Below are 120,972 nucleotides of genomic sequence, written 5' to 3'. Positions count from 1 at the left end.
TTGGACTTCTTGATGAGAAATCCCTAAATTGAGACTTAAACATTAATATAAAATTGAACAAACCCAAAAGCAAAAATATTGAAAACCTTAAGAATTAATAGAAAGAAAAACTTAAAAAGGATGAAACATTAGTGTCGATAGAAAAGCAATAGCCAAGGCAAAAGAAAAGTAGGTAGCCAACAAGGAAAAAAACCTAACAAGGGATTTTATTTTATTTTTTAAAGTTGAGGCAGCCTATTGTTATAATTGTACAAGTTATGACCTTTGTTTGGTTAAGTTTTTTTTTCAAGTTTGAAGGGAATTTTTTGAAATATTAAGATCTTTGTGAAAAAAACTTAGGGAGGTTAAGGATGTAAAGGAATAGAAAAGCAATAGGGGAAAAGCAACAGAAAAACAACTTTAAAAGAAAAAACTTACAAAGCTAAAAGTGTCTTATGGAGTAGCAAAGTAACAAGAAAAGAGAAGTAGACTCCAATTAAGAATATAGGTTGAAAATATAGGTTGAAAAGTTATTATTATGTAAACTGTCAAATAACCTCTAAGGCAATATTGTGTAGGTGAACACAACAATATTGGATGTCAAAGTTGTAAATTGGGCATAAGGTGAAGCTATACTTTCATTTAAAAGTATCTTTTGATTTGTATTGATACTTTCTTTGTCCATAATCTATACCCATCTTATAATGTAAGCCATTTTGGATAGAATTTTTCAAATCCTTACAACTCTTGATGTTAAAATGCTGAACAAGATATGCCAACAAAATTATGTCCACCAAAATCATTTGTAAATTGAAAAAACAATTGATATTATAATATTAGTGTTTAAGATTCAAAATACAAGAAGTAGTGCAATATGAAATTAAGTTAAAGAGACTTACAACTTCATGGTAACTATCAAGTGCACCATTTGACTAAATTTGCATATTTACATATCACAATCATAGTTGGAAATATTATAAAATGTATGAAATAAAAATGCAATGCCACAATCAATTTTCTTCAACAAGCCTCACAATCAAATAAATGATCATTTTAACAATTTTGAAATTCGAAATATATTATTTTTTTTGTTGTAGTGATGGTGTATAATTTTTATACACTGTCAAATCACAAAAAAGTGTTATGAGGTAAAATTAAAAGTATTATGAGATAAAAAATTTTAAAAAAACTTATTTTCTTCCCATGCTTTTCTCCCTAACTATCTTCATTTTCACATGCTTTTCATTGAAAGACAATGGAAGTGTGAAAAAAGGAAGTTTAGACAGTGAAAATATAATAAGCTTCTCAGTTATAAGTAAGGATCCATATAAGGAAATGGTAATAGGCTCAAGGGGGCTTAGAAAATTACCAAGTAGGTGGTTTTATTCAGATGGAAATGGTGCAAATTTGGGATAAAAAGAAGAAGATTAAAAAAAAACTATCTTAGAGTTGTATAGAGACGCTCAACAAAGCAATAATTTAAAAGGAAAAAGGTGGCTTAACTTGAGTTTGAAGGGTCCATATAGATATGGTAATGTGATGGGAAGATTAATAAAGAAGAGACAAAGACAAGGGCTTCAAGGTAAAAGAGAATGTAGTATGGGGGGTCTATCATCAAATAATGTGTGTATGGTAAATGGAAATGGTTTGGAGATCAAATCAAGTGTTACACAAAAAAGAAGGAATAGGATGAGACAAGGAATAAGGGAGTTTATTGAAGAAGGGAAGGAAATTCCTTTAGATTCCAAAGAGTCTTTGATGAGAGGCAATGACTCAAATCAAAAAATTGAGGGAGGGTCACAAGAAGCTGAGCTTGTTTGGGATTTAAGCAACCAATTACGAATGGAATTTCAGAAAAGTAAGGAGATAATGTTAGAGATATTCTCAGCATTTAAAGATAAGGAGATCAAGATAGCAAGGAATAAGGGTTAATGGATAATTGAAGTTAGGTAAGATGAGTTTTGTCTTTTTTCTTATGCTTATTATTTCATAGAATGTGAAGGAGTTAACAAGGTGCAAGAAAAAAAAGGCGATAAGGAGGATTGTTAATAAATAATGTCAAGATATGTTGTTCATTTAAAAAACAAAATTACAAAAGGAAAAAAAGGAATTGATGAGAGATTGTGGGAAAGAGAAAAAAAAGTGGAAAAATCAGTCAATGCAGAGGGGTGATTGGGTGGTTTGTCACCATCTGGAGGGAATATTTTTTTGAATTAACTAATTATAAGGAGAGTAGACACTAGACATTACTACATGTCAATTGGAAAATTTAAAAAAATTCAAAAGATGCGTGGTTTCATGAATGCGTAAGCCTCTAATGATAAGAGGGCCAAGAGGTCTTTATGGGAAAAATTGATTATGGCTACAAGGGAAAATGAGGTGTTATGGTGTGTTGGAGAAGATTTCATTACAGTTAAGAGGAAGCATGAAAAAACAAGGAGAGGTAATGTGGGTAGATCATCTGCTGCTGTAAGGGAATTTATTAAAGAAATGGCACATGTTGACTTTCCACTATTATGAGATAAATGCACATGGAGTTGTTATAAAGAAGGTTGGATTTTCAATAGGCTATACCACTTTTTCCTAGATATGGAATGGTTACAACTAAAGATAGGACTGATTCAATAATGCTTGCTGAGTTTTTTGTTTGATCACAACTTAGTGATATTGAACTCAAACAATAGGAATTGGGGCCTTAAGCTGTTTAAATTGTTCGACCACTGACTTGATGAGAAAAGCTTTCAAGTAATGGTTTATGATTATTGGGAAAACAATGAAAACTCAAATTCACATAAGGGAAATTTATGGAGGAAACTTAGGGGCATGAAAGTTGACATTAAAAATTGGAAGGATAGGCTTATGGGCTGTATGCAAAAAAAATACAGTGTTTGGAAGAGGAACTTAAGGATTGATGCACACTTTGTCAAGAAAATGAAACGGATGAAGAAAAAAAAGAGAGCTGATGTTAAAAAAGGCAGAATTGTGGGGCTTCTAGAAGAAAAAAGAAAGAGAATGGCTTAAAAGTTAAAGGAAAAAAGGGTAAATATGAAGAAAAAAAATAGTTGATGTTAAAAAAGGTAGAATTATGGGACTTCTATAAGAAAAAAGAAAGAGAATGGGCTCAAAAGTCAAAGGAAAAATGGGTGAACAATAGTTATAGAAACACAAAATATTTTCATGCTTTGGCTTCATTAAGGAGAAGAAAAAACTACATTAAATGCATTAAAGGAGTGAATAGGATCATTGAGGACATTAAGGAGATTAAAAAAGAGGTGGCATGTCACTTTGAGAACCTATATAGAGAAAAAAAGGTCCTTGAGTTAGTGAATTTTGGTGGGCATCTGACAAAACTCAAAGCTGAATTGGTCACCTTCCTAGGAAAACCTTTTAAGGAAGAAAAATATGGGGCACCATTCAAGGATGTGATAGGAACAAAGCCCCGAGACCGGATAAATACAAGTTTAATTTTTTAAGAATCAATGGTCGGTCATTAAAAAGGAAGTGATGAGGTTCATGGAGAATTTTCACAAGGAGGGATAGTTTGAGCATGGTGTCAACTCGTCTTTTATTACTTTAATTCCCAAAGTTTTGAATCTATCCAGTTTGAGTGAATTCGACTGATAAGTTTAATGGGAAGTCTTTACAAAATCGTCACTAAAACTTTGACGAATAGATTGAGAGTAATGATAAGTGCATTAATTGGGAGAAATTATCGCATTCATAAAAGAGAGACAACTTATGGATTGTGTACTTATAATGAATGATATTGCAAATTGGATGAAAAAAAAAAAACTTTAGGAAGAGTGTTTCTCAAAGGTTATTTCGAAAAGGCGTGCAACAATGGATGCTAGAATTTTCTATTTCTCATTATACATAAGATGGGTTTTGGAGAAAGATGGATAAGATGGGTAAATTAGTGCATTTTTACAGCTTCTATTTTAGCACTGGTTAATGGATCTTCTACAAGGCAGTTCATGATGGAAAAAGGGCTTCGCCAAAGGTGCTTGCTTTCCCCATTTTTGTTTAATATTGTGGCAGAGGCTTTGAGTTCTATGTTGTGTAAAGTGGAAGAGTTGAGAATCAATAAAGGTGTGAAAATTAGGCGTAATGGGTTGCCATTATCACACTTGTACTATGCTGATGACACAATCCTTTATTATGAACCAGAACTTGAAAAATTTTGGTGCTTAAAAGAATTTTGAGTTGTTTCCAAAGTATCTCGGACATTAAAATCAATTTTCATAAGAGTCATCTTTTTGGTGTTGGGGTTGATCAGATGGTTTTGGACTCATGGGCAAGGAAGATAAGATGTTAATTGGGATGTTGCATTCTATCTATCTTGGGCTCCATTGATAGTCAAATATAATTCAACCAATTTTTGAAAATCGGTATTAGAGCGAGTGAGATCAAAATTTGTAAAGCCCGACCTTATAAAATACTTGTCATGATATACATGTGATGGATAGCATGTTTGTATGCTAGAGGAGTCTCGAAAAATTTACAAAAGTCGGTATTGTACCTAGAGGTACAACAAAGTTGAATTAAGCCTCGAACTAGATCAAATAGAGATTTTAAGGTAAAATTGAAAATTTTACAGTCCATGAATGGTTTAAAATGGTGATTTGGGGTTTGAGGATCAATTTGAAGTCAAATTAGAATTTTCATAACCTAGGGGCAAAATGGTCATTTTGCCACCCGAGGTTAAAAATTGGAATGTTGGACGAAGTTTTTGATCAAGATTGACTATTTAGAGCATAATTTGAGTTTGAGAAGTGAAAAATTTTAATTTCGGTATTTTTTTGAGCATAGGGGTAAAATAGTCATTTTGCCTCCCAGGGGTAAAATTGTAATTTTACACCACCCAACATTTGTCTAGCACATGGATTTTGCCCAATAATATCATGGATAATTAAGGAAATTTAAGTGGCGGAGAGAGATTGCTTAATGGCTAAGTATGACACATGGACCAATAGAATGGTGACATGTGTCAAAATCTCATCCATTCATTATTTTGGCTTAAAAATCAGCATAAATCATCCCATTTCTCACTCATATGGCCGGCCAAAGAAGAACAAAGGAAGAAAAGAAAGAACAAGAACCCTAGGGTGAAAATTCAAGAGAAAAATTGGTAGATTTCAAGTAATCAAGCAATCAAAGGTAAAATTTCTTGATTTTGACTTGTGATCTACCTTTCTCATGCATTATTTTTCATTTTTCATGGTTGAATCACAAGATATCATGAAGGATTCATGGCTAGCTGAATGGGTATGGAGAGAGAATGATGTTGGATTGATTTGATTTCAAGTTATGTTAGTGTTTTTAGTTAATTTACCATGTCTAGAAGCAAAACAACAAGAAAAGAATTTATTTTCCCCATCACCCATCAATGGCCGAACCTACCTTGTATTGAGTGAGGATGAATTTGATTTTTATTTTAAGAGAATTGGTTAGAAAATGATGAATTATGATGTGAAAAAGTAGTAGGAAAAATCACGGTGTTAATGCACCATTATTGACCAAAAATTCTAAGAAGAAAAGTGAATATGGTTTTGCCAAATTTAGGTTATTTGACTTGTGTTTGGTGAATTAAGGTATTGGAAAAGAAATGGAACAATTTGGAGCTAAATTAGACGCGTTGGCCAATTAATCGGGTGATAAGACGAATTAGGTCAATACCGGGTTTAGATGGTTACCCGTGCATTTTGCATTCCATATCATGCATTAGTAGTCTAAATTAGTTTAATTTCGATTTAGTACCAATGTAGTAAGTTTCTAAATTTTGTACTATGTCAAGGTGGTGAGTCCTCCGATAAAGGCAAGAAAATTGCATTCGAGGACCAGTAGTCAGAGTACTTAGAGAATCCGCACTCTAGACATTGTGAGTAACCTTACTATCGTCTTAATTATCTAAAGTGGTTTTTATATGATTTTGTGAATTTTATGGAAATTGAGTTTAAATGGTAAATTTTTAGGTTTTATAAACAAAATATGTTTAAATGAAAAGATTTTATAAATTGTTTTAAAATCGAATGATGGTTTGAAAATAGAGTAATTGGAGATCGTTTTTGCATGTTGTAAATTCATGATTCTAATTGATTGGCTTATGACAATATTGGCATGAATGGCTGAATTGGTATTTGTGTTGAAATGTATAAACTGTTGTTTGCCTTGATAGGTTGGATAATGATAAAATTGCCATGTCATGCTGTTGCAAATTTTTATTGTATGGTGGGTTTAGCTTGCTGCAGTGGGCTGGTTCTGTGGACTAGCCTATTAGAGGGGCACGAAACCTGGTCATATTATTACATCGGTTGGAGAAGCGAGTAGGGTAACTCTCGAGGTATAACTTTAGAGTTCACTTCATGCCAAACCACATCGTGATGATGAACTCCGCTAACGCCATGGAACGGTTGTGTTTTTAAAATAAAAACATGATTTATGCGTACATAACCTTTTAACAGCCTTGGCGAACTCGGTTGGGATAGCCCTCGATCAAGGCATCCTTGATAACTGGGTATAAAAATGATTTTTGGCACGAGCCAAAGTTTTAAGAAATTCATAAGCCATGTTGATTACTCGATTTCTATGAATTGATTTTATTTGGTTGAAACAAGTTGAAAGGTAATGAATTTCAGTATGTTAAACTGTTTTATATGTCTCCATTTACTCGGCTTTAGATATTTTAGATGGTATTTGTTTACTCACTGGGATTATATAATCTCACCACCCTCATTTCCACCCATTTTAGGCTCAAGATAGTCTATAGATAGCTGATTTCATCAAGGACCACCATTGGATTTGCATCTTCCAAACTGTAGGTTCATAATTTTTCTTACTTATGGTTATTCAAGGGCCCACTTGTTACTATAAATTACATTAAATACTCTGGCTTTTTGTATTACAATATATATGAATTTATTTTGTTTTTACGCTGTAAAAAAATTATTTATGTAGTGTTCTAAAAATATTATTTTATGAGAAAATTGAATATTTTATTCAATATTTTTATTTTATTCTAATAGTCATAATTTCATTTTAAACAAATGTTTTAGACATCCAAATTTATTTTTGATTATGAAATATGTGTTTTGCACCAGCATACTACATTTTTAGCGGATTTCGAGATTTTTGAGGAAAAATGACCAAAATGCCCCTGTGAGAAAAAATTATTTTTCTATTGTTTTGATTTGGAAAATGTTTATAATCTCTCAAACATAATTTTAGTGACTAACACTCACAGGGGAAGTGAGAAAAACTAATGTTAAGCCTTGTGAGATTTCGATTGACATTCCGGGTAATGAATGTTTATCGAGATGTCGCGACGGTTGTCACGGGTTCAATGGGAGTTTTGGGTCGTGACAAAATTAGTTGGGTGGAAGACTAAAATGCTTTCTCAAGGGGTTGAGTTATTTTGATTAGGCCAGTGTTGGCGAGCTTGCCAATATTCTACATGTCGCTCTTCCTTTTACCACGTAACGTTAAAAATGAGTTGGAAAAAATTCAGAGGCGGTTCTTATGGGGGGTACGAGAATGAAAAAGAAGGTACACTATGTGAAACGGGATAATGTGTGTAATTTTAAAGATTGTGAAGGCATAGGTATCATTGACTTAGAGGTGCAAAATTGTGCCTTGCTCCATAAGTGGATTTGGCACTATGATAAGGAGAGTGATAGTTTGTGAAAAGAGGTGGTGGTGGAAAAAAAAAGGTTGTGATTCTACCTTGTTATTGCCAAACTTGAGTAAAAATAAGAAAGTGTTTACCTTGTGGAAAACAATTATCAGCCTTCTTTCCCCTACTAATATAATTTTCTTATAGGTGTCTTTTAACCTTGGTTTTGTAATAAGCAGTGGTAAAAACCTTCAATTTTGGATCGATAATTGGATTAATGGTGTTTCCTTAGCGCATGCCTTTCCTAGGATGTTCACTCTTGTTGCCAACAAAGTTGGCAGAGTTGTGGAGTAAGGATATTGGGAAGGAGAGAGTTGGAAATGGTAGATTAGGTTGAGAAGAAACATTTTTGACTAGGACAAAATTCAAATGGGACATCTAAACTTTATCTTGGAAAAATATCAATTGAGTAAAGAGCTTAAAGATGAAATGGTGTGGAAGGGGGAAACTGATAGTACATATACAACAAAATCATTTAGTAGACTAGTCCTTGCTCCTTGTGACACCCAGTACCCTCGTATTTTGAAACCTTGACCTCCATAAACTTGTAACTAGAAGTAGATGCGATAACACGGACTAGGGGTAATTTCATCATTTTCTTGGTGAGCTTTCAAAAGTAGATTTCCTAATATTATTAAGGCCTAATTAGGCCTAAGGAATAAATGAATGATGTATATCATGATAAATAAATGAAGAAAATAGAAATACTGATAATTTTCATAATAGGGGCAAAACGGTCATTTTGCATCTTGGGTAAAAAATTTTACGTTTTCGTGAACTTGATATTTCTAGACTATTATGGACTTTATCTTAATATCAAAGAAGTAAAAAGATTACACAAAGATAAGAGGAAGACAAAGTCACCTTGTTGAGGGTATTTTGGTAAATTATATGAAACTTGGAAAAACTTTAAGCATAAATATCTCATTCCTCCAGCAGCTTCTTCTTCTTCTTCCTCCTATCTCACGTTTCTTTCATCCTCCATGAAAGCTTCTCTCAAAGCTGCCATCACCCTCTCAAACTAACCTTAAATTTTATGCTTTTGCCCATTCTTTCATAGTGTTTTTCATGCTCTTCCACTTTTACACCTCAACAATCTTCAAAAGTCTTTCTTTAGTACATTCACTCACTAGCTAGATGTGTAGAGAGAGAGAGAGAGAGAGAGAGAGAGAGAGAGAGAGAGAGAGAGAGAGAGAGAGAGAGAGAGAGAGTGTGAGTGAGTGAGTGAGTGATTTCCCTTATTAGCTTGCAGAATTTTGAACGAGAATTCAACTACAAAAACATCAAGGTGAGTATGAGTTAGGGTTAATCTCTTTAGTTGTTGATAATGTCTAGTAATTTGATTTGTGAGTGTTTTATTGTGGAGGTTGTTTATTCATTTTTTTGGGTGATTAGAGTAATGAAATAAATAGTCACTTAATGGTGATTGAAAGCTAGTTAGGAATAACTAGCTAAACTTGAGTTAGGAAATAGCTTTTGGAATTATATTAATGCCAATTTGGGAGATTGAGATGCTATTGGGCGTGAAAGGTTCTAACAAGATCCCGTATCTCCATTTGGAGCATTGGTCGAAGTTAGAATTGATCAAAGCATTAACAAAGATCGGTGAATGAACTTGCATTAAAATGTTTTGGGGTAAATATGTAAATGATTGAGTGAATTACTTGAAAGGTTTTAATTGTCTTTTTCTTTAAAATGTATATGGGAACAAGCTTTTAATGAAAGGTTTTGCATTGTGAAATGTGACTGTGATGAGTGCACGTACTCCTTTATTTCGTCGGTATACATACATATGCGTTGTCCCTTGATAGATAATATCGTGTAATAAATATGACCATGCGTGTGTGGTGTGGGAGAGCACATGCCGGTAATGATGTAGGCCGGAGTGCATGTGATGATATTGAAATGTGCGAGTAGGGAGTGCACATGATGATGATGATATTGTTTTGTGCGTGTAGGGAGTGCACATGAGCTGAGTATGGTGGAATGGTATGCATGATGATGTATGTATATACAAATATATAAATATGTTATAGAAAGTTCATGAAAATAATTGTGATTGTGTTGTATGTTGGCATTGTTAATTGCTCCCAAATTGCTTTTCATTTCAACAAGAAAATGGCTTTTGATATAACAAGACCCCTTTTAACTAAATTGCTCTATTTCTCGCTGCAGCGAGATTCATTTTTGCTGTAACAAGAAACTCTCGGGTTGAAAGGGGATTACACTGGTCTGGTTCTCATTACAGCGAGAAAGTTTCTGGGCATTCTCGCTGCAGCGAGAAACTCTAGGGTGGTTCCAAGATTCTTGTGCGGTGCTCTCATTTCAATAATGATTTTGACCACCTTCTAATCAGAACTAGGCAAAGTGGTAAATAGAAAATAGTAGCCCAGTCTCTTATCTTTCTAATGACTAAAAAATCATGTCAATTGGACTTCTGTAGTGAGATTTATGCTTGAAAAACCAAAGCATATGCAAACCAAGACTACCTTTTCATTGCAGCGAGAAAGCCTTTTGTTTGCTTGTCTTGCTTGGTCATTGCTGAAATTTTCATTCTATTCAACTTCATGGTTTATCATGGATATTTTAACATTAAGGGATTAAACATTCAAAGTTTGGAATGAGGGGTTTTAACAAAAAATTTGACTAAATTGCATGGTTTTATCGTAAGTGCATCATGTTTTCTAAAACATTCCTTATCGTTGCTTGTTCCCTTCTTATGTTCACTCACTGAGTTTATACTCACTCTTTTAAATTGCATGTTTTCAGATCCGTAGATAGTTGGGACTGAGACTAAGACGTCCACTTGCATTCACTCTTGGTAGGTATCATGGCATTCGATAGCCGTACCCTCACCAAAGTCACTCCGCTGGTCGTCAAAAGTCTTTTATATGAGTACATGTACATTAAATGTAAATTGCTAGGAATCACTTTGCTAACGATGCATGTATAGTTTGGAATGATGATGCCATTATGAGATGGCTATGAATAACCTTATTTTGAGATCATACAAGTGTAAATTTTGTATCTATGTTGTATTATGGAAATACATCTAGTTGCAAATTACAAATGGTGGTCTAGTAATGGTGATGAAAAATTAATGGGATAGTGAACGAGATTGCGTAAAGAGGCTTGCTTGGGCTTAGTGGGCTACGTCCACTGGGCGCATGCGCCGGTCATGGCTCGAAATTTGGGTCGTGATACTCCCAAGGAAAAAATTGATAAAAATGTGGAAAGCAGTATGGGCTGGAATTGCTCCTTATGGGTTGAAACATTCGTATGGTAGCTTATGCATGAAAAACTTGTAATCAAAGATGAGCTTGCCAAAAAAGGTAAATTTCAAACTAATTCTTTCAATTGAGTGCTGTGTATGGGGAGAGAAACTGGTAGACATTTATTTGTGAAATGTGGTGAAACTTGGAAAATATGGGTTGGTGGTGCAAGACTTTTAGTTATGAATGGGTTCCCCCAAATAATATGAGGACTTTTTTTTAGGCTTAGAACGAATGCTACTTGGGGAAAGGGGATATTAGAATTTAGAAGATGGGTTTTTTTACTATAGTGTGGACCATTTGGAAAAGAAGAACGAAGTCTTTTTTAGAGGAAAAGAATGGGATGTGAAGTTGTGTTTAGAGTTGGCCAAAATTAGGGTTTTATCATGGGTGAAGATAAAGTGGCCAAGAGAGTACTTTTCATTTCTTGATACCTACAAAGAACCTTTAATCTGTATTCAAGGTAATAAAAAGGTAAAAGGTAGGCTCAGCATAACATGGGAGGCACCAAAATGGGTGGACTAAATTTTAATGTTAATGGGCTGGCACGGGGGTGCTTTGGGCTTGTTGGAACTGGAGTATTGCAAAACAGTAGAGGGAAGTGCTGATTACCTTCTCTGAGCCGTTAAGTACAACTGACTCAAACCTTGTTGAAGTTGTAGTAGTGCGAGAAGGTCTTGTTATTTTTGCTACATCTAGATGGAAAAGAGGATACAAACTTAGCATTGAAAGTGACTCGAGTAATACGATTAAATGGGTTACTATTCCAAATAAGGCGCCTTGAAGGATGAGGAAGTGGATACTATGAATTGAGAGGATTAAAGCGGAGCTGAGACATTGGGAGATCAGGCATACCAAGAGAGAAGAACACCAAAGAGTTGATAGCCTTGCAAAGGGTGGTATTTAGCTACAAAGTGTGGATATCAAGCTTTTCATAGTGATTCAAACAATTGATAGTTAAATTGAAGAGGGTAGGATTATGTTTTGCATTTGGGTGTTCTTTCTTTTTAAGGTTACTATTTCCACCTTCTGCTTTTTGTCGTTGCTTGATGAATTACTCTGTGTTTGAGTCAGGGATTTACAAAAACAGCTGTTATGGTATGATGTATAGTCTTTTTTGTTGGAAGATGTTGTTTTAGGTAAATAACTTAGAGCTCCAGCTTTTTGTGGCTATGTCATGGATAGTTTTTGTAAGTGGTAGCCTCAATTGTTTGTTGCAAGGTGTTATATTTGTGGATTTTTGTTTGGCATACGTATGGTTAAAAAAGGCAAATAGGGACATGGTGGAAAAATGGATTGATAGTTTAATTAAAATCTTTTTGTATTGTTATGCTTTTTTTTCTTTTTCTTATAGCTTTTTGGAGCTATGTAAAGGTGTGTAAATTTTGGTCTTGGGCTTTTGGTTGCTTTTGTTCATATTCATGGGAAGGGTTTTATGATGATAGAAAGATAAAGGAACACAAGAAGGATTTTTTGGTCCGTAATGTGAAAAAGTGTCGAACAACTGATCTAAAAATGGGGTCTTTTTTTGGTGTACTTCTTATGGTAGGAAATAATTACCTTTCCTATGCTTTTATGAATGCAAACTAATGACTCTAAAAAAAATGCTTCTCTCTCTAACCTTTCTACCAAAAGGATTATAATTCTTCTCTCATTGCCATTGGCTATCCTTCTCTCTTTCTTTCCTTCTTTTCTTCCCAAGAAAGTTCTCATCCCAAAGGGACCTAGTCAACAAACACAAAAGCCACCCAAAACTCTATGTCACATAAAATAGTAAAGAAAACAATCTGCAACTCTAGTTTTGAGAACTACGATAAACAAAATCATTATCGATTGCAAGGTAATAAACTAGTAAACAATTCCACTTCATTACAAGTTCAATATTCAAACTTGATGAAACCAGTGTGCGTTCATATAAAATAATCGATTGAGATAAAAAGAAAGGTAAAATTGAGCAAGTAATTTACAACTTATCAAGTCAATTAAATGGGAAAAACTAAAAAAATTTCATTGAATAAAAACCTTACCTTTGTTTAGGATTCTCCAATGTAAAAAGCTACCGTTGGTAAGAAATGTGGGAACAAAAGAGGGAAAGAGAGAGCCAATGGCAGTGTGGGAAGAAATATATACCTTTAATAGAAGGGTAAGAAAGAAAAGCATGGGAAGATGAAGAAGGGTTGCAAATTGTTTTCCTCCTTTAACTTCATGAACATGTACTTTCACCTTTTTAACAATTACCAAAAAATTAATCCATTCATCTATTAGAACCTATGTAACACCAAAATTGAAATCATTTAGCTCTTGCATGTTTTCTTCCATTGATATCAGCTCACCGAAACATTCAACAATGGCCAAAAGTGTGTTATAGGTCCATACATGCAATGGAACACCCACACATTTACTTTGGTATTTGGGATGCAAATAGTTTGTCCACCTTTCCACATGAATGAACCACTTATTTAACCAATCCCAATGTTTAATCTTCAGCGCTTCATATAGTTATTTGTCTTCAAATGATAATAAGAACTACTTGGATGACAAGCATCTCACTACCAAGCCTAATATCCCTTCCACTTTAAATAGCTTATTAATGCTTAAGGTGTCTGTTACATATTCAGTTGTTGCAAATACTGATATTTTCAACTAGTGGAAATATTCTAAGATAAACTTACTTTCTTTTTTTGAAAAGCATGAACTTTTATAGTCATTCTCAAAGCTAGTATGTCATTCCAAGTCTTGAACCGAATTAGTCAAAGACTTTTAGTTGCATAAGAAGTCTAGCTTGAAGCTTGAAGCCTTCTATAATTGCAACAATCACTAACTGCTTAAAAATCATTTAGCAGCACAAGTAAAAAAAAAGAATATACCCTAAATTTGTTAATAGCTTCACTACCTTGCCCATACAAAAGTCACTTGAATAGTGTTCTTAAATGTGTAACCTGATCAAGACAACAACAGCAAACCCATACAAACAATAAAGACGTTGTTGTGAAAACATAAATTGCCCCACACTACAAGAACCATCATACATGCACCCCCACCGAAAGAAAGACTTAATCTACATCCAAGCACTCAAAAAATCCCTCCACATAAAGCAAACACACAATGAGTGGTACCCTTGTTTGAACGCACTCTATGCTCTAACTTGTTGAAAAAGCTGTCTTTGAGAGATTGTCATCATAAGAAACATAAAGAGCATTGCCCAAAGAAATCCTCCACAAACCAAAATAATAGTCAAAACCATAAATAAAAATTTTACAGCTCTGTACCATCCTTGAAGTAACAACAACTACCATCTTATCCAATGATGTCTTGCACTGCTGCCATAAGTCACCAATAAAACCTAGGTTTTTCTCTAAATAATTTGGAGAGATAGAAACGAACAGGACAAGAAGAAAAGCCGCAAAAATTGTGGCCTTAAAATCAATTAGTAGCCACTCAGCATAGACCACAAGGAAACTAGCTTTCAAAGGGTAGCTGCATCACCATGACCCTATTTGACTACATAAAGTTCGTCCCTTTTGATCTACTCATGCTATTTCATTGACTTGTTCACAATTTTTAATAACAAATGTGTAGTATAAAAAAATTATATTAAAAGAATTTTGAAAAAATATATATTTAAGTTAGAAAAAACTAAAGTGGTAGAAAGCCACTTACTCTCAATAACTCAAACTATTAATTAATTTTTCAAAAATTTCAAATGTTTCCTTAAATAAATCAATTTAACCAAGTTTTATTTATATGTGGGTCAAAAAATGGTTAATTCAGATAAAAAGTTTGCAAAATACATTAGGGCAGTGGAAAGTAACTTAAAGTCTTACGAGAAGCAAATTTCAATGTTGACATGTGTTAGTATGAACACTACAAGTCAATCATTGGCTGTATGGCAACTACAATTCAAGATATTCATGTATGACATTACTATTTTTGCTTATGTAGAAAAAGTTTAAGGAATTACATATGCCTTGCAAAGGATTTGTATGAAGATACAATTATGAGATCTTTATAATTCAAAGCATTGTTCTTAAATAGTCCTAATCATTGTATTATTAAGACAGGGCATCGTTAATGCTCAAAGATCACCACGTGCTATGTTCCTTACTTATGAAGTCAGTAACCAATCTCATGAAGTATAGGGATCCTTGAAACTAACATGTGGGTGCTTGCCTTGTAGAGCAAGTTCACTGAACATGACTTGACAGGAGAAGTGCATTTGGTATCTTAACTCTAGTGTTTATAAAATACTTTTCCTGTGTTAATCGTATAAGTACTCCTTGGACTTAAGACACTAGGTTGTCTTATATGTGGTATGAAATCCTTCATTGGCTTGTTTTAATACAATTTCATGTCTTGTTGTCATTAATTCCATTTCTAATATGGATATGAAGTGTTCGGGTACAAGTAAAAATGTTTTAAATTTTTGAGTTCTATTTGGAATAATTTTTATATTTTGGACATATTTGATTTATGTCTTTTAATACTTGATTATACAAATATTAATCCAAATTTTAAGTGTCCAAATATGCAGGTCAAATGTGCATGATATGCACAAAATGGGTCGATAAGGTTAGATTTGCTTTTCATGATGAAATTAGGTGCCATTTTATGGATAGAATTGGATTTTGTTCAGGTGTGTTTTCAGCATTGAAAAAAGAGTTTTGAAGCCTCATAAAATGCAGAAAATGTAAGGAGGCAAGTCACCTTGGAAGTGTTCCAAGAAAATGTGCTAATCAACGGTAGAAGGTGGCCATAAGGCCATAGTGAGTGGCTGAAGGCATTGCTTCTAACAGCAACTCAATGCTAGTTTTGGCATTTAAAGTAGCTCAAAATGTAGCCTACAATTACGCTAATCAATGCACTAATTGGCTAACCAAGTGCTTATGGAAATAGTTTCATAAGTTGCTCAATTTGACACCAAAAATCAAGGGATTTGATCCCTAAAATTATGAATGTCAAAGACTATTAATTTGACACCAAAAGTTAGGGAATTTGATTCCTAAAAATATGGATGTCAAAGATTATGAATTGACACCAAAATTGAGGTACTTGATCCCTAATATCATGGATGTCAAACATTATAAATGACATAAAAAACTAAAGTATTTGATTCTTAAGATTATAGGTGTTAAAGATTATGAAATAATGGACAAATTTTCAATCATGAATAAATTTCCTCCATTTAAGCGAGAAAATCTGAATGTGACACAAATGCTAATTAAAGCTATTGTTGTCCAAAATTTAATTTAAATTACCTTAAATGATTAGGTAATGAATGACATGCAATCTTTAATTAAAGATGGATTAATAATAAGACTTCCTAAAATATTTAGGAGCACAAATTAAAATTGTTTTAATTTACAATAAAATTTTATTATGATCCTAGTATGGTTAGGAATTGATAAGTTGCTAATTTTGATTAGTAAAACTTTTCATATATGGAAAAATTTTCCATATATAGAATTAAATAACCACCCGAAAATTTGAAGTTAACAACTTCAAATATTGAAAATTACTAATATCAAATGCTTCATAGGGTTAACAATTTCAATGATACATGACTTTAAATTTTTCATATGTTCAAAGAGATGGATATATATGGATGATTATGGACTAAGACCGAATAAGATTGTGCTATGATTGAATGTAATTCCTTAGTATTTTTGAAATAGGGCCTGCACGCATTGCCTTAACTTTTTATCTCAGTTTCTAAAATACTTTTCTCATCTTACTCATGTTGAATGGAACTCGAGGTTTCTATATTCAAATGTAATTAGAATTAGGAAAATTAGAAATTGAAATTTTGTAAACTCAAAGATGAAGATTTAAGGTGCCAAGAAGTACAAGGAGATTATAAGCAAATTTTGGAAATGTTGTATGTAATCCCTTAAGTTTGACCAAACTAATTTCTTTCAATGGCTCAAAAGAAATTAGTATAGTAAAAAGTCCATAATCATCCAAAGTATGCATGTGATAGATTTATTTTATGTGATTTAATAAATACTATACATGCAAAGATGAGATTTTAATAAAATTTGAAAGATAAAATCCCTCACTAAATATTGAGCCACATGCCATGCATGATCAAGATGCCTTCCACCTTCATAGTAAAAACCAGAATTCTTCATATCGGAGGCTTGTTAAGCAAAGTCAAGGTCAAACTTTATTAAGAATATGTTTATACTATGAATGGTGGCTTTTACTAAACTAATTTCATAAAATCCATAAACTTAGAAACTTGATTATTATGAAACTAAAGACAATGGCTAGGCAAAACATATATGATATGTTTAGGTAAAGAGTTGCCACTTAACTGATCTAGGAATTGTATAGAGACACAATTGGTAAAACTAAGTTACCTACCTAACCCACCTATCATGACTTGTTGAGCAAACTCAAGGACATGACTAGAATGGATAAGATCTTAGCCCACTAAGAGAATCCTTGTAAAGATCCTTTGAGGTGATATAGAGGGTTATCATCTTGAAGAAAATAATGGGAGTAATCAAATTAAGATTTACTATCTCATCTAAAATTGATTGAAATATATGAATACTTACACATGTTCTTTAATGTCTAGGTTGTTATAATGTACTTATATCACTTTGCATGGCATACTTAATGCTATTTTGAATTGGGGTCAAAATGTTTAGAGTAGTTTATCAAATTGAGAAATGTTCTCAAACATTTATTGAGAATAGATGAGATAAAGGAAGATAACCTTGTAATCTTGATAATAACGAAAGGTGAGAAACTTGCAAAAGTTTCACCTTTGACCATGTATATGATTGAGGTCAAGCTATCTACTATTACTCCTTCATCATGGGTATTAGATACTGGATGTGGGCTAGACCTGTGTAATGACTTAAAGATGCTAGGGGTAAGTAAAAGATTGAAAAAGGGAAAGGTGCTTTTAAGAGTAAGTAATGGAGTAAAGGTTGTTGCATTGGTTGTAAGGACAGTGTTGTCAAATCGTGCTTTGTAAAATAATTATAATGTCATTCACATGCTCGATAGAATGTTCGTATATTTAGGAAGTTCGAGAAATCGTTAAAGGATGATATTGCCCCTAATGGTACCATTGAGTCGATTAAGCCTCGAACTAGTTTAAATAGGAATTTTAAGGTCAAATTAAGAGTTTCACAGTTCAGGGATGACTCAAAATAGTAATTCGGAGTTCGAGGATCAATTCGGAGTCAAACCGAAATTTTTACTATTTAGGAGTAAAATCGTAATTTTTCCACCCGCAGACAAAATTTGAGATTTTGAGAGAATTTAGATCAAATTTGACAAATTGGAGAATGGTATGAGTATAAGGGATGAAAAATATGTCTGGGCAATTTTTCAGTTTTTGGGGCAAAAATGTAATTTTTCACTTTACGGGGGGTAAAAGTGTAATTTTTAAAAATTTACTCCACCAAAACTTTGGAAAAATCTAGAAATTTCATGGAAGACATGGACAAGTGAAGAGGATTGAGTGGTAGAAAAAGAAAGTAAAAAAGATGGCTAGAAAAAAATAAAATAATAATATATTCAAAAGGTAAATAAAATAATAATATTTTATTAAGCCTATTAAAAGGCTTGAAAATTTCAGAATTCTTCATTGGGAGGGTCAGCCAAAACCATCAGGAGAGAGAGAGAGATAAGAACAAACCCTAGAGTGAGAAAATTCAAAGAAAAAGTGTGATTTTTCAAGGAATCAAGTGTTTAAAGGTATGATTTTTCAAGCTTAGCTTAAGATTTATCATTTCCATGCATTTCTCCTTATTTTCCATGGTTAAATTATGTGTTTTGATGATGGATTCAAATCTGATCATATGGGTTTAGAGAGAGAAAGTTGTTAGATTAATTTGATTTTGAACTATGTTAGTATTTAGTGTTAGTTTAGCATGTTTATGAGTAAAACAACAAGAAAAATATTCATTTTCTACATGAATTTCTCTAGGCCGAATCTAGCCAATGGTGTGTGAGGATGAGGTTGACTTTATTTTAAGAGAATTAGATGGAAAAATGATGAATTATGAGGTTGGAAATTAAATGGGAATTTTGGTGCAAAAAAATTAAAATTTTTACCCACTAAGGGTAAAAGCGTAATTTATGGTTCGAACTGATAAATTGGACCACATTCACAGTCATTGAGGTATTGTGGATATAATTGAATAATTGAAATTGAAATGGATGGAATTGGAGTTGAATTGGAGATGTTAGAAATTTACACCATGTATAGGCGAGTTAGGTCAGACACTGTGATTAAGCAATTGTCCAAACATTTCACACCCTATCTAGTGCATACGCATGGATAAGAGCCTGAAATAATATATATTGATTTGACATAAATTATTCAATTTTTTGTGTCATGCATTGTGGATAGGTGGTGAGCTATCTGATACAGGTAAAAGACTACACCCGAGGACCGAGAATAGGAGTATATCTACTCCTATTACAGTGAGTAAACTTACTATCGTCTTAATTATCTAGAGTAGATTTATTTAATTGTGTGATTTTATGAAAAAATGGTTTAATTGGAAAATTATTGTGTTTTATGGGAAAATGGGATTTTATAAAATAATTTTATAAAATTTTTAAAAATTTAATAATGATTTCAAAAATAGAATAATTGGAGACCTATACTATGATTGTGTTGTTTATCCATGATTTTACATTAAATGGCTTATGATAAATGTGGGTATGACTGGTTATTTTTATGATTTAAAGAATATGTGAACTGCTTTGATTTGCCTTGAATGTGTTAAGTGAGCCATGTCATACTATTGTGATTTTATTGGTTGGTGGATTATAAAGTGGGCACTGCAGTGATGGGAGTTCCGTGGGCCAGCCTAATTAGAGGGGCACGGTTCCCAATTATTGAGCTTACCTCGATTGGAGAGGCGCGTAGGATAACTCCCGAGGTAGGATTTGAGTACACTTCATGCTGGCCACCACGTGAAACTGGGACTCAGCCAACGTCGAGGAACGGCTGTGTTGTCAGAGGTGAAATGTGTTTGTGCATGTGACAATAAACAACCTTGGCGGTCTCGGTAAGATGCCTTTGCGGGGTATCCCCGAGAATGGATTTTTGGCAAGGGCCAAGTTTTGAAAAGTACATAAGCCATGTTGAGTAATTGGATGAAATCCAATTATTTATATGGGTTGGGATGAATTATTTTAATTGTCTCCTATTACTCGGCTTTAGATTATTTTGATGATGTCTGTCTACTCACTGGGATTTTATAATCTCATCCCTTCTTCCTATACATTTTTCAGGCTCAGAATAGGTAGTAGACTGTCAATTGCATCGAGAAGTAAATTTCGGAGTTGCATCCTAGAAAGCAAGGTTATAGACTTAAACCTTCTCAGTTATTATGGGGCCCACGTGTCATTGTAATTTAAATTGCATACTCCAGTTTTCTATATTACAGTATGTATAAATTTATTTTATTTTTATGTGCAGAAAATTAATTTTGGATGTTTCAAAAATATATATATATATTGTTTTACATTAAAATAGATTATTTTAATTAATAATTTTATTTTATTTTATTATTCAAAAAAAAAAAAAAGAAGAAAGAGAGAGGAATGGAAAAATTGGTACAAAAGCCTTACGAGGTCTCAAAAGGCATTCGGGGGAAGAATGTCTGTCGAGGCTTCGCGAAGGTTGTCACAGGCTCGATGGGAGTTTCGGATCTTGACAATTCGATTTAAGTTTACTCACTGTAATAGGAGTAGATATACTCCTATTCTCAGTCCTCGGGTGTACACTTTTACCCCCGTAAAGTGAAAAATTACATTTTTGCCCAAAAAACTGAAAAATTGCCCATAGACATATTTTTCATCCCTTATACTCATACCATTATCCAATTTGTCAAATGTGATCTAAATTCTCTCAAAATCTCAAATTTTGTCTGCGGGTGGAAAAATTACGATTTTACCCCTAAATAGTGAAAATTTTGGTTTGACTCCAAATTGATCCTCGAACTCCAAATTACTATTTTGAGTCATCCCTGAACTGTGAAACTCTTAATTTTACCTTAAAATTCCTATTTGAACTAGTTTGAGGCTTAATCGACTCAATGGTACCATTAGGGGCAATATCATCTTTTAATGATTTCTCGAACTTCCTAAATATACAAACATTCTATCGAGCATGTGAATGACATTATAATTATTTTACAAAGCAGGGTTTGACAGAGGGTTTTGTATCTTTCTTGTTGTTTGTTTTCTGCTTCTTTTCTCTTAGTTTCTCGGCTATTTCCTTCACTGAAACAGGCATGATTTTCTGTTTCTTCTTCTGACTTTCTATTCCAGTTTCTTCCTCCATTGGCCTTTTTCCTTTCTTCTTCTTTGATACTTCTTTACTTTGGGATGTTCTAGCCATTTTGGTTCTAGAAATTTCTAAAGGTCTGAGTTGGTTTTAGAGGCAACTAGGAAGATTTAGGTTTTTGTTTTTAGAGCAACGGGTTGCAGAGGAGAGGGAAGAAGAGGTTGGCAGTAGTTATTGCTCAGAAAACTTCTCATCTTCCTTTAAGAACTGCCCTATTTTATTTCTTCATATTTTCAAATCTCCTTCTAAAAATTTGATTATTTACCTTTGACAACTCTGCTCTATTTCTCTTTACACCCCGTAAATTAAATTTTTACCACAATTTACTCCTATTTCTTTAAACTCACTGAGTCTTATTATTTAAGGATGTCAGACCACTCTTATTTGACTAAGAATTCCTTAGTCGACTAAATGCATTTTGTTCTCACTGTGAAAGCCAAAGATTTTCTTATAATTCCTTCACATTAACCATCCCCAAATTTCTTCTAATCTCACAAAATCTATCTTCACTTAGTGGTTTGGTAAGAATGTCTGCTAATTGATGTAGAGTATTCACAAAATCTATTTTAATGTCATTTTTCACTACATGGTCTCTAATAAAATGGTGTCTAATTTCAATATGCTTTGTCCTAGAATGTTGCATAGGATTTTTTGATATATTGATTGCATTTGTGTTATCACAGTATATTGGTACATTATGCATAATTATTCCATAGCCTTTTAATTGTTGCTTGATCTAAAGGATTTGTGCAAAGCAACTACCTAATGACACATATTCAGCCTCTGTTGTAGATAGTGCTACTGAGTTTTGCTTCTTGTTGGACCAAGACACAAGCATCCTTCCTAAAAATTGGCATTTTCCACTAGTGCTTTTCCTATCAGTTCTGCTGCCAGCAAAGTCAACATTTGAATGTCCAACTAAGTTAAGAGTTGAGTTTCTAGAGTACCATATTCTTTGTTCTTGAGTGTCTATGAGGTATCTAAAAATTCTCTTAACAGCTATTAGGTGTGATTCTTTAGGTTATGACTGAAATCTAGCACACAAGCACACACAAAACTGAATATCTGGTTTACTTGCTGTTAAGTAAAGAAGAGAGCCGATCCTACCTTCATAGAGCTTTTAATCTACATCTTTACCTTTTTCATCTAAATTGATTTTGGTGGATGGACTCATTGGTGTGGAAATTGATTTCAGCTTTAGCATATCGAATTTCTTGAGCATATCATAAGTATATCTTTCTTGGTTGATGAAGATTCCTTCCTCACTTTGTTTGATTTGAAGACTAAGGAAGTACTTCAACTCTTCCATCATGCTCATCTCAAATTCATCTTGCATTTCCTTTGCAAAGTTCTTGCATAAAGCTTCATTAGTTTCACCAAATATAATATCATCCACATATATTTGCACAATAATTAAATCATTTAGATATCTCTTAATGAACAATGTAGTATCGATGTTGCCTCTATCATATCCTTTTTCAACTAGAAATTTTGAAAGCCTCTCATACCAAGCTCTAGGAGCTTGTTTCAATCCATACAATGCTTTGTGAAGCTTAAAAACATGATCAGATTTTTCAAAATCTTCAAAACCAGGTGGCTGTTCTACAAAAACTTCCTCTTGAATTAATCCATTTAAGAATGCATTTTTTGCATCCATTTGGTACAACTTAAAATTCATGAAGCATGCAAAAGCTAGCAACAACCTTATGGCTTCAATCCTAGCTACGGGAGCAAAGGTTTCATCATAATCTATTCCTTCTTCTTGGTTATATCCTTTTGCTACCAGCTAGCTTTGTTTCTAACTACATTTCCTTGCTCATTTACTTTATTTCTAAATACCCATTTACTACCAACAATAGGATGATTTGAAGGTCTAGGTACCAATGACCATACATGATTCCTAGTGAATTGATCAAGTTCTTCTTGCATGGTCATTATCCAACTTTCCTCCTTTTCAGCTTCTTCAAAGTTTTTAGGTTCAATTTGAGATATAAAAGTTGAAAACTCATAAGTTTCTCTAGTTGCTTTCCTAGTTCAACTCCTTGTGAAATGTCACCTATTATTTGGTCTTGTGGGTGATCTCTTACAAATCTTCAACTCCTTGGTAGATCATCATGCCGATTTTCTGCTTTTTGCAGATTTCCTAGAAATGAAGTTTCATTTTCTCTTCTAGATGAGCTTTCTTCATTATTTTTATTGTTCTCTAAGCTCATTTCCTCCATTTGTTTTTCTAGGATTTCTATATCATCATCATTATCATGAACTTCTTTTTATAACGCATTTGACTCATCAAAAACTACATGGACTGATTCTTCAACGGTTAGGCTCCTTTTGTTAAAAACTCTATAAGCCTTTGAGTTTAATGCATTTGCTAAAAATATTGCTTCATCACTCTTTGCATCAAACTTCCCTAGGGGCTGTTTTCCATTGTTCAATACAAAGCATTTATAGCCAAAACTCTTAAGGTGAGAAATATTTTGTTTCCTACCTTTGTAAAGTTCATATGGAGTCTTTGAAATCAAAGGTCTTATTGAGACTCTATTAAGAATATAAGCTACTGTCTTTACTGCCTTAGCCCACAGATATTTAGGTAGGTTGTTCTCACATAACATGGTCCTAGCCATTTCTTTTAATGTTATGTTTTTCCTATTTACAACTCCATTTTGCTAGGGTGTTCTAGGTGTAGAAAAATTGTGATCCAACCCTTTTTCATTGCAAAATTTTTTAAACTCATCATTCTCAAATTCTCCTCCGTGATCACTCCTTATGCTAACTATGGCTAGTCCTTTTTCATTTTCTACTTTCTTACAATAACTTAAGAATACTTGTAGAGCATCATTCTTATGAGCAAGGAAGTATACCCAGAATAGTCATCAACTATTACAAGGCCATAAGATTTACCTCCTAAGCTAGTTGTGCTTATTGGACCAAATACATCAATGTGCAGTAATTCAAGAGGTCTAGATGTTGACACTATTTTCTTAGTCTTAAACGATGTTCTAACTTATTTTCCTAATTGGCAAGCATCACATATCCTATCTTTTTCAAATTTCAATTCCGATAGTCCAACAACAAGATTTTTCTTTATTAATTTAGATATAGTATGCATGCTCACATGTCCTAATCTCTTATGCCATAACCAGCTATCATTCTCAGCATTTGCAACAAGACATACTTCACTTTTCACATCAAGATCTTCAAGAAAAATTACATACATGTTCTTCAACCTTTTTCCTATAAATGAGATTTTATTTGTACTTATATCAATCACTTAACATTTAGTTGAATCAAAAGATACTTTAAATCCTTCATCACATAATTGACTAATACTTAGTAGATTATGCTTTAAGCCTTTAACTAGCAACATATGACTAATTTAAGTTGGGGAACTCTTACCAACCATACCTATACCATGGATTCTGCCTTTTGAATCATCTCTAAAGGATACGGTTCCTCCCCTTCTCTTATCCAACTGAGCAAACAACATTTCATGTCATATCATATGTCGTGAACAGCCACTATCCAAGTACCAAGGCTGTTTCTTCTTGAGTTGAGCTCTTGAACATGTCTCTTTTAAGTATAGCTCAACCTACAAAATAGAATTTCAGTTTTTCTTTATAGGTACCCATACTTTGATGGGTCCTTGAGTGTTAGTTGCAGCAAAGGATCCCGTAAAAAACCAAATTTTCTTAACTTTTTGCACTTTTCTTTTCTTAAAATAGTCATATAACAAATGACCATGTTTACCACAATTATAACATCTAGGTAATGCTTTAGCTGAATATTTATTGTGGTGTGCATCTCTTTTTGAAGATTCATTTTTCAAACATTTAAGAGCTGTGTTTTCATCAAGAGTTATTTGCAAGGCTTCAGACTTGTTTTCCAACTCTTGTTTTAAAAACTCAAAGTCTGTTTTTGAGTGTTTTAACTCAACTTGCAAAATATTTCTTTACTTAAAAACAGAAGTGAACTCTTGTTTGATCTGTTCCAAATCATTTTCAAGTAATGCAGTCTTTTTCTTCAATGATTTGTATTTTGAAAAAGTTTTTCAAATCCATCGTAAAGGCATTCATATTCATCCTATAAATCATCATAAGAATTAATGCAGGGGGATGAAGGTACCTCTGTTTCATCCTCTTATGCCATTAAACAGATGTTTGCTCTTTCTTCAGATTTTTCATCATCAGTTTCAGAGCTTGATGTGTCATTGTCTGACCATGCAGCAGCCACCATTGCTTTCTTGGATCTCTTATTTTTCTTGAGGGTTTCATCTTTCAGCAATGGACACTAGGACTTGAAGTGACCAAGTTTTTTGTATTCGTAGCAGATCATCTCCTCCTTTTTGTTCCTTATTTTCCATGAAGCACATTCGTCTTTTCTAAAACCTTTTCTAATTAGCCTTCGATTTCTTCTACTCATTAGTTTTTTGAATTTTCTTGCAACTAGAGCCAAATCTTCATCATCATCACAAGAAAGCTCTTCCAGCTCTTCTTCAAGAATGCTGGCTTTAAGTGCAATGCTTTTTTCTTTTCCTTTGCTTCCCTTCGGTCTTCTTTTTCTTCTTCGTTAAGCTCCAGCTCATGAGTGAGAAGAGAACCACATATCTCATCGAGAGTGATGATGTTCAGATCTTTAGCCTCTCTAATGGTAGTCACTTTTGGTTTCCAAGATTTTGGTAAGCATCTAAGCAGTCTCTTAACTAATTCATGTTCAGGGATAGGCTTGCCTAGCTGACTTAATTTATTTGTAATGTTTGTAAACCTATCAAATATGCTGGTGATGTCTTCACCGGGTTCCATTTTGAACATTTCATAACTATGTGTTAAGAGAGCAATTTTGGACTCCTTTACTTGAGAAGTCCCTTTATGGATTATTCTAAGTTTTTCCCACACTTGTTTAGTTGTTGTACAGCTTGAGACTTTGTTAAATTCAACGGGGGTCAAGGCACAATGTAATGTGTTAATGGCCTTAAAGTTAATTTAAACTTTCTTAATTTCAGCCTCAGTCCATTCAGACCTTGGCTTGGGCATCAACTCATTTGTTACTACATTCACGGTTGAGGGCATAAAGGGTCTATCAGTTATGACGTCCCACATTTCATAATCTATAGCTCTAATATAGATTGACATTCTAGTGCTCCAATAAGGGTAATTAGAGCCATCAAACAGAGGTGGTCTGTTTGTTGATTGTCCCTCAGCAACTATGGTTTTTTGTTGAGCCATTTGGATTTTCCCAAAAGATATTAAGCCTTAAAAACTGGGAACTTGATCTGATACCAATTGTTGGTCCATTGATATGTGCTAGAGGGGGGGTGAATAGCATAATTTGGCTCTTGACAAGGTGTGAAACTAATTTCTAAAACAAAGAAAATAAAAACAGAGTAGACAATGGACAACAATTTATAGTGGTTCGGTACAAGACCTACATCCACTACCTTGATTATCCAACCAAGGATTTTCCAAAACAAATCACTAAAATAGTGGAATTCACAAGCTTCCACCAAGCTTTTACAATGGCTTTTCGCAGGCTTAGCCACAACCTTTACACTAGTTTTTCTCGAGCTAAACTAAAACCCAAATTGGTTTTCCAAAGCTTAACCACAACCTATAACATTCAAGTTTTCCCAAGCTTGAACAACCCCTTAGAGTGACTCCCTCACTCTAAGTATACAATAAGAAGTGGTAAAAGAAAGTACCTATGATCACTGGATGATCTAATTGGTACAGGATTGAGTGCTAATCACAGATGCAAATAGTAAGCGTTAAAGTGCAGTGAAGCTTTTCTGGTTTTTCAACTTTCTATAGCTCAAATCTCATTCAAGGCTTCAAAAAACTTGTTTCTCATTGTTGTAAGACCCTTTTATACTTAGAGATGCAACTCTAATGGTAGTTTGATAGTTTATATCCGTTGGAAACAGCTGAGGATGTGTTCTAGCCATTAATCTGTCTTGTAGTGCTCTGGTTCAAATTACAGACAAAGACCTCTTAGTCGACTAACTTGGTTGACTAAGTTGATTCTGTTTCTGGTTTATAGATTTTGGCAGAGGGCATTTAGTCGACTGACTTGGTTGACTTAGTTGGTTCTGTTTCTCAAACTCTTCAGCCCTCCATTTTTCCAATTTGAAATTTGGTCAACTAATGTTCTTCTTTGTTTCACCAACAAGCTTCCTCCTTGTTATTCAGTTACACCTTGTTGATTTTATCCCTCTTTTTATTTCAAAAGTACTCTTTGAAGATTTAAGAAATTAATTTCATATATTAATTTCCTGCACACTCAAATAAAGAAATTAAATAAAAATAAATGGAAATGTTTTATTATCATCAAAAACTAATGGAGCCAACAAGATTCTCAATATGATTTCAATTTGAATTGCGGAGAATAATAATCAAGTTGCTAAGATCTTTATAAAGAGTATAATCAAACTTTATAGCATGATTAGTACCACAATAATGATATTGGTTGCATACCCTTTAACCAGTTTCCTTTAATTTAATGTTCACTACTATGATCTCACAACTTATATGTGATTAGTACTGGTAGTTCAAAATCTGATTTCAAGTTTATTCTGTTGTTTTATTTCTTACTTTTTCGATGCCATATGTTTTTATTATTTTTTACAGTCATGGCTTATTTGTGTTTGAGAAGAGATGCTAAAAGGCGAAAAACAATAATAACTCTGTTTAAATTTTATATGAAGACATGTTGTCTTGTTAGTTCATTTTTTACTTTCTTACCAATGTCGACTTTATCCACTTATAGGCCAAGAGTTAGATTATGTAAAGCTTGACCTTATAAAATACTATTCATGACATACCTGTGATGATAGCATGATTGCATGCTAGGAGAGTCCCGAAAAATTTACAAAAGTCGGTATTGTACCTAGAGGTACAACAACGTTGATTTAATCCTCGAACTAGATCAAATAGGAATATTAAGGTGAAATTAAGAGTGTCACAGTCCAAGGATGACTCAAAATGGTAATTCGGAGTTTGAGGATCAATTTGGAGTCGAATCGAAATTTTCACTATTCAGGGGTAAAATGGTCATTTGCCACCTGGGGACAAAATGAGAATTTTAGAAAAGATTTTTTGACCCCATTTGACTTATTAGAGTATAATTTGACTTATTGGAGTATGATTTGAGGTTTAGAAGTGAAAAATTTTAATTTTGGTATAATTTGGAGTAAAAGGGTAAAATGGTAATTTTGCCACCCCAGGGGCAAAATTGTAATTTTCCACCATCAGGATATTTTTTTCCAGCACATGGTCTTCCTTCATCTTCATCTTTGACCCTTGACTAATCATGTGGTGGAGATAAAATGTTTAAATTTTTAAAATTTTAAAAATGGACCAATAAGAAAATGCCATGTGTCAAGCTTAGGATATTTTATTATTTAACTAAAAAAATAGCATAAATCAGCCCATTACTCTCCAAATATTCGGCCAAGCAAGGAAGAGAGAGAAAGAGAGGAAGAACAAACCCTAGGTGAGGAATTTCAAGAGAAAAAGTGTGAAAAATCAAGGAAAACAAGTGAAAAAGGTAGGATTTTTCAACTTAAGCTTGAAATCTATTTTCCTTAAGCATTTCTCCTTATTTTTCATGCTTAAATTACATGTTTTTATGATGAATTGTTGGCTGATCAAAATGGGTTAGGAGAGAGAAAGTTGTTAGATTAATTTGATTTTAAGTTATGTTAGTGTTTTTAGTTAGTTTAGCATATTTAGAGACAAAACAATAAGAAAAGAATTTATTTTCTCCCACAACCATTAATGGCCGAATTTACCATGTATGAGTGAGGATGAGTTTGATTTTTATTCTAGGAGAATTGGTTAAGAAATGATGAATTATGAGCCTAGAAAAATAATGGGAATTTTCAGAGCAAAAATACAAATTTTTACCCATTAGGGGTATTTTCGTAATTTACTATCGAGACAGATAATTTGCACCACACTGAGGGACATTAAGTCAATTTGGGTGCAATTGAGGTATAGAAACTGAAAAAAATTAATTTGAGATTAAATTGGACGCGTTAGTAATTTAATCGGGTGATAAGATGAATTAGGCCAATACTGAGTTTAGATAGTTACCAGTGCATTTTTGCATTCCATATTATGCATTAATAGTCTAAATTAGTTTAATTTCAATTTAGTACCAATGTAGTGAATTTCTCGATTTTGTACTGTGTCAAGGTGGTGAGTCCTCTAATAAAGACAAGGAAATTGCATCCGAGGACCAGTAGACAAAGTGCGTCGAAAGTCTACATTCTAGACATTGTGAGTAAACTTACTGTCATTTTAATTATCTAGGGTGGTTTTTAGATGATTTCATGAATTCTATGGAAAAAGGAATTTAAAAAGGTAAATTTTCATGTTTTATGAATAAATGTGTTTCAATGAAATTAAATTATAAATTGTTTTGAAATTAATAGTGATTTTGAAAAATAGAGTACACGGAGACTGTTAATTGTGGCAATTTGATTGGCTTATGATAAATCGGGCATGATTGGCTAGTTGACAATTTTATTGAAATGCAAATTGTTTGGTTGCCTTGAAAGACTGTGAATTACAAAATTGCCATATCATGTTATTGAGTTTTATTGTATGGTGGATTATATATATTAATTAATCATTGCAGTAGGGGGTTTTTGTGGACCAGCCTTTTAGAGGGGCACGGTAAACTCCATTATATTCTTACCTCGAACGGAGAGGCGCGTAGGGTATCTCCTAGGGTAAAGCTTAGGGTTCACTTCACGCCAAACCACCACGTGAGGGGGAACTCAGCCAACGCCAAGGAATGGCTATGTTTTCAAAACAAAAACATGATTTATGTAAAATGTGAATTTTAATAGCCTTGGCGGTCTCGGTAGGATGCCTAGGCCAAAGTGTCCCCGAGAATGGATTTATGGCACAAGCCTAGTTTTTATGAGATTCATAAGCCTCATTACATATTTTAAATGAAATGTATTCTTATGCTGTGACCTAGTTTACGATGATTTATTTTATTGTCTCCATGTACTCAACTCTAGATATTTATGATGATGTCTGTTTACTCATTGGGATTTTATAATCTCACCACCCTCCTTTCCACCAATTTCAGGTTCAGTATAGGCTATAGATAGCTGATCTCATCGAGGACTACTGTTGGATTTGCATTTTCCAAACCGTACGTTCACAGTCCTCTTTACTTTGTTTTATTCGGGGGCCCTCTTGTTATTGTAAATTAAATTAAATATTTTGGCTTACTGTATTTAAGTATGTATAAATTTATTTAGCTTTTACGCTATAAAAATTATTCACGTATAACTCTACAAATATTGTTTTATAAGAAAATAGAATATTTTACTTAATATTTCTTTTATTTTCTTATTATATTCAAATAATCATAATTTCGTTTTTAATGAACATTTTAGACTTTTAAACTCATTTTGAATATGAATTATGTGTTTTGTACTTGTACATTACGTTTTAGCCAGTTTCAAAATTTTTGAGAAAAATGACCAAAATACCCCTGTGAGACGAAAAATTAATATTTTATTTGTTTAAAGTTGGAAACAGCTTAAAATCTTTTAGAACACGATATTTGACAATGGTTGCCCACAAGGGAATAGAAAAACTGATAGTAAAGCCTTGCGGGGTTTCGGGCAATTAGTGTCTACCGGGACACCGTAGCAGTTGTCACGGGCTCGATAGGAGTACCGGGTCGTGACAGATTAGATCTTATGCACTAGATTTTGTTACAAATTGAGAATATATGACGCGAATTGTGTATGATAATGATATTTCATCTATTTCACAAATTAAGATGAATAGGCATGTCTTTTTTAAATTATGTGAAATGCTAGAAAGTATTGGAGGGTTAAAGTTAACAGAGAACATGCTTGTAGATGAACAAGTAGCAATATTCTTACATATTATTGCTAATCATATTAAGAATCAGGTAAGAAAATTAAATTTTAGAAGGTCAAGTGAGACAATTAGTTGGCACTTTGATAATGTTTTAAATGCAATAATGAAATTTCAAGTAGCTTTTTTTTATAAAACTTGAGCCCCATTTTAGCAAACTCTACAAACAATCGATGAAAGTGGTTTAAGGTATATTAATTATCCTATTCCTTTGTAACTATATATATAAGACATCAATAGGTTTATTTATAATAATTCATTACATTTGATTTGTAGAATTGTTTAGCTATTTTAGATAGGACATATATCAAGGTTAAGGTGCCGAGTGCAGATAAACCTAAAAATCGCATTTGCAAAAGGGATCTTACAACAATATGTTAAGTGTATATACATCTAACATGCAATTTGTCTTTGTTTTTGCTGGTTGGGAAGGGTCTATAACTGATAGCAGAGTTTTTTGATGCAATAAGCAGAAAAAATGAACTTAATGTGTCTCATGGTAAGCTTTCCTATTATAATAGAATGGTGTTTCAGATTTTTCACTATATGATTATGTTAAGTAAATAAATAACTTATTTAGTGTTTTTATCTAGGTTGCTATTACCTAGTTGAGGTAAATTATACAAATTGTGAAGGCTTTCTTGCACCGGGTCAGTGATATCATTGGAATGAATGGCATCAAGGTTATCAACCAAGCAATTTTGAAGAAATTTTTAATATGAAACATGCAGTTTCTCATAATGTTATAAAGAGGTGTTTTGGGTTGTTAAAAATGAAGTCAAGTATTCTTAGGAGTGCATCATTTTATCCGATTAGGATACATAAATTATAGCTTGTTGTTTGCTTCATAATTTTATTAGGAGAGAAATGGGTTTTGATCCTATTGAACTTGATCTAAGGGAATAAATTCAAACTAATACAGTGGTTGAACAGGATCTAATAAGTACTATAGATCCCACTAATGTTTTGAGCAATTGGATAATGGAATTGGAAAAACAAATGTTTATGAATGGCAAGCATCTAGGCAAAATGAGGATTGACATTTGTTAGGCATATTGTTATGTTAAAGATTGTTTCAGTATTTTTGCCTTTGTCATTACAAGTTGTTGTGCTTTTATCTCATTTGTTATTATCATTGTCTTACTATTTTCTCATTTAGTGTTGTTAGTTGTTTATGTTGTACTTTTTTTATCATTTGAATAAAGTATAACAAGTTTTAATATATTATTGGATTTTTTTTATCCTTTAGCACTATAATTATTTTTCTTGTAATCAAATATTTGGTGTATAGTAAAAAATAATGTCTGCAACTTCAGCCCTGGCTTCTCAAAGTTCAAAAGGAATCAAAAGAAAGTAGAATTATGAAGAAGATGTTGCACTAGTTTCATCTCTGACTGGTTGGTAAAATATAGGAAAATATAATGTTGACATTGATTTCAAATGAGGTTATTTACTAGAACTTGAAAAAAATACTTACAACAAAGTTACTAAATTCAAACTCGAAAGATATAACCCCATACAGAGTCTTGGATAGAGACTTTGAAAAAAGAATGGGCTATCATATATGATATGATGCAAGCGCCACATACTAGCAAATTTGGGTGGGATGATCAAAAGAGCATGGTTGTTACTGAAGATCTTGTATGAGAATCTTACATAGAAATAAGTATTTGGTTTAAACTTGTTTAAGCATTTTCTTTTTAGTTTCTTAATGGTATTTTTTTATTATTATTAGCCACAAAGAGGTTGCCTCTTTAGAGGAAAGAGTTTTCCCTTATTCAATGAGGTTAGTGATATATATGCAAGAGATCATGCAATAGGGAAAGATACATAAATTGTAGTATATATCTAAAAAATGCAAGGCTGTAATGGTGGGATAAATGAGGAAATTGAAGGTGGCAACCTAGCTGGATTTGGTTTAACTGCGAGGGATTTCTCTAATATTGAACCTCAAACATTAGCTTTTAAAATTGAAAATGCTTCAACAAGGAAGAGAAGATGGGCAAATAATATGGGTGATCCCATTACATCTAATTCAATTATTGTTGTTGTCATAATATTAGGAGAAAACATCAAAGAAGGTGGAAGGGAGTTCGACAAAAGTGTTGAGGCTAAGGTAAACATTCAATAAAAGGCTTAAGAGTTAGATGGGATTTTAAGTCAAGTAAAGGGATTGACAGATGGAAAGGGATTTTGCTTTAATCAAACTTCCTAATTTTCCAAATCATATGTTTGTGTTTTTGGGTCTTACACTTGATTGAAGACTTGGATGGTTGAGGAAGTCTCTTGTAGACCATTAAGCTTGGATAAGTTTGAAACTTTTTGTGAAGGTAAGTTAATGAAATTGTAACTTTTTGACACTTGTAGTTGTTGTTGATGCTACTTATGTTGTCATTGATAGGTTTGAAACTTTTTGAGAAGGTTTGTTAAATTTAATTATAACTTTTTTTCACCTTATAGTTAGGACATGCTGAGTTATGGGGTTGATTGACAAGTTTGAATCACAAGGTAAGTTAACTTTCGAATACCTTTTAGTTAAGATCATGTTGCTGGTGGGATTGGTCTTGTATGGTTGGCTCTTAAACCTTTTTTTATATGTAAATTTTATATGGTGTATGATGAATGATAATATGTATAATATTTAGACAATAGATGAATGATACGGAATTATGTAAACTTTATCTTAATCATAAATATTAGTTCTTCCTATTTTTGCAAGTCTAAAGCTTTTTTTCCTTCACATGTTTTCTCTTAGATATGGTTGAGTTTAAACTTGAGAGATTTCTAAAGTGGGGGACACCTTGGACTTATTCCACAAATTATTGAAATAACGTTAGTGGTGGTAGTTGCTACTTTGGTCCTAGTCTCAGATCCATGAACAACTATAGGATGGTCGGTTTATTCCTCTTCATTACTTAATTTCCATCATTTTTGCTCTCTTTTTCTAGTTTTGTTATTTGAAGTGTCATGGAAAGAGTTTTCATTTTCATTTAGAAAACCAGAGATTGAGCTAAGAGTTATAATGGGTGTGTCAACGCATATTCAAATTTTCATCTCAAAAGTAAACTATTATATGGAATAGAAATCCCCATATTGTATCTCATGCCTATTTTTATGCCATGTGTCATTTAATCTATTAAAGTTAAGTAATGGCAAGGTTCCACTCACGTTAAAAAAAAAGAAGAAAATAATGGAGTGTAGTTTCCTTTGAAGTTAAAGATAAAAAACAAGAAAGTTGTAAGTAGACTTTTATTCATTAGGTTTTATAAAACATAAAATGATATGTACTTTTTTATCATTCAATTACATATCTTTCTTTCTTTTTGTTCTATTTTCTCTTTTTTCCTTTTCAAATTTGTCCTTTTTAACTTTTTGTGCTTTTTTCTTGTCAATTTATTTTTGTGCTTCTTTCCACTGTCAAAGGCTAGTAAGTTCTGCTTTTTGGTTTTTGATTTAATTACTTAAGTCACAGCCCATATTTATTTGATTTTGTCTTTTTATATCTTTTTTTTTTTGTAATTTATTAAATTTTAATTCAAATTTGATGTACTTTTATCATTGATTGCATTTAATTAATTAAATTTTAAACATGTAGAATGAAATATTATTAAAGTAAGGTATAATCTTTCTATTAATTTAAAAGATAACTAAATTTGTTTATTTTTTATTTTTTAGGTTATGGATAAAGAAATTATAAATACAATAAATAAATATAAATTATGTCGAAGATTGGAATTTATTAAAGATAAGTATTCAAACATGATTGATTCTATTATTAATGTTATGAATTTAGTTCATGTAAATAAGTCAGAAGAAATTAATCCAAAAAATGGAATGGATTTTAAAACAGAACAAGATATTTAAGATTTTTACAAAAAGTATGCCAAAAAAGAAGAATTTAGTATTCAAAGAACTAAAGGACATAAGAACAAGTATGATAATTGGGTAGATAAGGTTTTTTGTTATTCTTGGCAAGGAATTCAAAGAAACGATAAAAGAGATGATGATTTCAAAAGTCATCGTCTATAAACAAGATTTGGGTGCTTATCTGTATTAAAGGTTTCACAATATGATAGTAAATTACATGTTATGAAATTTATTGTGAACATACACATGCATTAGCTTCTCCTCATAAGCATATGTTTCTAAGATCTCAAAGGACAATCAATCTCTTTTAAGCTATTGAAATTGAAATCATTGATTTCTTCGGAACAACATAAAAGGAGAGTGTTGGATTTTTGGCAAGAAAAGTTGGTGGACTTGAGAATTTTGGTTTTATTCCTGAAGACTAAAATAATTACTTGCATGCTAAGAGAACAAAAGAGATGAAAGTTGAAGATACTGGTGGTGCCTTGGAGTATCTACAAAATATGCAATTTCTTTTGTTATACAAGTTGATCTTGATAATCTCATCACAATTATTTTGTAGACAGATGGTAGGTTAGAATTAGATTATGAATCTTTTGGAGATATGGTATGTTTTGATACAACATATAGAAAAAATAAAGAGTGTAGACCTTTTGCATTATTTGTTGGTGTTAATCATCATAAGTAAAGTGGCATATTTGGTGCAGTATTGTTGAATGATGAAACATGTGATACTTTTATGAGGTTATTTGATTCATTTTTTAGAGCAATGTCAGGGAAAAAGCTAATAACGATTCTTATAAATCAAGATGCTGCAATGGCAAAAGCACTTACTTCACAAGGGCCTAAAACATACCATTGTTTTGTGTGTGTGGTATATGTATCCAAATTCAACGAAACACCTTAGTGATGTATTTGAGATATTTAATAGTTTTGCTAAAGATATTAGTTGTTGTGTTTTATGATTATGATGAAGAGGAAGATTTTTTAAATACATGGGATCATATGCTTGTGAAATACAATTTGGAAAACAATAGTTGGTTGCATTGACAATTTGAATTAAAGGAGAAATGGACTTTGGTTTATGAACGACAAACTTTTTGAGCATATTTGTCCACTACTCAAAGAAATGAGTATATGAATAACCAAATAAAAAATTACACTTGGTTAGATTATGATTTATAATGTTTTTTTTATCACTTTAAGAGATTATTGGTTGATAGACTCTACAAGGAGTTGAAAATAGACTATAAAGATAGTTCGAGCAAGCCATTTTTGCCAATTTTAGTGGAGATGTTGAAACATGCAACAGATGTGTATACTTCAACAATTTTTAAAATGTTTTCTAATGAACTTAGCTTACTTGGAATTATCAGTTGTACACAATTGATATTGTTGGGAGTACTACTAGTTACAAAGTCATTCCCCCAAGAAAACCTTATCAACATACAATCATATTTGACTTGTCAAATTCGATAATCACTTGTAGTTGTAAGAAATTTGATTTTGTTGTTATTTTATGTACTCATGCTTTGAAGGTGCTTTCTTTCAGAATTTTAAAAGAGTTTTAAATCAATACATATTAAAAGGATGAACCAAAGAAGTGAAGATTGGGTTTGCATGTACTATATAGTAGATGTAAGTACTCGTTAAAAAGTTTTGCTTAGGTGGTATTCTAATTTAGCAGCAAGAGTTGCAATGAGTGAGTAATCACCTGATATGGCTATGAGTGATGGGGAAAAAACATTGAGCAAAGGTGAGATAATTTTGAAGTAGTTATCAATTAAAAAGTCTCGGAGCTCTGGTGATGGAAAACAAGTTTGTCAATTTGACGAAAGTGGGCATAATGAGAAAGAAGGCAAAAAAAATCAAAGGAATTAAATGTAACCCAAATGTAAAGGAGACGGATCATCTTATCAACCCAAAAATGCTTTGAAAAAAGCTAAAAGGAAGAAAAGTCGTTAGATTGAAAAATTAGTAAAGACTCTACAAGTTCCAACGATAAGGGTAATAAATTCTTAATATTGTTTTATATTATGTTTTCATTTTCTTTTATCCTTATAATTTCCTTTTAGTCTATATAATCATGTATTTATTCTAATAATTTCATAGGAATTAAGCTAAATTATTCATCCTTTGTATCATAGTTTTGCTAGTGGATTCAATCAAAGTACTCAACTATTTCAACTTGTCCAAGTAATTAAAAATATTATGTTGGTGCGAACAGAGGTTTTTATACGGTATTCAAGAATAGGCAAAATTGGCTTCAAGGCGAGCCTTTCAAATATATGTCTATCTTTAAGATTTATTTCGCCCCCACCACTCGGTATGCAAAGGGGAATAATACGAATAGTCTCAAGGATACAATGAAGCCAACGCCTAACTTTCGTATTGCACTTATGAAGTAGACCGCTAGATACATTCGAGGGTTTGCAAAGTTGTTTGGCCTTAGAACCAACTTTCTGCAGCAAGTAGATTATAAGGAATTCGGAATATCTTGTAGATGGTAGGAATTTTAAGTGTTTCTATTTATAAAACAGAACACTTTTCTTGCTCTTTACTTTTTTGCTCTTGTTTGTTTTTGAATTTTTTTTATGTGTCAAAATGGTTGGCAACAAGCCCTTTATATAGGCTTCCAAGTGTCTCTTCTTCAAGGACATAATCTTTTCATAAAGACACATCTTTGTCTAAAAAGCATCTTTACATTTTGGCCAATACAACTTTTAGATATAGTTATTGTTTCAATAGTCATCTTATGAATAGATAACTATTTATCCCATAAATTATAACCTTTGAGTTATAACTTGAAACAATAACTTTTCACTTTAACTTTTGAGCAATGGTGTCTTTTCAATATCTCTCCTAATTTTGGATGTCATTTTCCAATAGAAATAACTATTCACATGAAAACATGTCTATATCTAATAAACATAGTATGTCACTTTTCGTGACATAACTTTTGAGCTAATGATAGCTTTTCATCATGTGAAATAACCTTTAATTTTGAAAATACACCAACAATCCCTACCATTTTCAAAATTTCCAAATACTAACAACATTGGGAAACTTGTGCATAAATGAAGGTATCCTGCATATTTGAACCTTCACTTAGTGAGTGTGGTTGGTTCTAGTCTGGATTGAGTGGTTGACCAAGCATTGAACCATTGATTCTTCATTGACTAGTCGGGCCACTAAACACACACAAGCTTTCTTGCTCACATTGTATCTAGTTTTGCCAACGCGTTTATGGCCATGTGTTTTGCATCCATTCATGAGTGTTGTCGGAGTCAAGCCTTTAGCTCCTAGAAGCGGCCTCACTTCCACTCATATAGGTAACCCCCATCAGAAGTACCCCACAATTATAGTACTTCAACATATACATGTTAGGGGTCTATTAAGAACTTTCGTTCAACCTTACTTTACTCATTACGAGAACCAAGCACTATACACCTTGGGATGGAAAATATAATTTAGTGCTTGCAATCACCATGTGGTAAAATGGTCAGTACCTAAGACTTGTAGGTCAGCCACGAGCATCAAGGTGAGCTCCCACCATTGGCTATTTAATAAATAGGCTTGAGACCCATCCCTCTTGAGGTCTTTATAACCAAGTCTTTTTTAAGACTTTTGGTAAAAGGATCCGCTAAATTTTCACCAGACCTCACATAACTTATAGTGACTATACCATCACTAATTCTTTGCCTTACAATGTTATGTCAAAGTTCAATATATCAACTCTTTCCATTGTAAGCTTGATTATATGCCTTTGATACAGTTGCTTCATTGTCGTAATGTATCAAGATTGGTGCCATTAGCTTAGGCCATAACAAAATTTCATAGAGTAAATCTCTCAACCATTCCGCTTCTTGGGTGGCAAATGCTAAGGCTATAAATTCAACCGCCATGGTGGAGTCCGCTTGACAAGATTGTTTCTTAGAACCCTAAGAAACAACACCCCCACTAAGTGTAAAAATCCATCCAGTCGTGGATGTGTAATCTGTTCTATTTGAGTTCCAACTAGCATATGTATACCTTTCTAAAACTGAAGGAAAACCTGAATAGCATATGCCATAATTCTTTGTACTCTTTAAGTACCTTAGAACTCTATGAACAACATACTAATGCTTTTTACTCAGAATACTTGTAAATCGACTTAGCATCCCAATCGCAAAAGCAATATTCGACCTTGTACAGACCATTGCATACATTAAGCATCCAATCACCTTTGCATATTCATTTTGTGCTATTGGCTTGTCTTCGTTGGGTTTAGCCTTAGATTAGAATCATAAGGCGTAGTCATTGGCAAACAATCTGACTTAGCATACATCGTTACAATCTTTTCGATGTAATGAGATTGAGACAATGTTAAGCCATTATTATCTTTCATTATTCTTATACCAAGAATAACATCTGCTATACCCATATCTTTCATGTCAAAATTCTTTGACAAGAACCTTTTTGTGTCTTTCACTTGTTTCAAATTGGTACCGAATATTAACATGTCTTCCACATATAAACAAATGATGACACCTCTACCGTTATGGAACTTACTATAGACACATTTGTCAAATTGATTGATCTTGTAGCCAATAGCTAGCACAACCTTATCAAACTTTTGATGCCATTGTTTAGGCGCTTATTTTAATCCATACAAGGACTTAACAAGCTTACACACTTTCCTTTCTTGACCAGGAAAGACAAACCCTTCAGGTTGTTCCATATACACCTCTTCATCTAACTCACCATTTAGGAATGCTATTTTAACATCCATTTAGTGAATTACCATCTTATATATAGATGCAAGTGCCATAAGCACTTTAATTGTAGCTATTCTTGCTACCGGTGCATATGTATCAAAATAATCAACACCTTCTTTTTGTTTAAAGCTTTTTGCCACTAGCCTTGCTTTAAACTTTTCCACGGTTCCATCAACTTTCATTTTCTTTTTGAAAATCCATTTATAGCCTATTTGCTTGGAACCTAGTGGAAGGTTTACTAATTTCCACGTTTAGTTTCCCTTTTTCATAATCGACATCATTGTACCTTTAAGTATAATTGGAATGCCAAATTAACACATCAAGGTATATGTTCAAACAAGCACCATTGTACCTTTATTACACAATAGGAATGCCATGTTAAAGATATTGAATATCTATGTTGCACCATTATGCCTTCGATGATAAAAATGCACAATATACCAAGATGTTAAATTTACATATTGGCACTATTATACCTTCATGTATAATAGGAATGCCATATGCCTCCCACTTATCACGTGGACCTTGTTGGTATTTACATATTGGCATCATTATACCTTAATGTATAATAGGAATGCCATATGTCCACCTTTTGTAAAGATGAACATATCTGCTTTAAATATTAATTTGAAGCCATATTTATTCAACAAGCCACCTGACACAAGGTTCTTTCTTACTTCCGATACATAATAGACATTGTTTAGTACAAGCGTCTTTCCAGAAGTAAACATAAGTTCCACGGTGCCTTTTCCTTTCACTTGTGTAGTGGAGGAATTTCCTATGTATATCACGTTTCCATCATTAACTTCTTCCAAAGTCTTGAAGAAGCTTTTGTTGTTGCATACATGATTAGTTGCACCAGTGTCAATCCACCATGCTCCATCATCTTGGAGAAGATTGACCTCAGAAACCACAGCCACAAATTTGTTGTGGTTCACACCTTGTGTCTTATTTCTCAAAAGTCTACATTCGACCTTAAAGTGACCAAGTTTGTTACAATGGAAACATGGCCCCTTTTTGTTCCTTTTGAACTTATGACTTTTGTCATTCATACCCGCGAAATGTTTTCTTTTGTTGCGTAAGACCGGCTTGTTTGATGATTTGTGTTCCATCACATGGACCTTTGAAGTCTCAAGATTCTTTTCATTAGAATCTTTTTTATCTTGCTTGACTTCATCTTGTTTGCAACAATCATCTTTTTTTCGAAGATGATTACCAAGGTCCTCAAGAGACATATTCTCTTTCTCATGCTTTAGAGTTTTCATAATGTCTCTCTATGACGAGAGAAATATTTTAACTATGGAAGACACAAGAATAACCTCATTCATATTAAGGTCATATATGAATATAACGAAATCCTTCTTTCCATCCAATATACGTTTTCTATGCATATCAAATACAATATCATGCATATCAAGTAAGGAAAAAAAAAAACTTATCTTGTAATTCGATGAGGAGCCATTTTGTCACTTTTTTTGTCACTATCAAATTGGTCCATCTTTTTCTACCATCGAGTGAAGTCTCCTCCATCAAAGTGATCTAACTTGATAATGTTGGTAGCTATCTCTTTGAGTGAAGCCATCTCGAATACCACGAAAATAAGTCTTAAAACTATTGGTGCGAATGGGGGTTTTTATGCTGTATTCAAGAATAGGCAAAATTGGCTTCAAGGCGAGCTTTCAAATCGACGTCTATCTTTAAGACTTATTTGACCCCCACCGCTCGGTATGCAAAAAGGAATAATGCGAATAGTCTCAAGGATACAATGAAGCCAATGCCTAACTTTCGTATTGCACTTACGAAGTAGACCGCTAGATACATTCGAGGATTTGCAAAGTTGTTTAGCCTTAGAACCAACTTTCTGCAACAAGTAGATTATAAGGAATTCGGAATATCTTGTAGATGGTGGGAATTTTAAGTGTTTATGTTTATAAAACATAACACTTTTCTTGCTTTTCACTTTTCTGCTCTTGTTTGTTTTTGAATTTTTTTTTTGGTGTGTCAAAATGGTTGGCAACAAGCCCTTTATATAGGCTTCCAAGTGTCTCTTCTTCAAGGACACAATCCTTTCATAAAGACACCTCTTTGTCTAAAAAGCATCTTTACATTTTTGCCAACATAACTTTTAGATATAGTTATTGTTTCAATAGTCATCTTATGAATAGATAACTATTCATCCCATAAATTATAACCATTGAGTTATAACTTGAAACAATAACTTTTCACTTTAACTTTTGAGCAATGGTGTCTTTTCAACATCTCTCCTAACTTTTGGATGTCATTTTCCAAGAGACATAACTATTCACATGAAAACATGTCTATATCTAATAGACACATTATGTCACTTTTCGTGACATAACTTTTGAGCTAATGATAGCTTTTCATCATGTGAAATAACCTTTAATTTTGAAAATGCACCAACATATTATAGTCGTAAAATTAAATTCCTATATTATATTTTATCCCTTACATATTTGAATATTTGAAAGCAAACTCATGTTGACATCCATCATTCTACTATCACAAGCTTAATGGATTTACTAAAGGTAATTTTTATATATTTAATAAACAAATTTATTTTTTATTTTTTATTATAATACTTATTTAATTTTTTATTTGTGTGTGTATAAGCTTAAAAACTGCAAGCTCTTATTACAAAGAGAAACTTCGGAAAGAAATGAGAAAGATAGATGAGAGATATTTAGATTTGCATCCGAGCATTTAGAAAATTAGCATGTGTTTATACTATAGAATAATGGAATTGATGTATAATTGGGGTTGTCGATTATGCTTACCAATCTTTCATTCTACACTTTATGTTATTTCTTCATTTCTCTTAATTATCAAAATACTATTGGAAGTGAATAACTCTAGATTGTAAATAGCATTTCATTTTTTCCATTTTCAATATTAAAATGACTAATTCTTAAAAAAGGTAACTTTTTTTTGAACACAAATTGATGAAATCCTTTTATATATGTTGATCAATTTCCAACTACATTGTTCATAATTTTGATAAATCTTCTACAAATATAATTATTGCTTTAAAGACATTCATGATACATAAAAAATCAAAGAATAAACACCAAATTAATTGCCTCCAATCTAACTGGATTCCTTGAGCAAATATTTCATTGACAAAATACTTTTCTGTATAAAGTTTGGCAGCCAATCAAAAGATATCAGTCATTGACAATTCGATTTCATCTACAGAAAGAATTTTAATTTCATGAGATAATTAGACACTCGTAACACTTCCCAAGTTAAAGTTTACTAGCCCTTCCAACACCTTTTTGTCTAATAGATGCCTTAGATATTGGTGCCACTACAAGATTTTCTATATATGAGATCTGGAACAACAAGAATAAAATGATTAACAATTAAAACAAATGGTTAGAAAAAAAATCCATTTTGAGAAGTTTGGTTAGTCAAGGGTTGTGGTGATACACTAGATAGATAAAGATAGGTTATGGGAAGGTTATTTAATAAAAAAAATTGGATGCATCCTTAATCGACAAGCCTTAGGCTTTTGATGTCGAGTGTTAAAGATAGGTTATGGGAAGGTTATTTAATAAAAAAAAAAGGATGAATCCCTAATCAACAAGTCTTGGACTTTTGATGTCGAGTGTTAAAGATAAGTTGTTTATAAGCATATACTCAACAATCAAGTATTTCATTAAGAAATAATTCTACATGCTGCTCACATTACTACTTGTAGAGAAGGCACATGTTTCAATGACTTTCCTCATAAATCAAAATTGCATTTGTCCACCCCATATGTAGGAGTCAAAATCACAATGAGACCTGTATCTTATCTTTGTATTAAACTTTCTATTTCACAACACTGCCCTGCAAGTATTCCTAGTGACAATAGAGGTTGATTGTTGAATAAGCACCAGTAGTGAATAACCAGGGCTACCTTGGATGGAACATACAATCAATTACTACTTTTCCATTTGAACTAGTATTCTTAAAAGATATATTAATTTCTTGAGTTTGAGTCTATGGATTGGGCATAACATAGGTTGAGCAATACTAGAGGACTAGCCTTTATTTGTTTCTAATGAAAAGAATTCTTTGTTGTGAAACCCATCAAATGTCTCAAAAAACTGTTGTTCCAACAAATTGAAAGAAAAAGTTAACCCACCCAGAAAGAATCAAAGAATTGTTAAGAACTAAACTAAAATTAACATCTATAAGAAACAATCATCGGATTCATAAACATTCACAAACAACTCATTCCAAAAGGCTATAATCAATAGTGTAATAAACATTAATATTGAAGACAAAAACACATACTTTCTCAAACCTGTACTTCAAATCTTGAAAAACTTTGACTTTTTTTCTCCACTCTAGGGTTGATGGAGAAAGGGAGTTGTGGGGTTGATTGGAAGTTTCAAAATTCTTTACATTTTGATTTGAACATCTAGAAAAATTTAGCAAGATAATGTACCAGAAGAAGAAGATGAAGAAAGAAAAAGATGTAAAGAAAATGAAAATCATCTAGACTTGCCATATTTATGCTAGCAAAGAACCATGACAAGGCACCTATTGGCAATGTAAAACATGGAACGTTACTCCTTCACCATGGCCAAACACCCCCTCATCCTTTTTGACTCTAAGGAAGCCATATTGCAACTGCAATAATCTCAATTCCTCTTCCTTGTTACCATCTGAGATGCGCATTAACCCATTTCAATCCACCAATAATTATCCTTAACATCAAATTTAATTAAAGAATCACAGCCTAGTGTTTTCTAAAACCAAATGAGTAAAAGTTTGCTTACGACTTTCTTCTTTTTTTTTTTAAACTTTAAAGGGAAACAACAATTCGTTATTTTTTTTAAAACGTGAGTGGATCCTTATTGTTACTTAACTTTAATAAACTAAATAACACATGGCATAAAAATAGGCATGGGGCACCAAAGGAGGCACAATATGGGGGCAGGGGATTTCTATTTTTATTATATGTTAACATATATATTTTGAGGGATCACTACTTGTCCTACTACATCAAAATTTGTAAATGTAGGTAATATACAGCTTATGTTTATTAAAATCAATAGTTTGACCAATCTCTTCACTTCTTCCCAAGAGATGTTTTTAAGTCTATGTATGTAAAAATACAACATGTTAATAAAACAATCCAATAGAGAAATTATCAAGCCCAGCTCTATAATATACTTGTCATGTCATTCATGTACTTGATAACATGTCTGCATACTTGAATGCCTCGAAAAATCGTTAAAAGTCGGTATTGTACTTAGTGGTACAATTAAGTCGATTAAAGCCTTGAACTAGTCCAAATAGAGATTTTGGGATGTATTTGAGAGTTATTAAACCTTAGAATGTCTTAAAATGGTGATTTGGAGTTCGAGGATTAATTTGGAATTCAATCGAGAATTTTCATAACGTAGGGGCAAAATGGTCATTTTACCACCCGAGGGTAAAAAATTGGAATGTTGGACGAGATTTTTGACCAAGTTTGACTAGTTGGAACATAATTTGAATTTGAGGAGTGAAAAATTTCAATTCCGAGCATAAGGGCAAAACGATCATTTCAAGTGTCCATGAGGACGTAATTGGAATTTTTGAAATTTTACACCACCATGACACTTGTCGAGCCTATGAATTTCACCTATTATCATTTTATACTTTGGATAATTATGGGATTATATGTGGTGGAAAGGAAAAGCCTTATTAGTTAAGTTTTAAATGTGAACCAATTATATGTTGTCATGTGTCAAGTTTTTATTATTTTATAATTTTCTTTATAAACTCAACATAAACTCTCCCATTCACTCTCTCATTGCCGTTCAAGCCAAAGAACAAAGGGGGAAAGAATAGAAAAACCCTAAAGAGGAAAAAATTCAAGAGAAATTCATTGGATTTTTGAAAAACGGAGCGATCGGAGGTAAGATTTCGCGATTTAGCTTAAGATCTACCTTACCCATGCTTTTTTTTTCTTTTTCTATGGTTGAAACTCAAGTTTTCATGATGGAAGCATGTTGGCCGAATCAAAGGGGGAAGGTTTTGATGATGGTTTTTGATAGATTTCAGGCTATCTAGGTGTTTTTAGTGTTTTGTGATATTCTGTATGAAAAACAAGCAAGAAAATAACATGTTCTTCATTAAACCCTAATTGGCCGAATTCTATAGGAAATATTTTGAAGATGAATTTTGTCATATTTCATGTTATCTAGCTCGTATTTGATGATTCGTGATGTCGGATATCGAAAACGGTTATCGAAAAGTATAGTTCCTTTAGTAAACGACTTGAACGATAATGAGAAAATTATAGTAAATGGACTTAGAATTGATTTCTAATGAGGTATACGGACTTATTGGAGTACCGAATGTGCAATGAATCTATTTGGAGTTGAATTAGATGTTTTGGCTAAGTAAGTAGTGTATAGTGCGAGTTAGGTCGAATACCATTTTAGTCCAATAACAATTGAACCTACGTAGAACACCATCTTTAAGTGATTATTCGAACACTTCTCATTCAATTTCATGCATTCATAAAGAGCCTGAAATAGTTTTATAACAGTTTAGCATAAATATATTGAATTACTTGTTATGTATTATATATAGGTGGTGAGCCCTCTGGTAAAGGTAAGGATATCGTACCTGAAGACCAGAAGTAGGAGTACTCCCGTTATAGTGAGTAAACAAATGATCATTTTAACTATCTAAAGTTGTTTATACTTGTTTTTATGATTTTAAAGAATAATAAATTTAAATTGTAAACTATTATGTTTTATAACTGAAGTGTTGGTTAAATGAAATGAGATTCATAATTTGGTTTGAAATTGAATCCTGGTTTTGGAAATTAAGTAAGTGGAGACTATATACTTGTGTTATATATATGTTTTGACATATGATTTGAATTGATGGCTTATGACAATGTGATGGCATGAATGGCTGGATTTGTGTTTATGTGGAATATATGAATTGTTTTATTTTACCTTGACAGGCTGGGTAATATCATATTAGCCATGTCATGCTGCTAAAATTTTTATTGATTTGGTGGGGTAAGTGATTAGCTTACTACAGTGGGCGAGTTTCTGTGGACCAGTCTATTAGAGGGGCACGGTAAACCCCGTTATATTTTACCTTAGTATGAGAAAAGCGGAGGGTATCTCCTAAGGTAGTTTAGAGTTCACTTCATGCCGAACCACCACATGATGGTGAAACTCAGCCAATGTTAAAGAACAGCTACGTTTTTAAACGTAAAAACATGTTTTATGTGTATATGTTAATTTAACAGCCTTGGCGGACTCGGTTAGATGCCCGACGCAAGGTGTCACTGAGTACTAGTATTGGCATGAGCTAAGTTTTAAGAGAGTCATAAGCCTTACTGATTATTTTTGATGAAATGCAATTGTTTTATATGGTTGAAATGAGTTTTAATGTTATGAATCATATTATGAAGAGATGTTTTAATTATCTCCATTTACTCGACTTTAGATGTTATAAATGAACTTTGCTTACTCACTGGGTTTATAAAAACTCACCCCCTTCTTTTCACCCATTTCAGGCTCAAAGCAGTCTGTAGACAGTCGATTTTGTCGAGGGTTTGCTTTTGGATTTGCACATTTAGAAATCGTAGATCTATAGTCCTGTCTATTTTTGTTGTTTTGGGGCTTACATGTCATTGTAAAATATTTTTGTATACCCTGGCACTGTGTGCTATTGTTCTATGAATTTATTTTGTTATTACGCTACAGTAATTGTTTACGTAGAATTTTATAAATATTGTTTTATATGAAAATGGAATATTTTATCCAATATTTTTATTTTGTTCTATTAGATAAAAATTCACTTTAAATGGATGATTTAGATACCTAAATTTATTTTTAGATATGAAATGTATATTTTTCATTTATATATTATATTTTTAGCAGGTTTCAAAATTTTTGGGTAAAAATGACCAAAATACCCCTATGCGGTAGAAATTACTTTTGATTGTCTTTGATTTGAAAATCGTCTATATTCCTTTAAAACATTATATTTAGTAACTGTTGCTCACAAGGGAGGCGAAAAACTAATGCTAGAGTCTTGCGAGGTTTCGGTTGACATTTCGGATAAGGTATGTCTATCGGGACATCGCGGTGGTTGTCACAGGCTCGAAGATAGTACCGGGTCATGACAGAAATAGAAAAGAGGTGATTCAACTTCTAATTTTTATTTTGATAAACATTTATTTAAAGTATATTAAAATCTAATTTTGTATTTTATGAACATATTATTAAATAACAGTCAAAGATAATTTTGTCTTTTGACATAAATATGTAGTAATAAAAATTACAGACAAGGATAATTTTATCTTTTTGTAAAAATATGTGAGTAAATTATAATCAAAGGTATTTTTATTTTTTTGGGATAAATATATTGTCAAGCTCAGTTCTATAATAGACTTGCCATGTCATTCATGTACTTGATAGCATGTATGCATACTTGAATGCCTTGGAGAATCGTTAAAAGTCGGTATCGTATCTAGTGATACAATTAAGTCGTTTAAAACCTCGAACTAGTTTGAATAGAGATTTTAGAATGTATTTGAGAATTATTGAACCTTATAATGTCTTAATATGGTGATTCAGAGTTCGATGATTAATTTGGAGTCAAATTAGGAATTTTCATAATGTAGGGGCAAAATGGTCATTTTTCCACGTGAGGGCAAAATGGGAATGTTGGACGAAATTTTTGACCAAGTTTGACTAATTGAGCATGATTTGAATTTGAGAAATGAAAAATTTTAATTCTAACATTTTTTCGAACATAAAGGTAAAACAGTCATTTTACGTGTCCACGAGGACGTAATTAGAATTTTTAGAATTTTACACCACCATAACACTTGTCAAGCCCATGAATTTCACCTATTATTATTTTATACTTTGGATAATTAAGAAATTACATTTAGTGGTGAGAAAATGCTTAATTGTTAAGTTTTAACCATGGACCAATCACATGGTGACACATGTCAAGTTTTAATATTTTTATAATTTCCTTTATAAACTCTCCCATTTCACTCTTCATGGCCGGCCAAAGCAAAGAACAAAGAGAAAAGAATAGAAACAAACCCTAGAGAGGAAAATTCAAGAGAAATTTGTTGAATTTCAAAAAACAAAGCAATCAAAGGTAAGATTTTTCAATTTTAGCTTAAGATCTACCTTTCCCATGCTTTCTTTTTCATTTTCTATGGATGAAACACAAGTTTCCATGAGGGAATACTTGCTGGCCGAACATAGGAAGAGAGGTTTTGATGGTGGATTTTGCTAGATTTCATGATATCTTAGTGTTTTTAGTTGTTTGATGATGTTTGGTATGAAAAACAAGCAAGAAAATCACATGCCCTTCAACAACCCTCCATGGCCGAATTTTATAGATGACATGTTGATGATGGATTTTGTTGTGTTTCATGTTATTTACCTCATAATTGATGATTTATGGTATCGGATATCGAAAACGACTATCGAAAAGTATAGTTCCTTTAGTGAACGACTTGAACAATAATGAGAAAATCATAGTAAATGGACTTGGATTTGATTCCTAATGATGTAAATGGATTTATTGGACTGTGTTAACACTGATTGGCACGTTAGTTCGAAATCGAAAAGAATTTCGGTTATGATGAATTAAGTCATAATCAAGCTCATTAAGGTACTTTGGTGTATTTGGAATATTGAAAGTGTAATGAATATATTTGAAGTTGAATAGAATGTTTTGGTTAATTCAACAGTGTATAGTTCGAGTTAGGTTGAATACAAATTCAGTCCGATCATAATTGAACCCATTTAAAACATCGTCTTTAAGTGATTATTCGAACAATTCTCATTCAATTTCATGCATTCATATAGAGCTTGAAATAGTTTTATAACAGTTTGGCACAAATATATTGAATTACGTGTCGTGTATTATGTATAGGTGGTGATCTCTCTGATAAGTGTAAAGATATCGTACCCGAGGATCAAGAATAGGAGTACTCCAAACTCCCGTTATTGTGAGTAATCAAATGTTCATCTTAACTATCTAAAGTAGTTTATACTCGTTTTTATGATTTTAAAGAATAATGAACTTAAACTGTAGCTTTTTATGTTTTATAAGTTAAGTGATGGTTAAATGAATGAGATTTACAAATTGTTTTGCAATGCAATGATGATTTTGAAATTGAGTAAGTGGAGACTAAATACTTGTGTTATCTATATATATATGGTTTGAATTGATGGCTTATGACAATGTGATGGCATGAATGGCTGGATTTGTGGTTTGTGGATTATATGAACTGTTTTGTTTTACCTTGACAGGCTGGGTAATATTATATTAGCCATGTCATGTTGTCGAAATTTTTATTGATTTGGTGGGTTATTTGATTAGCTTACTGCAGTGGGTAGGTTTCTATGGACCAGCCTATTAGAGGGGCACAGTAAACCCCATTATATTTTACCTTTGTACAAAAGGCGCAGAGGGTATCTCCTAAGGTAAGTTTAGAGTTTACTTCAAGCCGAACCACCACGTGAGGATGAAACGCAGCCAACGCTAAGGAATGGCTATATTTTAAAAGTAAAAACATGTTTTATGGGTATATGTCGTTTTAACATCCTTGGCGGACTCGATTGGATGCTCGAGCCAAAGTGTCCCCAAGTATGAGTTTTGGCACAAGCCAAGTTTTTAAGAGAATCATAAGCCTTGTTGATTATTTTGATGAAATGTAATTGTTTTATATGAATTGAAATGAGTTTTGGAATGTTATGAATCATATTATGATGGGATGATTTAACTGTCTCCATTTACTCGGCTTTAGATGTTGCAGATGAACTTTGCTTACTCACTGGGTTTATAAAAACTCACCCTTTCTTTTTAACCATTTCAGGCTCAAGACAGTCTGTAGACAGCCGATTTTGTCGAGGGTTGCTTTTGGATTGCATCTTTAGAAATCGAAGGTCTACAGTCTTGTATATTTTCAGTTATATTGGAGCCCACATGTCATTGTAGAATATTTTTGTATACCTAGTTTAGTGTGCTATTATATATATGAATTTATTTTACTCTTACGCTACAAAAATTGTTTATACAGGATTCTATAAATATTATTTTATAAAAAAATAGAATATATTATTTAATATTTTTATTTAGTTTGATTAGTCATAATTTCATTTTAAATGGATGGTTTAGATTACTAAAATTATTTTTAGATAAGAAATGTATATTTTTCGATCGTATGCTGTATTTTCACCAGGTTTCAAAATTTTTGGGTAAAAATGACCAAAATACCCCTATGTGGCAGAAATTACTTTTTGTTTGTTTTGATTTAAAAATAGTTTATATTCCCTTAAAACATGATATTTAGTAATTGTTACTCACAGAGGAGACGTAAAATTGATGCAAGAGCCTTGCGAGGTTTCGGTTGAAGTACCGGGTAATGAATGTCTATCGAGACATCATGGCGATTATCACGGACTCGAAGGGAGTACTGGGTCGTGACATATATGATTAAATTATAATCAAGGGTAATTTTATCTATTGGTAGAAATTTTATTAAATTATACTAAAGGGTGTTTTTGTTTTTTATGAAAATAAATCTTATTATAGTGAAGGGTATTTTTGTCATTTTATCAATTATTCCTTAGTTATTCTAAAGCTATTTTTGCCAACCAAATATTGAAATGAGTTATAAGAGCAATTCCTACTGTATCTCATTTTTATTTTATTCTTGCTCTATTTTATTCTCATAAAATAATCATTTTATTTCATGAATCAAATATACTGTATAAATTAAATTACCAAATAAAAGAGAAAAAAGAGTAATACTCTAACTAGTATTAATATTATTCTTGTATTATACTCACATTTCACTCTTAATCTTTTTTCTTCTTCTTCTTCTTTTGACAATATCTCTAATCTAACTTTGATAGTAATTTAATGATCAGACAGTTAATAAACACGTAAAGGCAACGAATAAGGTTTTAAAGAATATTATTGAAAAGATGGTTGAAGATACCTCAAGAGTTCGACATGAATTGTTGTGAGATACTTTATGGGCTCATACAAGCTCTAAGAAGACTATTATTAAGTTACTCCATATGCAATGATATAATGATGGGTAAATTAATGGAGTTAGATGAAGTCAGAATTGATGCAAGACATAAGACATAAGACGCGAGTTATGAACTCCTACACTAACAACATGTTTGGTAGATGGGAATAGCTAAGTCATTCTCGCCTTATTCCTTTAGAATAGTAAAACATTTGTTTGGTTACATTATACTATTGAGAATAGCCATTATTTGGAATGGCTATTCTCCAAAACAAGAGCTTAACTATTCCCACCCTCCGGTTATTAGCCATTCCATGGTTGATGGAGTAGGTTAAAAATTTAATTAAATGCAAATGTCCCCGTTTATTAGAGATAATTACAATTATACCCATATATAAACTTTCTTTCTTTTATTTTCTCCCTTCTCTTCCTCATCTGCCTCTCCTTCTCTCTTATTTTTCTGCTGCTACTGCCACCACCTTTCTCGCTTCACCCTTCATTGCTTGTGGTGTGAAATAATTATCTAATTGTCAATTTGGTCTATTTTTTATACTGGGATTATTTGTTTGGTATTTCATAAATTATTTTTTTAGTTTGATCTTCAAGGGTTTTGGTAGCAAAATTCTTGGTTTTTATAGATGGGTTTTTGGGTTCAGATACTTATTTCTTTCTTCACATTTAGGGTTTGCTTTTTTTTTTTTTTGTTATAAAACTCAATACTTATTTACAAGTATGCTCTATCGTTTTCGAGTCTCAAGTTAATGTTGTGCTGCATGTTAGCTCTATTAAAAGCAAAGTCTTGGTTCTTTTAAAAGAAAATAATCATGAAAATAACTATTTAAAACCCCTTAACTGTACTCTGTAGCTTCCTTAAATTTGATGTGTAAACAATAAGAAATTAAGAACAAATGAGTCCATTAAAAAAAGCTTAAAATCCCCCACACATGTATTAATGTATATATACTAACTAAAATTATAAAAGAAATTTATTCCGAGGCAAGAAATATACATTTACTAAGATTTGGAAAAAACTAAATAGCAATTTCCAACGAGTGTTTCTAAAGGTACAAAAATAAGGTGTAGTGGCTTGCTCTTTGAAGTATGATATGAAAATAAATGATAAAGCTACAACTATAGAATTTCTTGGTGTTGGCTTGGCATCAAATGCAAAACAATATGAGCCTTAACAAATGTTTAATCACTATCTTGAGAACACAAGCAGTGATGCAGTATAGATTGTTAATATTATGGGATAGAAGTCATATGCGAGCTCAAATATCCTATAAAAGTGTATATAAAAATAAGATTAAATAGGATAAAGAAACTACAGTATTAGTCAATAGGCAAACTCTTCAGATGATATGCATAAGTACTAGATACATTCTCCAACATCTTTTATTTTTTCTGTGTTGTTTAAGTCAAAAATTAAAATTGCAAGCTACCGCAAACAAGTGAATCAGTAAACCACATATTTTGCTATGTTCAAGGCTCCATTTTTGTCAAGTTTTAAGCCAAAGAAACACCTTTTTATTCCCTTCATTAACAAAGAAAATAAAAATATGCACAATAATTGAAGGGAGATTTTTTTGCCTACCAAATTGAGCCACCAAAAAAAAACTTTTACCTGAAAACTACCCATTCCAAACTCAAACTTATGGGTATAATTTAGGCTTGATATGTCCATTTGGATATTCTTTTTCTTTTCGTAATTGTTATTTCTCTTATTTTTACATATGTAGAATTGTTTTGGTAATTTGATGATGGTTGATGATAACAAATTTTTTTATTTGCTTGCTTGACTAATTAAAGTTATAAATTAAGTATATTTGTGTCTAACCAAAATGCATGGTTTGCTGATTAATTAAAATATTGCTTTATGTTGTCCATATGTTTTCATTATTTTTGTATATTATAAAATATATTATAATATTTAAAATCTGCAGTCATGGCTTGTTTGAGTTTAAGAAGAGATGCTGAAAGGCAAAAAAGGATAGTAGCTTTATATAAATTCTATATGGAGATGTGTCATGTTGTTAGTTGGTTCTTAACTTTGTTGTCAATAGTGTCGACTTTATCTACTTATAGTCCAAAAGTTAGACTTTATTCAGTGAATTTTTATGCACAATGAGAGTAAGGCAACTTGTGCATGATAATGATGATTCATGTATTTCACTAATTAAGATGAATAAACATGTCTTTTTTAGATTATGTGAAATGCTAGAAATGATTGAGGGGTGAAAGTCAACAAAAAACATACTTGTAGATGAGCAGGTAGCAATATTCTTATATATTATTGCTCATCATGTGAAGAATCAAGTAATTACTTTAAATTTTAAAAGGTCAGGTGAGACAATCAATCGGCACATCCATGATATTTTAAATGAAGTGATGAAATTGCAAGAATATTTGTTTAGAAAACTCGAGCTCTTTCTAACAAACTCTACAGACAATCAATGGAAGTGGTTTAAGGTAGATTAGTTATCCTATTATCTTTGTAACTATACATACAAGACATTGATAGGTTTACTTATAATAGTTCATTACATTTGATTTGTAGAATTCTTTAGATTCTATGATGGGACATATATTAGGGTTAAGGTGCCAATTGAAGATACACCTAGATATCGAATTCATAAAGGGAATATTGTGACAAATATATTAGGTGTATGTACACTTGACATGCAATTTGTCTTCGTTCTTCTTAAGTGTGAGGGGTTTATAGTTGATGGCAGAGTTCTTTGAGATGCAATAGGGAAGAGAAATGGACTTAAAGTCCCTCATGGTAAGCTTTCCTATAATAATAGGAAGATATTACAGATTTTTTACTATATTATTATGCTAAGTTAAATAAATAACTTATTTAGTTTTTTTTATTTAAGTTGCTATTACCTAATGGTTGCAGGTTATATAAATTGTGAGCGTTTTCGACACTTTTTGAGGGTCAACTATATCATTTGAATGAATGGTGTCAAGGCCATTAGCCCAACAGTCTTGAGAAATTTTTTAATATGAAACATGTAGCTACTTATAATGTAATAGAAAGGTATTTTGGGTTGTTAAAATGAGGTGAGGTATCTTTAGGAGTCTATCATTTTATCCGATAAGGATACACAATCGGATTATTATAGCTTATTGTTTACTTCATAATTTTATTAGAAGAGAGATGAGCTTTGATCCTATTGAGGTTGATTTAGGAGAAAATATTTAAACTAACGAAACCAATGTAGACTCAAGGGTAAAGTCACCAAAAAGGTAGCTTTAGGTCCTAAATTTTTATAGGCTTCTTATTTAATAATAATAATATAATTAACTGTGTTAAAAATATACAAAAATTAAGATAATTAATAAAATTTCTATCTATTCTCTTAGACTTAATAAATATATATTTTATCCCTCTTTCATTCTTATTAATTTTCAACTATTTGACTCATTTTCCATGTAAAAGTCAAGATAATTAATAAAGTAACATATTTTCTCACTTCTCTAATTATGTGCATAATAAATCTAAATTTTTTATCACTTCCCGATCCCTACAATACTATTAATTCTCAATTATTTTTGTTTTTTCCAATCAACTAACATTAATATATATTTAATGATCTCTAACAACTTTTGTTTTCTTAACTCTGTCTTTTATTTTCATTCAATTAACGTGTTTAATTATCTCCAATAGTTATTTTTTATATATAAAATCAATTATTTTTTTCAATTTATAATATCCAATTTTGAATTCTTTTTTTCTCATTTGCTCTTTTTTCTTTTAATTTCAACTTCCCTTCAAAGCATATGTAAGAAGTCTATTATACTATTATTTTCATAAAATCGTGAGCTTTATTTACTATTTGCAATAAGCATTCAACAATTAGGTATTATTATTCTAATCTTTGTAAACTTTTTTACTTTAATTTAGAGTTTATGTTATATTGTTATATTGTCTTTATTTTATATAATAGTTGATTTATTGAATTAGAAATTTAGCTAAAAGTTTTAATAAATTTTTTTTCTTAATTTCAATAAAAAAGGTTTCATTTAAATATTTAGCTTTAGGTCTTTGAGGTTATTAAGCAACTCTTGAACAAAACAATTGAAAAGGATACAATAAGTGTATTTGATCCCACTGATGGTTGGAGTAATTAGATATTGGAATTAGCAAATCAAATGTTTAATGAATGACAAACATCTATGCAAAATGGAAATTGACATTTGTTAGGCATTTTATTATTTTAAGGATTGTTCTAGTGTTATTTCCTTTATTGTTACAAGATGTTGTTCTATTTTCTCTTTTGTTATTATTAGTTGTTTTACTATTTTCTTATTTTTTGTTGTTATTGTTTATGTTGTACATTTTATCATGTGAATAAAGTTTGAGAAATTTTAATATATTATTGATTATGTTTATATATCCTTAGCACTATAATTATTTGTTTTAAAATTCAATATTTGACGAGTTTTAATGTAAAGCCCGACCTTATAAAATACTATTCATGACATACATGTGATGATAGCATGATTGCATGCTAGGAGAGTCCCGAAAAATTTACAAAAGTCGGTATTGTACCTAGAGGTACAACAAAGTTTATTTAATCCTCGAACTAGATCAAATAGGAATTTTAAGGTGAGATTAAGAGTTTCACAGTTCATGGATGACTTAAAATGGTAATTTGGAGTTTGAGGATCAATTTGGAGTCAAATCGAAATTTTCACTAACTAGGGGCAAAATGGTCATTTGCCACCTGGGGACAAAATGAGAATTTTAGAAAAGATTTTTTTTACCCCATTTGACTTATTAGAGTATAATTTGACTTATTGAAGTATGATTTGAGGTTTAGAAGTGAAAAATTTTAATTTCGGTATAATTTGGAGTATAGGGGTAAAATGGTAATTTTGCCACCTCAGGGGCAAAATTGTAATTTTCCACCACCAGGATATTTTTTCCAGCACATGGTCTTCCTTTGTCTTCATCTTTGACCCTTGACTAAACATGTGGTGGAGATAAAATGTTTAAATTTTTAAAATTTTAAAAACGGGCCAATGACATGATGCCATGTGTCATGCCTTTATTAATTTATTATTTTCCTTTTTAAAAGGCAGTAAATCAGCCCATCTTCCACCCCATGGCCGGCCAAACCAGCAAGAAGAGAGAGAGAACAAAAAAAAACCCTAGAGAGAGAAAATCAAAGAAAAAGTGTGAATTTTCAAGGAAATTAAGTGAAAAATGTGAGTTTTTTCTATTAAGCTTGAGTTTTCTTATTCCCAAGCATTTCTCTTTATTTTCCATGATTAAATTACATGTTTCATGATGAATTAAATTCTGAAAAAAATGGGTTAGGAGAGAGAAAGTTGTTGGATTTATTTGATTTTAATTTATGTTAGTGTTTTTAGTTAGTTTAGCATATTTAGAAACAAAACAACAAGAAAAGAATTTATTTTCTCCCCCAACCATTAATGGCTGAATTTACCATGTAGTGAGTGAGGATGAGTTTGATTTTATTCTAGGAGAATTGGTTAAGGAATGATGAATTATGAGCCTAGAAAAATAATGGGAATTTTCGGAGCAAAAATACGAATTTTTACCCACTAGGGGTATTTTCGTAATTTGCTATTGAGACTGATAATTTGCACCACACTGAGGGACATTAAGTTAATTTGGGTGCAATTGAGGTATAGAAACTGAAAAGAATTAAATTGGAGTTTAAACGGACCCGTTAGGAATTTAATCGGGTGATAAGACGAATTAGGCCAATACCAGGTTTAGATAGTTACCAGTGCATTTTTGCATTCCATATCATGCATTGGTAGTCTAAATTAGTTTAATTTTGATTTAGTACCAACTTGGTGAAACTCTCGATTTTGTACTGTGTCAAGGTGGTGAGTCCTCCGATAAAGGCAAGAAAATTGCATCCGAGGACCAGTAGACAGAGTGCTTCGAAAGTCTGCATTCTAGACATTGTGAGTAAACTTACTGTCATTTTAATTATCTAGGGTGGTTTTTAAATGCTTTCATGAAATCTATGGAAAAAAGAATTTAAAAAGATAAATTTTCATGTTTTATGAATAAATGAGTTTCAATGAAATTAAATTATAAATTGTTTTGAAATTAATAGTGATTTTGAAAAATAGAGTACACGGAGACTGTTAATTGTGGCAATTTGATTGTTTAAATTAACTGACTTATGATAAATCGAGCATGATTGGCTAGTTGGCAATTGTATTGAAATGCGAATTGTTTGGTTACCTTGAAAAACTACGAATTACAAAATTGCCATATCATGTTATTGAGTTTTATTATATGGTGGATTATATATTAATTAATCACTGCAGTAGGGGGTTTCTGTGGACCAGCCTTTTAGAGGGGCACGGTAAACCCCATTATATTCTTACCTCGAACGGAGAGGCGCGTAGGGTATCTCCTGAGGTAAAGTTTAGGGTTCACTTCACGCTAAACCACCACGTGAGGGGGGAACTCAGCCAACGCCAAGGAACGGCTATGTTTTCAAAACAAAAACATGATTTATGTGAAATGTGAATTTTAATAGCCTTAGCGGTCTCGGTAGGATGCCTCGGTCAAGGTGTCCCCGAGAATGGATTTATGGCACAAGCCTAGATTTTTATGAGATTCATAAGCCTCTTTACGTGTTTTGAACAAAATGTGTTCTAATGCTATAACCCAGTTTATGATTATTTACTTTATTGTCTCCATGTACTCAACTCTAGATGTTTATGATGATGTTTGTTTACTCATTGGGATTTTATAATCTCACCACCCTCCTTTCCACCCATTTCAGGTTCAGTATAGACTGTAGATAGCTGATCTCATCGAGGACTACAGTGGGATCTGCATTTTCCAAACCGTAGGTTCACAGTCCTCTTTACTTTTGTTTATTCGGGGGCACTCTTGTTATTGTAAATTAAATTAAATATTTTGGCTTACTGTATTTAAGTATGTATAAATTTATTTAACTTTTACGTTATAAAAATTATTCACGTATAACTCTATAAATATTGTTTTATAAGAAAATAGAATATTTTACTTAATATTTCTTTTATTTTCTTATTATATTCAAATAACCATAATTTCGTTTTAAATGAAGATTTTAGACTTTTAAGCTCATTTTGAATATGAATTGTGTGTTTTGTACTTGTATATTACGTTTTAGCCAGTTTTAAAATTTTTGAGAAAAATGACCAAAATACCATTGTGAGACGAAAAATTAATATTTTATTTGTTTAAAGTTGGAAACAGCTTAAAATATTTTAGAATACGATATTTGACAATGGTTGCTCACAAGGGAACAGAGAAACTGATAGTAAAGCCTTGCGGGGTTTCGGGTTGACATTCTGGGCAATAAGTGTCTACCGGGACACCGTGGCTGTTGTCACGGGCTCGAGGGGAGTACCGGGTCGTGACATTTAATATATTATTGGTTATGTTTATACATATTTGTTTTATAATTTAATATTTGGTGTATATTAGAAAACGATGTCTGCATCTGTAGCCTTTGCTTCTCAAAGTTCAAAAGCAACAAAAAGAAAATGGAAGTATCAAGAGGATGTTGCACTAGTTTCATGTATGAAGGATTTGCACAATATAGGAAAATATAATGCTAATTCTAGTTTTAAAGGTGGTTATTTGTTTGAGCTTCAAAAAATGTCTATAACAAAATTGCCAAATTCAAACTTAAAGGCCAAACCTCATATAGAATTTAGGATTAGGACTTTGAAAAAAGAATGAGCGATTGTATATGATATGGTACAAAGGAATCATACCAATGGATTTGGGTGGGTCGATGAAAGGAACATGGTTACCGTTGGAAATCAAGTATGGGATTCCTACATACTAGTAAGTATTTGGTTTAAAGTTGTTTAAGTATTCTTATTTACTTTTTTTATTATAATATAATTAATAGTATTATGTTTTTATTGTTTAAAGTCACAAAGAGGTTGCTCCTTTCAGAAGAAGAAGTTTTTCCTTCTTTAATGAGCTTAGTGACATTTATGCCAAAGATTGAGCAATAGGAAAAGATGCTCAAATTGTTGCAAATATTGTTGAAGAAATGCAAGGAGGTAACGATGGGATAAATAAGGAAACTCAAGGTGATGGTCCATAAGAATATGGTGTCAATGAAGTGGAATTCTCCACTATTCAACCTCAAACATCAGCTCTTAGAAGTGAGGATACTTCAACAAGGAAAAAGAGAAGGTTAAACGAGGTTTGTGATCCTGTTACCTTTGAATCAAGTATTACTATTGCCACGATAATGGGTGAGAACTTAAAAGAGGTTGGTAAAGAGTTGAGTAAAAGTCTTAGAGAGGTAACCATTAAATAAAAAAGTTTAAGAGTTAGATGGGGTTTTAAGTGATGTAGATGGAAAAAGATATTGCTTAAGCAAACTTCCTGATTATCCAAATCAAATGCTTGTGTTTTTTAGTCTTTCACCTGCTCGAAGACTTGGGTGGTTATGGAGGTTTCTTGCTGATCATTAAGCTCAAATAGGTTTGAAACTTTTTGTGAAGGTAAGTTATTGAAATTGTAACTTTTGGGGACATTGTAATTGATGTTAATGCTAATTGTGAGGTTAATTAATAGATCTAAATTTTTTTGGGAAGGCTAGATGATGAAATTGTAACTTTTTAGGACTTGTAGTTAGGACCTTGTTGCTGTGGGGTTGAATGACTGGTCTGGAATATTTTGAGAAGGTTAGTTAATGGAAATTGTAATGTTTTGAGACCCTATAGTTGGGACCTTTTAGCTATGGGGTTGAATGACATATTTGAAAACTTTTAAGAAGGCCAAATGATAAATTTGTAACCTTTTCAGACTTTTGAGCTGGGATCTTGTAACTAGTAGGGCTAATTGTGTATAGTTGGCTTTTTTTGTACATAAATTTTATGTGATGGATGATGAATGATATTATTTCTGATATTTAGTAAGTGAATGATGAATGACATCAGATTATATAAACTTTATCTATGTAGATTGTGAATGATAGCATATTATTTTTTATATTTAGTAAGCAAATGATGATTAATGATAACCTTCACATATTATAAGTTTGAGAACTTATGATAATTTTAATTTATGAAAGTAAATTTTTTTGTATGAAACTTTATGCAAATTAACACATTAATTACTGAAATGATCTTAGCTATGTTGTTGAAATGGGTCTTTGGTTTGTGGCTGAATGTGTTTTTGAATGTGGTCACCTTATGTTGTGGTTTCCAAGGTTGTGCTACGGATGTTCTAAAATAGCTTTGCATTTATTTTTGCTTACATTGCATTTATTTTTGTAAAGTTTTTGTTTTTTTGATGTATAGTCTTTGGTATTTAACTGGTTGCTATATGATATTAATTATGTAAGATGGGATTGTGTTGGGTGTTTGTATATCTCATAAACAGCTAGGTTCTATTCTATTGAATTTGTTGTTGCCATTGGGCATTGAGAATCGAGAAGAATGGCGTTTGTGGCTACTACCTTTTAGGTAGCTTTTGTAATTCTTACTTACGAATACGAACCAAATTTTTTTAAAAAAAAAAAGAAAAATATAACCCATAATTCAAGCATAGAAATTTTTTGATAGCAATATATATACATATATATATAGGGCATTTTGTTTTATATTCTTATGAAAATATTATTAAAATATGTTCAAGGATAATTTTGATTTTTTTATTTAAATATGTTATTAAATTTATTCACGGGTAATTTAATCTTTTGGTATAAATATTTTATTATATTTTTGTTAAGGGTATTTTATCTTTTGGTATAAGTATTTTCATCTTTTGATAAAAATAATTCAAATATTATAATAAAAGGTAGTTTTGTCTTTTTATAATTCATTCCTTGATTATTCCAAAGCTATTCTTATTAATCAAACATTAGAATAAGTCATAATAACAATTCTTACTCTATTCCATTCCATGAACCAAACAATATAATAATCATATTATTTAATTCTTATTTTCTTATATTTCTACAGAATAACTATTCTATTCAATTCCATGAACTAAATGTGTTGTAAAAAGATTAACTCAAAAGTGGTTAGGGAAAATTACCCTTCCCTTGGGAGCTAAGGATACAAACCTTAGGAAATGGTCTCTATTTGTTGTTGCTAAGGTTTTGGATGGACCATCTCTACCAACAAACATTAATGCTAATATATTATTATATATATGGAGCTAATATGTCAAAATGCAAAGGAATTTTTCCTTCCAATCATTGAAATAAATTATAGCAATGGTGAGGAATATGATGTGCAAAAAACCTCATGCAAATAAATTTAAAATTATATATATTAATAATCAAAATTAAAAATTATATTTAAAATAATTATTAAATATTAGTAAGTATTATATTAATTTTATTTAATTTATGAATAAAAAATAATATATAAAATTAAAATTTAATATTTAAAATTATTATTTATAATCATATTTAGATAATGAATATTTTAAATTTTTACTTGAATTCTACTCAAAGGCATAATGAATAATAGTTTTATTACTCAAATCTTACATATATCTAATTATAAAACTATTTTAATTCTACTTAATCAGATCGAGTAATGCAAAATATCCATTCTAAGAAATTATTGGATATATATTATACTTTGAAACTTGATAACTTTCACAGGTTGGAACTTAAACCTAATTTTGTGCGACCTTAAATTTTAAAAGTATAGTTTAAGTAAGCTTATAAATCACGGGCTCACATTCCCAATACAAAAGACATGCTTGATAGGTGGTTAAAGATCCATATTTATATACCCAAGCCTTACCCCATTTCTTTACTAATGTGGGATCTATGACATTCTATCTCACTTAATTGTTCAATGCTCCAGTTGCGCTGACTCTTTACTTGTAGAGGAGAAGGATTCTTACATTAGTTTGGGTTTACCTCGACCCTTGTATCTCTCATTGAAACTCCATATCAATGAAGATTTGGGTTTGCTTTTATACCAAATGTCATAAGTTGGAACTTAAGCCTAACCTCGTGCAGCCTTAAGCTTTGAAAATAAAGCTTAAAGAAGTTTATAAATCACGGGCCCATGTTCCCAACCCAAAAGACATGCTTTATAGGTGGTGGAAAACCCATGTTATGTCACGGGTTGGAACTTAAGTCCAGCCTCATGCGGCCTTAAGCTTTGAAAATAGAGCTTAAGTAAGCTTATAAATCATGGGTCCATATTTTTAACTCAAAAGACATGCTTGATAAATGGTGGAAGACCAATGTTTATATATCCAAGACCCACCCCATTTCTTACTGATGTGGGATTCATGACATTGTACCCCACCCAATTGTGTAATGCCCCTGTTGTTCTGGCTCTTTACTCGTAGAAGAGAGGGATTCTTACACTAGTTCAGGTCTACTACGACCTTTGTATATCTCATAAGGCCATACATCAGTAAAGATTCATAATTGCTCTAACACCAAATGTCATGGGCAGGAACTTAAGCCCAACCCCGTGCGACCTTAAACTTTGAAAATATAGCTTAAATAAGCCTATAAATCTCGGATTGACATTTTCAACCTAAAAGACATACTTGATAGGTGGTAGAAGATCCATAATTATATATCCAAAATCTACCCCTTCTTTTACAGATGTCGGATCTGTGACATTTTACCCTACTCAATTGTGCAATGCCCCTATTGCACTAGCTCTTTACTTGTACAAGAGAGAGACTCTTACACTAGTTCGAGTCTACCTCGACCCTTGTATCTTTTATGGGCCCTAACATTAGTGAAGATTTAATTCTACTCTGATACTAAATGTCATGGGCCGAAACTTAAGCCCAACCTTACGCAATCTTAAGTTTTGAAAATAGAGTTTATGTAAGCCTTTAAATCACGGACCCACATTTTTAACCCAAAAAACATGCTTGATAGGTGGTGGAAGACCTATGTTTATATATCTAAGATATACCCCATCTTTTACGAATGTGGGATCCGTGACATTCTACCCTACTCAATTGTGCAATGTCTCTGTTGCACCAACTCTTTACCAGTAAAGGAAAGGGCCTCTTACACTAATCTAGGTTTATCTCGACCCTTGTATATCTCATGGGGCCCTACATTAAGAAAGATCTGGGTCTACTTTGATACCACATGTCATGGGTTAGAACTTAAACTCAACCCCGCGTGGCCTTAAGCTTTGAAAATAGAGTTTAAGTAGGTCTTTAAATCACGGACCCACATTTTCAACCCAAAAAACATGCTTGATAGGTGGTGAAAGGCTTTACCCCACTTAATTATGCAACGCTCTCATTGCATTGGCTCTTTATCCGTAGAGGAGAGGGACTTTAATACTAGTTCGAGTTTATCTCGACCCTTGTATCTCTCATAAAGACCCACATCAATAAAGATTCGGGTCTACATTGATACCAAATGTCACGGTTGGAACTTAAGCCCAACCTCGTGCAGCCTTAAGCTTTGGAAATAGAGTTTAAGTAAGCCTATAAATCATGGGTTAACGCTTCCAATCTAAAAGACATGTTTGATAGGTAGTGGAAGACCCATGTTTATATATCCAAGACTCACCTCATCCCATATTGATGTAGGATCTGTGACATCATGTCCCTTGACTTACCGCGCTTGGCTGCACCTTTAATTTCCCTGATCTCTTGGACTGGTGTAGATTGGTCATCTATCGATGCCTTAAACTTTACCATTAGAGGAGTGTTGATGCAAAAGGGGCATCTAGTGGCTTTTGAAAGTTACAAGCACAATGAGACCGAGCGAAAGTACACAATGCAAGACAAAGAGATGATCGCAATAGTGTATTGCCTTTGCACATGGAGACACTACCTACTTAGGTTTACATTCGTGGTAATAACAAATGATGTGTTGACATCATACTTTCAAAACCAGAAAAAACTTAATCCCAAATAAGCTCATTGGCAAAACTTCTTAGTAGAATTTGACTATTGATTGGAGTACAAGCTTAGTAAGACAAATTTGGCGGTCGATGCACTTAGTGAGAAAGCCACATTAACAACCGTGAGTGAAGCTTGGGGTGCTTATGTCTTACATCAAGGAGGGACTACCATAGGATACTATGATGCAATCATTGATGGAGTATGCTAAAAATGGGAAAACTAGACGATTTTAGGTCCAAAATGGTTTTCTTTACACCAACGTATCAAGGTTATATGTGGAGTAACATTGGGGATTGCATAAAGAAATCCTAAAAGAGTGCCATGATTCTAGTTGGCTGGACACCCCGAGATGCACTACACTTTGGCATTAATAGAGGAGAGCTACTTTTGGCTGCACATGAGAGAAGATGGGGAGAATTATGTACGAACTTGTCTGATATACTAATAAGACAAAATGGAGTAGAAAAAGGTGGCAAGATTACTCAAACCACTACATATACCTAATCTCCCATGGAAGAACATGAGTTTGAACTTTATCATGGGAGTGCCAAAGGTAGATGGATTGAGGTGCGTCATGGTCATGGAAGACCATTTCTCCAAATATGCCATTTTCATCCCCGCTAATTGTGAATGTCCGATCGAGGAGGTTGTGAGATTATTCATAAGGTATGTTGTTAACTACTAGGGTGTTCCATTGACAATGATGGGATCCGAGTGAAACTTTTTCACAAGTTTTCATCTTTAGACAAATGGGCAAACCGAGAGAGTGAATGCCCTATTAAAGATGTACTTATGCTATTTTGTGCATAGCATGCAAATTGATTGGCCAATGTGGATAGATGTGGCAAAATTCTCCCATAACTTATAACGGAGTGAGGCAACCAGACAAAGCCTTTTCGAGTTAGTGGCAAGACAACAATCTCTCACGCCAAGTATCGTAGCAGCAGGCTACATTAGTCCAGCGCTTGCAACTACAAACATGCTCGAGCTTGATAAGAGCAACTAGACTTAACTCAAGCCTACCTACACAAAAGCCACCAAAAAGATGAAAAAGTGGGCCGATCCATCTCGAAAAGAAATACATTTCCAAGTAGGGTACTTAGTGATGGTAAAATTGCTTAAAAATAAGGGTTTTCACAAAAGACTAGTTTGACACTATGAGGGACTGTATCGAGTATTAAAGAAGGTCGAAAGGGTGGCATACAAGTTGGAGTTGTTGCCTAAGTCAAAGGTACATACAATTGCCATGTTAGTATGTTGAAGCCTTACCATGTAGATGAACACGATCCTAGTAGAAAGGTAAGCCACAAAGCGCCGGTAGGGATCAAGGCAACATATGAGTGAGAAGTGGAGCAAATGTTGGCCTATAAAGTGCTAAGGTAATAGAATTATAGACCGAGGCACCAATATTTAGTGAAATGGAAAAGGCTTCTAGAGAACGAGACAAATTGGGAGTTAACAGAGCACTTATAGTAGTTCCAAGACAAAGTGGAGCTTTTCCATGACAATGAGGGCATTACTAAATTAAGTAGGGGATAATGTCATAGCCTAAAAGTTTAGACTAGCTCAAGCCCAACAAGTGGGCCAAATAGCTCAAACAACAAATGCCAAAGACAACACATTCCAAAAAAGTGTGCGAAAGCCAAAAATGCACAAAAGGAGATCGTTTGAGGCAAAGACATGTGAGAGGTTGAATGTAACGTAAAAGTGCATCTCTTAGCAACAAAGGCTTTGTTGGATTGAGTGGGGAGGATGTCACAACCCATGAGTTCAGACTAGTCCAGGCAAGCTAAACAACTTAACAGCTTAACAAACAATAGCCCAAGCAAGCTAGGTAGTCCAGGCAAACTAGACAACCCGGATAGGTTAGACAACAGGTCCGCCTGTGCAGTGTAATCTAATTTAAACTCTTAGATTTGTTAATGTATATTTAAGTTAAGATGTAAATTTTCTAGATTAAATTAAGATTTGGATTTAATTTGAATATTATGTTTTTAAATTAAATTAAATCTCTTATTTTTTATTATCTTAAATAAGATCATTCTTGTTATTTGTAACACATTTTATTTCTTAAAAACTCTCTTTTCTTATTTTCTTTTACTTTTACTATTTTGTGAGTTTTAAAGCTTTCGCACGGGATCAAGCTTAAATTTGAGCAGGCACGTGACAATAGCATTCCAGTAAAGAAAAAATACGTTAAAAGAGATAAAATAACCTTTGTAAAAAAAAAAAAAAACCTTCATATACTGATTACAGAAAAAATCGAAATTCAAAACAGAAAACTCTCTTCACTTCTTTGTCGTCACAGCCTTACTCTTCCCCTGCGTAGCCACAGGCGTTCTTCTTTGCCGCTTCTGCAGGCCACCGCCATAGCCGCAGTCGTTCTTCTTCTTCACGGCCTCTCCCTCCGTTTGAGCATTTGCAGTTATTATTTATTTCGGATTTAAGTTATTATAAAACTTCGCATAAACTTTTTCGTAGTTAGATTGAACTGAGTTTAGGAATTTGAATTGATTAGATCTTAAGAGAAATGGCTCCTGCGGCTCCTCGATCCGGTGATGCGATCTTCGCCAGCGTCGAACGCGTGGTAAGATAGAACGCCACTAAAGAATTCTCTAAATTTTCTAATTTTCTCATTCTGTTTGGAAATTGGAGGAAAAAGAAAAAGAAGAAGAAGAATATAGCGCTACGTGCTTGGAGTCTGGTCCCATTTTGTTAATTTTATTTCCTGTTTTCTCGTTTGAAAAATTGCAAAAGAAAAATAAAAGAAACATTTTATACATAAAAGTTTTGACGGTTCGATTTCGTTTCATTTTCTTTTATCATTTTGATTTGTTCTTATGTCCTGCATCAGTCTTTATGACTAGAGAGAAACAGAGAATTTTATGAATGGAGGGGATCTGGTTGTTCTAAGTTTGATTTAAAGAATCTGTATAATATATTTTTGGCAACCAAGTGAAAAATATACTGCCGATTGTGTTGCTGTATATAACTGATATGTTGCTGATTTTTGGAATTTGAATTGGTGTAGAATGCAGAACTATTCACTTTGACTTATGGAGCAATTGTCCGTCAGTTGCTTACTGATCTCGAGGAGGTTGAGGAGGTCAACAAACAGCTTGATCAAATGTACACTCTTACCTTTCTACAAACATTTTTCAGTTTCGTTCGATAGTTATTGTCTGTAATCATTTGATCAACAGATGCTTTTACGATAGGTTTCATGTCATTGTTCTGAAAGTGGGATACTTGTTATGTATTTGATCATCTTGATCTGCTGATGATTGACTATATTTTTTATTATATAAAAAGGTTACTGTATTTGAATACTGCTATCTTTTTTATCATGATAGTAGCATTATGCCAACCCATTAATATTTGGGTTCATCCATGCATCGTGTATGCGATGAATCTATGAATATCTGCATGCATCTTTGTTTTTCTCTCACACTCATTTAGACCATGCAATCTTTCAACTGGATGCCATGAAGGATTGTCTTGCGAACTCAATTAGTTGACAGTCCCTGGAAAACTTTTCTAGTCCTACATGGAGTGCAAAAACTTTATTCTGCATATACTCCAAAATATTTTTGATCTTGCTGGTGGGGGAAAAATTGAAATTTACTTGGTACGCTTAAGGGCAACAAACTTTAAATCGAATGAATTGTTGCGTGGGCTATTTATACCAAAGGTTTACCAATCATTACCCATTGCTGAAACATGAGAAGCTAGGTAATTACACTTGGATGGGAGCAACCAGAAATCTTGCTGTCATTGTTTGATTTTGATACGCAAGAAATTGCTGTTCATAAAAGTATAATGAGAAAAGGGAAAAGCTGTTACAATATGGTTGGTTCTTCACAAAGTTTTTGGAGCTTTCTACACTTTTATCTTGAGTTATTGGAGCATTCTAAACCTGTGTCTTCAATTATATTCAATAGTCAAAACTATTTCTTCAATCCTCATTCATGTCCATAGTGAATTTGTTTTTTAGTTAATTCTCCATATCAATAGTTGCGTAATCTTCTATATATAGTAAATGGATTGTTTGCAGTTATTCTTAATTAAGCATCATGTGCTTACCATTAAGAAATGCAAATGATTATTGTGATGGCTCTAAGACAAGTTTAGATACCATTTGATTGCTGGGAAGAATGTGTGCCCTATTATTTATTTATGAATTTAGATGACCAGGAGATTACGTAACTCATTGACATGTTTCTTTGGAGAAATAGTGATCTGCTTCTGGTGTTAGGGGATACCATGGGATTCATTTTGGGAGGAATTTGGTGTAAGTAGAAGGAAGCTTTGAGGTTCATTATATTCTCCAGTGGGGATGGGAGGAGAATCATTTACATGATGAATTTGGTAAGGGGAGACATCATTAGCATTGTATGCTTCTTAATCTGATTTCTATTTTTTTTTTTCTTTTGAGAACTGGGATACTGGTTTTGTAAGAACAGTGCAAAATAAGGAGCTAGAGTAGATAGTTGATTGTTTTCAACTGGTCTCTTATTTGTTGTGTGGAAGATATAACAATCAGTCAAAAGGCAAAATTAGTTTTGGGTTAAATTTCACCATAGATGTGGTGCAGAGGCAGGTATAGGGATTGAGTGACGGTGGAAAAGAATCAACCACAGTTCTGTTGAGTAGTAGTTGTTAGACTGTTCTGTAGTCTGGAAATATTAGTTCTGCTGTTTCTTTCTTGGTGCTTACTAAAGGGACTTAGATATTGACCATCTGATGGGGGAAATTTGGAGTGGATAGGATGTGATTTTGATTGCTGCACAAGGGATGGAGGGAGGGGGCAGGCATCATCTTAGTAGTTATGTACTTTTGTTTAGATTTTTGACTGAATTGAGTGTCTCTTCCTGGTTGTGTTTTCTTCTTTTTAATCTGTCAGCTAAATTTATAAACTTGATTATGATGAGATTCAACTATCTTAATCTTGTTTGGGTTAATTGTATATTTTGTACCTGAACTATAGTGAAACTGTTGATTTGGTAAAGTTTAAAAATTTGCGATTAAGTACTCAAACTTTATTTCTGTTAAACAATTTGCACCTTTTACTAACACCATTAGTCAAATGGGTAATGTGGCAAAAAAACAGCCAATAAGAATGCACTATATGTTTAAAAATACCATGTCATGTTTTACTTTTTGCCAATTTTTAATTTATGAAATTAAAAAATGAAAGAAAAATTAAAAAGAAAAATTGGGGATTTAGAAAAATGAGGGGAAAGAGAGGAAATGAGGAGAGAGAGAGGGAGAAGGGAGGGGGGAGGGTCGGATGGTACTGATTGGCTGGTCCGAGGCAGATCAGTAGCGGGCTGACCCTCCCCTTACACCCTCCCTTCTCTCTCTCTCTCTTCCCTTCCCCCGTTCCCTCTCTTTCCCCGATTCCCCTCTTTTTTTTTTTTTCTCGAATTTTTTAGCAATTTTATTCTTTTTTCTTGTTTTCTATTTTTTATATTTTAATTTCGAAAATAAAAATTAAAAACAATTTTTTATTTTTTTTCATTTCAGAGATAAATTTCAAGAATTCTTTTTCCTTTTTTTTTCATTTTCCAAAATTTTTAATTTTTACATTTCAAAAAAAAATATTTATAAAAATAAAAATGTAAAATGACGTGGTATTTTTAGATACATAGTGCATTTTTATTGGCCCACTTCAACCATTTGAATAACACCGTTAGTCAAAGGTGCAAACTTTTAATGGAAGCAAAGTTCGACTACTGAATTGCAAATTTTTGAACTTCAAGTATGAATTTGGCAGTTTCACTATAATTTGAGTACCAAATGGATAACCTTTCTTGTTTATTGCGTGCGTAATGAATTACTAGGATTTCTCAATATTGATAGCCTTTTATTTTATGTAATTTAGTTAAGAAGTTGATTACATGTTGTCAAAATTCAGACTGCTTAACTACTTATATTACTTTGCAGGGGTTATAATATAGGAATTCGACTAATTGATGAGTTTCTGGCAAAATCTAATGTGTCCAGATGTGTTGACTTTAAGGAGACAGCAGAAGTGATTGCAAAGGTCTGCTATTATTATTAGGTTTATATTGCAAAGGTCTTTCATCTGTTTCATCATAAGTCGTACTCTTTGTTGTTTTGAAGTTGGTCTCTGACCTTCTGTTCACAAAAGCTATTTGGAGTAGTGCGTATTTTGCTTTATGTTTTCTTTAAACATTATTCATTCCTTCTTATTGGTTTTGAGCTGAAGAAAAACAATGAGCAAAGAGTAACTGGCAGATTGAATTAATTGATGAACATGGATGGAATTGAACTTTGGCTTGATCTTTAAATGTGATTAAACTCGTCAGATGATGTAGGATAGCTAGATGATTAGGATTTTTGACAATTTTCTTATCTGGGTTCTTGATAAAACGAAAATTGAAGAAAGAATAAGTGAAGAACACACCTAAGGTTGCTGGAAAAAAATCTGATAATAATTCTCTATCTTAGTAGAAAGAGTAAATTAGATTAGATATATATAGAAAGAGTAAATTAGGACTTAGGACTTTAACAATTACTTGGACTCTAAATAGGAAACCTACAAACTTAATATAAAACAACACTCATACCCCATCGAAAGATGGATGCAGTAGCTCAGTAGGAATATCCTATTTGACTGAGTTGCTTATCTTTTTGCTTTTCTACCAGAAACTTTATCTATTAATGTTAACTGCTTTTTACAACATGTCAGCTGGATCACTAATTTATTTTCTTCAATCAAGCAGATCTAGATTATAGGCTATGATTAGTAAACTGTTATGTATGATATTAGGGACATACTTGTTCTGTGGAATCTAAATTCTGAAATTGAAAGAAGACAATAACACGTGCATGAAAAGATGGGAAAAAACTCTTCAATAATCATGCATATACATTTTTATGAACTGGATGCCCTTTTTTCCCCCTTTTAAGTTGGATCCTTTTATTGTTTAATGAATACAAGTGAGCTTTTGAAAGATTTATGAATATTTTTACATTGCCATAGGTTTGAAATATTTGCTGGTCTTGTTTGTGCTGAAGCCATTGAAATATCATCTTAGTTCTGTTTTTAACAATTATGAAGTGGCCCCAAAACTTGTCAGTCCTAATGAAGCTTCTATATAGGTGGGTTTCAAAATGTTCCTTGGGGTCACTGCATCTGTTACGAATTGGGATGCTGATGGGACCTGTTGCAGCATTGTTTTGGAGGATAATCCCCTTGTAGACTTCGTAGAGCTTCCTGATACATGTCAAGGTCTCTACTACTGCAACATCTTAAGTGGAGTCATAAGAGGATCCCTAGAGATGGTTAGTCTCATCCTTCTATTATATAGTTTCAACTTTCAAGACTACGATCCTGTTTTACCATTTTGCATTTAGTGTGATATTAGTTACGAAGGTTGGGTTGCTAGCCATATGCTGATTTGGCAATTCGTGTTTGCTTGTTTTACCCATGTTGTATAAACATAAGTTGTTAGCAGTTATATGGGTAAATATGAACACAATATGATTAATTAAACGTGTCAAGGTTTTAAAACGCACTTGGATATGTTTATTAAATGCATAACATGAGACAACACGCTTAACATGTTTATGAAACTGGTCAAATTAAATTTTATACAACATGACATAATTGATAACTTGTTTAAATGTTTAACATGATAAATTGAATAATTTTTTGTTAATAATGTAATGTTAACATACATAGAAATAAAATATAATTCTATCATTCAAATTTAGAACTAATAATCGTAAAACAGCTATAACAAAACAATAATCCATCATACATATGAAAAATCTATTGACATCAACATAAGAGAACCATAATAAAATCCAAATAATATTCATACTCCATCAACATAATAAAACACCAAAAGTTAAGGGTGAAGACTCCCTCACCACGTCACAATGCCACAAAATCTATTTATGAATAGAAACAATATATTAATAAAATTGGATAAACTTTACATCCTAACGTCTGGCTCATTGATTACTGCATGATCTCTTTACTTAAAGAGTATGGGTTTGAATCCCCTTTTTCTAAAAAAGAAGAAAAAATTTATATGGTTTACTATACGGGTCGACACAGTAATGCAATTAACTAAATAGATTTTAAACGAATTAAGCATGTTTGACACGTTTAAGACACAATTGTCGTGTCTTAAATGTGTTGATACGATTAATACACGAAATATGGTTACCTTAAATCCAAACTCACTTTTTTGTCATGTTAACATGTCATGCAAAATTGTCAGGGCCAGTCATTTGTTATTTTATTTTCATTAATATTTGTGTAGGACATCTATAAACCCCACATCTCTTTTATCTTTTTGTTTAAACCCCACACTTCTCTATCTTTAATAATCATAAATGAAAGTCAAGAACTTCTTAGGTATTGTATGCAGTGAATTATTCATAATTAGTAACAATTCAATTGCACCTGAACATTTGGCTCATTAATTAGTGCATGATCTCTCTGCTTAAGGAGTATGAGTTCGAATTCCCTTTCTCTCTCAAATCAAAAAAAGTATTATATGTGTACTGACAGTTTTAACCTTGCCTACAGAATTTATCTTGTGTTGTATAGAATTTCAACCTATGTTTTATGCTACCATGATCGAGGGAGAATACTCACCCTTGCATTTAAGACTCAGTTGTATCGTACAAAGGTTCAACCTATATTTTTTATAAAGCTTGCTATTTTAAGTCTCTGATACATCAATCCAGATTATTGTTTAATGCCACGTGTCAAACATTAACCTGTATATTCAGACCATTTATGGAGCAAATAATCCATTCTTCTATTTCTTAAAAGAATAGGAGGGGGAAATAGAAAATACAGATAGATTTCCGGTTGTTGGTTTATAATATTTAATTACTGAGACAATCAGGAGTTGCTTGCACTTAGTTGCCTTATTATCTTCTAGCGCTAAAGCCCCAACTCAAGCTATCGGTGTCATCCTTGTCATTTTCATCACTATGCAAATCTCTTGTTTGTTCAGGTGTCAATGAAGACTGAAGTTACCTGGATCCGTGATATGCTTAGAGGGGACGATGCATATGAGTTGCAGGTGAAACTTTTGAAGCAAGTTCCGGAAGAGTACCCGTACAAGGACGACGAGTAATAAGCGAACCTAGGCCTTGATGTGACAATGCACACTTAACCATAATATTATTTTTCCTATTGTCCTCAATGTCTTCATGAAGAATAGGAGTTGAAAAACACTTGACTGGATATACAGTTGCATGCCTATTAAGGACCAGAGTGGATTTTCCATTTTCATTGAAGGTTTAGATTATCCATTTTCCCAATATATAAATGTTATTAAGGCTGCCGCATTTATTATGTTTCATTTCTCTGTTTATGATCTGAGTGGAATTTGTTTTGGGTTTGTCTTTGTCACCTTGTTTTTCTCGTGCTGCTAAACCAATTAATTAGCACATTATGAATTTTTTTATTAGTATTTTGTGAATAATTTTTATTTTCATAAAAGACTAAACTGTTAATTTTACTCAATAAAATTATAAAAAATATTAAGTAGAAATAAATAAATTTTAAATTAAGAATATTTTAATAATTTTACGAAGTAATATTAATAGCATAATTCCTTGAAAAACAAAAATTATCCATAAAATACTAATTGAGAAGGTAGATAGCCAAAAAGGTAAAAAAAGGAATCACAAGTTGAAATTATAAGAAATATAGATAGAGTTTATTTATAAAATTAAATACTTAATTTTTTAATTATTATAATTAAAAGTTCACAAGGTAATATGTTCCTCATAATATTTTAATTTGGGAAGCTTTTACATTACTTGTAATATTTCTAAATTCAATTATTTTTCGGAAATTAGAACAAATTTAGTAGACATAGTTGGACGGGAGAAGCTTTAGCAAGGGAACAATTTATTAGGACACGCGGCCATCGCGTCACTATCTTTACTTAAACGCACTGACAAGTTGAAAGAAAAAAGTTTAGCTTGGCGGAGGGACAAACATGATGCAAGTTGCATTGTAATGTAATATATATATATATATATATAGTGGGAAATGACTGACGGGGCCGAGATTCTTGACTGGCCACTGCATCTCAACTAACACAAGAAACAGAAAACCTCCAGCCGACGGAGTGAATTCGTGCCTTTAATTTCACTTCACCTCAACTGGATTCTTTGAATGTGCTTCGTTTCTTTCTACGAAAGGCTTCAGATCCTCAATTTGACAAAACCAATAATTACATGTTAGTTCCAAAGGGCAACAATCACAAGGAAAGAAAACGAAAGCGGAATGGCAATGCCATGGGTCATGACTCTATGGATGGCAGAGATGGTTTGGATTGCTCTAAGTGGATGGGTTTCTTCATGCTTGACGATTGCTGATGAAGTTGCTGACTCTCTCAGAAGTGGTGATATTGGTCCCTTCCATGTTGGCTGAACTCAGCTTCTCTTTTTCTTCTTCTTTCGATCAAACCCACTTCTCCGGTTTGTTTCCTTCCTAATTCTCACAAATCATACTTCTTTTCATCTTCTTCTTTCTTAATTGTGTATAGGATAACAATCAAATGGTTTTTTTTTCCCTTAAAGTTCTGAAATCTTTGTATGCTATAAGACTTGAATGTCCTATTTACCCTTATTTGGTTATTGCTTTGGCTTCTTCCGTGCTTATGTTCTTCATAGCATGTTGAAATGCTTCTTGGTTTTATCGTTATACTGTTATCGTGCTTGTAGCTTTGTATGTTGAACAGAAATTTTCGTTTGTTTTTTTTCCATTCAATCTTTTCAGTTTTGTTTCTACTCTTAATTTGCATCTAAATTATCTGCTCTTCGAGTTCTCATGTTTCCATAAATTGGTCTGTTAAGTAAACGAACCCTAATTCAGGTCGGGAAACTTACAAAATTTAATTTAATAAATAAATAAACTACGAGGAGATTTAGGGACGGAAATGGATGGGGCATTAGGATAAGATTGGTCGGAGTTCATATCCTTGGCGCATCGTGCCTGATTCTACCGTGAAGGTTTAATTCTGTTATTCACATTAGAGATATTCTAGAGCTGATTACAGATAGCTTTTATTCAGCATACAAGTTTATAATGGAACCCGTTTAGAGATACTTATTCATCTCAACTATGATCTAGCCGCATGATTCTACTTTTCTTTTCTTTTCTTTCAGTTATCTACTAATCTGATATTTCTTAGGATCAAACACCTCTATAACAAATTATGAGTTTCGAGAATATATTTTGTTTTTGAAAAAAAACAAAGGTAAAATATAACACAATGTTAACATTGGAAGACTTAAAATATGAAATTTATGCTTTTGGGCATTTGTTGGTTCGTAGATTGATTGTATATCTGCAAACTTAATGTATTGGTTGCATGTCTGCAAACTTAATTACAACTACTGGGCTTCATTACCTAGTTTTAAGGTGACATTTGTCTGGCCTTCATAGTTAAAAGTGTCACAAATGCCTTGCTGTGTTAATCATTGGGCTTGAAGGACATTGGCAAGCTGTTTTGAATGCATTTCTTGTAAATTCCTAGAACATTAGGACGCAGAATGAAAGATCAAAAGTGCATGTTTGATTAGGTTAGACCTGGCTGGTTGTATGGTTTGGATTTTTTTGACATCATTACCATGGTCCACTTCATTTTTCAGACACCAAGATGCTGAAAAAGTTGCTTAGTGTGGATTCCTGCACAAGTAGGGTGATGTGAATCTTCTCATTTCCTGGTTTTCATTCTTACACCTCACTTCTTGTGACAGCTTTGGTGAAAAACTTCAAAAAATGTAATCTATTAAATATGAAATAATACCTGTGCAGCTTGTTAGGAATTCTTCATTTTATCAAGGTTAAACAATATTGTGACCAAGTGCCTGAGAAAACATTGGAATTGGAGTTCACATGCTTGAACTAAGCTTTTTGATGCAATTAAATGTTTATTTTTTTTCAAGAACTATAGATTGAAGGTTGTGATGTGATTTTAGTCCCTTTAAGTCTAAGTTGATGAATTTGACTAAAGTTGTATGGGAAAAGATAGATGTGCTTAAGCTCGGTTCTAAGGGCGTTAGAGTTTTATATAGGTGACTATGTTAACTGTTCACTATGTTACCGTCTAATAGCATGTGACATTGACTACACTGGTACTTTTTGGCCAAGACTTGATACATAGGCGCTCACATGCATCTTATAATTTAATTTGCAAGTATGGAGAGTATATCATCATTGCCATTATCAAATTTTGTTTAACTCTGCTGAACTGTAGGTCAATAATGCTCCTTACCCCTCTCATTGCCAAATATTGCTCCTCATTATTTTTCCCCCCCTAGAATCTCTGGATACATGAATTTCTGTTAGTAATGTAAAGAGAATTGGATAGGGGAGCAGCAACTGCTTGGTATTGTTATAGAGCCAACTTTGGAAATTCCTTGCAGAGTAATCTAGATGAGTTTAGTGCTACCTGCCTGGTCTGGTTTATTCTTCCTTAATTGATGGATCACTTTCATATGTTTTTCTGAGCTTGTTGTGGGTGTTGTGATGTCCTTCTTAGGATAAATTTATTTGAATCTGAGTGATGGCTATTCAACTTTTTCCTTAGTTTTTTTTTTTTTTTTTTCTGGGAGGAGGGGGTTAAGATTTGAACTATGTGACTCCTCTTTGGATGTAATGCAAAATGAGTAAGGGTTCCCACATATTCATGGACAGATGTACATTAAAAAGTTAGTCCAAGAGAATAAGCTACATTGTGTGACATGGAACATCAAAAACTTAATAGGTAAATCAGCAAAGGTGGAAGTATAATTTGGAGAAGGATTAACATTGTATGCATTCAAAGAATTTAACTGGGAAGGAGAAAGGCCAAAGGAACTTGAAGACTTGGGGTTTTTAATTTGGTAATCAGGTATGGATAAAACAAGTAATAATGCAGTTATTATCATGAATAAGATCCTGAAGAATGGTCTTGTAGATGTTAAAAGATATGGGAATAGTAGCATGTGTATCTAATTTAAAGGGGAGAAATGACCTTAATATTGTTATTGTATATGCACCTCCAGGTGGGATTGAATAAGCAATTCAAGATAAAGTTTTGGAAAGACTTGGATTTGTTGATCTATAAGATTTCTCAAGAAGAAAGGATTTTCTTAGGGGGAGATATGAATGAGCATGTCAGGAAGGAGGCAAAGGCTTATAAGGATATTCATGTAAATTATAGTTTCAAAGAAAGAAATTACGAGGGAAAGACTTTTGTTATGGCATCTTGCTTCATGATAGCTAATAAATTTGTAATAAACAAGACGAGCAGTTGATCACTTATATGAATAGGGCATCAAGTACACAAATAAATTGTTGTTTTATAGGACAAAAGAGATCAAACCACCTGTGAGGATTTTGAAATTGTCTATGGAGAAAGCTGGGTTAACAGACTTCCTAGCAGATCCAACAAACTTCTAAGTTTGTTCAACTTGAGAGTTTTTGGAAGATTAGTGGTGATCTCAATGGTGGAAATTTCTTGTCCGTTTTACTGTTAATCTCTTTACCTCATTAGGAGGTAAGATTCTAAGAGTTGCAATGAGGTGAGATGAGTTTAATATTTTTATGACAAAATTGCCGCACTTTATTGGAAATATTTAGTACAAGTCACCTTATCTATTAAAAGTCGCAAATTGATTCCTTTAAAAGGGTAATTTGGGAAAATTAACCTTCGATGATTATTAATTTATTTTCATTACGTAAATTGATATTATCATGATTATTGAAATATTTTGGGAATACCTTATTTTAATGCAAAAATACTATGAAAATGTAGTGTTTGGTAATGCAGGATTTCCAATTGCAGCCAATATGACCATATATGGTTACTAGAAATTTTTATTACTCTTGTCCATGTGCAGTGCTGTACTTATGTTGTTTAACTTATGTTTGCATGCATAGTTTTCCATTTCCTTCTTCCTGTCCATGCTTCTTCCCACAATTAGCACCTTTTAGAGTTTTGATACGCAAATGTGACTTGGAACTTTGTTGCAGCTATGCCAAGCTGAACAGATAAAACATTTATTACTTAGCCGTTGGTAGAAACCAACTTTAATGGAGATGATTCCTTGTAAATCAAATTTGTATGTTAAGTACTCCTGTTGTGGTGATGCAAGTTGGGGTGCTAAACTTATTTTCAATTTGTTTAACATGTTCTGGTGTCCTAAATGTTGCTTTCATTAATTGTTTATGATAGTGGTAGAAAGATTTGTATTTGCTTCAAGTTATACAGCTATCTTACTGAAAAAAGTAACATTGTTATTTATATCTTTGCAGGACAAACCTAAAGGAAGAATTAAAGAGTTCTCTAGGGAACGGTGAGTTGTACAAGGAACATGATCCAAAGGGCGAAATCATATTTAATTTGATTGGTTGGGGTAGCTTGCAATCTTGGTTATTGGTTTTCTAATTTGAGTTTGATAATGTTAGTCCAGCTGTAGCAGAAAGCTACATGGTTTGGTCTTTTTCTTTGATAGGACTACTGGAGGTGTGAACACCATACCATACATTGTACAGAAAGACAAGTTTTCTTCAAAAATATTGCCGCGGTCGGTTTGAGTGGCATTGATGGAAGGCCCCGCCTCATACCTTAGATGAGTTTTGGTGCTACTTCATCCTAACATCACTAATTATAGTAATTTTATACAATTGTGCATTGATAATGACAGTATTATGTCAATTTGTAATAAGAATAATCCAACTACCAATACGTTTGCTTTGCTTTATCTCATGCAACTGTATCTATATACATGTAACAGTATTCATGTGAAACTCCGCTTTAAACTTTCTATGAAGTTTTAGTTATGTAATGCACTGTGAAAATGCCATTCGCAGACATCCAAGGATGCCATCTTGAGAAATGGTGATGATGCTCAATAAAATCAACTCTATTGGTATTTAGAAACTTTTCAACTTCAGCAAACTGAGCATAAATTTGCTTTGTTTTCTGTGTCCTTGTGCCTAAACTTTATACAGCTCTGAACCCACCATCCTATCGTCAACTCTTTACTTTGGATTGGAATTGCAGTGTTAGAAAGCAAATTAAAATTTTCTGGAGAGGAGCTAAATATGGTAACTTGGTCATCATCGGAATTGAATGGAAATGTTATCAAATTTGTGTACAATAAACGTTATTGGAAGGTTGAGGGAGCAAATTATTGTGTTAGTTTTATCTATATGAAGTTTTGTCAAACTTGACTTGGTAAAATTCTGTAACAGCAAATTTTACTATGAAATTTTGCTACAGTATATATATATATATACACATATGCTAAAGGCTTAAACTATTTGATGTTTGAATGTTGATGTGATATGCAAAAAGGGGCGTTGGCTATGCATGTCGATGATTAACATTCATAATCTTTTGTCTCAGAAACAGAAATCAGTTATTAACAGTTAATATCCAATTCCATCGGTTTTAGGGAGATGTTGGTCATTCCTCGAGCATCAATTTCATTCCGTTATTTTAATAAATTAACCATTCTACTAAGCTTAAATGCTCTCCATTCTGTCAAATCCAAAACTACCATACCTAGTATCGATTACAGCGCCAATTCAAGCGTGGCACAATCCAATTGGCTCATCACCAAGCTTAGCACAGAAGGTAAAATCAGCCAAGTACGGAAACTGTTCGATCAAATGCCTGATAGAGATAAAGATGTAATAACTTGGACTGCACTGATTTCTGGGTATATCAAGCTTGGCTTGATTGAGGAAGCAAGGAGACTGTTCGATAGAGTTGATTCAAAGAAGAATGTGGTAACGTGGACTGCGATGCTAAGTGGTTATATGAGGTCAAATCGAATTTTAGAAGCCAAGAGGTTGTTTGACGAAATGCCGGTTAAAAATGTTGTATCTTGGAATACTATGGTTGATGGATATGTGCAAAATGGGATGGTTGGTAAGGCTTTTGAATTGTTCCAGGAAATGCCTGAGAGAAACGTGGTGTCATGGAATACGATGTTAACTGCATTGGCACAATGTGGAAGGGTTGAGGATGCAAGGGGATTGTTTGATAGGATGCCTAAAAGGGATGTTATTTCGTGGACAGCGATGGTTGCTGGGTTGGCGAAGAATGGGAAGATTGATGAGGCTAGGAGGGTTTTTGATAGGATGCCTGAGAGGAATGTGGTGTCGTGGAATGCAATGATCACTGGGTATTCTCAGAATATGAAGTTGGATGAGGCTTTTGAGTTGTTTGAGAGGATGCCAGAGAGGAATTTGTCTTCCTGGAATGCTATGATCACAGGGTTTATTCAGAATGGGGAGTTGAAGAGGGCTGAGAAATTGTTTGATAAGGTGCCACGTAAGAATGTCGTTTCTTGGACTACTATGATTACAGGATATGTACAAGATGAGCAAAGTGAGGAAGCATTGAAGATTTTCTCAAAAATGATGGCAGAGGATGGGGTAAAGCCCAATGAGGGAACTTTTGTGAGTGTTTTGAGTGCATGTAGTGACTTAGCTGGTCTCTTTGAAGGACAGCAGGTTCATCAGACATTAGCTAAAACAATTTATCAGTGTAGTGAAATTGTTGTATCTGCAATTATTAATATGTACTCAAAATGTGGGGAATTGAATGCTGCTAGGAGGATGTTTGATGATGGCTTAATAAGCCAGAGGGATGTGGTTTCGTGGAATGGTATGATTGCAGCTTATGCACACCATGGGTGTGGTGGGGAGGCTATCAGCTTGTTCAAAAAAATGTCTGGTTTTGGTTTTAAACCTAATGGTGCTACATATGTGGCTTTGCTTTCTGCATGCAGCCATTCTGGTATGGTGGAGGATGGGTTAAGGTACTTTGATGAGCTTGTGAGAGACAAGTCCATTCAGGTCAAGGAGGACCACTATGCATGCTTGGTTGACCTATGCAGTCGAGCAGGGAAGCTCAAGGAAGCCTTTGAATTCATTATGCGGCTTGGCACTAAACCATCAGCATCTATTTGGGAAGCTCTTCTTGCTGGATGTCATGTTCACGGGGATGTGAATTTAGGGAAGCTGGCTGCAGAAAAGATTTTAGAGACAGAACCAGAGAATGTAGGCACTCACATGTTGTTGTCTAACATATATGCTTCAAGAGGAAAATGGAGGGATGCTGGTAAGGTAAGGTTGAAAATGAAGAATAAGGGATTGAAGAAGCAGCCAGGTTGCAGCTGGATAGAAGTAGGGAATAAAGTTCATGTGTTTGTGGCTGGTGCCAAGTCTCGTTGTCATGCCAATCTTCTTTACCCATTACTGTGTGAACTTCATGCAAAAATGAGGAAGGCTGGAAGTATACCAAATAATGATTATATGAAGGATGATGATTTTCTGGTGATATGAGTTTTTTATCTGCTGATGTCTCTTATAGAACAATATAAGGGATTACTACCAGAGATGATTTTGGAGAAGGAAAGCCCATTTTATGGTCGGTGACATTCATTTGTACTACCAAACAAAGTATTTATTGCCATACCGGTACTAGCAAACACTAGATATCTTATAAAGAGGGTACAGTTGCTATTGTTTCTTTATCTGCACCAGACATAACAGGACATTGTCATACATAGAGAGTTTGTGCCATTCTTTCCCATTGCTGCAGTCTTTGCTTGTCTATTTTGCTTTTTGCAAGGAAAAATTCGTGATATCTTAATGTTTGTAGCTCAAGAGGAGATGAAAAAGAAGAGGATTGGTTCCAACTAAGTGTTGGTACATCTAATTCAAGCTTTTTTCTAGAATATGCTACTATCCTTAGCAATGGCCATGGCAATAGCAGCATGAGCAGCAATTAAAGTACTTCCCACTATTTGTTTTTAACTTTGCTTCTTTTGGAAATGAAGAAATATTCCTTAAGTAGCTCCGGATGACATTTAAAAAGATGGCACTATCTTGCATAGCTAAAGGTTCTTATCATTCTCCTTTACTGCCAATCAGCCTTATATGTTTCAGCTTAATATAGATGTGCATTTACTGTTCCTGGATTTCTCATTTACTTATTTGCTACCTTGAAAAAACTGAAATCGATTTGGGAATAGGCCACAGTATTCTTGAAAATATATCTGAAATCTTACAAATCATTATTATACCATTTTTTAAAATTTTTCTGATGATTGGTAGAACTCTTCACCCAGCCATTGTTTAGTGGTGAAGTAAATTCACCAATCGGCTTGAGTTGCATGAAAACGCTCAAGCACGTTTGGGAAGATAATCAGATTGCTTGAGTTTTCTTACCTGATAATATTGCTTACATCTTGCAGGATTGGGCTGATTGGCAAGCATGAAAGTCATGTCCCTGTGTGGTCTTAGGATGAGCATTGCCTAATACTAACTCATATTTGAAATCCTGTTGGAATGTAAGTTTGGTTTCGATTCCTACCTTTCTATTGAGGTGCTATTGATTAACTTGAACAGAGAGATGTATCCTGTTTGTCTGAAAATTGTCTTATTCTTTTAGTAATGTTTTGTCATACTTTCCCTCCAATTAAAGACCTGTTTAAATCTTGTCCATCTGTTTGTGAAGCTGAAGTTGAAATCTTAATTTGCAGGTCTGCTCCTTTGCAATTTCTATCTACTTTCTTCTACTAACCACTGCAAGTGCTTGCTGCTTTGGGCATCAGAAGGATTATAAGTAGGGGGAGAAAAATCATCAAATTGGTGTCAAATGCCATGTCAGAAGGTTGACAAATTCAAGCACTTTTTTGAGGAGTTGATGCATAGTTGCTTTCTGTTTGCTCTTCCCATTGTCTAAGGTAGGACCCAGTTGAAACTCTTTTGAAAATCATATTCGCTTTATGGTGCAAAACATTATATATCTGTTGCTGCACTTTGTATTCAATGTAGCAAATGAATCCAGGACCAGAATTTGAAACGTAAGAGAATTAGGGATGAAGAGGAGATCAAAAGTCAGCCCAAGGGGTGGTCTCCCAGCTTCTTAAACCGGGGAATTGGCCCAAGCTGTCTTGACTTGAGGTCATTCTATGGTCAAGTTCATTCAGAGTTCAAGTCATCTTGATTCTTGGTTGCTTCAGGTTTGGTTTGTCTCAAATCTTGGTTATGTTCTGCACAAAAGGTTTCTTATAATGAAAAATATGAGATTCAAAATGATCTGTTTGTCAATAGATCAGATATGAATGTTAATATATATATATATATATATATGTATAAAAAAAATCCAAACAGAGTGAGGTCAAGTTTGAGCGAAGCAAAAGCCTATTTTCACTTCCTTTTTACCTGAGATGTTCAATTTGGGTGGGGTGGTTTGCAGCTTTAATTTGGTCATAGAATATGATATTAGGAGCAGATATTTTCTCCCTTTTCTAATTATCAAAAGTTGGATGAAATGCCCCACAAACAAAGCAATGGAGTCATGGTGTGGCTGACTTACACCTATAAATTGGGTACTATGTGGTCCTCCGCATTTTGTCATATGTCTACTTCAATCTGCTTGTTAGGGTACAAACATGCCCACTTACACAAAACGCTCTCTATTGGATTCATCACTCAATTATTGCGTCTGATGCTTTATTACTGCAACGTTTCAATGTAACGTAGTGGTTAAAAAGAAAACATTAAAGCGTTTGGTTTGGTGTAGATGAATAATGTTCATTAAAATCCTAAAATACTACATTGTAACATTTAATTTAGAAGCACTTTACTTAGAATATAGTATTAATTTTCATGAACCTTTCATACCCAACATGGAAGCAGGTCATAATCTCAATATCCAACTCTTATAATTTCTCTACTTGCTGATCTTCATCATCTAGATTTCAGTTGGGACATCTTAATAACAACTTGTTAAAGATAAAACTTATGAGATTCAATGCTATTTATGTAATGATTCAATCTTTCATTAGCCAGAATAATTTGGTCTTATGGTTCTCAAAGGCTATCAGAGCCTCAATGATTTCAGTTTGTACGTTGGACATGAATTTTGGATGCCCATGCCTAGTTTAGAAGTGGAAATGAACTTTCTTGTGTAAAATGAAACAATTTGTGTTGTGGGTAAAGTAAATAGAGAAGGGTTTACAATGTTACATTTTGCTTTTATCTGTACTTACTCAGACACTCTGCCCGCTACCGTGATTGCCTGCAAATTGCTTCATAGACTGCCAGTGTCAGATATTACTTGCCGTTTTGTTTTTGGTGAATGAATGGTTTGCTTGCTATGAACCAATTGAAAAATCTAATTAAAAATATTCAAACATTAACAACCCTAAGCCTAAGTCTAAGAAAAGAGTTGAAGGGACAAGAAATAATAGAGTGTGATCTAGGGTAATTTGAAGGGTAACTTATTCGAATAAGGCTATATACTGTATATTTAGAAAGAAATAATTATAATTAATTTAGTCAGGAAGATCATTTGTTAACTTGAAAATTTATCAGTAAAATCAAACACAATAATTATATGACATGTATTGACGTGTCAGAAAAGTAAGCCATCCAAATGGAATTAACATTTTTTTTAAAAAAAAATTTTTGTCGTTTATATATTTATAGCATAAGTTCAAATAAATTACTTAGTAAGTCCTTAATGAAACATAAATGTTACTACATGAGGAATTTGCAACATAAGACACCTTCATTTCTCTTTGTCCTTACCTAGAGTGTTAAGCATGATGGATTTGTTGCGACGTTAAGTGGACTCCAGGTGGTTGAAATCTTGAGCTAGGCTCATCATTTTAGTTTTAAACCAAACGGCTACTTCCACCTACCAATTAATAAATGCACGTGATTAAACTAACCCTTTCTAACCTCCACACAACTACCAATGGCGAAAGGCTTAAAGAACTGAAAAAGTCGTTGAACTGTATTACTTTTTATAATTGAATTCCTACACTTTTATGGTAACCAAAGAAGTCCTTTAACTTCAGAAAAATTTTAATTCTTTTATTATACCTGCACAAATTCTTAAATCGTAATGAAAAGTTAATAAATTTTAAGTCTGATTTTAATTGTCATTTTTATATCCATAAGACATATAATGTGATTTATCACACGACAAATGATGGATTTTTCCCTTCTCTCCCTTTCACTTTGCCATTTGTCAACGGCTCGTTGGTTGGTTAAAATACAAAATTTGGGTAAAAAATTTAAAATTGCAAGTTGGGATTTGGGCTGAAATTTTAGTCTATTTAATTCCATCTTACCTCATTCAAATCCTTTTGAAAGAAATTGATTTTAAACCCAAGATTGTTTCTTCAAAAAGAGAAGGAAAAATCCATTTTGAAAAAGAGAAAAAGAAATTGATTTCAAAAAAAGAAAGTGGAATCTGGCTAAAAGTATATTGATTGAAACATAACTACAATTAAAGGTAAGCTTGACTAGAGAAAAGGCTAATTTGAAAAGAATAAGAGGATTTTGCTTACTATAGTTGCATATCATGATTATGAGATATAACAGATGAATGTGAAAGCTGCATTTCTTAACATGATTTTTTACAAGAAAAAGTGTATATGATCAAGTTTAATGTTTCATATCCAAAGAGAATGCCAACAAAGCATGCAAGTTTCAAGAGTCCATCTATGGACTTAAGCAGATATCTAAGAGATGAAATATTTATTTTGATGAGACAATTAAAGAGTTTGATTTTATAAAAAATGAGAATATGCAAAGTGTGCACAAGAAGACTATTGGGAGTGCAGTCATTTTTCAAGTTTTATACGTGGATGACATATTGCTTATGGGAAATGAAATACCAATGCTACAATTTATAAAGATTTGGTTGTGCAAAAAGTTCTTCATGAAGGACTTGGGAGAAGCAACCTAAATTATGGGAATAAATATTGATAAAGATAGATCTAAAAGGTTGCTTGGACTCTCCCAATCTACCTAGATAAACAAAGTGCTAAAGAGGTTTAGCATGGAAGAATCTAAGAAAGGATACTGGCCTATGCCACATGCATATATCTCTTCAAAGACATGTGTCTTAATACAAAATAAGAGAGAAATAACATGGATAAGATACCATATGTCTCAATAGTTGGATCCATCATGTATGCGATGCTATGAACTAGACTAAATGTATCATATGCTTTAATTGTTGTGAGAAGGTACCAATTTAATCTAGGTGAACATTACTGGATAGTAGTGATGAATATCCTTAAGTACTTGAGAAGAATTAAGGATATTTCTTAATCTACATAACAGTTGAACTCTAGGTTAAGGTTTTAGTGATGTGTGCTTTTAACCTGACAATGATGATAGCAGGTCGCATGGTGGATATGTATTTATTTTGAATGCAGAGTGATTAGTTTAAAGAGTTCCAAACAAGAGATGACCATAGATTTTACAATCGATATCAAATACATCTCTGTGTTTGAGGCAATGAAAGGGGCAATTTTTGGATCAGAAAGTTCATTGTTGAACTAAATGTGGTTGCAAGTATTATTGAAACAATACTTTTGTATTATAACAAAAATGGAGCCATTGCCTAAGCAAAGGAACCAAGGTCTCATTTATCACGACCCAAACCCGAAGACCATGATCAACGCAAGGGTATCGATGGGAGTGACCCTCTTAACTCAAGCAAGCGTTGAAACTAATAAAAAAATTACTCAAATTTACATTATGAGACTCATCACCAAGGAATCATATACAAGGTATGTATAATAACATATGTATATTTATCAAATTTCAGAATATATTAGTTTGCACGATTTTGTGCTTAAAGTGCAGAAGCAAAACTTTTCAAAGATCAACAAAAACCACCTTGTGGCGATTCCAAAATATAAGCCATCCCATGACAATATCAAAATACATAATGTGTTACAAAATGTAAACATAGTCAACATCCATGACAAACAAAACATAACAGATCAGACCAACGGAGTACAACTCAAAACAAACGGTTGACGCCTATTGAATGCCTTGTTGAACACCTACAAAAAAATCAACAGCAGTAATAGCTCATTTCAAGAGACAGCGAGCCAAGCAGTCTAGTATCTGAAATAACAAATGCATTTTACATGTTTGAGTTATAAATAACTTCGTGAGTGGATACGGGGAGGGGGAACAAGCTAAAGGGAAGAGTGTTTGTCAAATACACTTTCAAAGTAATGCAAATACCCATTTATTAACTATTCGTAAATCTGCTTCTTAAGCATAATCCAATATCTAAAGAATTTCAAAGTCTGTTTCCCAAGCGTAACCAAATAACCAAAGAATTCCAAAGTCCGTTTCCCAAACATAATCAAATATCCAAATAATTTCAAAGTCCACTTTCCAAGTGAAATCATATATCCAAACAATTTTGGAGTCCGTTTCCTAAGCGTAATCAAATATTCAAAGATCTTCAGAGTCCATTTTTTTTTCAAATGATACAAAGTTGTTTCAATAAAATAATTGTTTATAAATTGATTCATAAGTCTCTGAAATGAATTTAAATTTTTATGAACCGATACAAATAATTCAAATGAAATTTAGTGTTAAGAATCAAACTAGAAGTGTTTAAAATGTAAATCAAGATTTTCAAACATTTGGTTTTAAAAAACATTCATTTTTCCTCTTTAAAAAAGCTTTTGAAAACTGTCAAATCTCAAAATAAGCCTAATTTATCGATCCATTGCTCAAAAGTATCGATAGATTGTTCAATCAATCCATACATTATTTAAATGTATCAATAAATTTCAAAGCAAATGTAAACCAAACGTGACTAACGGGAATCTATCGATACATTGTCAAATGTATCAATAGATTTTGTATACAATCCAAATTTTCAGCCTAAACTCATTATTAGGACCACACCCAAGACTATTTGTAAAACCACACATTTTCATATTGTGAAATTTGGTAAAAATTTGAACTTTTAAGAATTATAATTGGTGATAATTACCAATGAAAATTTCTAGTCATTAATGTTTAATTTCTTCATATTATTGAGTTATATTCATGGGAGAATGATGGTTGCAAGAATGGATGAAAAAGGAAACCAAAGATATTGATTAAGCTTTAATATGATAGCCTTTGGATTATGTGAATGAATTATTATTCCATACAATGTAAGATGATGGATGAGTTTTCTCAACTACAATGGCGTGAAGTTCTTGCTATGATGATGTTCTAATTGATGTAAGATAAATGAATGAGAGTATGATATGAAATGACGGCCAAAAAAAGGTAATTTTTACAAATCTAAGCTCGAAGGATCTATTCTAGGGCAAGAGAGTTTGATTCTAAGGTGTACATGAACCTTAGATATCTATTGGAAGTGTCAAGAATCAACCTCAAGTAAGGAAAAATCTATTCGTACAAGTTAGAATAGCTTTTGGATTAAAAGAATCGATTCTTAGAAATTGAGAAGTTGGTTTTTGCAAGTCTAAAATTCCAAGAATCATTCCAGGAAATCAAGAAGTTGGTTCTTGCAAGTTTGGAATTCCAAAGAATTAATTCTTGGAAATCAAGAAGTCGGTTCTTGGGCTCTAGCGTGGAAAAAAAATATAAAACCCAACTCAAGCCATAAAATTCATTTTACACTTTTTAAGCTTACAACTAGTCCTTAACACCATCTAAACCTTCTTTCAACTTCCTAATACTTGATAAGAGTGAGCAACCGGTTGGTTGCAACTGTGTAACCGACCGGAACTGACGTTGGTGGCCACAATTGATTCGATTTTTCTATGCCAGCTGTGGCGTCAATTTTAACCAGCGGTTAAGGGAGTTAGTCTGCTCGGTCTCCGATGACACTTCCTCCCCACCCTAGCAAACCGAAAAACTGACCCATAAAATGAAATTCCCTTTATACCCTCATAAATCCCTTCTTTTTCTTCTTTTTCCTCCCCAATTTTAACATTTTCTCTACAAATCAACCTCATTTGAAACCTTAAAACCCTTCTTCTTTACCTTGGTCATTTCGTTGTCGAGTCCTTACTATCGCCTGCCGTCGCCAATGATTCTTCTGCTAGTGTCGGCATCATCCTCTTCGTCACCGTTCATCTCTTGCTAAGCTACTGTCAATTTATCATCTCATCTTCAAGGTATATTTTTCTCTTGATTTCAATGCACCCTCAAACCAACCAAAATCGACAGAAACCGAAGTCTATTTCGGTTGATCGATTTTTCCTTATGATTGGTCAGTTTCGATCGATCATCAAAAAAGCTCGGTTTAGGCGGTTTTTGTTTCTCCCAAAACCGAAACTGACTGACGCTCACCCCTAATACCCCATTGGACAAAGATTCAACCTTCCAACTTAAATCTAAGGTAAGATTTGGAATTTTTGAGTTTAAATCTCATGGGTATGACATAACATTAGGATTTTCTAATTTCAGCTCATTCAAATAAGTTTTTAGGCTAAGGAATTTAGGGGTTTTGCTCTTCAAGGAGGTTGTGAAGGTAAGGAAAGTTAAGGTTGTTCATTTATGGATTGGGTTTGAAATATGAAAATTTATTGAAACTTAAGAGAAGGATTTTTTAATAAATCTACTAGTTTAAAAAATGGGTTTGCTAGAAACTAAAAACTTATGATGGGATTTATTCTATAGATGATTGTTGAGCTCAAGTATTGTCGAATGAGTAAGGTTTGACGAAGCAAGGCTTGGAACCATGTTTTTGTCAAGGTGAGTGGATAAACCTTTTTAAGTATTTTAATTCGGTAAAACTAAGCATGCTTTATTAAGTTGTTTGACTTGCATGATTTGAATGCCATGTTTACAATATTGAATCAAATGATTTTATCCAAATGTCTTCAAAGAAGTTTTGAAACCTATATATGTATGTAAATATTACAACTATGTATTAGTTTTCAATAAAGGAGGACAAGCCCTTTCAAATGTTTTACTTCAAAAGCTTCAATTCCGGTATGATTACAAGTAAGAATTGTGTATGAATTTATGGATGACAAGTGGATGTTAGCTACCGCCTTTATACTTGATGATTAGCATGATGATTGAGTATTTTCAGAGGATTACGATTCAAGGTAAATTAATACCTAAATTGTTGTTATGGAAAATAAAGATGAACGCTTGGTGGAGGTAGACGTTCCCACCTTTGCTTATGATATATTTTAAATGAGAAATATATAACATGTGAATCATGTTTCTTTGTGATAATATGTGATGTAGTTTTCACATACCCTATAAGAGATCTAAGGCATAACATGATTTTATTTTGATTATGTATTGATGATAAATTAAGATATGAGATAATACTTTCTATGTGATTGTTTCCTAGAGCTTTCACATGGTGTGAGGTAACATTCCACACATGGTAAATTGTCTCCAATATGATGATGATAGCGCTCCACACGATATGAGGTAACATTCCACACATGGTGAATTGCACCTAGTATGATGATGATGATGATAGTGTTTCTCACGTTGTGAGGTAACATTCCACATGTGGTGCCAACGCACAATGATATGAGTAGAGTGGTCCCCACACATGGTGAGGCGAAATTTCATTACATGGTGACGACGCTCCATGTGATTGAGGTCAATGTGCCATTTACTACCCCAAATATGGGCTAGGATCCAATAGGCATCATGCATTCATGATTATATTACTTTTGTTATAGTGATACTTCTTGTGAATGTTTCTTGTGTTTATGATGTTTGATTGAGTGGTAGATTAAACTTTAAGTTATACGATAGTGAAGATGGGTTAATAGTTAGAATAAATCCCAATGCATTGGTTGAGATATAGATTATAAAGAAAGAATGGCCACTTGAGTTTTATGGATTGAAAATGATCATTTAAGTTATATAAAAAGGAAAAATGCTTACTTGTGTTATATGGGTTGAACAACAATCACTAAATGTTATAATTGGTTTCTCTTGGAGAATCTTGAGCACATGAGTAGCTCACATTATTTATGGAAAGATTGGAGCAAATCACCCTTAGTTTGGGTTATATGCTTAAGTATCATTTCTTTTTAGGAGGATCCAATACCACAAGTATGGTATAACTTCCTTGTTTTTCCTAAAGGATTTTCATAATTATTCAACTTATTTAGTGAACTATATGTTTATGAAATGTTGATTTCATTATGAAAATGAGACATTTATGACAACTCTATTTTACGAGAAATTTGAAAATGAAGTATGTTTATCTCAAGATCATGTTTACATTAATGATGTAATTTATGCGAAAACTCTCCCCCTTGGCTTGTCTCTTTCCCATATTCACTCACGAAATTTTTATGACTCACATATTATTTTTAATTACAAATTAGTATTAGCTTATCAGCCACCCAAGTCAGAGAGACGTGATCTGTTCTTCTTTCTTGGTAGGTGGTATAGTAGCTTTCTTAAAGCCTATAGAGTCGAGTCATGTACTGCTTGACAAGTCGGTCTTTAATTTTCCATTTATAAATGTTTGTTAAGGATTATTGTTAAGCCATTACATGGCAAGATATTTCTTATGATGTTATTTAAATGCTATGAATGAGGACCCGAGGCCTTGTGAGCACTTAAGGTGTCAATTTACAGAATTTATATGAAATGTACTAGATACAATTACTATGAATGAAACCGTTCACATCTTTATGTTGAGAAGTCCATAATCGTGTGATTCGCCTATGTACTAATGCTTATGATTATATGACTCATGTTATGCATGAATGATGGTGATGATGGAAAATGAGCTAAATTTGCTTGATTGATGAAAAATGATGTTAAGAGGCTTATTGGGGTTTAATGGGCCATTTTTGCATAGGTCCTAGTGCTAGTCACAATCCTTACAGAAAATGGGATGTGACACTAATATCCATACATAATCAAATAATCAAAGTTCATCAAACCAAACAAATATCCAAAGTCCAAATCAAATATATCAAATATCAATTCAAAAAAATCATGGAGTATTAGATGAGAAGGACAATCAAATCAAATAGTGTCATCACACTAGAACGGTTTGGTACATATAGTCACCTACCATATAACAAAAGGGGTAGAACTTTGTTAGTTACCAACAAACAAACAAATCATTATACATAATGGCTAATGGCTACTATTGTTAGCTACAAGTCCTTATCACAAATAGGCTCCATGAATACATATTACATATTTTCAAATATCCAAAAGTTTGTTTTCGAACGAAGGGGTGAATCCATTCACCAATAGATCAAGGGTTAAGACAAAACGAAATTTTGGTCATCAACCAAATCCATAATCTCAAAGACAGATTGACCAAATGCTATGGTTTCATCAAAGGAAAATCATTCCTCACCTCAAAGATTCAAGATCATCAAATCATTAATCAATCATAGACAAATATCAAATTTTGAGATAACAAAGATTTGAAAGGTTTGTTCCCCATACTCAAAACTAATACATAATAGACATATTTACATAACATATATAGCTTTAATCAAAACATACTGTAAAACTACTGTTCATAACAAATACATTGAAATACATTTTTATGCGAGGTTGTAGAATATGCATGCTTAATTATATCAAAATAATTAAAAACATCATATCTACCCACCTCGTTGAAGCATGCCTCTTCCATAACACCTTTCGTCGAACACTCGGTTTTCCAAAAATACCAATTTGTTCAACAGTACCTAACATCCAACTTTCTATCACCAATATCTTGTTCTCTAACTCTATCCTTGACAAATAACCATTTATCCTTCCATAAACTTCTTTAATCATCCATCAATCTAAAATCAACAATTATAATTTAACTTAATAGTGAGTTTTAAGAGGTAACAAGTTAAAGTGTCTTGTAACCTTAACTTGGTGAGGTTTAGTCCCTAGAGTTTAAAGATTAAAAATGGATTTTTTAAAAATCCAGAGATTATGGAAATCAAAATCAAAAGTTTAAGTGTGAGAAGTGAGAAAACTTTACCTCGAGGAGTGTGTAAAATCAAAAGTTGAGCTTGAGAATGATTTTTAAACACTTGAAGAAGATCCTTGATGTTTGGAGTGAAAATAGGGAACAGAGAGGTGAAAAGTCATGTTGAGGATGAATGAAGGCGGTCGAGGGGTTTTGGGGATTTTAGGGTGTGTTTTATTGGAGGAAAAGTTTGAAATACCTTTATTTTTTTCAAATTTGCGTCTAATATATCAATAGATTTCTAAATCTATTGATACATTTGGTTCTAGGTTGAATCTATCGATACATTATCATCATGCATCGATAAATTTTGTCCATAATGCACTTTAGGTGTCTTTAACAAGTCCTAAGCTTATTTACATTTTATTCCATTTAAATAAATGTAAGAAACACCCCCTATTCGGATCCAATAAAAATATCTAAAAAATCAAATTTCAAAAGAATCAACATCTAAATTTTGGTTCTAAGAACAAAATAAAAAAAGTTTAGTTGAAATTAAATTTTGAGTTCTCATTAATCATTGCAAACGTACTTCTAAAATTATAGAAAAATCATTTAAGCCATTTCAATATCAAAGGAACCATTACAGCCTTTTTTCATTTTCATTAAATTGTTTTACAAAAATCATACATTTTTTTCCTTTCTAGACTTAGAAAAATTTTTGCTTTCAATGGTGACAGCTAAGTTTGCAAGGCCATGAAGGATAAAAAACATGGAAAAGACTATAATCAATAATCGAAATCATGAATGATAGAGGACAAAAGGCTCACCAAGGAAATGTCCACTATACCATTAGGTCAAATTACTAATTTGTCCTTATGTAAAAATTGGGGTTCTACATCACTAAAGATCCAAACATGTAATACGATGTTATCACTTGATTAAAGAGATCATATTGGGAGGTGACATGAAGATTAAGCATGTGCCCACAAAGGATGACCTAGTAGATCCATTCATTGAGGCTTTGTCCCAGCAAAAACACGATCAACACATGGAAGGATTTGGTATTATATATATAAGCGATTGGCTTTAAAGTAATTGAGAGATTGATAGTGATAGTGTATGCCCTATAATCGAATCAATTGGGTGTAGGGATGCATTATGTTATTTTAAGCATTACATTAGTTAATAAAGGCTTTTTTTTTCCTTTATGCTTATAATTGTTATTATTAACTAATAAGATAAAGTCTATGGTGCAAGGTATGGTTTGCAAAGGTAATTATAAAGTGTTATAATTGTGAGATCCCTATTGCACTAAAGCATTATTCCTAGATGTTCCTAGTCCATGCTTTATTGAGATTGAGAATTGATAAAATGGAGAGACTAACATATGGTTATGTTCCTCATTTATGAAGTGAACAATTGATCTTCTAATTTGAAATATGGGGAGATTTAAAGTAATATGCGAGTGCTTGTTATTCAACGAACATGACTCACATTGAGAATTTCATTTGGTGTTTCACTCAATTATTTATAGAATAAATTCTCATGTAATAGTTGCATAAATTCTCATGTGATATCCTTTTTTTGTTTACTTACAAATTTTATCTTTTGAAGTGTTATAAAAGTTTGAGGATCTACTTAAAGTTAATATTTAATTGATGACAATATCAGAAAAATAGTTTTCCTTTTGAGAGAAATAGACATATTTTTAAATTATTCTAAAACAATAGGATGGACACTCAAATTAAAATGAAAGAAATACTTGAACAAATACCCCCTAAAGAATTCCTTAGGAAAACCTATGTTTAGTAGTGTAGTATGTTTTAGTGTAAATGGTTAAATTCTTGCATAAAGCAGAAGGAAGGGAAAAAGAAGTTTGGAAGAAAGGATGATGTAGAAAACACAGTGTGGCTGGCACTGACCTGCTTTCCTCAATACCAAGACCTGCTTTTATGGATTTACATGTGCAAAATCTAGTTGAGTCCAATAACCAAGCAAGAGATTGTGACATGGCATCCAAAACAAAATATAGTAACAGAGAAGGTCACCTCATTCAGTCTTGTGAGTTTCCCAAATTACCAAACATGAGCCAAGAAACAGTGGTTTTATTGCATAAAAAATTAAAACCAAACACACCTTAAAACAACTCCAAATCTAGCACGAGACTTACCTCTTTGTCTCTATCCAAACTTCTTCATCTGTTGTCTTGTGCTAATTGCCAACTACTATTATCCATCTATTATCATATCAATTCAAACTCTAAACACAAACTTTCCAGCCTCCAAACTGCATTAATATCACCATCTTTCACTCCCAACTCTCTTGACAGCTCTTTCCCACCAACGCCATTCCTTCTCTGCCTTTCCCTCTAAGCCTTCAGAAATGCACCCGATCTACCGCTAGAATTCCCTTTCTCCCTCTTTCTCCATCTGAAAGGAAACCAAAAAGCAGAACCAAAACTACCCCAAAATAAAGGTCTTCTCTTTAAGCCACAAACTCCAACCCCATAATCCAAAAAAGCGAAACAACAGTCTGGAGGGGGGGAAGCAAAAGATTCTTCGTTCATGGGCTGTTCTGCTTCAAGACCCAACACTACTCTTTTCACCAAAAGCAATAATTCTCCAGAAGATCCATATTCTTGCTCTTCTCTAGAATCAATGGTGTCTTCACATTCTTCACCACCACCAGTTCCTAGAGCTCTTTCACTCCCCACTCCTCTTGTTCACCACCCGCCACTCAGGAAAGGCGATACCCACCACCTTGTCTCTTTAACATCTACTACATATGGCTCTCTCCTGCTCATTGACACCAAAACTTCTGAAATGAGCAGCCAGGATTTCTCTGATCATCAGCCAAATCAACCACCGCACCACAACAACTCACCAGTTCATGCAGACCAAGATGAGTCATTGTCTCCAGATTCTGTCATCAACACCTGGGAGCTCATGGATGGGCTTGATGATGACTGTGATTTTGATCTGGGTAAGACTAATTCTTTTGTTAATACTCATTCGGATGAGCTTTCATCGAAATCTAACGCGTTTAACAGTAAGAGTCTTGATGTGCCTGTAAAGAAATTGGAGGATTATAAACCAACTAAGCCATCGTTGACGAAGCCATTATGGAAACATTTATCTGAAGAATCTTTGCTATCAAAACTTGACCCAAATGTGGTTTCAAGTTATAGACGAGCCTTATCTTCCAGGCAGTTAGGAAGCAATGAGTCCAGAAGTACAATATCTGTGGGTTCTAGTCCTTCATGTTCTTCATTATCAGATAGTTGGTTTAAAGTGCCAAGCACTGAAAACAGAATTGTATTATATTTTACAAGCTTAAGAGGAATAAGAAAGACCTATGAGGATTGTTGTTCTGTTAGAATGATATTTAGAGGATTTAGAGTGCCCGTAGATGAGAGGGATATCTCAATGGACTGTGTGTATAGAAATGAGTTGCAAAGTCTACTTGGAGGGAAAGTAATTTGTCTGCCACAAGTGTTCATCAAGGGAAAGCATGTTGGTGGTGTAGAAGAGATTAAACAGCTTAATGAGAGTGGAGAATTGGCCAAGCTTTTGGATGGGTTTCCAGTTAGAGATCCTAGAATTGTTTGTGAAGGTTGTGGGGATGCTAGGTTTGTGCCATGTCCCAAATGTAATGGGAGCAGAAAGGTATTTGAGGAAGATGAAGGGAAGTTGATAAGGTGTCCAGATTGCAATGAGAATGGGTTAATAAGGTGCCCTGGTTGTTGCTCATGATAACTAAGCCAAATGCTGATTAGGGGATGCATACATCTTATATTTAATTTGTGGATGAAGATTATAAAAAACAAAATGTCTCTAGTTTGACTAACTCCTTGAATTGCTATTTGTAGTAGGGTATTGTTTGCTACTAGTTTCTTTGTGGTCTGCCTATACTGTCCAGCAGATGGTTCTTATTGTTCATCGTCATTCCGAGCTGTATGAAATAAAAATGTGACAGTTTTGATGTTCAAGATCCAATTGTTTGAAGTTTGTGAAGCATTTCTATGCACGTTTGTCTTGTTCTTGTTCTTCTTCGTTGGCCCTTGGTCTTGATTTGGTATTGTTTCTTGTAAAATAGATTTATTTCAGTAGAACAAGCAGCGGCAATGTTTATAACATCAACTATAAATATGAGCATGCTCAATTCCTTGGTTTCTTTCCTTTTTTCCCTTTTTTTTTTTTTTTTTTTATGTATGTTAGTTATGTGAAAGTTAATTCATCACCTACTTGATCTAGTTGCCATTTCACCCTTGTTTCAAATGTTTCTCTTTTTGGTGCCATAGTTTGTAGTGAATCTCGTTCCCAATACAAGGTCTGAACCTGGTATTAGTTCCATTAACAGGTTTAAACTGTGTGTGGCATCAATTTGAGACATATAATTTAACACCAATTATAGTTGGCAAAGCTAAGGTAACTTGAAAACCTTGTTGGACCCATCTGAACTGTGAACTCCATCTCCATCCAAACCCAAACTTGCCTAACTTAACTTCCGAAATAAGTCGAATAACCTGAACTCGAATGACTCAAAAATCTAACTCGAAATGATCCGAGAGGGAAGAATTCGATTTTATTTTAAAAAGTCAGCAAACTTAATCTAAAATGATCTATGAATTCTCAATAGAAGGATAGGGCAAATGTAGACCATAGTCTTTAAGAAGCACATAGATAAGCTGCATGATAAGTGAGCGAGTTACTGTGTTTAAAAAGAAAAGATGAAGATTGGATTTAAAATAAAGAAAGCAATAAAGATTCCGTTCTTGACAGAGCTGCAGGAAGCAGTAGCATTATGTGTTGGGACAATCATTGGATGAGCTCTTAATCCATTCTTTTCAAGTTTCAAAAACTTTTTTTCTAAGGCTAAAAGAACAATACTTCACTGGAATTTGTTGCATATGTGCCGTGCAGCCAATAAAGAGGAAAAAACAATTACCCAAATAGACCTAAAACATCATCTTTAAATATACTGTGTACAGTACGGATGGGCGGAGCAGAAATCAATGGAGTACTGATCAAGGCAGGCAGCCCTTAAAATCGAAACAGGGGACAGACTGTGCGTCCCCATGGACCATGGTTGAATAATTAATGTCGTAAACCCACAAACATCAAAAAAAAAAAAAAAAACCCGCGCATGTGCGTTGCAGTCAAAGGAGAAACTCAGCCACTCCATATTATGTTCTTATTGATTCTTCCCTCGTTTTGGTTGGAGAAGATAAAAGATTTGATCTTGAGGGTTTAAACATTGATAACAATACATCCACCAACTTACAGCAACAGAGCAAGTGAACAAGTTGGGCCATTCTAGGCCGGCAGCGTAGGTCATTTTCTGGGTTAGGCTTTGGGTCGCTAAGATTTTAAAACCCAAACCTCACCTTACTATCAATTTATATGTTTCATTGAATTTAACTGAGGCAGCAGCTGTTCCAAGTCCGGCCCAGAAATAAACCTCTAAAACCACAGCATCACGTTCACCCCCACTCCCGCGAGGAAGACAAAAATGGAAGGGAATGGGTTGGAAGGAGATGGGTCAAACGGAGAAGCTTTGGGGAAGTGCTTGAGTGGCGTCGTGGACGATGGCAGTACGGAGAGTCACCGATACTACCTGTCACGGAGAACTGTGCTAGAGATGCTGAGGGACAGAGGTTATGCCGTACCCATCTCTGAAATCAACCTCTCCCTTCAAGAATTTCGAGCCATCTATGGCCAAAGCCCTGATTTTGATCGTCTCAGACTCTCTGCTACTCATAAAACTGACCCTTCGAAGCGGGTAAGTAATGCTTTATTTTCTTTTTTTTCCCCTTTTTTTCTGGCTTTGCTTTATGTTGGGGCTGCTCTTTACTCAATTTTTGATCTTGGTGGAAAAATATGATTATGGTGATTCATTGTATCATTAGATAAGAATCTACCTATTGCATGTGTTTTGAAGTTGGAGGACTCAGTTGCATGTTCCTAAAAAATTGTTCAATATAATTTGGTCTAAGTCAATAATGCCCAGACCCTGCTACTTACAAACAATGCCACCTGACTTTGGCAGCCATAGGTTTTAGTTTGTATGTTCCTAAACTTTTCTTCACAAATGGAGTATTTTAACTTGTTAAAATCTATGATTATCTCTCTCTCTCTCTCTCTCTCTCTCTCTCTCTCTCTCTCTTCACCTACAAATTGTTTTCTCTGAGTTCGTAAGTTTTCAGAAAAAAGATATGTAGGAACTAGGCATAACATGTCTCAGTGTGAGTTTATCAGTTTTGAGGAACTCTGAATTACTACACACTTTGCCTTCCATATGAGTTGCTACTATCTCGTGTTTCCTACAATAGAGCGCTACTGTTTTAATCTAAGATCTCTCTCCAACCCTCCACCTGAGCTAGCCCCAGTAAGAATGCTCCATATAGATCTTTGTGAAATCTGCATTGATGTTACTCTCAGTATATTATGGTTGCAGTCTTCCGTTGATTCCAGCCACTATATATGATCATGTTTGGTAATACTATAGTTGAAATAAGATTGCGTTATTGTGACTAGAATGATTGGCTTTCATCTGCCCAGAATGAAGTGCGATTTGTCCTGTACTTCCACAATGTCAAATTGGTTGCATGGGGAGGAAACATTTTTTTTTATGATTTAGTATTGTTGGAGAATTTTTTTTTTTGGGCAATCCAATATCTCATTTAATGACACAGCACCTTTCAGCCATTTATTCGGTTTGCTATTTCATTTAAAGTATTGGATGAAGTTTGAGGCTTATGAAGTTTGAGCACAACTCAGAAACTTATGTAGATTAACTGATAACAAAGCTGAAGTATCAAACACTTCATTTTATATCTTGCTATCAAAAGATTGCGTCTTTTTCTTGGACTGATGTACTACCTTTTTTCTTGTTAATTGCTGCCAGTCTGTATTGAGAAGTAATTCTTTATTCTTTATGTGATCTGCAATATATAAAAGGAAATTTTTTTTCTCTAATTAATGATTTTTTCCTAGCAGATTCTGGTAGTTTTCTATGGGCCTGGTATGGTTAAAGTTAGTGGGATTCGTCTCATTGCTGGTCTAATTACTAACAAAGAAAGTTTGACTGGGTTGATATTAGTCTTGCAAAACCACATAACAAACCAAGCTTTAAAGGCTCTGGACCTTTTCTCATTTAAAGTGGAGATATTCCAGGTAAATTTTGTAATACAAGTCTTGTCTTTGTTACTTTCATGGACATTGGTTCTGTAAATTCAATTTGATACATGAAAATGTTTTCGTACTCAAAAGCTTTGGCTGCTAGGCCTTTCATGTCCTGAAAATTGCTGCTGCATGCCCTAAGCCGTGCTTCATACATTTACACACTTGTTGATACATCAATGCTTCTCTCTCTCTTTGGTTCATATTATTTGATATTTTTCAGTAGTTTATTATAATAAAGGCAGAGATAACATGCTTATTAGTTGATCTCTTTAGCCTACTTGTGGTGGCAATTTTGAACTTAGAGCTTAAGGTTGGTATATGAAGGATGAAAACTGCTAATGAGTGTATTGCATTTCACTATTGAAGTTTCTATGGGAACTAAAAGCAAGATTATGTGCGTCATTTTATTTTTATACTCATTTAATGATTCAATTTTGAATTTAAACATTTTTTAAATAGTTTCAGAAGGTGCCACATCCTTGTGGAATTGCTTACACATCTTTGTCTCTAGATTACATCAGGAGATATAGCCATCAGCATGCAAGGAACATGCATTTTTTTCTAACATGCGGCTTATGTTGACAGTCTTTTCTTCAGGTGGTTTGTACTAACCAAAATTGAGATGTTATTTTGCACTACTAGTTCTAGTCATAGGTTATAAGTTCTCTATATTGTTATCAACAATGTAAAGCTTAAAAATTGTACTACAGTCTGCAATCTTCAACTGACCTTATATTTCCTGTGCCAATTCTATAAATTCAAAAGAATTTGCCAAGATTGATTCTATCCCTATAAGATTGTAAGTTTCTTTCCTTCCAGCAGCTAGTCCACCGAGTGAAGTAAACTCTGGACATAGATATAGACAATCAGCTATAGACGATTGGCTTGATCATTGGTTTTTTGTCTCTGAAAAATGAAAATTTTTACTTTTTCTTTTTTTTGAAAGAAATCTTCTATTTACAGTATTAGTCTTTATTAGTTTATAGACCACATACTGTTAGAAATTGGTTAATTATTCTCATAATCTTTCCATCTTATGATAATATGTAATCCTTGTCAAATCTCTCAAGGATAAATTTGTAACTTTTGAAACAGGCTTTACATGGCATTGTACATTTAAGTCAAGAAATTAGTTCTTTACATCCATTATGGTTGTGGGATGCCAACTCCTTTTGTCTCCTCATATCTAATATGCAACTTGTTCAAACCATCTTGTACCCCTAATATCTCCTTTACTTTGTGTTTCTTGGTTCTCAGATCACTGACTTACTAGTTAATATTACGAAGCATGTGTTAAAGCCCAAGCATCAGGTATTGACAGAACAAGAGAAACAAAAGCTCTTGCAGAAGTACAGTATAGAAGAGAAACAGGTTAGTCTTAAAACATTAAGAGCTTTGGTCAAATATTACATACACATGTCATCGTTAGCTTTCATATTGTTGTTGTCGTTCAGACATATGTTGCACTAAAAAGATGTGCATACATCATATATGCAATGTTAGTTGTGAAGATTTAAACCTATACCAAATTTTAGGGCAGCTGCATGACAAAATATTGCATCTTTATGTTTATTTTTGGTAGGCTTTAGTGGTTACAGACTTACAGTCACTAACTGTTTGGCATTTGATTTGAATTTATAATTATTTCCAGCTTCCTAGATTGTTAAAGAAAGATGCCATTGCAAGATATTATGGTTATGAAAGGGGTCAGGTGGTCAAAGTTATGTATGATGGTGAGATCACCCAGTCACATGTCACCTACCGATGCGTTTGGTGATGCCGTGATGCGGTTTCCCTTTGTATCTTCCTGTGGGAAGTTGCAGGCGTACTTGTTAAGTTTTTGCCCATCCTTCTTTGTGGTTGCTTCGTGTGACATCTGTTTACTCTTTATGAACACTGGTTGAGTCTACCAAGTCTTTCTATCTTTAATCAAGCAGCTGACGGTGCAAAATGTAGAACTAATGTTTTAGTTTTAGAAAATATGTTGTGACTCCTACTCAAGGTAAAACAAGAATTGTGGGTGGAATGGCTTCCATCACCATCGACAGAGATAGATGAGGGAAAATTAGAGGTGGCAAACCGGCAGGTTCAGGTCAGTTATTTTGGATTCGGATCACCTCGAGTTTGGATCTTGATGGATTCAGGTCGTTTTCAAGTCCAGTTGTCTTGAGAATAAAAGTGGTAATTAAATTTTGCATTTGTAAAATAACATTTTATACAAATTCGATCGTTTTAATTTTCAGTATTAAGCTTGGATTATTATGGATTTAGATTGAATCAATCTTGGGTTCATGTTGTTTCAGATGAGGGTTTCTTTAAGTTTGTGTCATGTCATTTTGGATTTGGATTTTGTTTGACTTTTTTTTATCAACTTGGGTCTAGTTGGTTGGCAAATAGTTTCGAAATTGGAGATATGGTACCATTGATAAAAAGCATGCTGGGGCTAAAGAAACGAAAAAGTTACTATTCAACAATGGGTGCCAACCGCTCTCTTGCTGGCCTTGGTGCTAAAACTAGTACAATTGCGAAAGCATCCAGCAATTGACATGCTGTAACTTCAATATCTCGTTTTCGCTGCACCGTCTGCAACAAGTCTTTCATCCTTAAAAATAAACAGAAAAGGAAGGATTTTCTATCATGCCGTTGGAGGCATCATTACTGCCATGCGTGCCATCACTCTTTTTACCATCTGGATGCTTTGTAGGCACTACTGACGTACCGCATCAAAGAACTATCAGCGTATGCTAAAAGGAATAATTACAGTTTAATCTTGTCCATGCATATCTATATACCTTTTCACAGGTAGCAAATTCATGCAATTTCCCCATGACAGCAAACTGCAAAATGCTAACAGTAACTCAAGTTGATCACACAAAACGCCCAAAAAAAAAAGCATTTACAATATGGTCAGAGAATAGTGTCTTTGTCATATCTATTAACGAAACTCTCATTTCTATCAGCTAGGCATGCCAAACCGGATCAAAACCACCTGTAGCAATACATTCTAAAACCAAGAGATGCTACAACTTTACTTTTGTCACTTATTTTTCCAGTAAAATCAGCAAGATACTTGGAGGGCGCAATCTCATGGGCACAATTTTGGTTTTATCATTTCTTGCGAGACAATGCTGCGGCAATTCCACCCGCAATAAGTCCCACAGCAGTAGCAGTGATGCCAATTCCAATAACACCATCTATATTAACACAAAATATATTCATCATTCTTTCAGTCTATGCTATAATTAATTCTAAAATTTGTAAGAAAATTATAGTTATCACCTTTAGCAATACGATCCTCAACTGTCTTCTTCAGGGCAAGAGCTTGCCTCCAATCTGGTGCAATCTACAAAACCAGTAGTCACATAAGACATAAGATAAGAAACCAAAATAAAACACCAAAAACAAACGTTTCAATAAAGCAAATGTGTAAGAAATGCACCACACTGGGCAGTGTTGGACTAATAAAGACAAAATACCAAAGTTCTAACGGAGGGAAGACACAGACCTACGGTGTCATGTTGTGCAAGTTAAAACATAGTGCTATCAAAAAGTTTAAAGGTAGACACAGAAGAATTTGGAGCACTAAACCAGAGAAAATGCAAATAATTAAACACACACAGCCTATAGCCCACTAAAGAAATGCCAGGCGGTAGAGCTAGGAGTTGAGTTGTGCTTCCAAGATGTTTGCCATTAAGGACTCTTGCTCTTGTTGTTTCTTTCTAGCCAATTTTTTTAGAACTTTCAAGGCCAAACTAAAAGAATAATTTATATACAATATCAATACTAACGTTATCAAAGGATAGAATGATTATTATAGTCAAATTAATCATGCCATGTACCTAGGAAAATTATACGGTAAAATAAATGGACTTTCAAAAAGAAAGGAGAAGAGGAATGGATAGGCAAATGGGATCATTTCCCAGCACTGTCATGATAGAACAAATCCCTTTATCCTCAACATTTTACACAAATCATTTCTCAGCTATCAATATAAGATTTAGCGTTCAATATTATGTTTGTCAATTTTCATATTTGTTGAGTATGTCTGATTATTACTTCTTTGGAACAGACCCCATTCATAGTTTAAACAATCAATTTTAAATGGTAGACACAACCTATTTAAAATAGGTACCAAATCAATTCATCGATTTAGTAAACGAAAGGCATAGGTATTAATATTAAGAATTTCCACTAATTACGAAGGTTAACAAATCATCTTCTTGCCATTACCCACCTCTACCCCTCACAAAAGTGTCCCTCATTACACTGTTTCGCTTACTTTAGATGGGCAATATATTGTGGGTTAAAGAGTGCTGACTGAGCATTGATCAACGCTAAAACATTCAGAGTAGGTAAAATGCATGACCACCAAGAATTTGTTTTTGAATAGAAAAAGGGTTAAGGAAACACAGACAAACCTCCAAACACTGCTCTACAAGTTGTCGACTTCTTGAGTATTCACCAGTTCTATAATATCCAACAGCCAGAAGATAAAGTTTCTCCCTGTGCTGCAATGGAGAGCTGCTATTAGCCAATGATGCTGCAAAGACAACCATCGTTGAGTTTGAGCCACCATAACATAATAGATAAAGTTATAAACTGAAAGCAACAAACAAATAAAACAAGGAAAGTTAAATAAGAACAAGATTTATTCAAACAACAAAGCGGCGACAAGGGAAATTGCTAAGGACCATAAGTGGGGCTGGAAGAGATGGTGGCAGAAGGATATCTTTAATATTTTAACTGAAAAGTTTAATGCTTTAATTACTCATAGGGAAGGGCTAACAGACACTTCTAGTATCCAGATACATTGCATAGAAGGTATTAGACGGATGCATTACCAGCAACGATGGAAATACTAAACAAGCGCTGTGAAGACAATTAGAATAACTATGACTCATGATTAGGAACACAAAAGTAACAAAGAAACCAAAATCAGGCTTAGAAAAAACAGAAGGGCCAAGTCAAAAGCATAGCCATCGATATTAGAAAATTATTAGAAACAGGTAAAAATGTACAATTAGCCAAAGCAATTAGAAGGAGAAAAGTAAGGAAAGAGGGGAGACAGAGAGACCACCTATGAAACTAGAATATTATCAACATGAGTAATATTTGAAAAATATTTATGTTGACAATATTGAATCCCTATTACTCCAATACAATTACAAAGAGGTCATGTGGTAGAAAGAGTACATGCTACAAAAAGTTAGTAAACATTAATGTGTTAAACAACACTAAAAACCCATCAGTTAGGGAAGATGGTACAAATAATTGACCTTCAAGCATAGCTATCCCACGCTGCACGTCTTCAGCTTGCCTAGAGTGAACAAGTGCCCATGAAAGCCGCATGATGCTTTCACTCTTCAGCTCCTCCAAATCACCCTTAGCAGCATCTGCAACTTCTCTCTCACAGGCCTTCCACCAACACCACAGTCAAAATCAAATGCCAAAATAATGAATGGGAAGCAAACATGTGTATCCACGAAATACCTAAATCCCAGTAAAATAAGACAACAACATAAAAAACGTTGCATTTTCCTGCCACTTTCTTATAATTCTAAACTTCAGGATTGCTATGATGGCAAGCATTTAGACTTGCTTGTGAAATTCAAATCTTTACTGTGGGTGCTTACAATCTATCCTAATACCTGATATATACCTCCAACACTCAAAATCTTTTGATGTTTTTTTCTCTTAATCTAAGGGGAAAAAAACTATAGATGAGCAAAAAATAAAACCCCAAATGACAAAATTAACCAATCAATGGGATAAACGGAATACTTAATAATCCAATTTAAATTGGATAAACTTTCAAAGAAGAAATGGAAAAGCTGAATGTATACTTACAACAATGATGTCGCGGTCGCACCAGGGGATTTGATCAGCACCACCGAAGAAGGAGCCGACCGATTCGAAAAATTTTCCTATCTTCGCTTCCATTTTTCAATTATCAGTGCTCTATCAGCAAATTTTGACGGGGGTTTAGCTTGATATTTATGCCCCTTTTTCTCTGTCTCCCTCTCTCTTTTGTTTAATTTCCAAATTCTGATTTTATCTTACACATTTTGGGGCCTTTCACTGTTAAGAGAGCCACGCCAAGAAACTTTGCGAATGGATAAATCCGTTGCGCAGCACTTGAGGATTAAGAAATTGACTTTCCCCTGATTGGTAGTTGCCACGTGAAATATTTTAAGCTTTCTTATATTGAAAGAAAAATACATCATATCTAAAAAAAGTTTAAATTATTTTTTAAACTCTAAGTAAATATTTATTTGTTATATTACATCTAATTAAATTTTTATATTTTCATTTTATATCAAATAACTTTTTATGATTAACTATTGATAAATTACTTTGATCAAATCAATAATTATCATTTTATATCACTTGACAATAATTGAATATGTTTACGTATTACAATTATAATGATTATTATTTAATATTTTTATACTTCACGTTAATATCATATTAATATCATATAAAAATATAATGATCACTAGAAATGATTAGTTAATTTTAATAATAAAATATTATTTAATCAAATATAAAAATATAAAAATTTAATTAAACATAATAAAATAATAATTTTTTTTAAATTTACTTAAATAATTTACAAGTTCTTAAAAATATTATATTAAAAAAATAAAATAAAATTGTACTCCCTCCTCCATTTGTTTCTCACTTTTTTATTTCCGTTTATATTAAAAAAAAATTTTAAATATTATTTTATATTAAAAAGATATTTTAAGAACCCAACCTAACCAAGAAGTACAAGAAGGATTCAGAAGAATCCAACCTAACTCAAATACCCAAGAAGGGTACTACAATAACCCAGCCTAGTCCAGAAGGCCCAAACGAGATGGACAGTTCAAACTCTTCTTCTGCGGATTCAAATCCCACCCATGCCAAATCCAATTTCAGCCCACACCAGTCTGACTTTAACCCATGGTCACACTAGTCTAACTTCATATACATATGTCATATAAACTATAGTATTACACTTGTTGTAAAACAATTTCTAGAAACAATTTTCCACGAACAAATGAAACCAAAACTCTAAGCAATTGGAAATGGTTTCTATAATTTTTTTTTTTTTTAAAAAAAGATACCTTTCCTTTTTCCAAATCAATTGCAGTATGTTATATTAGCATATAGTACTTATTAAAAGTCTTTCTTTAAAAATAAATAAATTTCATTTTCAAAAACTAATAATAATAAGCTTTGTTTCCAAAGGTATTATAGCATCTACAATTTGAGACCTAATTTAAAAGTGTTTTAAGTTAAAATCTTGAGAAATAATGGAAAGGGATTTCTGAGAATGAGACACTTACCTCTTTTTAGAAGTGACAATTTGTTGAGTCGGGTTTGGATTATCTCGAGTTTGTGTTATTCGGAGTAGACATTCAAGTTATTTAGATTTGAAGCATTTTGGAGTTCAAGTTGTTGACTTTTGAAATCAAATTGAATCAGATTTTTGAATGGATCATTCTTATTAAGTTAGGTTTTATCAACCATAATTAAGTTATTCAAAGTCACATTTTCATCAACTTGTAGCATATCTCCAATTTTAATTTTTTGATATTATAAAACAAATTTTCAAAAATAATGAAATCATATAAAAAGAAAAAAAATTATTGAATAAAAAGTCATTTACTAATTTAATTAGAATGATTTTATATAAAAATTAAAAATTTTCTCTTTAAAAAAACTAGTAATAATTTTTCATTGACTGATATTTAATTTTTATTTTCATTGCTCTGATTATTATTGTTAATTAGTTTTTTATTATTATAATTTTTTTTTGAGAGGTAAAGAACACAATCTATTTGAAAATAAGAATATATATTCAATTATAATTGAAACATTGTTTTTGGAGGTGATATGAGCAATGTGCCTATCATTGATGTAATACTTCGATTAGGAAGTAATGTGTGTGCACGTGCACAGGGGCATGTGTGTGTTTGTAATCAAGATATCCAAGTTAGAGTTCAAAGTGATAACATGTCATATAGAACATATATATAAATGACCTTGGAAGAGAAATGAAGACAAATAGACATAAATGAATCTAATTGATACTTTTTTTTTGGAGAAAATTGTGAGAAATGGACCTCATGATAAGGTGATTTTAGAAATAACCATTTATATAAAGTTATCTGTTTCTAGCCAAAAAGAAGCATGAGTAGACCAAAATATCCTTAAAAACATCGTTTCAAATTAAGGTCCCGATATCTCCCTTCCGCTAGAGAGAAAATAGAAATAAATAATAAATGTTGAGTTGTTTGAGCTTGCTCATCTTTCTCTCTCAACTCTTTGAACTGCCTCAACTTTGCCAACTCTCTATTAAGCACCATTGTCATCAGCTCTCTGAATTGTATGAGCTCTGTCAACTCTCTGTTGAGCACCATCGTCATCGGGCTATGGTCTATCTCTCAGCATCTGGCCATATTGCTGTAGATTAACGGACCCTATAGTAGAGATGATATCACGGTATGTTATTGGGTTTATTGCTGCAACAATTAAATTTTTGAAACATTTGATATAAGTTAGAACAAGGATTAGAAACATTGTCCAGAGTTGTTACACGCCATGCATCTATAACATGTGTTAGCGTTATTTTAGCATGTCATGACGTTGGTTATTTTAGGACAGTTCATGTAACGAGTCAATAATTACACTAATTGGCGTGTCACACGTCATGGGTATTTTAGGCCAGTTCATGTAAAGACACAGTAATTATAGTCGTTGGCATGTCAGCGTTGGCGTGTTACAACATTTTACATTATATGCATGGCGTGTTACAACATTTTACGTTATATGCATGGCGTATTACAACATTTTATATTATCTGCATGGCGTGTTACAACATTTTACGTTATATGCATGGCATGTTACAACATGACTGACAAATTCTAAAACACAGCATGTCATGTAATATGTTAAATGATTGACAAAATATTGTTGTTTTCAAAATTTCAGTGGGGTTCCAATTGTGCGACTTGTGATAAGACACGGTGGTCAGTGGGTGGCTGGCATTTACAAGGGTGGTGAGTCACGAATGTAGGGGGTTAGGAGTGATTTGTCGTTTGTGGGATTGATAAAGCTGGTTGAAGATGTTGTTGGGGTAAACTCAGAAATTGACGAGATTGAGTTACATGCATTAATCAGTACACCCGGAGAGCTATCACAGCCAATTATCAAGGACAATGAGGAGGTTGCATTAATTTTGCTAGAACAGAGGAATGTTCCGGCTGTGTATGTCAGCATTAAAGGATGCCAAACAAATGTTATGTCACATGAAGAAGCTGAACAACATGGTAATTAGCTCAATCAAAATGAGATATACAATGCTTCACATATACCACAACATTCGTTTCGTAACCCACAACAATGGTAATTGACGTATGCACAAGCGTTTGTGCAGCCTGGTAGACATATGACATTCACAAAACGGTTGGCTGGACAATTCCTATCAGGATGTGCATCGAACCAATTAGTTACTTGTGTCCAACAAACGTAACGATCGAGTGAAACTGTACAGGGTGTAATGGCATTTTCAAATGAGAATACGACACTTGAGGACAACACTATGATGTTGGAGGGTGACACTGCGACGTTCGAGGATAATACTGCATCTGATGAGGGAAATGAGGATTTGTTCCCTACCGGTGAAGATAGATTTAATGACAATTCGGATGATGGGCCTGTTGAATGGCATGATGAGAGTTCAGACGAGGACTGGCTTTATGACAGTGACATTCTAATTTGCAATAATGTTGAAGGTGAAACAGAACCTGTTGGAGGTGTTGATGTAGGAGATGTTCAGTGTGATGACCCCGTATATAATAACCTTATCGTTGATGAGAATGGGATTCGTTCTCCTGGTACATTGCTCCATGACAGTTATCAAGAAAGGGGAAATGTAGGGATATCTCGTACGTGGGTAATTCCAAGTGCAGAAAGGTTCTCCTTCCAAACAATTACAACTGAGGAGTCGACATGTGCCGATAATCGCTTATACGAATGAAGAATATTTTCCTCGAAGGTTGAGTTGAAACGAGTTTTGAACATGTTGGCTCTAAAAGAGTAATTTGGGATAAGAGTAAAAAGGTAATGTAAAGCTCGTTATGAGGTTGGTTGCAAGGACAAGGCATGCAAGTTCAATGTGCATGCAACGAAGTTACTTGAAGGAAGAGAATATTGGAAAGTTCAAAAGTTCCATAAAGTACACACATGTACTGTCGATGGTTTGCAAGGGCGATTTGCAACTGCCAGTGCGAAGATAATTGGTGAACTTATGTCACACAAGCTTCAGGCTAATGGAGTAGCATTGAGACCTAAGGACATAATTGGTGAGATGAAGGTTCAGTGGGGATTGGAATGCCTATATGGCAAGGCCTGGCAAGGGAAAGAGTATGCAGAGAAGCTTGTTTTCGATTCCCTAGAGGAGTCATTTCAACTACTACCCTCATATTTTTGCATGTTGAAACAAGAAAATCCTGACACAGTCATTGTAGTGGCTACTGATGAGGCAGAAAGATTCAAATATTGTTTCTGAGCATACGGGGCTTGTATTCGGGGGTTTAGGGATGTAATGTGTCCTACGGTTGTAATTGATGCGACACATCTGAAAGGCAGGTTCAAGGGTGTTTTGTTTGTCGCTGTATGCAAAGATGCGAACGACTATGTATATCCAATTGTGTTTGGCATCGACCATGTTGAGGACGAAGACTTATGGACGTGATTTCTTAGCAAGCTGAGTGATGCGGCTGGTTGTCCTGAAAATACTATGTTCATTTCTGATCAGCATCTCGGCATTAAGAAAGCAATCTAAAATGCATACCCAGAAGCGCACCAAAGTTTATGCAGGTACCATTTGAAGAAAAACTTTAAAAACAAGTTCAAACGTGACGACATTTTTATGATTTTCACTTTTGCTCGAGATTGTTATAAGGTTTTCGATTTCAACAGACATTTGAACCAGCTCAAGCAGATTAACGCGAAAGCCCACGTTGACGTTATGAGAATAGGCCCTGAGAGATGGGCATGTGCCTGTTCATTGGCAAGATGATACTAAATGATGACATCTAATATTGCGGAATGTGTTAACTCATGCTTGAAGTATTCAAGATAAATGCCAATCACTGTTTTGATAGAGTTCATCAGAGACATGTTCCAACGTTAGTTCTATGACCGGTACGAGAAGGCTGTCAAGGTGACCACGCCCCTCAGCCCTTGGGTTGTTAGGCAGTTGAGCAAACGGTTCAATGATGCACATCGTTTTGTGGTTAAACTTATCAATCGAGTGGAGTTCGAAGTTAAAGACGGGAATATGGATGAACTTGTAAACCTGTCCACGAAGACATGTTCATGTTGTCAGTTCCAAACAGATTTACTACCATGTAGCCATGCCATTGCAGCAATAAGGTCAGAATATCTTTATTTCTTATTTGAACCCTAATTGACATAGTATTTACATTGTGCTTGAACATTGAGTTCATTGTATTTTTCAGTAAATGCAAACGTGAAGCCATTGAATTCTGCGCTGACTACTACCAGAAAACTGTTTTGGTGGAGGGTTATGCGGGGTCAATTCGCCTGGTAGGGCATCCTAGTGAGTGGGACATCCCTTCTCATGTGAAATAAATTATCGTCTTGCCACCACCTTGGTGAGGCCAAACGGGGAAGACCTAGGAGAAGAAGGATTCCATTGGTTAGTGAAGGCAGTCGAGCACGGAGATGTTCGCATTGCAAAAGGTATGGCCATAGCAGACAAAATTGCCCATCACCATTTGCAGTTCCATCCACAAATCTAGCACCATTTCCAAGTTAATCAGTGCCTCCATGAGTGCGCTGACCAAAAGCATGTTCAAGTTTTAGACAAATCGGTCACACACGCAACAACTGTCCAATACAAAGGATAATGTCTGAAAACGTAAGGTGTCTTGTGGATGAAGATAGCTTGTCGGCCTAACTAAATGTGTAACCCATGTGCAATGCCTTTGTCATAATTTGCTCTTGCAGTATCTTACATTCATTCATATTTGGATTTTGTGTTTGTTAGTTTCCTCTTGTAGATGAGTATTTATTTTTTTATTAATTTTATACATATATTATTTGATTATTTATTTCATTTTGTCTGTAGTTTTGAACACTGAATAGACTTACAAAGTCCCTATACTGTTACCCCTTTTCTCACATTTTATTACGACTTGTATTAAACAATTAATGATTTAATTTAATTCCTTTCTATTTCATTTGATTTAACCTTTTATGTTCTTACAATCAGATCTCTTAAGAGATATAAAATTAATTCATCTAACTTTAGTAGCTTTCTAAATCCCCATATTCAATTTGTTTTTGTAATTTTTTAATTACAACATTTATTTTATCTTACTAATACCTCCACATAAAACTTTAAGCCAATCACTTAACAAAATAATAATAATAATAATAATAATAATAATAATAATATTGTACCAAGGAGTTTACCTCAAAGGATGCAAGTCTAGAAAGAGAAAATTTTGGACTAATTAAAAACATATGATATGAAATTTAAAATTAAAACACATGACTTGACCAAACAAATTTAAAAAATTTATGGATCATCCAATCAAATTTCATCTATGAATCATCATAATTAATTTTTATTAAATTAAAATATTTTAAAAATAAAATTGAAATATAAGGGCGAAAATTCCTGAAAAATATATTATGCTAAGCTGACACGCTGAATGCATGCAGATTTCTGTTTTGACACGTTGATTTCTTGCATTATTGTGGGGTGACACGGCACGCCCCATCTTGTGGTGACACGCTGAGTGGATGCAGATAGTTGGCGTGACATGCTGAGCGCATGCAAATTTCTGTGGTGACATGCTAACTTGCAGTATTATGGGGTGACACGACACACCCCATCTTATGGTGACATGCTAAGTGAAAGCAGATAGTTGGCGTGACATGTTGAGTGCATGCAGATTTCTATGGTGACACGCTGACTTCTTGCAGTATTATGGGGTGACATAGCACGCCCCATCTTATGGTGATAGGTTGAGTGGAAGCAGATAATTGGTGTGACACGCTGAGTGCATGTAGATTTTTGTGGTGACACGCTGACTTTTTACTGTATTGTGGGGTGACACGGCACACCCCAATTGTGATGACACGCTGAGTGGAACCAGATACTTGGCGTGACACGCTGACTTTTTTCAGTTTTCAAGGGAGACACGCCATGCCCCAATTGTGTGACATGCCACATGGTTGCAATATTAAATAATTTAAAGGCCTTGTATTTGAATTGAGAAAGAAAAAGTAATATATAAAATGTACGAATATTAAAATTAATAAAATTAATTATATATACAAAAATGTACAAACAACAGCCGATATGTTCAGGGTTCGCTTTCACAACTATTGAAAAAAATTTCTAGAGTGTATTGGCGACGCATATTTACAATCATATTCTACTTAACTTTGATCGATTCTGATTGCAAAATATCGTCAATGTACCCTATCATGAACATACCGCAATTGACACTATCATTCTGCCGATGCACTTTAGCTTTTGGCAAATGAATTTCCAATGGCATCAACGTCAAATCCCGTGTCTTTCGACGTGTTTTGTTGAAATAACTGGCTTGGTGGTAGATGATTGGCATAATTGTCGTAAGGGGTGTCATCTGAGCCGTTCGCACTCCGTTATCCTTAGCATTCGAAGTTATTGCGGAGTCCACCACCTTGATCGTCCACCTCACCAAGTCAATCTTCGCTGCCACCCAATGCTCATCGACATTGCAAGGTGCGAGGATGAAATCGACATTTTCCCATTTTTTGTCGTATGTCAGCTTTTCACCATCCACGTACGCCCGTAACTCATTTGGAATTTCCATAGTCGACTAGGCATCTTCAGTTGGAAATGAGGTGTGTAGCATATGGATGGTGTCTTGTGAAGCATGTATACATTAGCTTACACTTAATGCAATAAAAAAACTTAGTATTTTCAGAATTGACAAATTTTCAAATATACTTACGAAGAGTATCGTGTCAACCACGCATGCACAGGTAGTGTACAACTTCGACTTCGGCCTTGTCATCCGCTTACAAAGTATGCTAAGGCATGTGTCTATACGTTCACTAGTCATTTCTTCTTTGGGATCCTATAATGTTGTGAAAAAGTCAACCCCTTGATCCCTTAAGATCCCGACGTTACGCCTGCATATGTAACAGAATGAGTTTGAAAAGCTTTGGTGGGTTAATGTTTCATTAAAAAATAATATTTGCAATGTTATTTATGAGCTTACCTTGTGCATTCGTTTTTCTTGAAAGCTTCGTACGCTTCAACCGTTGTGCTCTTTACATCCAGACAGCTCACTAAGGGGTCAACGTATGGGCTTGCCTTGTATTTGCTAGCCATTTTCACCCGTGCCGACTCAGTTAGGTCTGAAATTTCTGCTGCACAATGATGGACATCAGATGACTTTGGTGATGACATCCGTGAGCCGTTGGCTTCGGGAGTGCTCTGAGGAAGATGGTCCCCTCGTGCTGCTGCCTCCACTAATGCATCAGCCTGAGGAAGATGCTCTTCTTCACCAATGACTGAGTGAAGGTCCCCCTCCCCTCCCGCAGATGCATCAATAACCGAATCGGCCTCAAGAACAGGGTTTCTGTCAGCACTAGCAACGTCATCGTGAATGTGCACACTAGGTTTATCGTGGTGCCCATCATCAGCATCATCGTGGTCCTCACTAGCACCATGAGATGAAGGACCGCCCTATAGAACGAGACAAATGGGAAAATCTGTTAGCTTATATAATACCACAAACCATAAACCAAGAATAAAAAATAGAACTACACCTACTAAACGTAAACTACCAATATATGAGCAAAGATAGAATAACGTACCTGTGATTTCAGGCTGTCTAGAATTCGAGCAATGACACAGTCCTGAAACGTTTGCATTGCCAGAGTCAAAGACTGAATTGAAGCCTTTAGCTCTGACATTTCTTTTTTATACCGGTGCATGATCCGTCGTAGTTGACGCTTCGTGACTACTTCATCGTTGACTCTTGTCGAATGGGTTAATAGCAATAACATATATTACTGTATTATTCAATAATCATATATGAAATTGTTAAACATTACCCATTAGAACTTTAATATCCTTACCGGCAGCTCATTACCACTTTACGGTTGAGTAGGATCGATTGGTGGTTAAGGAGCTGTGGTCGCCTCCCTCAACTACAATAACAGAAATTAATGTGTTACTCGATAAACATATGTGGAAATGTTGAACATAAACTGTTAGAACAGATCTTACCGACGGGTCGTTAGCACTATGCTCTGAAGAGGACTTCTCAGTGGTTGAGGAGCTGTCGTCGCATGGTCCAATTGCAAATACAGATATGTTATTCGATAATCACATATGGAATTGTTGAACACAAACTGTTATAACCATCCTTACTGGCTCCTCGTTAGCATTGTGAGTTTGAGGAGGACTTATCGATGGTTGTGGAGCTATCATCGCATGGTCCAACTGCAAACACAGATATGTTATTCGATAATCACATATGGAATTGTTGAACACAAACCTTTAGAACTATCCTTACCGGTTCTTCACTGTCATTGCCATGGTCGTCACCTTCCTCCATCAACTCGGGGATCGACATCTCATTGACGACAGCAGTGACAGTGCTTTTCCACTTCACGAAACCAGTGGCTCTTTTGTGCTTTAAGTTTTTCTTCTTTTCCCTCGCACCTAAGCCCTAGTCTGCCCGATCCTCCATGTGCCCTATTGGCACGTATTGGTGGCCCTCAGATAACGAGACATCAATGTCCACAAAATAATCCTAGCTGGCCTCATTTAAGGTGGGCTCTAAGGTCTTCACTACCCACAACTGCAAAATAAGGATTGTGATTAAATTTTACAAAAAATTATTATACAAATTCACAGCAGAAATTAGTAGTTGTTCACTCATCTGCAGAGATGACTCCAACATCTCAACTGCCTTGTAGAAGTTTTTTGGCTTCTGGTTGCATTACCATTTGCACATGTGTGGGTAGACACCCTTCGAAGTAGAGGGAGCAACTATCTTTTGCAAGACCGAAATTGCCTCCATTACCTAGAACTGCAAGTCAAATGTAACCATTATCAGACTGTAAATGATAAACGATTGCAACCATAAATTATTATGTCAAAAGGAAAATGAAAAACGTTACGTGACAGTACCTGTATCACCCACACGAATTCGTAAATGTTGTATCGTAAACGATCCTTCTGCACATTCGAAGAAGGCACTTCGAACCCCTTCAAAAGATAGTCTAAGGTCAGCCTCCAAATGTAGTGACCCCATGGAAAGACATTCCAAGCATCGATGTCCTCCACCAACGACAATGGGAGACCTTGATCTTTATAGACACATAGCTAAAAGTAGACGCGATATTAGTGACTAGGGGTAATTTCGTCATTTCCTTAGTGAGCCCCTAAAGGTATGCTTTCAAACAATATTAAGGCCTAAGTAGGCCTAAGGCATAAATGAATGATGAAAATAAGGATAAAATGACAAAGGAAATAAAAATAATGATGATTTCCAAGATAAGGGCAAAATGGGCATTTTTTATCTCAAGTCAAAATTTTTAGGTTTTCGTGAAGCCGAGTATTTCTAGACTATTATGGACTTTATCTTAGTATCAAAAAAGTAAAAAGATTACATAAAAGATTGGAGGAAGATAAAGCCAACTTGTTAAGGGCATTTTCATAATTTAAGTGAAGTTTGGATAAGCTTAGGCTATAACTATCTCATTTCTCCAGCAGCTTCCTCATTTTTCCAGCAGCTTCTTCTTCTTCTTCCTCCCATCTCACGTTTCTTCATCTTCCATGGAAGCCTCCCTTAAAGCTTCCATACCTCTCTCTCTCTAGCTTCAATTTTCATGCTTTTGAGCACTTTTTCATAGAACTTTTTTTTTCTCTTTCACTCTCTCACCTTAAAACACTCAAAAGTCTTTCCTCAACACTTTCTCTCACTAGTTGGACATTTTAGAGAGAGAAAGAGAGAGACTTTCCAAGATAGCTTGAGTATTCTTGAAAAGGAATTCAAATACAAATCCACCAAGGTGAGTAATGAGGATTGATTTTAGGTTATTGATAATGGCTAGTAATTGAAGTTGTGAGTTATTTTATTGTTGATGTTTGTTTATTTATTTCTAGTGTTACTAGAGTATAGAGAATAAGTAGCTAGTCAAGTGGTAATTGGAAGCTAGTTAGGAATAACTAGTGGGGCTTCATTTAAGAAATAACTTTTAGAATTGTATTTATGCAAATTGGGTTGGTTATGATGTTGGTGTGTGATAGGTTCCAACATGACCTCACATCTTTATTTGGAGCAATAGTCGAAGTTGGAGTTGAGTAAAGATTCAGCAAATACTGGTGAGTGACCTTGCATTTCAAAATTGCTTTGGGAAATGTAAATGTATTTGAATGAAACATTTGAATGATTTTATCCAACCTTTCTTTAAACATGTGTGCCGGGGAACAAGCCCTTGATAAAATATTTTGATGTTGTGAAAATATGAAATGTGTAAAAGGATGAATCCATGTGCTCCTATATTATGTTGGTATGTATATATATAAATATATGTTGTGCATTAATGAATAATGTTGTGTGATGATGTTGAAATGTGCAAGTAGGGAGTGCACACATAATGATGTTGAAGTGTGAGAGTAGGGGTGCACACATGATGATGTTAGAGTGTGCGAGTAGGGAGTGTACACATGATGATGTTGAAGTGTGCGAGTAGGGAATGCACAGATGATGATGATATTGCATTGAGTTGAGTGGCGAGACGTATGCATAATGATGTATACATATATATATATATATATATATATATATATGTTATAGAAAGTTTATGAAATTAATTGTGATGGTGTTGTATGTTGGCATTGTTAATTGCTCCCAAATTGCTCTGTTTCTCACTGCAGCGATATTCTTTTTCGCTGCAGTGAGAAACTCTCGAGTTGGGGGGGTCACATTGGCCTAATTCTTGTTGCAGCGAGAATAAATCTCGCTGCAGTGAGAAACTCTCTGGTGGTTCTAAATTTTTTAGTGCAGTACCTTTGCTTTGATATAGATTTTGACGACCTTCTAGTCAGAACTGGGCAAGTGGTAAACATGAAAGTTGTAGCCCAGCCTCTTAACTTTCTAATGGTCTAAAAATCATGTCAATTAGATTTCTGTAGTGGGAGATATGCTTAAAAAACCGAAACATATGCAAATCAAGAATGTTTCTCGCTTCAGCGAGGAACTTGCTGTCATGCTTGCTACCTTGCTTGATTTTGACATATTTTTCACCCATTTAACTTCATAGATTGATCATGGGTTTTTGCAACACTATGAGGTTATTAATCAAAGTTTGAAATGAGGGGTTTTTAGTAAGAAATTAAATCAATTGCATTGTTTTTGAAACAAGTGCATCATGATTTCCAAGTTCTCTCTATTGAATGCTTGTTCCCTTTTTATGTTCACTCACTGAGTTTTATACTCTTATTTTTAAACTTCATGTTTTCATATCAGGAGGCAGTCGGTAACTAGGTCAAGGTGTCCTTGTAGATTCGTCTCCTTGGTAGGTATCTCGACATTCAATAGCTGAACTTTCGCCCGAGTCTCTCCTCTGGAAGTTGAGTATTCCTTTTGTTGTGTATAGACAAACCCGATGTAAATTATTAAGATGTATGTTTTAGACAATACGTGTACATTTTGATTAGTAATGCCACTATGAATTGGAAATGGTTAGCATTATTTTGAATTGGAATTATGAGATGTGACTTTAGCAATTTTTGATGGAATGATGAACATGTTATATAAATAGGCTTGCTTGGGCTTGATGGGCTATGTCTATTGGGCCCATGCGCCGATCATGGCCCGAAAATTGGGTCGTGATAGATAAGAGCCAAGGCGCCACCGGTCTACAGTAGTCTTGACTAAATAAAATGTTATTCACGAACAAAATGAGTGCCATCTTGGTCGCGTCTCTCGGTCGCTTAAAGTTACCTTCGCAGAATGTATCAGGCAAGGCCTGCAGCTTAACGCCTTGCTGCCCATTCCAGTATCGTGCATGAATTTCGTCTGCAACAACCTCGTATGGTTGTGTGAACACATCCGACATTCAACCAAACTTCAGTTAGGTGATAAGGCAGAACTCTTGCTTTGATATGTGTGCCTTGCTTTTCCCAATGGCAAACCATAGCTCATGCTTTATTGAATCTGTCACAGTGATTCAACGGATCATGATGTTATGCAGGAGACCAGCGGAGAAGTAGCCTTGTGGATATAAGTCCAGCAGCATTTCGAAGCACGTATGCTTCATTGCATCGTACTCCCCTTTCTCTTGGAGGGTCTTGTTGATGTAATGCAGTTGCGACCACTTACAATGGGTGTTAATAGCGACATTGAACACCCACTTCTCTCTCGGCACAATAAGCAAACTATCAAGATCCTTGTACTGTCTGGACTGCATCTGTAAAACATGGCACACATGCACCAGTGAGTTAACCCATAATGTGGTAACATGCCATGCATATAACGTAAAATGTGGTAACACGCCATGTATATAACATAAAATGTGGTAACACGCCATGCATATAACTTAAAATGTTGTAACATGCCATGCATATATCGTAAAATGTTGTAACACGCCATGCATATATCGTAAAATGTTGTAACACGCCATGCATATAATGTAAAATGTTGTAACACGCCATGCATATAATGTAAAATGTTGTAACAAGCTAACGCTAACATATCAATCACTATAATTATTGTGTCCTTACACGAACTGGCCTAAAATACTTGTGGCGTGTGACACGTCAATCAGTGTAATTATTGACTCGTTACACGAACTACCTTAAATAACCAATGTCGTGACACTCTAAAAACCCCAAAAAGTAGTTTACCCACTACAGGCCATATCTATTGTAGTTCAAAACTTTGGCACGATTATAAAACCGGAAAGAAAACAGTTTAAATATAACAATTGAAAAAGATTGAAAAAACACGAACATATGACACAAACCCAAAAAAACAAATGAACAAAAGAAAGTTTTAAATATTCTATTTTTAGATTGACTGACCTCTTCACTGATAACCGACATTGTTGCTGTGGTGTTGTCAACCTTGCAAAGAAGAAAGTCGAACACTCTGGTATCTTTGGGAATGAGGAATGAGGAATGAACCTCTTCACACAGACATTTGCAATTTTTGTAAAATATTTAATTAAAATGAAATGGCCTCACAATTTCCTCTATAAATATTCATTTATTGAATTCATTTAGTTGAAGTCCAATTGATTTCCTCGTTATTTGCCTGCTTTTTTTTCCTTT

The 120,972-nt window shown here is 33.6% G+C and overlaps 6 protein-coding genes across 8 annotated transcripts; 5 read left to right on the top strand and 1 right to left on the bottom strand.

Annotated features, from left to right (window-relative positions):
• The first annotated feature begins 66,962 nt into the window (after nt 1-66,962).
• Nucleotides 66,963-74,037, top strand: LOC18598800 (Transport protein particle (TRAPP) component). Its single transcript, XM_007028488.3, has 6 exons — nt 66,963-67,105; nt 67,200-67,268; nt 67,713-67,810; nt 70,628-70,727; nt 71,810-71,992; nt 73,687-74,037. The coding sequence occupies exons 2-6, from the start codon at nt 67,212-67,214 to the stop codon at nt 73,807-73,809; spliced, it is 561 nt and encodes a 186-aa protein (XP_007028550.1). The 5' UTR covers nt 66,963-67,105; nt 67,200-67,211; the 3' UTR covers nt 73,810-74,037.
• A 793-nt stretch (nt 74,038-74,830) lies between these two features.
• Nucleotides 74,831-79,133, top strand: LOC18598799 (uncharacterized). Its single transcript, XM_018120718.2, has 2 exons — nt 74,831-75,166; nt 78,993-79,133. The coding sequence occupies exon 1, from the start codon at nt 74,973-74,975 to the stop codon at nt 75,117-75,119; it is 147 nt and encodes a 48-aa protein (XP_017976207.1). The 5' UTR covers nt 74,831-74,972; the 3' UTR covers nt 75,120-75,166; nt 78,993-79,133.
• Nucleotides 79,134-80,007: 874 nt separating this feature from the next.
• On the top strand, nt 80,008-83,795 carry LOC18598798 (Pentatricopeptide repeat (PPR) superfamily protein). Of its 3 annotated transcripts, none has more exons than XM_007028486.3 (4): nt 80,008-82,597; nt 82,952-83,047; nt 83,240-83,443; nt 83,548-83,795. In XM_007028486.3, exon 1 carries the CDS (start codon nt 80,142-80,144, stop codon nt 82,035-82,037), a length of 1,896 nt encoding a protein of 631 aa, XP_007028548.1. In that variant the 5' UTR covers nt 80,008-80,141; the 3' UTR covers nt 82,038-82,597; nt 82,952-83,047; nt 83,240-83,443; nt 83,548-83,795. The 3 variants fall into 3 exon arrangements, with proteins under 3 accessions (XP_007028548.1, XP_007028547.1, XP_017976183.1); XM_007028485.3 differs by having other exon boundaries at nt 83,535-83,795; XM_018120694.2 differs by having other exon boundaries at nt 83,240-83,795.
• An 11,870-nt stretch (nt 83,796-95,665) lies between these two features.
• Nucleotides 95,666-97,587, top strand: LOC18598797 (Glutaredoxin family protein). Its single transcript, XM_007028484.3, has one exon. It carries the CDS (start codon nt 95,979-95,981, stop codon nt 97,164-97,166), a length of 1,188 nt encoding a protein of 395 aa, XP_007028546.3. The 5' UTR covers nt 95,666-95,978; the 3' UTR covers nt 97,167-97,587.
• A 1,265-nt stretch (nt 97,588-98,852) lies between these two features.
• On the top strand, nt 98,853-102,900 carry NRPE5 (Eukaryotic rpb5 RNA polymerase subunit family protein). Its single transcript, XM_007028482.3, has 4 exons — nt 98,853-99,195; nt 100,413-100,589; nt 101,856-101,969; nt 102,250-102,900. The coding sequence occupies exons 1-4, from the start codon at nt 98,926-98,928 to the stop codon at nt 102,373-102,375; spliced, it is 687 nt and encodes a 228-aa protein (XP_007028544.3). The 5' UTR covers nt 98,853-98,925; the 3' UTR covers nt 102,376-102,900.
• Nucleotides 102,901-103,502: 602 nt separating this feature from the next.
• Nucleotides 103,503-106,686, bottom strand: BIGYIN (Tetratricopeptide repeat (TPR)-like superfamily protein). Its single transcript, XM_007028481.3, has 5 exons — nt 106,446-106,686; nt 105,875-106,013; nt 105,017-105,138; nt 103,878-103,941; nt 103,503-103,792 (listed from the first exon to the last, which is right to left on the bottom strand). Exons 1-5 carry the CDS (start codon nt 106,536-106,538, stop codon nt 103,707-103,709), a joined length of 504 nt encoding a protein of 167 aa, XP_007028543.3. The 5' UTR covers nt 106,539-106,686; the 3' UTR covers nt 103,503-103,706.
• Nucleotides 106,687-120,972: the final 14,286 nt, after the last annotated feature.

Source organism: Theobroma cacao, chromosome 5 (genome assembly GCF_053813885.1).
Source record: "Theobroma cacao isolate CCN51 chromosome 5, ASM5381388v1, whole genome shotgun sequence".
NCBI lineage: Eukaryota > Viridiplantae > Streptophyta > Magnoliopsida > Malvales > Malvaceae > Theobroma > Theobroma cacao.
The sequence above is the reverse complement of the archived record's forward strand: the minus strand, read 5'-3'. Positions and strand labels throughout refer to the sequence as shown.

What these genes read in the sequence shown, in the direction of transcription:
- LOC18598798 (XM_007028486.3), top strand. Translation starts at nt 80,142, where the DNA reads ATGTTGGTCATTCCTCGAGCATCAATTTCATTCCGTTATTTTAATAAA.
- BIGYIN (XM_007028481.3), bottom strand. Translation starts at nt 106,538, where the DNA reads ATGGAAGCGAAGATAGGAAAATTTTTCGAATCGGTCGGCTCCTTCTTC. An exon ending in GCGACCGCGACATCATTGTT is followed by an intron (nt 106,014 to 106,445) that starts GTAAGTATACAT and finishes TGTTGGTGGAAG; the next exon opens with GCCTGTGAGAGAGAAGTTGC. An exon ending in TGGGATAGCTATGCTTGAAG is followed by an intron (nt 105,139 to 105,874) that starts GTCAATTATTTG and finishes TTGTCTTTGCAG; the next exon opens with CATCATTGGCTAATAGCAGC.
- LOC18598800 (XM_007028488.3), top strand. Translation starts at nt 67,212, where the DNA reads ATGGCTCCTGCGGCTCCTCGATCCGGTGATGCGATCTTCGCCAGCGTC. An exon ending in AACAAACAGCTTGATCAAAT is followed by an intron (nt 67,811 to 70,627) that starts GTACACTCTTAC and finishes ATTACTTTGCAG; the next exon opens with GGGTTATAATATAGGAATTC. An exon ending in TAAGAGGATCCCTAGAGATG is followed by an intron (nt 71,993 to 73,686) that starts GTTAGTCTCATC and finishes TTGTTTGTTCAG; the next exon opens with GTGTCAATGAAGACTGAAGT.
- NRPE5 (XM_007028482.3), top strand. Translation starts at nt 98,926, where the DNA reads ATGGAAGGGAATGGGTTGGAAGGAGATGGGTCAAACGGAGAAGCTTTG. An exon ending in AAACTGACCCTTCGAAGCGG is followed by an intron (nt 99,196 to 100,412) that starts GTAAGTAATGCT and finishes TTTTCCTAGCAG; the next exon opens with ATTCTGGTAGTTTTCTATGG. An exon ending in ACAGTATAGAAGAGAAACAG is followed by an intron (nt 101,970 to 102,249) that starts GTTAGTCTTAAA and finishes AATTATTTCCAG; the next exon opens with CTTCCTAGATTGTTAAAGAA.
- LOC18598799 (XM_018120718.2), top strand. Translation starts at nt 74,973, where the DNA reads ATGGCAATGCCATGGGTCATGACTCTATGGATGGCAGAGATGGTTTGG.
- LOC18598797 (XM_007028484.3), top strand. Translation starts at nt 95,979, where the DNA reads ATGGGCTGTTCTGCTTCAAGACCCAACACTACTCTTTTCACCAAAAGC.